This window comes from Protomyctophum bolini (assembly GCF_963924005.1).
Source record: "Protomyctophum bolini genome assembly, chromosome: 9".
NCBI classification, from domain to species: domain Eukaryota; kingdom Metazoa; phylum Chordata; class Actinopteri; order Myctophiformes; family Myctophidae; genus Protomyctophum; species Protomyctophum bolini.
This window is the reverse complement of record NC_137870.1, coordinates 22198186-22320685: the sequence shown is the minus strand read 5'-3', so window position 1 is coordinate 22320685 and position 122500 is coordinate 22198186. Positions and strand designations below refer to the sequence as shown.

The 122500-nt window shown below is 41.1% G+C and overlaps 8 protein-coding genes and 1 long non-coding RNA gene across 9 annotated transcripts in view; 7 read left to right on the top strand and 2 right to left on the bottom strand.

The window, feature by feature from the left end:
• The window catches only part of LOC308321436 (neprilysin-like), a 50076-nt gene extending 34086 nt beyond the window's left edge, over positions 1-15990 (top strand). The window contains exons 13-23 of the mRNA XM_080772312.1: positions 438-566; positions 6620-6718; positions 8470-8547; positions 8763-8866; positions 9354-9412; positions 9950-10069; positions 10169-10302; positions 10694-10759; positions 12785-12880; positions 13951-14027; positions 14197-15990. Of these exons, the coding sequence (XP_080628438.1) occupies positions 438-566; positions 6620-6718; positions 8470-8547; positions 8763-8866; positions 9354-9412; positions 9950-10069; positions 10169-10302; positions 10694-10759; positions 12785-12880; positions 13951-14027; positions 14197-14296 (1062 nt within the window). The 3' untranslated portion in view covers positions 14297-15990. The remainder of the gene's footprint in view (positions 1-437; positions 567-6619; positions 6719-8469; positions 8548-8762; positions 8867-9353; positions 9413-9949; positions 10070-10168; positions 10303-10693; positions 10760-12784; positions 12881-13950; positions 14028-14196) is intronic.
• A 12850-nt stretch (positions 15991-28840) lies between these two features.
• Positions 28841-33276, top strand: LOC308321780 (extracellular calcium-sensing receptor-like; the record flags this gene model as incomplete). Its single annotated transcript, XM_080772871.1, has 10 exons — positions 28841-29055; positions 29397-29688; positions 29836-30078; positions 30400-30712; positions 30838-31010; positions 31109-31339; positions 31513-31636; positions 31996-32189; positions 32428-32706; positions 32848-33276. 10 exons carry the CDS (start codon positions 28841-28843, stop codon positions 33274-33276), a joined length of 2493 nt encoding a protein of 830 aa, XP_080628997.1.
• Positions 33277-41387: 8111 nt separating this feature from the next.
• LOC308321779 (extracellular calcium-sensing receptor-like) lies at positions 41388-45870 on the bottom strand (the record flags this gene model as incomplete). Its single annotated transcript, XM_080772870.1, has 10 exons — positions 45740-45870; positions 45275-45578; positions 45053-45139; positions 44869-44976; positions 44582-44748; positions 43904-44381; positions 43592-43822; positions 42492-42615; positions 41936-42408; positions 41388-41822 (listed from the first exon to the last, which is right to left on the bottom strand). Exons 1-10 carry the CDS (start codon positions 45862-45864, stop codon positions 41388-41390), a joined length of 2532 nt encoding a protein of 843 aa, XP_080628996.1. The 5' UTR covers positions 45865-45870.
• Positions 45871-58736: 12866 nt separating this feature from the next.
• On the top strand, positions 58737-67352 carry LOC308321778 (uncharacterized protein; the record flags this gene model as incomplete). The annotated part of the gene is made up of 11 exons (XM_080772869.1): positions 58737-58954; positions 59071-59359; positions 59468-60220; positions 60301-60528; positions 60725-60848; positions 61004-61907; positions 63628-63867; positions 64070-64355; positions 64859-65680; positions 65768-65998; positions 66183-67352. The coding sequence occupies 11 exons, from the start codon at positions 58737-58739 to the stop codon at positions 67350-67352; spliced, it is 5265 nt and encodes a 1754-aa protein (XP_080628995.1).
• A 2404-nt stretch (positions 67353-69756) lies between these two features.
• Positions 69757-73035, top strand: LOC308321777 (extracellular calcium-sensing receptor-like; the record flags this gene model as incomplete). The annotated part of the gene is made up of 6 exons (XM_080772868.1): positions 69757-69866; positions 69953-70241; positions 70550-71362; positions 71452-71679; positions 71766-71889; positions 72125-73035. The coding sequence occupies exons 2-6, from the start codon at positions 69987-69989 to the stop codon at positions 73033-73035; spliced, it is 2331 nt and encodes a 776-aa protein (XP_080628994.1). The 5' UTR covers positions 69757-69866; positions 69953-69986.
• A 4593-nt stretch (positions 73036-77628) lies between these two features.
• On the top strand, positions 77629-80915 carry LOC308321775 (extracellular calcium-sensing receptor-like; the record flags this gene model as incomplete). Its single annotated transcript, XM_080772865.1, has 6 exons — positions 77629-77744; positions 77850-78138; positions 78282-79094; positions 79346-79573; positions 79779-79902; positions 79996-80915. Exons 2-6 carry the CDS (start codon positions 77884-77886, stop codon positions 80913-80915), a joined length of 2340 nt encoding a protein of 779 aa, XP_080628991.1. The 5' UTR covers positions 77629-77744; positions 77850-77883.
• A 7431-nt stretch (positions 80916-88346) lies between these two features.
• On the top strand, positions 88347-91679 carry LOC308321774 (extracellular calcium-sensing receptor-like; the record flags this gene model as incomplete). The annotated part of the gene is made up of 6 exons (XM_080772864.1): positions 88347-88549; positions 88709-88985; positions 89083-89898; positions 90113-90343; positions 90475-90598; positions 90772-91679. 6 exons carry the CDS (start codon positions 88347-88349, stop codon positions 91677-91679), a joined length of 2559 nt encoding a protein of 852 aa, XP_080628990.1.
• An 8404-nt stretch (positions 91680-100083) lies between these two features.
• Positions 100084-106644, top strand: olfcv3 (olfactory receptor C family, v3; the record flags this gene model as incomplete). Its single annotated transcript, XM_080772863.1, has 8 exons — positions 100084-100283; positions 100591-100879; positions 101080-101166; positions 102108-102299; positions 103474-104007; positions 104667-104891; positions 105473-105596; positions 105743-106644. The coding sequence occupies 8 exons, from the start codon at positions 100084-100086 to the stop codon at positions 106642-106644; spliced, it is 2553 nt and encodes an 850-aa protein (XP_080628989.1).
• An 11691-nt stretch (positions 106645-118335) lies between these two features.
• The window catches only part of LOC308321575, a 287191-nt gene continuing 283026 nt past the window's right edge, over positions 118336-122500 (bottom strand). The window contains exon 4 of the long non-coding RNA XR_013964630.1: positions 118336-118346. This is a non-coding gene — a long non-coding RNA (uncharacterized lncRNA). The remainder of the gene's footprint in view (positions 118347-122500) is intronic.

Sequence of the window (122500 nt, the reverse complement as noted above, 5' to 3'; positions counted from 1 at the left end):
TCTGCTATTTTTCAATAGCTAAAGTTTAAAAGTTAAGGTGACACAGATGTGTTCCAGTCTTTAATGGGTTAATACTGTACACAGCAGAATGGTGGTCTGAGTATAACCACAGAAGTTTAAAAATGGAGCCTTAAAGGATTTTGTTTTGCATTGTTACATTAACACTCAGGCTGTGTGTACAGTGCGTGCGTGTCCATTTTCTTTCTGTCCTCCACCCACCACTTCCCCATCTCCCTCTTCCCTCTGTCTCCATACTTAAATTGGTACATGTCGTGCTTCTAAAGCTAATAGGCCAACAACAGAGCTCCACCTAGGGAGTCTCTCCATGATGCAAGGTCAGACCGCTCCACCTAGGCTCCACACAGAGAATACATTTACTCCTCATCTGTTTCCGACTGCCTTCATTGAATAAAAATGCTGTGTAACTCCCCCTGTAGGCTCTGACTGGTACGACGTCAGAGGCGGCAGTGTGGCGCCAGTGTGCCCTCTATGTCAACAACAACATGGACAATGCTGTCGGAAGACTGTATGTGGAGGAGGCCTTCTCTGGAGAGAGCAAAGAGCTGGTCAGTAGGGGTGTTTGATCACATTTGTTATCTATATTTTTTTATCCCACGATTTTGTAACCCATTTTTCACCCCTGTGTCAATTATCTAATGGATCCTGGGCTCTACACACCCTCCACCAACCTAGTCCCCATATATAGACATGGCTTTCTTCATGCCTGAGTGTCCAAGTTGATCCTTTTATACCTGACCGGGGGAAGTTTCCCTGGTTGGACGTACAGTAGTGCGTGGAAGGAAAACGTTATTCCAACAAGTTCCTTTCCCCTCCATCAGGCGCCCCGGCTGGCCAGGGGGAGGCAGTTTGGAGACCAGGATTTGATCACATTTGACTAGACTAGATTGGATTGGCTTGGAAAAGTTGAACATCCTGCTACGTTAAAATGAACACCGGCGAACATGCGTTTTACAAATGCACATACTAGTAGCATTGGAGTGTGTTTGTCTACACAAGGTTGAGACAAACGTAAAAAACGTAAAAAATGGCCGAGCAGGGTGTGTTTCATGTTAACTGTGTTGCAACTGTGCAAGGATGTTTGACCATGTGTTTGGGCCCAAGTTTTTTGAGAATAGGTATTTTAGTCACATTCCACTGAGTTGTTACCAAGTGTATCACTTTGTGCATCTTGTGTAGTCACTACAGTGTTGTATTGTTTGCTGGCAGCCACTGGCAGGGCAGCTGCTTACCACCAGTCATCGTGTACAGACCACACATTCTGTAACAGATATTGTGTGTGTGTGTGTGTGTGTGTGTGCGTGCCTGCCTGCCTGCATGCATGCGCATGTTTGTGGGCATGCACGTGCAAGAATATCTTTAACACCTGTCATAATTCTGAGTGCCTCACACACCGTAAATCACTGTCACCTCATTGACCACTGCCTAGTCTTCCACGTGGATCTGTCATATGGCATTTGGCGCGTGTGTGTGTGTGTGTGTGTGTGTGTGTGTGTGTGTGTGTGTGTGTGTGTGTGTGTGTGTGTGTGTGTGTGCGTGTGCGTGCGTGCGAGTGACATATGTGCGTTTGGGTGTCTGCCATGAGTATATCTTCCTATCTGTTTGTACTCCTCAGCCTTGAGCAAAACATGACACTCATTGTACGAATGTGTACAAGCATTTCCTCGAGGTCACAGCACATGCTTACACTCTGTACCATACAACCATCGTCCATCACATGTCACACACACACACACACACACACACACACACACACACACACACACACACACAGTGTAGTATTTTTGTAAAGTGTGACCTTCATTTGACCTCATATCGTATTCTGATGCATGTGTTCTGTTGAACATGCAGTCCAGGATGTTTTAAAGTGTGTATGACTAAGCATAAGGATGTTGAAATATTGATGTCACATTCTTCATTATTTGATGGCTCAATAAATTAAAAATAGCAGTAAAAAGGAATTCATCCGTTTTGGATTGTTCAAATCCAAGAGCTCTAGAGACCTATTTGGATTTCTATAATATTTTGTGTATTGTCATATTCCGCTCAAATACAAACACACAGTACATATAGGCATTCATACAAAACACACAATTGTAAATGCATAAACACACATACAGTATAAATACATACACATACTGTATACCCATGCTCACACACGCAGGCAGGCAGGCTGGCACACACACACACACACACACAGTCACACTCACACACACACACACACACACACACACACACACACACTGCAAGGCTTTCGTGTGGAAAAGGTCCAGTAAGTAAGTGTCCATTCTAGGTGGTGGCTAACCACAGTGTTGTCAGAGTAGTCAAGCAGTGTGGTAGTTATAGAGGAGACTGCTGATGGTATGTGAAGCTGGAATGCTTCTGTCGTTCTCCATCAGGTCTCGGCCTCCTCCCTCTTTTAATTCCTTCATTTTGCTGATTGGTTTAGTTGCATTTTAATCATTCAATATACAATTTTTATTGACAACATTATTGTGATGCTTTCTTTTATACGTGACTGTTCCTGTTTCTAACCAGCACATAATTGACATCAGACATCAGACTGTTACAGAAGCGTGAATTCCGTTTGTGTCCGAGCATAGGCATGGCTGAGGCATGGTAACGCCCCGCCTGCCTGTGATTGGTCTACTGACACTGCCCGTCTTGACTGTCCTCCGAGACGCGAGGTTACTCTGTGGTGAGATTGAGAAATAAATAATACAAGAGAATGACAGCTTGGCATGCGCGACAGAATGCAGCCTTGTAACTAACTTGCAATTGCTTTGATTGAATATGTATGTTGTACTATGATTTGATTTGGGTAAATAAAGTGTTAGTGTTGATTATCGTGTATTAATCTAATTATAGTAAACTAATACTATTACACTAAAAAGGATAAAGTTGAAGGGAAAATATACCTTTTTATATAGTACAATAATGTTTCAATACAAACACTTTATTTTAGAACACACCCAGCCAAATCATATTATGGCGTGGATGTTCAATCAATTATTCCTTCAAAGCAAGGAATAATTAGGCATAAACAATATTAGTTTGTCTCTTCTACAAAAATAAAACGTACAAGTTAGCGTGCACCTTGGACGGAGCTCGGAGGACAGTCAAGACAGTCAGTATCGGTAGGCCAATCACAGGCAGGCGGGGCGTTACCATGCCTATGCTCGGACACAAACGGAATTCACGCGTTACAGAATGGTGGTTACCAGATTACAGCAAAAGACAGCTAATATGCGCAGAGAGAAAGATATTGCAGCGTTCTTTTATTCTTTTCAGTTTCTGCAAGTTGGTTAACTTTGTTGCAAGTGTTCATACTGTTCAGCTTTCTGCAGTTCAAGTTAGGGACTTCTCATAGGCAAAATCACACTAGAAGCTGAAAGTAGTACAGGGATGTGGAGTGAGAAACCACCTTCAATACATTATGTCCAACCTGTCCATATGCACCTGGGCTGGTCAGGTTTGCATAATTTATGAGCCATTCGTAGATAGAAATTAGAAAATTGTGCACATTCTATCACCAATTAAAAAGGCCATACTGTATAAATTGACTGGTCAGGCCATCTGTACTTTGTACTGACCAGATAAGCATAAGTATAGATAAGTATAATTTGCAATCTATCACCAGTAAAATTGCCATATAGTAGGTAGTATACAGGTAGTATACAGAGTATTAACAGTAATATGGTTCAATATGTGCACTGTGCACGTAGGCATGTATAGGTGGATATAGACATACCGGTAAGGCGGTAAGTATAATGTACAATCTATCACCAATAAATTGGTCATCTAGAACAGGGGTTCTCAACGTTTTTGGCTCGGGACCCCCGGAAATGCTTTGGTCATGTCTCGCCAAATATATAAATATAAAGATATATAGGTACAGAGTAGCAACAGTAATGTCTATCTATATTGTAAGTACAGTCAGTCTGCAATGTATGAAGTGAGCACTATACTGTAAATATATCAGTGTTAACAGCAGTTGGCCTGAGTAAGACCAACGCAGGCCTCTGTTATACAGTATACAGCCTAGTAGTCCATGTGTCCAGTGTCTAAATAAAGCAAAAACTGGCAAAACAAAAAGAACAAAGAAATAGGCCTACCATCCTCTCATCAAGACAAAAAGTTAAAACCAATTCAGTAAAGAAACTTTTGGTTCACCAGTCTGCTCACATTCCCTTCGAATTTTTGTCTTTTAAAGCAGACTTCTTGGGTTATAAATTATAATAGATAATGATTCGTTTACTATTTGAAATTTACAATTTAGGCATTTAGCAGACGCTCTTAATCCAGAGCGACTAGTATTAATATTGTTGCTATCTTATCAACCATACACTGTTACAGCATTAGTATACAACTTGGCTACTAGACTGTGAAAAGCAATATGACCAACAGCCATGTTATTTGAGTCTGATGACAGATTTGGGAGAGATTCTCATATTCCTTCCCTTTGAATAACCTGGAGCTGCCATGCATGAGCACACACAGCTCACCAGGTCTACTCCTGTCCCATGTTGTGGAAATATCACGCCCTGTCTCCTGTTATCCTATCACAGTACACCCCATCTAGTGCATAGCCATCTGCATACCTCTCAGCCCTCTCGCATGATTTTGCATCCAGCCACCTTTTGTACTTTTTAAACCTAGCTCTTTCAATATAGCGTCCCTACTGTAAATTGGGCATTGGGTTTTTCTAAAATGTTCAAACATTTTCAATAGTTTTTCTAACATTTTGAAAATAGTTCAATGATTTTATGATTTTCATCATCATCATCATCACCTTTATTTATACTCGGAAATAAAGTTGAGGGCAAGCCCTAATTTTCAATGTAGCCGAGGTTACAATACACAAAATACAGACAATACATCCAACACAACATTATAAATCAGGATAAATTACAAAGGAACTTTATGCAGAACAACCACTCAATAAAATAAATCAATTAAGGCTAAGCTCAGAGATAGTCCGGTTTGCTGGAGGTGTGATGACACTTATTCATGTATTGTGGGAGTGCCCTAGGGTACAGACGCTATGGTGTGCTATTCATGAGAATATAATGCAAATCACAAACCAGGATATTCCTTATACACCTGCTCTCTTTATTCTGGGTGATCCATCGCTATTAACACCACTATTAGCACCTCTAGCTGATTGGATTCATACAGCATTAATGGTGGGCAGGAAAATCATTGTTAAGGAATGGAAGTCTCAGGTTTTGCCTCCAGCATATGTATGGTTCACTCAGCTTGGTGTTGTGGCTGCTTTGGAGAGGTTATCCTTTAAGATGAATAATCAGTTGGATAAATATGATTCGAAGTGGAACGTGTTCCTCAGTCATGTTGCAGGTCCCTGATGTGAACCATGGTTAGGCAATGCCCTTTTGATTGTTTACTGTATTAGTATACATATGATACGGTTGATGATGCTGCGTGTTTGGTCATGTAAACTAATTTTAACTTTTCATTTGATTTATTTTTTATTATTCTTGTTTTATATTATGTTTCTGTGTTCATACATAATGTCCATGCATACGTATTATGTTGTTGTTGTTGTTGTAGCTTGTGTCTGTTTTCTGTATTTGTAAATAATCCAAATAAAGTACAGATCATAAAAAAAAAAAATCAATCAATTGAAGCAGGAGCAATCACGGTGAAAAATGTTCTGGAGAATTCCTATGAACTGACCGAAAGAAGGCAGGGAGCTCAGTTTTAAAGAGTTTTGGAGTTCATTCCATGAAGTTGGGCCACTGACAGAGAAAGCTGTCTTGCCCAACTCTGTCTGAGCCTGAGGAACCTTGAGCCTTAAGAAATCACTAGAGCGGGTCTGATAGGTGCTATTGTTCAAGTTGGAACAAATATAATATTTTATAGCTTATGACCTGATGTGAGCTTGCAGATCAGCTATTTTTGCACAAAACAGTTGACTGGCTTACGCTTGAGGTTAAACCTGTTCAGTCTGAACTGGAAAAAGCTGCTTGCCGCCATGATGCCCCCAGTTCATGGAACACTTGCACTAAAAAATATTGCCCCAATATCCTATGGACATTCTAATGACCTGCTCTTAAATCTCCCTACCTCACTATGTAATTGTTTTTAACTTACTACAGTAGTTGTCTGTTAAGGTTTTATTTTGTTATTGCTGTGTTGTTTATAATCTGTGCAGTATATGTCTTGAGTGTGTGTGTGTGTGTGTGTGTGTGTGTGTGTGTGTGTGTGTGTGTGTGTGTAATCTCATCAGCATTGCAAATGAGGGTGAACCTCAATGCTCTTTTCGACTATAAAGGTTTCAATCAATAAGGCTCACAGTAGTGGTTAAATTACTGAGGCATGTTCCAGAAAAGTTGCTGTTTGGTTTACATGCAAAAGACTTGCATTCTAGGTACTGTAATGTAGAATACAATGCACTATGCTCTGTTGTACTGTGATAGTTCTGTATTCATACTCAGTATAAGAGTACAGTAAGAGAATAAGACACAGTGAAAATTTATTTTGTCTAACAAATTGTGTGTGTGTGTGTGTGTGTGTGTGTGTGTGTGTGTGTGTGTGTGTGTGTGTGTGTGTGTGTGTGTGTTCTACATCATCTCATCAGATGGATGAGATGATTGCTGATATCCGGGAGGTCTTCATTAGTAACCTTGATGATTTGACTTGGATGGAAGCAGAGACAAAGAAAGCAGCCGCAGAGAAGGTTTGGCTCATTATTTTCTTTTTTATAAACAGGGGGCACATAACTTATGGGGGCTAGTTCTCAGAGCAGATGTTGCTTGGTGCACACTGTGGGCAGATGTCTCTACTCTACCACAACGTTACTTTAGCCATCATGAGATTGCACATGAGTTCTGCAGCCGCACTGAGGCACTCCAACACAGATCAAACTAGAAAAAGTGCCCCTCGGGGCACAGGTCTCCACCAGGATTTGCGTGATGTATGGATAAAATGCGAGTAATATAAAGAAATGGGTTTTGCAAAAATCGTCCTGATGGTGGAGCTATAACAGGCAGATGCCACCATGAGGCTAATTTGAAAATGTTTTAAGTGGCATTTCTTCCTCTGCCTAGTGGGAATATGTGTGCATAATTGCACAGAAATCGCACGCTGTGTTAAGATTTGAGGCATTTTGTTCTAAACGGACCAATCCTGCAAACTTTGGAAGGAAATCTTAGCCAATGAGGATGTAATATGGGGAAACGGACAGATCCGTGTTGATCACAGTTAAAGATTGTGTATAGTACCGATTTGCGTGATGAGTGGATAAAATGTGTAGGAGTACAGAAATCTACAGAAATGTGTTTTGCAAAAGTCGGCCTCATGGTGGCGCTATAACAGGCTGTTGTGAAAAATTGGGGCAGAGGTTTGTCGTTGGCATCCAGGGTGTGTGTGTGCGCAAAGTTTGGTGTCGTCGGTGCCGGAGATTAGCTGTACACGGGCGGACGGACACACACACGGACAGACGGAGTGCAAAACATACTCTCTCCCCATGCCTTATAAACTACTCACCTTAATGCTGTGGAGGTTCCTTATTTAACATAATTCCAAAGTGTGTACATTGTTTAAGTCCTTGATTGATTGATTGATTTATTGACAACAAGCATATGTACAAGAACAAAGATGTTTTTGGCACAGGATCACACAAGAAACCCCAGAGGCTTATTTCCATTGTGGTCCCACAACAACAATAAAAAACAAGAATACAATTCTAACATCATGACCTGTGGTATTTAAAAGACTCTTTAGGGAGGACTTAAGAGTTTTGTGACTGTGGGCAACCCATTCCATGCAACAGCTGCAGAATACAAAAAAGAGGCATTTCCAATATTGCTATTAACTTTGCATGGAACTAAATATCTATGCACATCACAAACCCTTGAGTATTTTAATAAATACTTCACTCTCTGTTTCACTCTAAGCCAACCAAGGCTCACAGATGGTTTTCATATCGTAAAGAAGAATTAATCCACGTGGGACGTGGGTTCGTTTACTTGTTTAGAGACTAGTGATCCGAACAGCTTGTCATGGCAGCTTGGTTACAACCAAAACTGACTTCCTCTTCCTCTTACAAATAAGAGCCACTTGTAATGATTAGTCAATACTAGTGTAAGTAAAATGTTTACAGGACGTACAGTAGATAGACATTTGTAGTAAGTGACACCAGACCGGTTACGCAAGAGTGCTTCATTTAGTTTACATTTATTTTGACCACGCATGCGCACCTGCGCACCAGTTATGTGCACCCCTGTTTATAGAAGATACAATTACATTTAGCAGTAATATCAGCCGTCTTTTCTGTTCTGTTCTATTCTAGGCTATTATTGGCTACCGGTATTCTATTCTGTCATTCACAACAGTGAACACTTCAACAGACATGATGATAATGGGACTGAAATTATATTCATGACACCAGGGTTTGTTTACAATACCGTTCTCCCCCTGTCTCTGTAGGCACGGGCTATCCGCGAGCGGATTGGCTACTCTGAAAACATCATGAATGAACAATACCTGAACAACGAGTACAAAGATGTGAGTGAGGATATGATCATGAGATTATGATCATATGCATAAGACAGAATATAGATGAAGTTGATGTTATTGCAGATCATTCGTATGGAAATGTTACAGTCGCTGGCAGATTGCAGGCCATGACTTTTCAGAGAATTAATGACATGTGTGGCTGATTGTGCTCAGTATGGTGAACCTTCCTGTTTATATTTCCGTTGCCCGTGTGTTGGGGTTAGCTCAACTACAGTGCAGAGGAGTACTTTGAAAACATCCTACAAAACCTGGACTATGCGCAGAAGAAACGCCTGAGGAAACTGAGAGTCAAAGTCAACAAGGAAGAGTAAGGTCCTTACTCAACTGTGGTTTTCTGCTCGTTTGGAGAACTAGATCATTCTGTATACTTGGTTAAACTCACAACACTGAGCACTGCAGATAACGTAGGTGGACCAATTACTGCTCATGTTATCACGGTACAATAAGTGATATCCATGATTCATTGCACTTTAATCCTGGATTCAATTCAGTGGATTCACCTCCTCCTACACACACACACACACACACACACACACACACACACACACACACACACAAACACACACACACACACACACACACACCATGCACACGCACACAGGCACACACACACACACACACACACACACATCCTCCAAGCCTCCAAGCCTTCAACAGCAAAATAGGTGTGCTAACATTGGAGCGGATATTATTAGACACCGACAATCTTCACATCTTTCATGAAATTCTCGTGTTGTGTGCTATATTCCAATTTTCCCTGCCCTGCTCTCATGCCTCTTTCCATTTTACTTCAGGTGGGTTACCGGAGCTGCTATTGTCAATGCCTTCTACTCATCCAGCAAAAACCAAATAGGTAATTCACATATCATGGGTGCACAACATCACATGCATACATGCCACCAGACAAACACCTACACAAATACATGCATAGCTGCACATCACATGCAGATTCACATCTATCATCATTGCTGTCTCGGACATTATGTCATTATGTGAGATCACAGTTCAAAAAGCTGTTTGCATACTGGGTGCTTATTGGATCAGCTGGATAGTTCACAGAATTATGCTCCTTGTGCGTGTGAGGACTCCTGATCACCGTCTCTCTCTCTCTCTGCTACTGTATGGTTTCCTGTCTCTCTACACTTAACAATCTACATTGGGGGAAAGTAACTAATTCAATCTCAACTACCATGATTTAAGTACAATTGTGAGGTACTTTTACTTGTCTGATTAAAGTAATATTTGGAATACAGGACTTTTTTAAAACGTTATGTATTTGTTTAATATGACATGCTAAAAAGTGGTTACGTAATCGGAATACTTTTTACACTGCCTACTGTAAATAAAATCCAAAGTCCAAAATGAATAAAGCTTTCCTCCTTCATGTCAGTTTTCCCAGCAGGCATCCTTCAGCCTCCCTTTTTCAGCAAGGGCCAATCTAAGTCTCTCAACTATGGCGGCATTGGCATGGTGATTGGGCATGAGATCACACACGGCTTTGATGATAACGGTGAGTGTCTCCCACACTGTTCCTCCCCGATGCAGCTCTGAGGGATTGCGTTCCATTTCATGAGAAAACAATGCTAATGCTGTTTCACTTGCTTACTAGGTCGCAACTATGACAAAGATGGAGACCTGAAGGACTGGTGGACACCAGGATCCACTCAGGGGTTCCTGGAGCTGTCTAAATGTATGGTGGACCAATATGGCAACTACTCCTGGGACTTGGCCAATGGGCTTCATGTAGGTCCTTTACACATTATTGTGATTTACTTGCGTATATGTGCAGTATTATAGTTGTGCTTCTCAGTCTATTTATTTATTTTATTTTTCACACGTTCCATTTCTTTATTTTTCTCTTCTCTCCAATTAGTACTACAGATGAAAAACTGTTTTTCAAGTCCACACTATTTATCCATAATAAATAAATGTATCCGTATAAATGATGGATAAGGGGTCAGGACAACGAGGCCTTTTCGTGGAGGGGTCAGAATAAAATGTTGCTTTTAGCACACAGACTATTACTTTACAAGAAATCATCAATGTTTTGCTGAAATACAGCATTATATTTGTAGTCAATCTCTCTCTCTCTCTCTCTCTCTCTCTCTCTCTCGCTCTCTCTCTCTCATTTTAGTTAAATGGGAACAACACACTGGGAGAGAATATTGCTGACAACGGAGGGATACGACAAGCTTTTCAGGTAATTGGCAACTAGGAACCACTCTGGGACCGCTGGCAAAACAGGAGCCAAGTAGAACATAATTGTGTAACAATGTTTAAGAACTGGCAGGGAACACAAGGAACAAATCCACAGAGCACTGCCCTGTAGTTACGGTGTCGCTGTATTCAAGTGGTTCGTCTATACACACAGGTGAACACAACTGACAATCAACACAGGGATAGGCTAGCCTGAAAGAGCCCTATGCTTTTCTGGTCATAGAGGGGCGGAGTAAACTAGTGCTGGAAACTGACACCAACTTTGGTTCACCAACCTATGAGCCCACCTCCCCTCCGCCCGCTCCCCTCCCCAGTAGAATGCAGCGGAGAACACTGACGTCACCAAATTTGGAGTGACACAGCTCTGCACTGGTATTGGTTAGATAAATACAAGGTTTACTCCCACTCCTATGCCACTTTTCTTGCTGGGCTCGCCTAGGCTTTTTTTCCTTTTAAAAACAAAAAGCCATGCAGTCCCGAGGCTAGGGATAGGCTAACACTAACAGTCAAATTTCTAGACACAGTTGAACACAAAAGGTAAATAACACAGGATTGACAAGATAAAGTACAAAGTGCAAAGTATTCAGTATTTAGTTTAGACTGAAGTATTTAACCATTCATTGAAAATAATGGATGCGGCTGTTTTGACGCGCGGCGACGGTGTGTGATGGGCTTTACAGAAAGGAAGTGAGACCAGTGTCCATGACATCACTGGCACTTTGAAATACTAAAATATAACATCATAATATAACACATAATAACCCCCAGGAAACTGTTTCTTGTCTCCCAAACATCATTCAAATAAGATCTGGATGCAAAAGGGGAAGTGGCCCTTTAATTATACAGCCACATGTTCTTGCACACAGGCAGTTTGTTCACTGACTTCTTAACAAACAGTGTTAATGGAACCGTGTCCAGTAAACTCTCTCACTCTTCGACTGGATCCCCCCAGGGCTGCATGGGTGCTTTCACCACTTTCATTTGATCAATCATGCATCAAGATTTGTCGATGCTGATTACTCTGTAATCAGAGCAAGATCCTGGCCCCGTCCTTGATTCATTTCAGTTCTTCCCTCCAAATAAATATGGCTAAGACCAAAGAAAAATGTATTGATTTTCAGAGAAGAGTCAGTTGTAGCAGTGAATAGTATTTGGCCACGGTCCTAGACTTGTCCGCATTATTATGCAGACATGACACTGATGAAAATGTTTTATTTAGTCTGTCTCTTCTTCTAATATAATTTACTGGTTGGCTGCATTGGACTCAGTGTCACATTTCTTCATAAAAATTGTAACAAACCAATGGTCATGCTGTGCCATTATGATTACTGGTACTACCTTAGTAATAACCTTCAGCACAGTGAGTGATATCTCAATGGCCCATGCCATTGTTTTGGACCCTCAATGTCCTTGAGTGATATATTGTATATGTATTTGTGTTACACTGTCTGTAAAGCGAACATGCCCCTCAGTGGGCAAATTGTCCCTTGGTGAAGATTTTTACTCAGGTGTTCCTATTTTGGGGTGTTATTGGGGTGTAAATATGATTCCATGTTACCTCATTATGGGGAAATATTGTTTTCCTTTTTTATAACAGTATATATAACGGCATGTGTCATTTTACAAAACACCAAAACTACCTATATTTTATATATGAACGAATTAATGAATGAATGAATAGTTTATTTCGATCTTTCGAATATATATATATATTAGGGATGTCCCGTTATTTTGCTCCTGATCCGATTATTTGATTTTGAGTATCTGCAGACATTTTTATAGACCACTTATGCCATATCACAATAGTACAATATCCAAAATCACAGACAATATCCAGTCTAATATCATGATATGGATATAATATTTAATATTGATACTGGGAATGTCCCGATCAAGTTTTTTTGCAATATATATATATATATATATATATATATATATATATATATATCTTGAAATAAAATGCCAACGTTTAAGAACTAAAGCTATGTATGTTGTTGATGCATTGCAGGCCTACAAGAACTATGTGAACAAGCATGGAAAGGAGCATCCATTGCCTGGCATTGAACTCTCCCATGATCAACTCTTCTTTCTTAACTTCGCTCAGGTAGTGGGTGCGTGGTTGGATGGATGGATGGATGGATGGATGGATGGACGGATGGATGGATGGACAGATGGATGGATGGATGGGTGGATGGATGGACAGATGGACGGATGGATGGATGGACAGATGGATGGATGGATGGATGGATGGATGGGTGGATGGATGGACAGATGGACGGATGGATGGATGGACAGATGGATGGATGGATGGATGGACAGATGGATGGATGGATGGATGGATGGATGGGTGGATGGATGGACAGATGGACGGATGGATGGATGGACAGATGGATGGATGGATGGATGGATGGATGGATGGACGGATGGATGGATGGACAGATGGATGGATGGATGGGTGGATGGATGGACGGACGGACGGACGGATGGACGGATGGATGGACGGACGGACAGATGGATGGATGGATGGGTGGATGGATGGACGGACGGACGGACGGATGGACGGATGGATGGACGGACAGATGGATGGATGGATGGATGGATGGACAGATGGATGGATGGATGGATGGACAGATGGATGGATGGACGGACGGACGGACGGACGGACGGATGGATGGATGGACGGACGGACGGACGGACGGATGGACAGATGGATGGATGGATGGATGGATGGATGGATGGATGGATGGACAGATGGATGGATGGATGGATGGATGGATGGACGGACGGACGGATGAATGGATGGATTGATTGATAGATGGATGGATGATAGTGGTCAGGAGGTCGACGCAACATCCCAGTAAATTCAACAGGTGCTCAAACAAAATAAATAAACTGTAAAAGAAGAAGTCTGCACATGTACCAGAGCGGGGGAAAAAACATATACAACGTACTCATACTAGTCAGGTGGTATATGTTTTTTCTGCTCTGGTAATTCATTTTGTTTTTGGGAGCTTATAAAACGGTGTGCAGACTTCCTTCTTCTTTTTTGGATGTATAGATGAAACAGCCTGACAGATGGTTAATGGTCTAGATAGTAGGTGGATGGATGCCAGACCGACAGCAGCACAGCAATAAGCATTAATGTATTGCTGCCACAATTTGTATCTCTTCCAGGTTTGGTGTGGAACACATCGACCGGAGCAAGCTGTAAACTCCATCAAAGTGGACGTACACAGTCCAGGAATGTTCAGGTAGGTTCAAGCTTCTGCAACATCTGCATCAATCAGCATTTTGAAAGCATCTACAGTATTTATAAGACTATAACCAATAAGTACTATGGCCAATTTCATTTATCAAATAAACTCTTTCTGGAACAAACGTTTGCCCTTACTCTATCTAATTCCTTCATCTGGGGTACAGGGTACTGGGTTCCCTCCAGAACTTCCCAGAGTTCGCCAAAGCATTCAGCTGCAAGGAGAACAACTACATGGTCCCTGATAATGTTTGCCAGGTCTGGTGAGAGACTGGGGTTTGGTGCAGACTGAGGTGCTCCCAAAGACTCCCAAGGACTTTCCCTCTGTTAGAGCACTAGTCTGGGCTAGGGATGGGAATGCTCCCCCCTTTAGTTCTCTCCTGGATGGACCACACTCTACCAGCCGTCTGCAGTTCACACTTCCTCAAACGATAGTGGACTGCACCTTTTATGAATAGACAGAGTACTGTGTCTCTGTGACTCACTGAAACTGTTCTTCATTCAGTCAGCCTCATTACAGTATGCTGTTCCCCACTGGATATGATCTGTCCTGGTCATTGACCATCTTCAATTTTTATATATATGCCATCAGTCATTTATTTTAGTATTTTATTTTTCTGTCATTGAAATGTATTCTTTTTGGAGGCTTCTGTGTATGTGTGTGTGTGTGTGTGTGTGTGTGTGTGTGTGTGTGTGTGTGTGTGTGTGTGTGTGTGTGTGTGTGTGGACTGTATGATGATACTATTATATTTGGCCCTGAACTGTTCACCTTTCATGTATTCTAGTTGGTTTTGGTCTTAATCTACCAGACCATCTCTTTACATAGCCTACATATGAATGTGCTCTAGGTGTATTCATTGACTGTAATGTAACAGTTATATTAGCTAAATTATTTCTATATTTGTTGCATATTTAAGGAAATCAGATCTATTTTATTGAATAGGCCAATAAGAATAACTAGAACAACATATTATTCTATATTTAATGTTACAACTTTATTGTAGTTTTAAACCAAGTGAGAACAGTTTAAGACCAAAATAATGGTCTACTCTAAAATGAAAACCAAAATGACATTTTTGCCTTTTAAGATGACGCCTCATCAGGAATTATAAAGCTGACAATCGACAGACATGAAACATGTATCCCTTTTTTCACTCTCTGTCTATTCTGTCTATGTTGCAATGTTTCTTTCTATGCCAATATGATCACTGCATAATGTCAAGCAAATGTGTACGCCTTACATGATGGTGTGTGTGTGTGTGTGTGTGTGTGTGTGTGTGTGTGTGTGTGTGTGTGTGTGTGTGCGCGTGTGCGCACGTGCGAGAGAGAGGGATGGGATGTTTTGAACATGCACAGTATGCAGGAGAGTAGAAATGGTAAGGAAAGTGTTAAGTGTTCAAAATAGTGTTCATCCTTTCTCAGTTATCTCATGTTCACCTTGCTTTTATTCACATAAACTTTAGTGATAATTCACCTCTTATCTCTAGATTCTCCACATGAGCCAAATGATACATGAGCCGATAATTGCCAAGGACTAAAGGATGAACTCTAGCCTTTCTCCTTGAGCTGGATCTTTACAAATCTACCTAAGTGTAAATGTAGTTTTCTCAAAGCTATTTGAAGGTAGTTTGCATCAAGTCAGTGGATCTCAAGCAAGGATTTGTGTTGCTTTATTTCATTTTTTTTATATGTAAATCGATATAGAGATTAATGTGCCATGATCTGATTGCATACACTTGCCACATCCGTTTTGTACTACACTGTCATTTCACTCTGTCTCCTTGTCTCTGCCTTTTCCTCCCTCTCTCTCTCTCTCTCTCTCTCTCTCTCTCTCAAAACACACTCCACCTGTAGAGGAACAGACAGATATACCTCAGTTGCCTGTATTTAGATACTTTGTAATAATGATACTGATAACAAGCATCTTGAGGAGCAATTTTTTTTGCTTTTAAAATAAATCTTTAAAGAAAATACTGTGTCTTCTCCAGGGTAATTGGAGGGATTGTTTTGTTGTGTGCTCACACACCGTACAAGTGTGTAGAAGGGAGTTCCAACCGCGCCTCTAGCCTATGGCAGGCCAGTCTGGTGCATCTCAGAAGCAGGACAGGTTACATGCGAAAAAGAAGGCACTGGAGCAGCTCAGACAATTCAGGCCCTTAATTTAATAACAGGGTGCAAATAAAAGTGACAACGTTTCGATGTTTAAGTTACATCTTCGTCAGGTCATAGCCCGAGGGGGCAACACAGTAAGGCTTAAGTACACACATGGTACAGGGGCAGGCCCTTAGTTAACCACATACAGTAGCCAGCAATCATTAGTTCATAGTTACATATTTTTCACATGGAGCATACAATTAAGGAATTGTCCAGATGAAAGTTAAAGTGCATTTGGACTATAAATATACAGACTATAAATACACAAATGTAGGAAAGATAGTACAAAAATAGATCTTTTTGTTTTAAGAGCCAGCTGTCATATTTAAGTACATATCATATATATATATATATATATATATATATATATATATAAAAGGTAAATGGCCAAGGACTTAAACTACAAAATTTCTATTTTTCCTACATCTGTGTATTTATAGTCTGTAATCTGTATATTACTATATTTATAGTCCAAATGCACTTTAACTTTCGTCTGGATAATTCCTTACTTCTGCTGCTTACTTTCTGCTCCACGTGAAAAACATGTACAGTATGAACTAATGATACCATGTGTGTACTTGTGTGTACGAGCCTTACTGTGTTGCCCCCTCGGGCTATGACCTGACGAAGATGTAACTTTACATCGAAACGTTGTCACTTTTATTTGCACCCTGTTATTAAATTAAGGGCCTGAATTGTCTGAGCTGCTCCACCATACAAGTGTGTGTTTGTGTGTGTGATGACTACCACATATTTGAGAAGAATTCAAATAACAAGAAATCATAACTTAATTAATTAGGTGTAGCGTGGGATAGAGAGATTATTGTAAAAGTGGTGGGACGATTTGAAATGAAGTCAATGGCAAATACAATAAGGATGCATCAATATGGAAATTCTTGACCAATACAGATGTTTTAAATAACAATTTAGCCGATAGCCAATGCTGATACCGATATATATTTATATCGTTTTTGGTATTATTATTTCCCCCTGTTGTGCTTGGGAAACAAATAAATCTTCATTATAATACATAACTGTTCAGAATCTGCAGAAACACAACATAATTGCCTTGATGCAAGTAACATTAACACAACAACGAGTGTCAGCTGGACAGTAACACACACAACTCAGCTGTGCTGAACTGAAAGTGACTGGAGTTAGTTAAAAACCCTTGAATATGAAATTATGTTTACTGTGATTATGGTAAGCTTACATTTCATATCACAAACACCATAGAAAAAGGTCCTGTGACTTTAACCAGCAAAGAAAATCACACCCGTCACCCGTGTGAAGTGAGCGGCCTCTTATCATACGTTAATTTGTGTAGGACAAAAATGCTCGTCCACATATGACGTAAATTCTCCATTCATTGTCAATGGGCATTTAATGTTTGTGTAAGACAAAAATCTACACTAGCTGAATATAGGAGGGGCTAGTGCCCCTCAAAAAAAGGAGAAAAACCCCATATTGAACGATAACGGCAAATATCAGCTGTTACCGATGTGGCCGAGTTGGTTGTACATATTCTTCTTGATAAAGATCACCCCCCCCCCCCCAACTGTAATCTAATAGAGTCTAAAGAGACATAAACAAGGTTTTTGCCAATTAGGCAATATTTCCATAGAAATGTATATCATTCAAATATACTAGAGTGCTGCCCGTTGGGCACTGGCCTACTTGGAACGATGCAAGTTGGAAATGCATGCCCCACCCAGTGCCCGGCTGTAGAGCACTGAGTCGGTAACGATGGAAGTTGGAGATCCATGCCCCACCCGGCTATGCAATACCCATTGGACCCATGTCAGAGTACCCGTTCCACCCATTTATAGATAGACTAGAGCGGTGCCTGTTGGACACTGGCCTATTTGGAATGATGCAAGTTGGAAATGCATGCCCCACCCAGTTATTATGTCTGTGTACCTGTATGCCCATACAGTATGGAGTTCTTTGTCAGGCATGGCCAAATATGGAGTCTGCAGATGTCAGAATGGTGTCAGAATAGGCCAGCTCCATGTCATGCCATGTCTAGCCACTCAGCTACAACTAACCAAATTAATATATCAATGTTTAAAGGACTATTTACTGTATGGCCCCTGCTTGCACTATTTGGGTGTATGAATTAGAGGTTGCTGTGCACATCACCCACTATCCTGGCAATTCTCAGCATGTCACAGCGTCCTTGTTATTAGCACCTGTGGTATAGCTCGTGCCACAGCTAACATTACAGCCCATCAGCGTGTTCCTAAGCTGAACTCTCTTGCTGTTTGTGCTAGGGGAATATACTTTACAGTAGCAGGACTTCCTTTCTTTTACTTTGACGTCTCTGTCTATACTATGGAAGAACTTTTACTGTCACAGCAGAGGCACCACCTCTGAATTTGGACTTATGACTCAGACAGAACCATATGACTGCCGGCAGCCCGTCACTGGGACTCAGACATAAATCTGCCATATGAGCATATACAGATGAAATCAGGGATCCCCATATATGGGCATAAAAGGGACAAGTAGTGACAGATACAGAGATCTCCATATATGGGCATATATTGGTGTGAGAGCTACCTAGCGGCCCAAACTCTAGATGTGAGGGCCACGTACTGTAGCAGGCTAGCAGCCCTAACCTCTAGTCACAGTGTCACAAAGAAATATACAGTATGTCCTTGTTGTCTTTAACACCATCACCTTCATTTTTTAATCAGTCTCCAAAAAATCACCTGGATTTGTTCCTGCTTTTGCTCCAACACAAAGTAGTTTTTCTCCTCCAATTCACTCTGGTCATTATCCTACTCATGTGCCCTTTAGATGACCCTGACAGTGGGTCCAGTGGTATGTGTGTGTGTGTGTGTGTGTTGGGGGGGGCATATAAGACCTTTGGAATGCCTTGTCAGTATTTGTGTGACAGCCCTTGGTGGTTTACACATCACATGGTTTATGAGCGGGTGGGCGCGTGCGCACGCACGCGCACACACACACACACACACACACACACACACACACACACACACACACACACACACACACACACACACACACACACACACACACACACACACACACACACACACACACACACACACACACACACACACACACCTTTAATGTTTAATGTGAGAGTTGTAACATGTATACAGGGCTCATTAGAGAAGTGATGATGTTGGGAAATAACTGTGGGCACTTATTATAGATTGCACACTTCATCGAAAAGGAGGACACTTACATTGGAGTGCACATAGATAAGTAGCCCTATTTTTCTGGTTATGTTCAAATGAAAGCTATGTGCTTGAAAGAAGAAAAAAAAGGAATTCTGTTGTAAATTGTGATGGTTGCTATGCCAAACAAAAAAAAGAAACAGGCCACAGGCTTTTTTTTCCAACACCCATGCTTTGTTTATTTGTGGATTCAGATGCAATAACTTTGTGGAAACTTACTGGTCCTCCTCTTAAAGTCCACTGACACATGCAAAGTAAATATTTAGGAGTACCATGCAGGGGTTGAAAGGGTCAACCATTACGATTAGAGAAAGAGTTTAATTCTGACCTACGGAAAGTAAGTGAGAGAGCAGAGAGACACTGACACAGCAAGCTATTTATGTATTTATGCAGGCATAATGACTCAAATTGTAAACACAGAAATGTTTTCTAAGGTATAACGGCATATCAACTTATCAACCTTACATACCTTAATGTGTCTGACATTAGCTCTATGTGTAGAGAGAGACATATTCTCTCTGTTAATTTTAGCAGTGCTAAACTGCTAAACTTTTAATACAGACCTACACTGTGTTGACACAGCAGCTGAACTTTGCCAGAAAATTAGAGGGTATATATTATTCAATAGTGTATGTAAAACAGTGACATCCTGTGGTGGTTCAATAGATCTGACCCACTCTAAACACTGGCATAACCAAGAAAGTTACAGCAGGTCGGCCAATATTGCCCAGCACTAGTAATCATCCAGTTCAAACAAGGCAACACAACACCATGAAAAAAGGAAACAAACTTATTTTTTTTGTATTATGCCCCTTGGTGTGGTTGTCATGTGCAATTTTCCCTTAATAAAATAAACAGGGATATAGTGACATCACAATATCATCCCCTCCACCTAACCCCTCTCCCTTTACTATACAACCCCTCTCCCTTTACTATCCACCCACCAGGCAAACTATAGGCATACTTCCTCATCAATTAACTCGTGTACCTGATGATCATGTTTTAGGAAATTAGGGTGGAAATAAATAAATAATAATGTATTTGACTGCAGACCCTCATCTAAAAACGTTTTGTGCCAGAGTTTGCATGTTCGCCCCATGTCCCCTAGCCTAGCGTAGGTATCCACTACCCTGACAAAAAACATGCAGTAATCCTGGACTCTATCCATTCGCATGTATAGAAATGCATTTCTGTGACTTTGCCAAAAAAAAAGGCAGAAAAGTGGATTGAGCAAATAACAATTTACTCATCGAGGTATCTAAAGTCAAAGGTGAAAAACGATAGCAGCCAATGATGACTACAGTAGGTCGTGTTTAGAGCCAGGACAACTCAAGAATGGATGGAATAGATATTTATTGAATATAAAATGAGCAATGTTTATTATGGTTTGGCGATTAATTTAATCTGCTTTTTAGGTACTCAGATGAAGCGCATCAGTCCCGGCCATAGGGAATCCCAATCCCCCGTACCTAAACAGTAGATCAAAAACGACAGGTGGTAGCTGGGGTGGAGGAGGGTGAGCAAAGTTTGCATACAGCAGCGCAGCAGAATCAGCAGCAGCAAGCGAGCAAGTAAGGTCGCATTCTCACCAGAGAGCTTTGCTGCGATTAAAACGAATCCTGCTGCGCATTTTCAGAAAGTGCGCTTCGTTTGGCAGGTGTGAAGGCTCTTTCGAATCCTAATGCGCAGCAAAGAACCGCATTTTACTCTGAGCAAAAACGGGGGTTTCGCTTCGCTTCCAATCGTGCTTGACTACGATTCGGTGCAGGTGTGAATGCAATCCGCAGCAAATAAAGGAAATGAAGCAAACAATGTGGCGGGTGAGGAGCTGAACACAGTTGGAGACGGAGAAGGCATATTTTACGCAGCGCAAAGATGTCCCGTTACCGTGGATAGACGTGGTCGAATGAGGAGAGTGGAGACTGAAGCCCTGATCGAAATGAGGACGAGTACATTAATAAATTGCTTAAGAAAACAGTGCAGTGTAATAGTATTATAGCCTACAGAATATTCTGTCTGTCTGTGCGTGCCGTAAACATGGAGTGCTGTCACTGTGTGGGGACTAGTGGGGAGTAGGAACTTTCATCTCGATAAACTTGTAAACATTTTGCGCTGCTGTCTGTTATATCAGTGCACTCAGCGCTGTGCCTCCATGCCCAAAAGAACAGTGCGTGGCTGCGTGCTTATAGTGAGAGAGCGAGAGAGGGGGGGGGGGCAGTCCCAGACGGCACGACACATATGCACGTTATGAGTATAATTTTATCACCATAGATTTATCATTTCACTGTGTAGGCTAGTTTATGAATGGAACACATTGATAAAGGTCCCCCCTGCTGCGTTTCCAATTGCTGCGGATCATGACAGTGTGAAGGCAAACCGTAGCCAATTAAATATGCAAGAATCCCATTTCTCCGCCAATACGCATTCGAGTCTACCGAAGTATTAGGTGAGAATGCGACCTAAGCAGGAGGAGGAGTGCAAACCTTCCAGTTCAAATAGCCGGTATGAAGATGGAGTGAGTGTGTGATTGGCTGAGTGAATCATGTGGATGCTGAGGTGGCCCAATTAGCGAGCGGCAGGTTTTCTGACTGAACTTGCTCTGTGCATGTCTGTGACAGGCGCGATGCTCATTTGTCTTTATGGTTTATGAAGTTCGTACCTGGCAAAAATAAATTAAGAAATTACAACATTAAAGGTGTAATTTAATATCTATTGCTAATGCATGTGGACTGGCATACAAAGGCTACACTCTCCCAAGGTGAAGCATTTCCACTCTCAGATACTGTATGTGGGAATTGAGGTGCTAAAATGCAGAGGGACAGAATAATTGAGTGCGTGTGTGCATGCATGTGAGTGTGTTTATTATTAAGGGACCAAGGCCTTCTTGGTCACTTATTGTTTTTGTCTTTTTTTTCTTCTTTAAGGGACCAAGAAGTCCCTTAAAAGACAACTTTCGTTTTTTTCAACCAAGGTTCATGTTTCATTTGCTGCTTTCTTTCGTTTTAGCGATTTTTGACAGGGGCCCCGCCCCATGTCCAAAATAGCCAAAATCGCATTCGAACATGGTCCTAAATATGTATTTTTTTTACAAAAAGATATGGTGATTTATTTTTGTATTATTTACTATAGTCCTATTAGACCCCAAGAAATGATATCTGGCCACAAAAGATCACGGGATCTATTGAATGTGACAAACTGTCATATTGAGCCTACGTCACACAGTATGGATTGGATTCCCCCTAGTACCTCTACCTCCACATGCAGTAGATCCTATGTGATTTATTTTGTGGCCAGATGTAATTTCCTGGGGTCTAGTAGGACTATAGTACATATTAATAAAGAAATCGCTGTAAAATGTTGTAAAAAAGGACGTATTTAGCCCCATGTTCGAATGCCGCATATAATTATTTTCCTCTGTCATGATAATGTATACTTTTATAAATAGACAGAGGCACTTTTTGGAATACAACTGAAATGTAAGATACCGTTACTTGAAATGTTTAGCTGTTATCTCCACATTTCCATCTATAATGGAATTTCTGCAGACTGATCATCGACATCGCTTCATCTATATTTGAAAAGCAGCCAATCAGAACATGCTGTGAATGTCTTGGGACACATATTGGAATGGACTGTATGTTTAGATGGAACATCTGTAGCCTTGGGGTTCCAACCACACATTTTCCCACCAATGTGCGCATTCCGCTGTAAAGGCAGCAGGGTAATAAACACATACTCTAAACTGTCTGCGCACAGAGTTAATGTGCCACACCTGGAAGACATCTCATTTCACTGTAACATGTGGTCTACCTGCCTAATGAAACTAATCTGAAGACAAAAATAACAAATAATTGACATCATACAGTAGGTCAGGTTTCGCTGTACGGAGAGGTGGAATGTGTTGAACGGAGGGGGTGTGCTTATTGGAAGCCTGGGGGGGTAAACTTTAATATCAGCATTCTGCTCTATAACCTACTCAGATAAAGAACCTCTAAGATCTTCCAATACTGTGTACAGTATGCACCCGCACATAATTGTGCATGCAAGAGCGTGCGTGTGACCTATGTATTATGTAAATGGCTGAGTCACTGTGTGTGTGCAGCATACAATAGCATGTGCACACAAACTTAAATGAGAGGATTTCACACGTTTCTGTTCCAAACAAAGTGCAGAAAGGGCTGCTTTCAACCTCGTTAGCCTAACTGACAGGAAATTCACATAAAGTTGCATGCTCACATCTGGCGTGCACATTCAGTAAGGCACCTGTTCACTGTATTATGTTGTTTTTAATTGTTGTTTGAATGCCATTAAGAAACACGCAAATGTAGGGCTTTTGGGATGAACATTCTACAGCTATAGAATAGCATGGCAACATATCCAGCATGGCAACAACAACCACTAGGCGGCACAACAGGACTACCACTCAGTTGCAAAGACCAACTTTTAATGGCCTACTTACTACTTTAGTCTACTTAGTCTGGACAGTAAAGTAGTAAAACAAGTGTCATTGATAACACTAGACCACCTGTGCCCGTCGGCCTCCGGCCTACATGGGAACGAAGCAAGTTGGAATTGGGAACAAATGGCCCTATCTTGGGCGCGCCTTTACCCTTTATCCCTAAACTTCTTTGCTATATTTTACTATCTTGAAAAACATTTTAAAATAGTTCAACTAGCCGATCTACATCGACATATTGTGAGCGTGTAGATCGTGTATTTGTGGTTGTGTGTCAAATTTGAAGTCGGTGGGGTGGACGGTTGTCGAGTTACGTGGATTACGTATGTACGTAGGCTACGTACAGTATACAGACGTACATATTGTGTTGCATTTATTATTGTAAGATGGTGCTTCACTACTTGCAGTACTTGCAATAACAACAAACCAATTCACAGTTTAGGATGTCTTCAAAACTATTTGCATTTCACAGATGTTGATGAGTTCATGTGCTGACATGTACATTAGGGCTTTTGGGCCCTAATGTACTTAGGGCCTAAAAGCCTTACATGACGGCATTGGCTTAGAGCCTTAGACAATGGCGAGGTCATAAGGGAGACCTTAAGGCAGACCTCTCGTTAGTCGTGTGGAGGGTTACTAATCACCTGTGCTGCAGGTTACAAATCACGTATGGCTTCCTGTTAGTTTAGGGTTAGGCTAGGGTTTGGGATAGTGTTAGTAATGGTCGGACTAACGGGAGGTCGGACTAATTTGGCCCAATACAGCAGTCGTTCTCAAACTTATTTGAGTCAGCTAGGGCACCCATTTTTCATCCAAGGCACCCCTTACCACCAAGTACAGTGCAAGTCAGGAAATATCTATTAAGTCTAAAGGGTCTAATTGGTTAAACGGAAGTAATATAATTTACAAATAAGTATAGAGCATATAGCAGTGGGTGTGATTTTCTGGAATCACTGATTCTGTGAAGAAAATTAAAACTGCTAAATTTATTAAATGTAATAAATAATATTTTTTCATGATTCACCAGCATCCTGGATGGCTGGAATCTAGGCTTAAAATAATTTATATGAATAATTTTGTAAATCTCTATAGGAATTTGGGGATTTTTCAGTGGGTCCAGTGACCACGGCCACTGTATATGCTCTATTCTGAGGCACTCTTGGACTTGTGTCACGGTACCCACTTTGGGTAATACTGTACTGATTGTACTGTACAGTCTACAGTTTCGATTCAACTTGTCCTCAATAGAGCTTTAGAAATGGCAAACTTTACCCAAACCCATTTCCATGCATGTTCCAGTTTTGATAACAAAGTGCTACACACACACACACACACACACACACACACACACACACACACACACACACACACACGTCTTGCTTAAGGAGTCAGCGACACAGCAGTAAAGTAGCCCATGCCAGGGTTAGGAGGCACACTAGTTGGCCATGAATGGCCAACTAGTGTGCAAGCAGAGCGCGCAAGTACTTTTGACCACTACAAACTGTCAAATCTCAGTAATGACTACTTGTGCCTGATACGGCAGTGGTGCCAGAATGAAACTAGAACTGCACTCTGCCGAGTGCATACTTGCTTGTTGCACACTAGTAGGCCATAAATGGCCAACTAGTGCGCAAGCAGAGCGCGCAAGTACTTTCGACCGCTGTAAACTGTCACATCTCAGTATCTCTGTGAAGGAACTATAGGTGTAACTATTTGCTACCTACCTACTTTTTTACAGAAAAATAAATCATTGATATGTGATGAAAAAAAAAGGTATATAAACTGAATTAAAATTACAACTACATATAGAGTATGTAGTTGTAATTTGATTAGCAGTATACTGTGGTTACTTAATTGGTGCCAAAAAGTGACAGCCGTCTTTTTCAACCGTTTTTATGTGTATGCAAATCTGTGCCTGGTTTGCTGGGACCAGATTACACATTACGTCATCGTTGAGAGCTGGGACCAGAGTACATGGTGTGTATATGTATGACTAGCTCTCAGTGATGACGTAAGAGAAATGGTCATCTGTGTAATCTGGTCCCAGCAAACCAGGCACAGATTTGCATACACATAAAAACGGTTGAAAAAGACGGCTGTCACTTTGAAGAGACCGAGCGAAATTATTACTTGCGCGCTCTGCTTGCGCAAGTAACAATGGTAATTGTTTTTATACACTTCAGAAACATAATGTTGTAATGAATACGTAAGTGACGACTTTGGATGGTGATGTATATGTCTATCAGTGCCTCCCAAGACTAAAACATATCGTCATTACGTCACCATCGAAAACCAATTACACTCTGGCATTGGGTCCTTTAATCCACATATTTATTACGTCATCATTGAGAGCTAGTTATACATATACTATGTATATGTATATGTAATTTGTAAGTTGATTAGCGGTATACTGTGGTTACTTTGCGCCGTTCGCACCGTCCCAGCGAACCCGCCACTTTTTATGCGTATGCACCGTCCCAGCAAATTGTGCCTGATACGGCAGTGGTGCCAGATTACATACATGTATACACAGGAGCATTACCTTTAATCCTCCCAACACTAAAACATATCGTCATTACGTCACCATCGAAAACCAATTACACTCTGGCATTGGGTCCTTTAATCCACATATTTCTTACGTCATCATTGAGAGCTAGTTATTGCGAAAGCAGTGAGCACTTACTATGAGACCTAGCAGATCATGTCTGTGTGTCCGTCCGTGTGTCTGTGTGTCACGCTTTTGTGCCCATATATGGAGCTGCTTTGGGGACTCCTTATATGGTTATGGCTCGGTTATGGCGAGTCCCGGGCGAAACTATTACTTGCGCGCTCTGCTTGCGCAAGTAATTATGGGATTGACCAAAAACTAGAAAGGGACGCACCGTGGAGCGCATGTTTCTGATGTTGCAGGCTACCTGAACTCCATATATGGGCATAAAAGAGACATGCATGGGTACAACAGATTTGCATAACCCGTCAGGGCATGCATTTCTAACCTGCATCGTTTGAGTAGGCCAGTGCCCAACAGTGCCCAAACTAATGTTGAGTGTGAAAATTGGGTCAAAGTTGAACATCTTCAGTATGCATGTGAAAATATTTTACGCTCCAATAGCTCCGCTCTTAGTTACACATTATACACATACAATTGGGTTAGGGATTGACCACTGAGAAGGGTTGGAATGAAGTGATGGGAAGTGTGGGAGAGAGAGATCTCTCAGTATGTAATTGACAACACTTGCTGATCCAAAGTGGAAAATAACCAGGGGCTGCATGCTTCTGAAAAATAGCTCTCTCTCCTTCAGTCTATAACCTCTCAATCATCTAATTTTAAATTACTTTTTCCTGATACATTCTTTTCAGTTCTGCACACACTTCGAGAAGCGTGCACTGGCCATATATGGAGCGTGTCTTGAGTGTACACTGTACAGGGTTTGGTGAGGTCAGATCAACATATGGAATGTCAGGACAGGTCAGCTCCATATATGGAGATCTAAGGTCTTGAGTGTACATGCAGGGTTTGATGAGGCCCAGGTAGGCCTTAATTTTCGGGACTGTTTTCACTGGCTGCCGGGCGCTGCTCCGCTATTAACTTGGCCTGTCTAGAGTTTAGAGTTTAAATGGACAGGTATCAGTCAGTCAGTCAGTCACACTGACACACACACACACACACACACACACACACACACACACACACACACACACACACACACACACACACACACACACAATGAATTGCATCTCAACATTATCAAGTTGAGGTGCCCCCAAGTTGCATACCGACAGGCCCAGAATACTAGAGGCCATTGTGATTAGAGTGTCTGCCCTGAAACTTGTAGGAGGTCGGTCTTCAATCCCCGGCCCAGTTATACCAAAGACATTTTAAATAAAATGGTACAGTACCAAATGCTTCCTTGCTTACTTAGCACTCAGCATCAAGGATTGGATTGGGGAAAGGAAGGAAGGAAACAGGAGATAGGCTTGTGATATATATGCCATAGGTTACTTACTTACAGAGGCACATAATAGTAAACAATACATTCTCAGTCATAATAACACGTTTAAAATTGAAATGTAGGATTGAGTCGACATGGTCTACAAACATTAACATGTGATTTGTGTCAAAAAAGTATTTTGTTCCCCCTTTTTTATTATTATTCTATTTTAAATGTTGTATTGAATCTTACTCTTACATGTTCCTGTTCCACTCAAATGCTGTTGCTGCTATCACACCTGAATTCCTGGGAGCAATACAGTACATGTTTTTTATGTTACAGTATTTTATCTTAAACACTTATTACATTATTTGGTTGAATTTCTCACCTCCAAACTCTTTTCTATGCTTTCCTATATGCTTTCTCTGTTGAGTGTATTGGTCAGGCATAGCCCAATATACGTCTTAAGCATTTTGTCAACTCATATAGTAGCAAACAATATTATACAGTAAGTGAGATCATTGCTAAAACCCTTCCACTATAAGAAAGTAAGGAGAATGAAAATACAATTTGTGTCAGCTGTTTTGAAACCGAGGTCCCTTAGCTATGATCTAAATTAGTGCACATGGGCTTTTCTCTATTACTGTCAACCTGAAATTACAGTAATCCATTTCTGCAATAACAAACTAATTTTCTCCACTCCCCACACGAGAAGCTGAACACCCTCCCTGGTGAGTATTTTTTAGGCAACATTTTCTCTATATCAGAATGTTTCTCCACCTTGTATGTGGCAACAAATGCAATACTGTCACACTTGAGCATCTGTTGCTCAAGTTGGTTAGGCCTCATTCACATTTGACAGTTAGTTTCAAGTTCTTAGTAAATGTATATGAAAACATGCAGTCTTTGGTCATTTTAGCTTTCATTATAAATGCAATGCTTGTGTAATATTACAACTTATGTAATAACACTTTGTCCTGATTATTATTTATTATATATATTATGTTATTTCATACAACTACTTTTGTGCGGAAAGTAGCTTTTTTTATCTCCCAAAGTGATGTGCGTATATGCCTGGCTGTGGCTGCTCTGCTCGTTATCTGGATCGGTTCAGGGGCTGAAGGAGGAGATCTGCCAACTGATGGCAAAGTCAATCTCAGGTAGTGTATATCAAGCAGGTGACATCGTGATCGGGGGCCTGTTCCCTGTTCATATAGAGGCACCTCAGTCAGAGCTGGACTTCAAGGAGAAGAATAGGAATGCTTCCTGTACAAGGTAAGTTGATTGCAGGATGAAATGCTTACATTTACCAATAAATGTATTGAGAATTGCTCCACATGACAGCAAACAATATACCGGTACTGCAATATACTACTGAAAATACAATTGCCTCAGCTGTTTTAAATGTTGATGTAAATGTTTATTAGGCCTACATGTTGTGTAATACTGTAATACATCATTATACATGATAACTATGTTTTATGTACATGTTCCTCAATTTATTAAGTTGTCTTCAATGTCCACTAATCTCTCCTTCACTGCACCTAAAATGATCCGGTTTCTGTAATTTTCCATGCCTAATTGACTTTTGCTATCCCCTTCTGTCTCTGACATAGTTTCAAGCAGCAACAATACCGTTGGCTCCAGACTATGATCTTTGCAGTAGAAGAGATTAATAATAATCCTGTCCTGATGCCAAATATCACTCTGGGCTACATAGCAGCTGACACCTGCCTGGCAGAGAGTACCACCTTGGGGGCAGCCTTGTCAATGGTGACAGGAGAGGAAGACTCTTTGGCAGGTACTGAATGTGGATCTGGCCCCAGAGTTCCAGTCATTGTTGGTGATGCAAGGTCATCAGCATCCATTGTGGTAGCAGACACACTTGGGGTGTTTGACATACCAATGGTAAGAAGTCATGTTACAATCAGTACACATTTTGTACTGCCTGGATTGTTACAGTTACATGTAGGTTGTCTTTTTTATTATTTGTAAGTATTTATAATTATCTAATCATCTCCACATCCACTCTTGTCTCCATCCAATTTATCTTAGGTAAGCTACTTTGCATCCTGTGTTTGCTTGAGTGACATTCACAAGTACCCATTTTTCTTTCGTACAATGCCCAGTGATGCTGAACAGGCACGGGCCATGGCCAAGCTGGTACGTATGTCGGGATGGACCTGGTTGGGGCTGGTGTCTGCAGACGATGATTTTGGGAGATTTGGGATTCAGATGTTGCTAGAGGAACTGAAGGGAACTGAAGTGTGTGTTGCTTACCATGAAGTCATTCCCCAAGTAATGCTTCTTTCTATTGCTATTCTGTATCTACTCTTCTCATTTTCTGTCTAATCCTTCATCACTGTTTCTAAATGTTTTCTTTCTTTTTCCCCCCCCCCTTCGTACTAAGGGCTACCAAAAGAATACAATTCAAAGGATTGTTGACACCATTCAGAAATCCTCTGCCAGAGTTGTGGTGACATTTATAATAGCTTTTGATTCTAAGGTCATTTGATTTCTAAAGCTTTCACCACTAACATTATTGTATTGATCTGTTATACTACAAACGGAAGATATGCTGTATACGCCCACATGTTGTGTTATGTTGTTCTACGTCAGGTTTTGCTGGAGGAAGTGGTGCATCGAAATATAACAGATAAGCAGTGGATTGCTAATGATGCTTGGCTCACCTATGCTCCTGTCTCTGCACCTCATTACCTTCCTTCTATGGCTGGGACCCTCGGATTTGCTCTACAGAGGGCTGACATCCCTGGTCTTGGGCCCTTTCTTGCTCGTCTTAATCCTGATTTAACTTCAGATAACAGTGACCCCTTCTTGAAAGAACTTTGGGAAGATCTGTTTGGGTGCTCTCTAAGGGGTGGCCAGAGACAAAGCTCATCAGGCAAATATTGTTCGGGTTCGGAGATCATAGGTAAAATTCATATCATCATAGTCAAATATTAGAAATATCTTTGATTATTTTATAATAATATTATTTTAGTTCCAGTTTCATTCCAGATACTTTTAATTCCTCTTTGTGTTGTCTTGTATCATCAGAAGTGGGAGAGAGCCTGTATTCAGATGTGTCACAGCTTCGAACTACCTATAATGTCTATAAGGCGGTGTATGCTATTGCATATGCAATACATGACATGTTGGCCTGTCAACCAGGCAAGGGGCCCTTCCCCAATGGCCAGTGTCCTAATGTCAAAAGCATTCAGCCTAAAGAGGTTATCTTTTTAATAATCAATCCACCTCAAATAATTAAGCTATAATGTCATCTAAGATTTTTCAGAAATGGTATGTGAAAAACCTCTCTATCTCTCAGATTTACCATTACCTAAAACAAGTAAACTTTACAACACATATTGGGGAGCAAATATTCTTTGATCAAAATGGAGACCCGCCTGCTTCCTTTGATATCCTTAACTGGAACGTGACTGCTGAGGGAACAGTACAATTTGCCCATGTTGGCCATTTTGTGTCATCCGAGGGAACAGATGGCACATTTCACATCGACATGGACAGAGTGGTGTGGGGAGGGGGCAGAAGACATGAGGTGTGTGTGTGTGTGTGTGTGTGTGTGTGTGTGTGTGTGTGTGTGTGTGTGTGAGACGTGTGTGTGTGTGTGTGTGTGTGTGTGTGTGTGTTGCACATTGCATCACTTCTGAAATGGTAAAAATAGTTGATTGCATAAATGTTGTTTCACCTGCCTCTACCTTTTCTATTCAGATTCCTGTGTCTGTGTGCAGCACTCCTTGTCTACCAGGTACCCGGAAAGCTGTGCAGAAAGGGAGACCAGTGTGTTGCTTTGACTGCCTGCTCTGCACCAATGGAGAGATCAGTAATGAAACAGGTATGCAGTGGTTCCCAAACGTTTTCATGTCAAGGACCCCCAAATTGACACTAATTAGCACGTGGACCCCCATTTGAAAATATATGCCAGGGACCACCATAAGATTTTTACGGCTTTAGCAGTGATTCCCAACCCGTTAAATTTCAAGGACCCCCAGTTTGACATGCATTAGGCATGTCATTTCTACCTCTGAGACCCCAATTGATATTGTGTACAGTGTACACAATATCTGGTCTGGCAATACTGGCAATACTGGCAATACTGACCCGATAGGGTCCATTTGGCAAGATTCAATTAGGCTATAGAATTATTGTTGAAGTATATCTATTTTCTTATGCTAATACACCTTGCCTTTGTAGGGTCTCTAGAGTGCATTCGATGTCCTGAGCGGTTCTGGTCCAACCCAAATCATACAGCTTGTATTCCCCAGCAAATTGAGTTCCTCTCCTACAATGATACCATGGGCATCATCCTCTCCATCATCTCTGTTGCTGGAGCAATACTGACAGCTGCTGCCTTTACTACCTTCTTCCATTACAGACACACACCGTTGGTAAGATGTAGATATACATACAGTGGAGAATTGACATGAATTTAAAATGTATGTTATAGTATCATGTACTTTAACACTTACATTTCCACATCATTTCTCACAACGCGTCACGATGAGATGCATTGTGACACTGTAGATCGGCAGTTTTTGCATTTGGATAACACCTCTTCTATAAAGACCTATTCTAAAGAACCCTTTAACACGATAATTTTGACATCTCGCTCTTCTCTTGCATAAGGTCCGAGCCAACAACTCTGAGGTGAGCTTCATGCTCCTGCTATCACTCAAGCTGTGTTTCTTGTGTGCTATGGCGTTCATTGGACAGCCAGTAGCCTGGTCCTGTATGCTAAGACATACCCTGTTTGGTATCAGCTTCGTATTGTGTATCTCCTGCCTGCTCAGTCGCACTGTGGTGGTCCTGGTGGCATTCCGTTCGACCCTGCCTGGAGAGAATTTGATACGTTACTTTGGCCCAGCCCAGCAGAGGCTTGGTATATCCATCTGCACTTTGGTACAGGTAACACATGCTTTCACCACTTTTTACAGGACAGTTCTGTCCTTAATACTAACTGAATATCTGTAAAGGGCTTCGCTCCATACTGTAGCTTTAGTATTCATAATTATGTCCTCCATCCCACCTAACATTATATTATTCCAGGTGCTGATCTGTATCCTGTGGCTCAGCTTGGCTCCACCACAGCCTAGAGAGAGGGGCATCCGAGAAAATCAAGAATCAAAAATTGTCCTTGAGTGTGCAGTAGGCTCTGTGGTGGGATTCTCACTGGTTCTGGGTTACATTGGCCTGCTGGCTTGTCTCTGCCTCCTGTTAGCCTTCCTGGCCAGGAAACTCCCTGACAACTTCAACGAGGCCAAACTCATCACATTCAGCATGCTGATCTTCTGTGCTGTGTGGGTGGCCTTTGTCCCTGCCTATGTTAGTTCTCCAGGGAAGTACACGGTCGCTGTTGAGATATTTGCAATCCTGGCCTCTAGTTATGGTCTGCTGGTCTGCATCTTTGCTCCAAAGTGCTTCATAATCCTCCTCAGGCCTGAGAGAAACACTAAGAAACACCTGATGGGAAGATAGCTTAATATGAAAACCAAGAAATACCTGCATGTCTATGAGTACGACTGGCACCAAACATACTTCAAATAAAATATGAGATTAATTCATTGCTGGTTCTAAGCACTACAATATATTTTTGCCAAACACTACAACAATCTAATCAAAGGAACACCACTTGAACTCCAGCATGCCTATTCTGGGCCTGGGGGGATAATTTGCTGAAAATAGCTGGTCACGACACAACTCGTCACGACAATGTGTTGTGAGCTTATAGCATGTTATGTAGACAGCACTAGAATTGCATTGTATATAGTCATAGCACGCCATAGTACATATGTATAGCACTAGAATTTCGCGCGCTTCGCGCGCACTCATCCCAGAGCTACTTCGCCACGCACTATGGGAAGAAATAAATTGCGGGAGTTGACTCCACATGTAGTAACGATGGGTTATTGGAAATGTACCATTGTTTTGTCTGTAACCATATACCCCCTTTGCCCCCCGTGGCGCCGGGCCTGCAAATCCAAACTGAATATTTCCACAGCCTAATTACTAATGGATTGTGACTGTGGGACAGACATACAGTCTGACATACAATAGGCTACACGTGTGCACAGTGAATAAACAATGACCTATATGCCCAGAGTTCTTAAATTAACATAGTTGGATTTTAACAGAAAGACAATGCCATAAATCAGTGAAAGTAAGTGACAGACTCAACAGTAGCACACAGCATGCAAGGCAGCGATGCATGCATGCAAACATGTTTGTCCAGCTGATATTTAGTGTCTCCATCTCTCTGTGGAAGAGGTTGCACATGACCTGTACGGCCACACTGAGGCGCTCCAACACAAACACAGACACAAAACAACACCACGCTGTTTGTCCAGTTGACCCAAATCAACACCAATACCTAGCCTGTTTGATCAAAACACACTATCTGCTCGCCACGTTTCTACTTCGCCACAACCTAATGTTAGTAACAAATGTATTAGTTTACTCACAGCACAGCACCGTCACTCCTGTCAGTTATTTCGTCCTGTATTGGTAGCCTATATTAGCCCAATATTGCCGTTACGCATTTCACTTGAATAATGTTGTGTGCGCACGTGCGCGTGCGGAGAAAGACAGTTATTTAATGAAACGCAAGATTATAACATCCTGTGTCGCTGCCGTATAGCCGGCATGGCTATTCCTGTGTGTGTGTGTGCGTGTGTGTGTGTGTGTGTGGTGTGGTGAGAGAGATCGTGGTTTCCAGGTGTGTGTGTGCACGCCAGGCGTGCGTGTGCGTGCAGGCGTATGTATGTGTACTGGGCAGTTGGCTGTCTGGCGAAAATAGGCAAAGTGATCGGTGTAATGGTGATATTTTGCCACAATCCAAGTAATGACAAAGAACAATGTTGATGTAACGAAGGGAATCGCCGAGTCATTTATTTTGTAAATACAGAGATTTAGATGGAATAAGCAAAATAGCGATCCTATAATTTCTCCTCTTCCTTCTTTGTGTTATCAATCTCCTGCGCGAGATCAGATTCTGTCCTGCGCGAGATGAGATTGTCAAGCTAGTGTGGGGGCGGGCCTGGTAAGAGAGGGCAGTGTTGCCAGGTTTGTGAATTGTAAGCGTGTTGTAGTGTATGTAAGTAGCGTGGTTGAAGGCCTTGTTTCTGGGCCTGTTGGGGCAACAGCATAGGCAGCAGTGCTTATTGTTCCGTGTAGGGAAGCCTGGGGGGTGTGGGTGTTTGGGCCGAGAATGTGTGTATTAAACAAATGCATTGGCGGCGTGAGTGTGGAAGTGAGCCATTATTAGTGCCAATGCAAAGACTATTGTTTGTCGGCTGGTGGTCAGCGTTGGCGAAGGACGCGTTATGAGGAGATAGGTCCCGAACACTGCGAAGGCCTGCGAAGGGTAAGTGTGTGACGTCACTGCCGTGTGAGTGTGTGTGGGTGTAGTGTGTAAGATGGTGTTGTGGGTGTTGCAATAGCGACGTAGCTGTTGTGGCTTTGGGTTTTTCTTCTGCTTTTGGGTACCACTTCTCCAATGTAATAATAGATAGTAGTATATATGTATAGTTTATATGTATAGTTTCATTATATAGATATTCCACTGTTACTTTCTTAACTTACGCATGTTTCATGATAAATGCTTTTATGTGATGTATTCCCATGCTTTTGTTCTTGCTTAATGTAAATCGCTCTGGATTAAGAGCGTCTGCTAAATGCCTAAATTGTAAATTGAGCTTGTAGAACGGCTATTTTCGGAGAACAGCGTAGACGGACAAAATCGGTCTCAGGTCTATTTCACTAAAATAGAGGGTTTAAGTGGTTAAAGTACAGTAGCAGTCATCGAACAGGGCCAAAACACGGTCATTATGCTGACTGCTGCCGCGGTATATTAAAAAGTTCTGAAGCGTACCGAGTGCTGATTGTTCTTTTGATAAGACTGTTTGAGTCTGGACCTGTCTTTCCTCTTAAGTACCTGGGATTTATTTTCGCCAAGATTAGAGTTTATTTCATGTCATATCCGACCAGAATGTAGCTGCTGAAACAGTAAAATTACACCTGTGTGAAGTGAGCGGTGCAACTATACATTTATTGTATAGGGGTCCCCGGAACATCCAGACCCCCAGGAACGCACCCAGGGAGCCGCCCCGGTTCCGGCAAGCCGCACTCGTCTGAGTGTGGGGGTCCCCGGGGGTCCCAGGCACATCCAGACAGGGATAGGGACAGCTCTGCGTATTAGAGCGTAGCAGAGTGAGTGGCCCGGTTTCCCAAAGGACACCTCTTACACAAGAGGTATGGTGTTACACCATGGTGTAAGAGCCTGGTGTCCTTTGGGAAACCGGGCCAATTGTTATTCCGCCACACTTTTCATATAGTCATTTTTTGTCCATTGGCCGTTGTTTGTATTCCCCATGCCAATCTGAAGCCCTTTCAGGTAGCAGGTGGCTTAGATTGCACATGCTCTTCAGTCAAGTCTCCTTCAAGTTAGTTTCTTATATTGGCTCCTAAAATAATTATTAAGCAATAATATCAGCAAACATTGTGCAAGCTAACCCCAAAGCCGAGCAGATGGAGGAGAGAGAGCAGCGCAACCTGTTGTTTTGTTATATTTTGTTTTATTATGGCTTTCTTGTGTTTTGTAAAACACATTGGAGAGCAAATATTTTTTGATCAAAATTTGGAGACCCACCTGCTTCCTTTGATATCCTTAACCTGCATGTGACTGCTGAGGGAACAGTACAACTTGTCGATGTTGGCCATGTTGTGTCATCCGAGGGAACAGATGGCACATTTCATATTGACATGGACAGAGTGGTGTGGGGAGGGGGCAGAAGACATGAGGTGTGTGATGTATCCATTGAATATGCATTATTTCTGAAATATTAAATCATGTGGATTGCAGAAATATTACAGTACATATTACATGTCTATCTTTTCTTTTCAGAATTCTGTGCAGCCATCCCTGTCCCTGTACCCAGAAAGCTGTGCAGAAAGGGAGACTAGTGTGTTGCTTTGACTGCCTGCCCTGCACCAAGGGAGAGATCAGAAATGAAACAGGTACCTTAGAGAGATCATTTATATTGTACTGTATATGCGAACGTCATGGGAGAATCATTCTTGCTGTCCCTTATAATGGTCTCTCTTTTGTAGGGTCTCTAGAGTGTATTCGGTTCTGGACCAACCCTGATCATACAGCTTGTATTCACCAGCAAATTGATTTTCTCTCCTACAATGATTCCATGGGCATAATTCTCTCCATCAGTTTTGTTGCTGGAGCAATTCTGACATCTGTTGCAATTTCCATAATTTTACAGACACACACCATTGGCAAAGAAGCTCGGCCGGTCTCACGTCTAGCGCGGTGCAACTATTCGTACCATACTGTACTGTAGTACTCGTGCTGTACTGTAATGTAGTACTCTTACTGTACCGTACTGTAGTACTCATACTGTACCATACTATACTGTACGGTAGTACTTATGCTGTACTGTACTGTACTGTAGTACTTGTACTGTACTGTTCTGTACTGTAGTACTTGTACTGTACTGTACCGTGTTGTACAAGTACAGTACTGTATCTACACGAGTACTGTAGTACTCTTAGTACTGTACTGTGCTGTACTACTCGTACTATACCGTACTGTACTACTCTTACTGTGCCGTACTGTACTGTACTACTCGTACTGTACTGCTTGTACTGTACTGTACTGTATTGTATTGTATTGTATTGTATTGTATTGTATTGTATTGTACTACTCGTATTGTACCGTACTGTTCTACTTATACTGTACTGTTCTACTCATAGAACTACATGTACTGTACTGCAGTGATACTCAAACCCGCGACACACTTTTGACTGGTCCACCAATCCGTGCTTAATGTCCTCAAAGTCACGCATCCATCAAGCCCACCAGAGGCTTGGTATATATCCATCTGGTTCAGGTAACCTGTGGTTTCACTAGTTGCAGAACTGTTGTGTAATCTATTCTAAAGGATATTATTATTATAATAATACATTTACAGTACTGTATGATTATGCATTACAGTATTTTACCTTTCAATATTATATTCCAGGTGTTGATCTGTGCCCTCGTCTGGCCCCACCATGACCTATATAGAGAGAGGTATCCACGTCCAAACCGTCCACACTCAAGGACTCAAAATTGTGGGCATTGGGCTCTATGGTGGGATTCTCTCTCGCTTGTCTCTACCTCCTGTTAGCCTTCCTGGCCAGGAAACTCTCTGACAACTTCAACAAGGCCATGCAAACTCATCACATTCAGCATGCTGATCTTCTGTGCTTTGTGGGTGGCCTTTTTTACAGTTTTGCACAATGCAAATAGTTGTATTAATTCTTATTGTCATTATCTTCCCCATGTTGACATGTTAATCCCCATGTTGCATCTGTTGACATCGGTTCATCAATAGCTCTGAAATGTTTGTTCTGAATATACTCAAATAAATCACACTGTAATGAGGGTTGAATAATTGCAGTATTGTTGTTCTTACCATTCATTAGCCACATTCTCTCATCATTCCCATAGAGGGTATGAATTGGAATACATTGTGACAGTTCAAACATACAGAACGACGTCTATTGCCCAGTGTGGGAAACTCAGTTACACCTAGGCATAGACCTGATTCCTCATCAGATTAGCAGTGGCAGCAGCTACCTGATACTGAATATTATGAACCCCAATGAATGGCTCTATTGTGGCAGAGAACTCCACGTTTATGCATTTATCCACATGTATGCTGCCTACCTCTTCTCTCTCGCAGAAGGCACATGAAAAGAGAGGGTAATGAGAGGGAGCACAATGTTGGATATGAGAATCCACGGTTCTGGTGCGGTAGTCAGCTATGGGAAATTAATGAAATGTCCATTGTGCATTCAATGTTATGTTTGATAACAATATGCTGTGAGCTCAGAACACATTGGTTAAGAGATCCATTTGGTGAGAGAATACTGCCTCATCAAAGTTGGTCAATTACTTGCATGCGAAGGAGAGAGGTGGTGGAGTTAGCTGTTTTAGCACAGTTTGAGGGTCCAATGGAGTTAAAAGGTTTTGGCCTATGTCCTATGCAGTACAGTACAGAAGAGCAGAACAGAGGACACACAGTACAGTACAGTACAGTACAGTACAGTAAAGTACAGTACAGTACAGTACAGTACAGTACAGTGGAGCACAGCACAGTCCAGTCCAGTGCAGTGTAGTGCAGGACAGTGCAGAGGACTACAGTACAGTACAGAGGAGTACACAGTATACTATTCCCGCTAGGTTGCCACATTTATGACATCCAAGCAACTTGGTATATAGAAACATTGCCACTTGCCAGGCTTGCTTTTAGAATGAAAACATTGAAAACATCATGGGTTGCCATGTTTGCCAAGTTTTCCAGGTAAAAAAAACAACCAAAAAAACAGTATAGACTAGTATCGCCCTCCCGCTATTGCCTTCTGCCTTCTTCCGCGAAATTCTAGTAACTATAACTAAAAATACATCGCATGGATGCACCTGGGACGTATCCACAGTGATGTATCCTGAGGTCAACAGGGTTTCGGGTCTACCATACCCCTCACTCAGGCGACCCAGCCGGGGTTGATCAAATCCCGACTTACGTCCCAGTAGCTACCCTCGATCAGTCCATCAGGGAATGAGCAAGGCCACACAATCCGTTGCTCCGGAACTACTAACCCCAGGACTGGGATAACCTGATTCTGGCGCGTGGAAGGACTAGGCTCTGTGAGTTGACTCCTGTCCCATAATAATAATAATACAAATCAACAAAAACAAATAAATAGTATTTTTTACACCGACATGAAAGGTGTGCGTTTGCTTTCATGAGATTATTACTTGGCCTTTGGTGTGCCTTGGGCACAAAAAGTTTGAAAACTACTGATCCGAACAGAAGATTGCAGGATGAACTCTATTGATTTTGGTGAACCCATGACCTTTCCTCTAGTGCAACCTTTCATCTATATTTTTCTGGTGGCGTACAATGAGCAGTGCCACCAGAGAGTCTTTTACTTCGTCTTGCTAGTTATAGTATCCGTTTCTCCCCTCTCTCTTTCTCTGCTGTGGGTCAGTGGCCACCGGGGAGCACAATATCTTTCCTTTATCCATCTCATACCTTTTCCGCAGGAACAACAGATCAATCAGTGTTGGATAATCAGTGTTAACCTTGGAGCAGCTGTGACAAGAAGGGGGAAATATACTGTATGTGACAATCGAATGTAATGTATTATTAGAGGGAACAGCCAGGCATGGATGGTGTTTATATGTAAAGGACTCTGGGATGTGAGAGTTTGACTAACCAATGACAGCAGGGATTTCCACATAGCATACCTCAGAGACCCTGTGCCTCATCATCGTTTGATCCTAAGGTCAGATCACTGAGGAATTTGCTGGCTAAGCTGCACTTCTACTAAGGAGGTGAAGTCTTAGGTGGTTCCTGTTGCTAAACCAAACCAAACTGATCAAATTGAACTAAATTAAGCTACGATTCTGCATATTATTCATACATTGTGTATCGTTGATATTATACAGTTACCCTTTGTCATTTCAGGAGATTATTAAATTACTGCCAAATTACAACATTGCAGTGACTTACAAAGCACAAGATCAGGGTAAGCGCCATGCTTGTAGTCACAAGATTTTGTGCTGGGGACACCCATAATGGAAGATCTTTACCGTTATATTAGATTTAGTGCAAAAGCCTGGAGTCTAAGAGTTGAGTTGGCTGACAAATGGATTATGGATATTATGATCAAGCTTCAGCAAGAAAAAACAGTCACTGTCGATGTTGTAATCTGATCGCCCATGGCTGTGTACTTGTACGTGAGAGCACAGTGTACTTGATAATGTATTGTGTACTGCCTGAACTGTAGCATACTTTATAGTTAGCTACTGGAGACATCTCAGACAGCAAGGTCAGCTTGCTGCAGTTAGCGGTTGTTATGTCTCAAGTGGTGTTGTCACGTCATTAGGATCCAGCTCTATATATTTCCTGTACAGTATGTGTGTAATAAACTTTGTGAACCTTTAGCCTGATACTGTCTCGTTATTGTTCTCCCGGGCCCGTCGACAGCTGCCGCCGTACCAAGGTATACTTCAACCGGATTGTCACACACCACCCAGCCGGCACACACTACCCGTCTGTCAAACCAGACGAGGGTTCAGTACTTAGAGTTGTACAACAGTCGGGAGCAGGGGGTGTAGCCTATTTGAGAATAAACTTGACTCAGGTTTGGATTATTTGGTGTTAGCAAATATTTATTTGTGAATGATCTGCTTATAGCAATCTTTGAGAGAAAATTCCCAGTTTGGAGGAGAGAGAGAGAGCAATTATGAATATCAAGGATAATATCAACAGTACACTAACACCATCCTGTGGTAAACAGTAAGAAATACAGGTATAGTGTGTTCATATTTAGAGTTCACATTTTATTATTTGTAATGGACTTAGATCTAGGCAGATTTCTGGACATATTTCATCTTTTATTGATGTGGGCGATGTTTGCTGCATGAAAAACATTACACCATGACACAGATTCACACAGAAACATCAGTTTTAAAGGCTGCATATCTTTTTGAGAGGAATGCACAGAATATTATGAATGAAGATGGTGTACTAGAACTTTTCCATCTTGGACATCAGGTGTTTCTTGGTGTTCTTCTCTGGCCTCAGCAGGATTATGTAACACTTGGGAGCAAAGATGCAGACCAATAGCCCGTAACTAGAGGCCAGAATGGCAAACACCTCAGTCGCTGTCGAGTACTTCCCTGGAGAGCTGACATAAGCGGGGACAAAGGCCACCCACACAGCACAGAAGATCAGCATGCTGAATGTGATGAGTTTGGCCTCATTGAAGTTGCCAGGGAGTTCCCTAGCCAGGAAGGCCAATAGTAGACAGAGGCAGGCCAGCAGACCAATGTAACCCAGAACCAGAGAAAAAGCAAGGGCTGAACCCTCATGACACAGGAGTATGATAACGGCACTCTCCCGTGGCATCAGGCGGTGTGGCGTAGGGGGAGCAACGGCTAGCCATACCGAACAAATGACTACCTGAGGAGAAAGATAATTTTGTTAACAATATTTGTTTACAAATCTCAATCGCATCAGCAATGCTTTATTTTGTCTTTTTATGTCTCTCAAAATAGCTGTCTTCACATCCTTACCTGAACCAATGTGCACAGGGCAATAATTGCCTTTTGCTGAGCAGGCCCAAACCATTTCATGACATTACTGCCTGGCAGTGTTGCCCTGAAGGCCATTAACACCACTATAGTTTTCCCCAGAACACAAGAGATGCAGAGGACAAAGGTGATCCCAAATGCTGTGTGACGCAGCATACAGGACCACTCTGAGGGACGGCCAATGAATGTCAGAGAACACAGGAAACACAGAGTCAGGGAGAACAGCAGCAGGAAACTAAGCTCAGAGTTGTTGGCCCTGACAATGGGGGTGTTTCTGTGACAGAAGAAAATGGAGATGACCATGCAGGTGCAGAAGGAACCAAGAAGGGCCACAGCAAGCAATGTGCTGCCCATAGTGTCATGGAAGGAGAGGAAATCCACTTGTTTAGGGATGCAGAGAGTCTTTTCCGCATTGGACCAGAACTCTGACAGGCAGCGCATACACTCTATGGCATCTGATGGAAGGACAGGTAACATTCAGTATTTGTAAATTCATAGCCTCCAAAACACAGATTGAGCATGAAGCCAATTCCCTCACCAGTCTGATTGCTAATCTCCCCAGCTGTGCAGACCACACAATCATGGCAGCAAATAGGGTGGTTAGGTTTGATGGCCTTCCGAGTGCCCGGAGGACAAATGCTGCTGCATACTGACAAGGGGACCTGAAGGAAACACACTACACTAATTACAATGCATGCACACATACACGCATGGGATAATATACGCCAATGATTAAACACAGAGGCGTAAGCCGAGGTGTTTATTCATCCTGAAGGGGTTTAAACTTATTTCTAAACAACAACTATAGGCACAGCGTATATTATCCGGCTTTGATTAGACAGTGTTCTATAGAGCCAAGCTCTATCATTATCAAAAAATAACTGAATTCAGCAATTGACCAATGAGAATCTAATATTCAAGCCATGTGATAAATGCACGTAATGTAAAGGCAGATTCAGCATAGAGATTCATTCTCAGAAGGTGGGCAACTTTTCTTTTTTTAACATATACTCATTTAATCAATTCTGACTATCTGGGGAGAACCTTCTTATGCACATCAAACCATAAATGGTTAATAATGGTTGTTTTTCAACTCAGTTGAAGCCCAATCTGATCACCTGATAGATCAAAAAGAGGGGGTTGCCCAACTTACCCACACCAATAGACCCTAAAGCTCACCCATACATTAGACTCTAATGCATTCATGATGTAACCTGACGCTGCCAGATGAGGGCGGTATTGGGGAAAAATATTCCCCAACACAACACTCATCTGGGATCTCTGACGGAGTTGAGCCCTGAGTCAGATCTGCTTCGTACCGAACCAATCAGCGTGAGCTAAGGGCGGGATATGTGCGAAACCGGATGTGAAGCTATATAGACACGTCAATATGATTGGTTGTGTTTGCACGCCCACACGGTGATAGACAGACGCTCCCATCCAATCATCTACCATGTATCTTGAAAAAAAGGAACAGCCCCGTCATCGAATTTGCTTCCGCGATCCCAGATCCCAATAAGCTGTGAAACAAATTTGTGTAGCAAGCTTTTTGGATCTGGCAGCGTCAGGTTATTCATGATGGTGTGCATGTACACTACACACGTACAGTATCTCTTGTCATTCTACTGAGATCCTTACTTCAGTGTTGTTGCTGTTCCACACAACGTTCTGCTCCTGGATATGGAGTTTCTTCTTGCCCACAGTTGTGGTCGCGTCAAACTTTCCAATGGTGATGAACTCCATGACCCCATCTGATCTCTGCTGCCAATTAACCAGGTCATACATTGCCACAGGGTCTCCATTCTCATCAAATTTGGTCTCATCACCGAATGAGTTGATGTATTTGACCCGTTTCAGGTAATGAAGCAACTATGGAGCGAAAGACCGGCATACATAAATAAAAATAACACAATACAATGCAATGCATTCATTCTGAAAGCATGTGGGTACCTGCCGTGGCTGTATGGTGTCCAAATCCGGACAAGTATGCAGTGGAAATGGCTCTGTCCTTTTCTTGCAGCTTCCCATGGCTTTAAGTGCATGGACAATAGCATACACAGCCTTGTACACATTGTAGGAGATCCTTAGCTGGGATACGTCTGAGTAGATGTTCTCCACATTGACCAGCTCCTCTGTTCCAGAACACAAAGGTTTTCTCCCACCCAGGACCTCCTGAACTACAGCTCCCCTACTCAGAGTGCATCCAAACACCTGCTCCCAGAAGGGGATCAAAAAGGGATCCTCAATGGCCTCTGGGTGTGAGGGACGCAGGCGAAGTAGAAAGTCTTGCAGCCCAGGAATGTCAGCTCGGCGGATAGCAAAGCCCATAGAGCCCTGGAGTATGTGTTGGTACTGGGTGGGGGTGGAGAGGACGGAGGCAGTGCTCCAAGCCTCACTAGCCAGCCACTGTATCCCCATCAACCTCTGCCTACAAACAACATGAGGATCGTTTCACTGCAGTACCAATGAGAATGCGTTGCTTTCCACTGAAACGATACAGAGGACAACATTTAAAGCAATCATAGCAATAATAGTGATAGAACAAAGTGTTATTATTAGCTATGAGCGCTCTCTCATGATACATTTGTGCTGTTAAGGAGGCTTATATATAAGGAAAAAGCTGCATGCCTGTGTACTTCTTTGAACAATGCTACAGCATCTTGCTCCACAGCAAACACCAGTATTACTCGAGCCCCAGAGGAGCGGATCCTGGACACAATAGCAGTCATTGTTGCCTTTGCATGGTTTTTAGGAATGATCTCATAGAGGGCAATACATGCACCAATCTTTCTAACCTTAGAAACAGGGAAAGATGATACAAATATTTCACTGCAAGTATTAAAAAAATAATACTGAATCTCTATTGATTGCAAGACAACATACATCTATAAAAAAACATTGCAGTGAAGAACTACCTCTTCAGCAAATATGTGCGCCCCACCACGGCCATAGTCATCATCTCCTGCAACCACACCCACCCAGGTCCAGGCAAAATGATTGACAAGCTGTACTAAAGCATCCACCTAGAGAAAGATATTTGTTTGGACATGCTGCAGGTACTGTGGCGGGCCATTACAGTATGTGAGGCTGTGAGCTAACCTGAAAGAAGTCACTGGGCATAGTCCTTAAGAAGGCAGGGAAATCTTTCTTATTACTTAGACAGGCACAGCTAGAGAAATAGCTGATCTAAAAGAGAGAAAAGTATTGTTTTTCTTAAAACATGTCATTCAGAATACTGTACTGTTGAAATGTACCTGACATTTTACTAACTCTTACGCATTTTATTAAAAAATAAATAAATCTTGATTTAAAAAGTCTCACCTGTGGCACATTGAAGACTCCCAGAAAACGAGCTACAACCAGGGACTGTGTTGAGCCGCCGTCCCCTATCACCACTGGCACGGTGCCATGACAACTGCCATTGTCTTGATTCACTCTCTGCATCTCTAATGGCTCCTCAGTGCCCATTAGCTCCATGGCAGCCTTCAGAGCCTGGTAGGGCATACTGCATGAATCATAGATCTTATATCCCAGCGTGATATTGGGAAGGAGTGTCCTGTCTTTGTTGATCTCCTCAATGGCAAAGATCATTGTCTGCATCCAGCGGAAGGTCCGAAAATTTAATCTTTTACGAAGACAAATTATTACAAAAGAGGTTACATAAAACGAACTAATCTAACTGTTTTAAGTGCTAGCTAAAATTACTGGAGATACCCCCTGCTTTTCTGTTAAACATGGGTTGTTTTAATGGGTTAAGTTCGCACCTATGAAGACTAAAAAACTTACCCAGTGCAGTGTATGGGTCGAGGCACAGAAGTGAAAGACAGATTGGGCTCTAATACTGAGTCATGAAGAGAAAAGAGCCCCCCTAAAATGATGTCCCCAGTCTTCTGTAGCACAGGCAGGGACATAGAACCTGGTATGAGACTACACTGTGTTTGATTAGATACCGTGGGAAAGGTACCCCAGCACAGGAGACACCGTGCCATAAACCCTAACCCTGACCCAGAGGATCTGACACGTAACATATTCATTCTCTATGAACTACAACTTCTTTAAGACCTACAGTATAACAATTCAGCTACTCTCTTACAATCCAACAATCCAACCATTACAAAAACCTTAACAGAAGAGACGACAGATTACAGTACAAGTACAACCACATCAAAAGATGTATAATAACCACAGCCTAAAATTTGATTAAAACACACTCAAAGACCACTACAGTATATCACCAGAGATATATTATCTATCAATTTCCAACAATTGAGGAAAAAGTCAAGCACTTCACAAAGCTACACATAAGTTTGACATACTATTTGATTTCAGCTCCTGTGCAAGTAACACCTATTATTTACAAGACATAATCGCACATACTTTTCCATAGCCCAGAGCCTTCAACCATCTATCATCACACCAACCATCCCATCCATATATCTAGCTCTCTTCAGAGAGACCCCGCTGGCTGATATATGTGCTGCCTTCCTCATAACACCAGTTGTCAGATAAGAGTCATCTCCCTGGGGCCTCTGATCAATGGAATGAGAACATATCTTATGCACAGGAGGTAATGGCAATAACAAGAAACTGGAGACGAAAATCTGAACATAATGGAAAGAGACATGAGCTGTTTTTCGTGTAGAAATACAATGTCATGCCTGACTGAGCCTCACTGAGCCTTCAGTGATGTGAAGAGGCAGCTGAGTCCCAGTTCGTTTCACATCAGGTTACACCTTTGAACACGCACGCAAGCACAAACGCATGCACGCACGCACGCACACACGCACATGCACACACACACACACACAGAGCAAAAGAGTAATAAAGAAGACAGATAAAAAGAGACACAATGTGTTTAAAATAATAGTTAATTACATTTTTTCAATCGATTACACACACCATGAAGCTTTGAAATTATGTATTTCTTTATTTTTGTCGCATTCCTATAAGCCAATAATTTGATGACCGGCAGAGCAGTTATCATGGAGGCGGTATCCTACCAGAGAAACCACCGCTCATCAAATTATTGGCTTAGGAATGCGAGAAGACAAAATAATCCATGAATTCAAGGCTTCATGGGGTGTGAACGATATGAAAGTTTTTTTTGGTGAACTACTCCTTTAAGGATGTTATGGCAAAAAATGTGAGTTTCTTGAGACATTTGCCATTTGACCTTCTGTACTACTAAGAGGGATATTTTTTCTGCTTCTGTCTTTGAAGCTGCCTACAGTGGGGAGTAATTAGGATGCTCTAATGTCAGCTGCATATTATCATTATTAGTGCAAACCCTGCAGGCTATATAACAAAGAATACATGTGTGAAAGAAAATATTGCCTTAGGTCACAGTTTGTCTAATAAAGTCCCTATAGTGAGTTCAAAGTGGTATGGGTATATGACAGGGGGACTTAGCAGTGTGATGTGTGTGGTGCTGCACTTTCCTTTCCACACGTAGCTCTGGTGGGGAGGTGAACACATGAGTGAACAATAATGAGATTTCTTCAGCACGGATATTCTTAAGGGGATATTCATCTCAGATTGAGAGTCATGAGTAGTTTCTTTCCCCAGAACATTTTATTACCGGTAGACTATACTATATAAGCTTTCCTCCTTGTTTGACTGTCCCTACTATTATGTAGTAAATTGTCCAACATCTGCAAACACGACAACGTCTTAGAGCACTGCATAAGGTGCGGCCAACAAGCTTGATGCTAAAGGCAAGGCCAACATCTACAACAGTCATCGCGTAACAGTTGCAGTTCTTTACAAGATGAACACTCCCAGCTGTCCAGTGGACCTCAAAGCACTGTTACCCCAAGCTAACACCCCAGGACGAAACACCCGGAGGGTACTACCAAGCCACGCCCTGGAACCCCCCACCCCCAAGTCAAACACAAAATGCCTTGATAGGAGCTTTCTCCACTCTGCTACTGTATAACAATGGAACAGCCTTCCCTCCTTCCCCTTTGGCTGTTGGAGACATTACATTTACATCAAGTAGTGTTCATGACTTCAATAAGAGGCTGAACAAACACCTCCTCAGTATGTGACTGTTATCCCATAAAGCTCAAGGACTTTTAATCATCCAACATTCAGTTCATACTGTACTGGCCTGACTGCTGCAGATCACTGATATAAGGCTCTTTGAATATTCTTCTCATACAGTAGCTGGCTGTTAACGGTTGTAACTGCCAAAGCTTAATCATTAAAAAATCTCACACGTGTGAAGTGAGGGGCGCTCTTATTGTCAATGGCGTTTTTAAAACAAACATTGAACTAAAAACAAACATTAAACCTGTATATAGTTCAACTAGCGCACCTCAAAAATGTAGGGACAGTCAAACAAGGAGGAAAGACAGCCAGCCAGAGGGATGGGTATTCAAACGGCAAGCGTGTGATTCACATTCCAACAGAGATATAGCCAGCAGAGAACTGGCTATAAGTGTAGGATTTTATAGCTTTGGCGCCCCCTTGTGTCCTTAAACTACATTCACACCCCCAACATTTTTATAGTGAGACACACACACACACACAGGCCATCTGGGGATGGGCAAAGATTGTTAATAAAAGATATACGAACTTCATTGGGGCCACTAGAGGCCTACAAATGGTCTCCGTGGTTTGCTTCTCCACCCAACAGATTGCTGCGCAATGTTTTGGCATTGTGACATAGTCAATCACTCTTTATATTGAAAAAAACATGGTGTTGTGAATGACCTGATTGTGAATGTGAACGTTAACATAGTGCACACTGATAATAGGAGAAATAACATGGGAAATGTCATGATTCCCATTTCCCAAATTAATGAGCGAGTACCCTGTGTGCGTGCACTGTAAAAACACATTGAGACTGCGTCTCTTTTTACAAGTGGGAACTGGCCAAGTGGCAGAAATAAAATTACACTTCAATGCTACATCGAACATGTCACATTATAGAACAGAAAATAAAACATCCATGATACACCTCAAAATACCTGAAATAAATACAACAAATCACATCGTTTTGTGCATACAGTAGGTCAGTGATACTCAACCTCAGGCCCGCGGGCCACATCAGGCCCATTATGACTGGCCCACCAATGAAAATCTAAAAAAAAGAAGAAAAAAAATCTGGAAAATGAAATAAAAAAAAAAAAATCTGAATGAAGTTATCTTTAATTACATTATTATAAGTAATACTATTAGAGTTGTACTATTACTCGAACGAAAATAAAAGCTTGGGGGGGGGGGGGGGGGGGGGGGGAGATGCAATGCAAATGAAAGACATATACTGTGTATCCCTATTCCCTGACATAATTTTATAGCTAAACGGACAGAATTCTATTTTATTTGAATGATGAAACCCAGCTGCCATTAATAGTTGGAAATGGAAATGGAAATTGCGGAAATGGAAATTGCGGAAATTGTAATTGCGGAAATGGTGGAAATGGAAATTGCGGAAATTGTGGAAATACGGAAATGGAAATTGCGGAAATTGCGGAAATGGTAATTGCGGAAATTGCGGAAATGGTGGAAATGGAAATTGCGGAAATGTAAATTGAGGAAATTGCGGAAATGGAAATTGCGGAAATGGAAATTGCGGAAATGGTAATTGCGTAAATTGCGGAAATTGCTCTTCACTTATAGCTATCTATTTTCAGGTAGATTGTTTTATTTTACTCAGTCAGCCATATCACTACTAACTTTTTCCATGAAAAAGGTCATAGCTGGGTAATCTATTTTCAGGCAAATTGTGTTTATTGTATTTTATTTTACTCAGCCATAACAATTTATTTTCTGTTAACCAACTTGCTGGCTGGCAGGCAGGCAGACAGCTACTCATAGACAGGCAGACAGACATACAGCTACTCATGGAGAATTGGACAGGCAGGCAGTCAGACAGCTACTCATAGACAGGCAGACAGACAGCTACTCATGGAGAATTGGACAGGCAGGCAGACAGCTACTCATGGACAATTGGACAGGCAGGAAGGCAGACAGCTACTCATAGACAGGCAGACAGACAGCTACTCATGGACAATTAGGCAGGCAGGCAGACAGCTACTCATAGACAGGCAGACAGACAGCTACTCATGGACAATTAGGCAGGCAGGCAGACAGCTACTCAGACAGGCAGACAGACAGCTACTCATGGACAATTGGACAGGCAGGCAGGCAGGCAGGCAGACAGACAGACAGCTACTCATAGACAGGCAGGCAGACAGCTACTCAGACAGGCAGACAGTAAGACAGCTACTCATTGACAGACAGACAAATAACTACTCATGGACAGACAGACAGACAGACAGGCAGGCAGGCAGGCAGGCAAAGAGCTACTCATGTTATGTTATTATGTTATTATAACAGCTACTCATGTTATGTGCAATAATTTGTGCAGTTATGGAAACAGCTCTTTGTGTTTATGCAATAAAATGTAACACATTTATTTATTTACATATTGTGTGCATGCACATTGTACTTTGATACATTTTGCGAAAATAAAGCAATTGAAAGAGAGAAGTTATCAAGTATCATTAATGTGGTAATTTTATCTACTGGCCCCTGGCCCCTTGCCATTTTTGTAATGTGGCCCACAGGTAAATCTATTTGAGTATCCCTGCAGTAGGTGTATGTTTTGTGTGTCACTGTGTGCGTCTGCGGCTTGTGTGCTCGCATATGCATGGGTGCAGCACTGTGTAGTCAACAATGTGTGTAGCGTGAGGTAAGTATAGTCAACAGAGCTTTTGGCTCTGGGTTGATTAAACCATCCACGACATGTCATTCAAATTCGGGATGGATTGGATGTTCCGTTCTGTGTAAAATAGGCCCCTCCCACTAACTTTGGATGACGATTATGGCCTAACGATACGCACTACCAAAATCCTGCCTGTGGTGTTTTAATCGTATAGGTCCAGAGATCATGTTTACCGATTTTCGTGAGATTTGGACAAAATCTGGATCAAAAAGTGTGTTTTGAAGAAAATTCAAAATGGCGGAAAATCTATCCTGACAGAAATGGGTGTCATGACACAAGGAATCCAGGGGAAAATAGTTTTGATCTTACGACCTACGGTTCAAGAGTTATAAGCCAAAACGTAAAGTGGGCTGTTATAGCGCCACCAAGGCAGACCGATAACATTATAAGTTAATTAATTTGTAGTAATTATTATGAAACTACCCTCCAAGTTTTGTAACTATAGTGCTTCTCATTTTCCCATTCATGCCAATGGGGAAATTTAATGCACAAATAAATTAATATCCTTTAAACTATAAAACATTTCTCTTAGCAAAAAACAAGCACACCATTCCCGATGAAGCCGGTCAATTTGAGATATGGCTCAAGTGCGTGCTGCCAAAACTGAGTGAGGAGTAGCGAATGAAAAAAAAGGTTACTCTAGAAGAATAATAAGTTAGTGAAAATAAAGTGTTATGTACCTGTAAGCTACAGCAGAGCCATCTAATAGAAGACATTGACGGTCAGGTGGTTCACCGTTCATGTACTCGCATGAGCCCCATAGACAATGCATTCTGTAAACTTCAGGTTGTCCCCATGCAATACTTCCGGTTGTCCCCATTCAATAGAAGTCTGTAGGCTATATAGAAGAGCCGCCATTGGACTGGCCCCATGAAGTGAACGGAGTTTGCGTAACTCTGTCTTACTCTATGGCTCTGGCAACTTGCTGATAAGGTATATCGTGTCGATCAGCAGGTTAGGTATTGACCGAGTTATTGTGTTTGAGGAATACTGGAATAGTCTCTCTCTCACGACCTCTCCATCCCTCCCTCACTCCTCACTCTCCCTCTTCATGATGGGTCGATTCGAGGTCAAGGAACCAATGTAAGATTCGAACCTGGATGGAGTTCCTACGCACGTGGGGTGTAGTTAAAAGATTTTCTTTTTTCAAGGGGGAGGGGTTTACCAGGCTAACTCTGGAAAAACAACTATGTCCATACTAAAATGTATTAATCATGAAACCTTTTTCAAAGCAGCCATTTGAAAGGTAAACACAGTTGCCTGAAGGAAACACCCACATACTGTGGGTGTTTCATATTTTGATGTTACTAGTACTGTTCCGAGTACAGCTTGGACAGCTCCTGTAAAGTTAAAAGCAGCCAATATGAAATAGGAATACTCCCTCACAGCTGCATTTACCTGGTTGCCGTGAAACGTGTTCCATGTCCCACAATGTGGCAGGGAGAGAGCAATTTACAACTGAAAAAGGTCCAACCCTCATGGGCATGGTAGCCTATCTGCTGTCCCAAAAGAGTGCAAAAAAAATAAAAGTTTATACCAGTTGATAAAGTAATAATAATAATAATAATAAAGGATAGGCCTAAAACGGATTGCATGCTAACAGTATACTATATACAACATTAGTATATGGAATTGGCACACAGCACTAAGAGCATACAGATAGCATACTGTAAAATGGAAATTTGTTATGACTAGATTGCTACAAAAAGGCAGAAAGAAGGTTGTGCCATCTGGCTGGCAGGACTTCCCAGCATGCAAAGGGAAGTTCATACACATTTACTGTTGTTCCTGACCTGGAGTTATCATACCCATTTGCTATGGGGTAACAAGTGGTGGGTATTAATGTATTAATGTGTTATGTTGATACTGTATATGTCATTATTTATTTTTGGCAAATCCGGTATACTGTCTGAGTCTGTGTAATATAGGGGTTGTTGTGGTGAGCAGTCCCCCCCTCCCTTTCTGTTGCATGAAACTTTGTTGGAGACACTTTCATGGCTTAAGGTTTAAGCCAATCCTGTAGTCAAGCGATGTATGGGGCACGGGTTGGCATGTTTTGTGGAGAGGTGTCTGTGCCACAAATAAGAGTTTGCTGTATGTAGAGTAGTTGCCATGTTTCTTGTTTTGCACAAATGTAAGGTTATTTAAATGTTCTACTTGATACACTACACATTTACACACTGGACATTGTAAGTGTGCAAGTGTATACATTTCACTGCACATACTTGTATGAACATGTGACAATACATCCTCTTGAATCTTGAATATATTTTCTTTGGGTAATATTATAAAAAGTACTAGTAATTGTATTGGCTAAATGTATTTAGTATTTTTTGGTCAATCAAACCATCAAAGCATTTCCTGCTGCAGGTAGCCTATATACTAAAGCAATTTCTTCATAATTACCATTTTGTTATACTGTAACAAAAGAATGGGATCAACAACATTTTTCAAATATAGTCAGTGGATATAGGGTCAATATTATTAACTGCATATTATATTTTATGTTTGTTCGGTTTTGATACAGTCAATGCAATCCCTTGTGTCCCTAATAGGAACAGGTTGTTTGTGAGCTCCAGCACCTGGAAAATTACCAGTGCATTGCAGACCCCAGACTAGCTTGAAGTGTTTTAATCAGTCACTAATTAAAGGTGCAACGATGCGTAACACAAGCTTGTAAAGCTGTTTAATTTGTTGCACTTGCCAACCAACGTCCCTGAACTGCCAATTTATGCTTTACCCAGGTGGGTATGAAACGTGAGACTTGCTGGGCAAGCAAAGGCAGGTACCTCTATGTGTTTCCCAGTGATGACATCTGGGCCTGGGGTTATGAAATAGTGACTCATGCAACGTTGGAAAATAATACATTTTCAGGTTTAATGAGAGGCTTGAGTCACCAGAGATGTTTTCAAAACATGCTAAAACTAATTAGCCATGAGCGGCATATTTACAATCGCTGTAGCTAGGTCTATTTTACAGGATCGTATTACAGAGTAGACAAGGATAGGCAACAATACATAAAAAATGGTTGTTGATACAAATCAATCCAAATGTAGATATATCAAAATAAACTACAGTACTGTAACGACCAGTTGGTTTCAGGTCTTTTATTTGTGTATCACTGCACACCAAACACCAAATCAACTCACTTGCATGAGGAACTGGAGGGGGACAGGACCACCACTACTACCCCTCTGTAGACATTTACACATCACAACACCAATAACCCATGAACCCCACTACTAATTAAACTCAATTCCCCATTCCCCTGCATACTAACTAAATAATGAGCACAATGACACAGTGTACCCCAAAGCATACTGGCAAGCATGCTGGCAAGTCCCACTAAGCCATTAACAGCAGGGGCCACTACACACTACAGACAGATCACACCTGAGGGCTTCTATCAGTAGCGCCGTCGGGGCGTAAAAAGTGGGGGGACAATATTCGAGACAGAGAGTTGAGACTAGAGAGCAACTGCCAGTACTGCACGTAGGGTAGGAACGGTCATTGCTGCCAGAGGCAAGCATGCAGCGGCAGCCAATACACAACGGCGATCGACGACAAAATTGGAACGGTGCTAGAGAGACCACCAGGCCAGTCGGGAAAAATAAATAGGTCATTCCCCAACAGTGCGCCTATGGCTTCTACTGTCTCCATTAACATGCGCACCCAACACAATTAAGTACCAGGATTGGCGTGGATGCCTCTCTTGCGTCCTCAAGGCCTGGTGGCTCTGATGTGCCAGTGCTAAGATCACGTGGAGGAGTCTCACTGTCTACACCTGGTATTCCTCGAAAATAGTCTGAGGCCAGAGCTGTGCTTCCATGGCAATGTTTTCTGCTGTGCACCGTTACTCACAGACCCGTTTCTGGTACTGTTGTCGGTGGGCATGTAGGTGGTTATTTTCTGGTTGGTGCAGCAGTCCCACCTGTGTCTGCACAGTCCTATGTCTTATCGAAAGTGTGTAGAACCAGCTGGGCTGAAAGTCAGCACAGGGTCTTGGCTATCCTGAATTGGACCCCCACACCACCACCACTGAGCCATAAACTATCTGAAACTATCCACAAGGAGATTTGGGATATGTTTGATGTGACACATTTATTACAATACATGACACATGAATGAATACCCAATAAACATATCGCCCTGCACATATAATAAGAACAATAAACATAACAGACAGCCCGGGCCACTACACAGCGCCCATAGGAGGGGTTCTACTGTCCCCAAATGGTAAATGGTGCATTTATATAGCGCCTTTATCCAAAATTGGAACAGTTCATTTTGTAAAAGAAAAATAACCAGTGGTTTTATAACATAAGAGGAATCATAGCAAATAGCAAACATCTTAAGCGAGTTGATTTGCCTGGTGGAGGCCAAGAATAGTCTATATTGTTTTGATCTTTGACTGTGGTTATTCATTTGCATATTTAGCATAGATAGGATCTACAGCTGTAGACAGAAGCATGCAGGATACTTTTATCTGGAAAAAACATAGGGTCTAAACAGGGCCGGCGATAGAGGCATGGAATCAACTCCACTCTGACTACCGTCCAATAAACGGACAAAAAGAAACAACAGAGCACAAAAAAAGGAAAAAAAGAGAGAAAAGAAATCACTTGGATTTACAAAAATAAATAAAAGCAAGTAAAAGTAACATAGTTATTTAGTATATTACCGGTATATCGTCAATTATATTTTATGTCATAGTAAAAGATTATAGTATAAATATAATATATAAATTATTATATATTGGCTTGATAATTGTTTTGAAGTTGTTCCCCCATACTTGCGCACAGTAACTGATGTATGGCAGTACGAGGGAATGTATAGTGGTTTCTGGTTTAAAATACATTATAGCAAAAGTTTTGGAATGTTTTCTCCTTAAGTTGTTTATATGCGGTTTACAGTTAATTGCGAACGCAGTGATTGCGAATGCAGTGAGCACTTACTATGAGACCTAGCAGATCATGTCTGTCTGTGTGTCTGTGTGTCTGTCTGTCTGTCCCGCTATCCAAATATGGAGTGTGTTGCATCAGCAATCACTCAGCTCCATATATGGGCACAAAAGGGGCCAGGTCCACTCAGCTCCATATATGGGCACAAAAGGGGCCAGGTCCACATATACAGTAACAGCGGGACAGACACACAGACAGACAGACATGATCTGCAGGGTCTCAGCTGCGTTCGCTTCCCGCGTTTGCGCGTCTTATACTGGTTATCAATTATAATACCCCAAAACTTATTATCAAACACATTTTACATGATGATTTTAACGTGTGAATTGATCTATTACCACACAATAATACTTTTGTTTTTCTTAAGTTTAGTGACAGTTTATTGATATCAAACCATTTAGCTGTATGTATACTAGTATTGGCCCACTAGTATTTCCCTCTACACAACGCATTGCACCACGATGCATTGCGAGCTTGTAGATCTGCTATTTTCACTGAATGTTCGCCCCAGATTAGGGACGCTATAGGTTAATGTCGCCAAAATAAAATACATTAGAGATGATAGCATTTCCTGCAGGCCCATGATGCAACAGACCTGAACAGCAGGGTCCAGTGGGAACTGAGATGGAAAACACTAAAGAGTGGAGAATTAGGACTTTAAATTCAGGCGGGAAGCAGTTAGCTAATTAAAGTACCTGGGGTGAGAGGGAAAACAAGTAAGGAGCCTGAGGCATCTTCAAACCACCAGATGTGTTCCTGCAGTAAGCTCTGCTCCCTTAGCTGAGTGATGTAATCTAACGGGCAGCTCCACAAACACGCAAACATGTTATTTTTAATTAACTCACACCTCAACAGGCATGTCAACAGGTCATTTAAAATGTTACAATTACACTGATTAAATACCACTTGCTAACTCAGCCATTCTGATTTAATTATTTGTCTAATTCCCCCACAATGATGTTGTAACATGTATAGAGTAAAATATTTTTTCTTGATATGAAAACATGCCAAAATCATTTGCCATTTTTAATTTACCATGAATATGTTACCACCATTTATGTGTTTTCATGAACACATTAATTAGTAATTTAGTAGTAATTTTATTGGTCTCAGTACAATACATTGTTTGGTAGATCTTCTAGATAGCATATAAATTTATAATGGCAACTAGTACTACATTCATTGTAATATAATTTGTAATATTAATTAATAAGTAACTTTCGTGCTCTGACTTTAGACCTTTAGATCACCCGCCATTTTGAATTATATGAAAAACAGTTACAATCTATCTCCTCCCAGGATCTTTGATCAAAATGCACGAAAACTTCTACACGTGAACTTTGGACCTATACGGACAAAAAAACATAGTAAATTGTTTTTAAGTGAAAAAGTTTTATGAGCCAATGAAAATTGCCGTTTTGTGAAAATTCTTCTACTGCCCCTAATGCATACATGCAGCGTCATATGCTTATGACACTTTAGTTTACAGTATGATAGAGGGTCATGCCAAATTGCACTGAAACCAGTCTTACTCTAATTGGCCAAAGGGGGGCGCTATAGCATTTATTTGAAAATGAAACCCATTTTGAGCAGTTTTGAGCTGAAAAATGCTTATACCTGATTTTCTGCCTGGAACAGCGAACACACTGTAGTAATCCATAATGACATGCCCAAAGGCAGGACACATAATTGTCATCAAAAACACTGAATGATTTTGCTGTTAACAATAGAAGAACTGATTGTATCCAATTAGCTCGGTAGGTAGAGAGCTCTTACCTTTGAAACACAAGGTCATGGGTTCAAATCCGGGCACCGCCAACTCAGTGTATGAGTCTTCAAGAACCCTGCTACCCCACAGTAAAAAAACAGTCACAATTCCATGGTCTTTTTCTCAAGTTTAGTCTTCCATTTTTCTATGGCTTATTTGTGCATATTGTTCTTATTGCTTATTGCCTTATTGCTTGATCCCGCCTTATCGCTGCTTGCAGCTATATTTATTATTATTATAATTATTTGTATAATGATATGTAGCTAAAACTGGCAATTTGACTATGCAGGTCAAATCTCAAATGCATAATTGATATTCTGATTTCTTTAAGTGAATCAGAATGAGGAGCCCAAAGAGAAGAATATAGGAATCAACTGATGTTCAAGGAAGGTTTAGTTAGTATTTAGGTTAATTCCTGCTCATAATACAGGATGTCTCTTATGAGACACTACAATAGTTTCATTGCACAGCATATAAATTCTAAACACGCCAATGTGAATTAGAATCTGAATCAGCTTTATTGTAGTAAAGTAAAGGGTTTTCTTCTGTGTGGATCTTGCTTTTGCTATAAACTGTACAACAGAAAGGTCTCTTAGCTATTTCCACATGTGTGTCCCATGTGTACAGTTCAGACTAAACATAAAATAAAATAATTGTAACCATATGAACACTATATGATATAGCTACAGTATCATCAGATTATGCTATATACTAAACATATACTAATACTGAGCACCCAACTTACTCAGGCCTACCCGATATGCCACCTGGTGTATTATGATTACAGAGACAATGACTGATCTTTTAGGACTACTGTCCTAAAATATCTACATGGTTACAATGGTTCCAGACGGGTGAAAAATAGAAGGCAAAATGAACATAAACAAGTATTGTTCTTTGTGTTCTTTCTGTCTTGCCCACAATGAGTTGGTATTTTGTCCTGTTTCGATGGGACCACAACTCCACAAAATGTCCATGGTTCTGGTGATATGGGTCCTCAATGACCCTACACACCGGCTGCAACATTTTTATTTAATACACACAATAGACTTGATGATTTTCTACACGTGATCACATGATCAATATCACATACTGTAGGACATGCTTTCCTGTCATTATGCCACCCTACTGTAAAACTCATAGCAGCTATGGCACATTAATCACGTGCACGTTTCATAATACTCCATGGAGATAGCCCAAGCACACTTGTCACTGATTGGCTAGCAAGATGCCAGTGAGCAACGTTTAAGATAATAAAATGCAGGAGACCACTCTGACAGTGGTGAGTTTGGCGCTGCCTTGTCAGGGTATAGTGTTTACAAGATGTTATCGGTGGGTCTGAGGCTTGTCATCCTGGGCCTAGTGGGAGCTTTGAGGGAAGACCAAGAGACTCCTTTCTGTCAGATACGGGGGAGTCCAGAAATCCCACTGCTGTCCAAAGAAGGAGATGTCACCATCGGAGGAGCCTTCTCCATCCACAGCAAAATCACAGAACCCCCACTCTCCTTCACTGACACTCCTACACGTCTTACATGTTCCAGGTATGGTATGTTTTAACATCAGCCACTGAAATTCGTCAAACATTAAGATTTTGGATCCATGTTGATCTATTCACAAATCAAAACTGCTGTCCATGTGTCAATTCTGTTCTTTGCAGTGTGAATCTCAGAGAGTTTCGATTTGCTCAGACCATGATATTTGCCATAGAGGAAATCAACAACAGTGACTTTCTTCTTTCCAATGTTTCTATTGGGTATCGTATCTATGACAACTGTGGTTCAACGCGGTCTTCTATGCGTGCAGCCATGGCTCTAATGAATGGTGAGGACAGGACTACGGGAAAAGTGTGCTCTGGGCAATCAGCTGTTCATGCCATCATCGGGGAGTCTGAATCCTCTTCAACCATAGTGCTAGCACGCACCACAGGGCCTTTCAAAATACCCGTGGTGAGAAAGAGAGATATCAACAGTAAGATACAGTAGTACAGTTATTTTGCACATGGCATGCACAACATTATTCTTATCTTTCCACTATTCTCGTACTCCGTTTCACAGATCAGTCATTCAGCAACATGCGAGTGTCTGAGCAACAGGAAACAATATCCCTCTTTCTTCCGCACCATTGCCAGTGACCTCTACCAGAGCCGAGCTCTTGCCCAGCTAGTCAAACACTTTGGCTGGAGCTGGGTGGGGGCAATTAATAGTGACAGTGACTATGGCAATAATGGCATGGCCATCTTCCTTTCTGCAGCCCAGGATGAAGGAGTATGTGTGGAGTATAGAGAAAAGTTCCACAGGACAGAACCAGAAAAGCTGCTGAAGGTGGTAGAAGTGATTCGCAAGAGCACAGCCCGGGTCATTGTAGGTTTTCTTGCACATGTAGAGATGAACAATCTCCTGGAGCAACTGAGCCTCCATAATATCACAGGCCTGCAGTTTATTGGTGTGGAGGCATGGATCACTGCCGACAGCCTGGTGACCCCCAACAGTTTCAGTGTGTTGGGGGGCGCTCTGGGCTTTGCTGTGCAAAAGGCCAATATTAATGGGTTTACAGATTTTGTAATGAAGCGTTTCTGGGAGACAGCATTTCAGTGCACAGAGACAACAAAAGACAGCATGACAGTAAAGGTACCTTGTAAGGACAACCAGGATCTGATCGAGCTAAAAGATTACAATGAAGACGTGGCAGAGCTGAGATATTCTGGCAATATCTACAAAGCCATTTACGCTGTCGCCCATTCTCTACACAGTTTACTTAAGTGCACAAGTCAGGGGTGTGACAAGACAGTGAAACCTTCACCCTCACAGGTAATTGAGGTCAAATGAGCTCACTATTAAAAAAAAGTATTTACAAAGTAAAGATAATCAGTGATGTATTTCTTGACTAGGTACTGGAGTCTCTCAAACAGGTGAATTTCACCATTAAGAATGGCGACAGAGTGTGGTTTGACAATACTGGAGCAGCTGTGGCCCGTTATGAGGTTGTTAACTGGCAGCGTGGACATGACGGCTCAGTGCAGTTTAAACCAGTGGGCTACTACGATGCCTCTTTACCCACTGGACAGAAGTTTGTCCTCAGAACAGAAGCCATAATGTGGCCTAATGGAAAGACAGAGGCAAAGTTTCTAATAATAATACAACATATGACAATAATTATAATACCCTCATTAAATGTAATGTAGTACCTAATGGTAAAACTGCATAATTACCAGTGATTATGCATTGTCATGTCATCAATTGCATTAATTTTGACATAATGAATGTACTGAGTCATATCAAACTATGCCCACTCTCTGTCTGTCTCTGTCAAAGTTGCCTGTCTCTGTGTGCAGCGAGAGCTGTCTCCCAGGAACTCACAAGGTTCTCCAGAAGGGCAAGCCGGTCTGCTGCTATGACTGTATCCCATGTGCGGAGGGAGAAATCAGCAACACCACAGGTATAAGTGCAATCAACCTGACATGTGTTCACATGGGCATAACATTTGCTTGTCACTGCCTTTGTATCTTGTTGAAGATCGCCATGATACGATCTCTGTCCGGCGCTATCTATATTTGATTCATTGCAGTGCTACTAACAGACTTTCCATTACAGATGCTAATGGCTGCACCAAGTGTACCGAAGAATATTGGTCCAATCAAAACAAAGATAAATGTGTACTAAAAACAGTTGAGTTCCTGTCCTTTGCTGAGGTTATGGGCAAGGTGTTAGTGTTTTTCTCTTTGTTTGGGGTACTCCTGACTTTAAGTGTGGCCACCATATTCTTTATTAGAAAAGATACACCTTTGGTCAGGGCTAACAACTCTGAGCTGAGTTTCCTGCTGCTCTTTTCATTGACATTGTGTTTCTTATGTTCTCTGACCTTCATTGGCCGCCCGTCTGACTGGTCCTGTATGCTGCGACACACAGCATTTGGGATCACTTTTGTTCTCTCCATCTCTTGTGTTCTGGGGAAAACTATAGTGGTGCTAATGGCCTTCAGGGCAACACTTCCAGCCAGTAATGTCATGAAATGGTTTGGACCGGCACAGCAAAGACTCAGTGTTCTGGCTTTCACTCTTGTGCAGGTTCTGATTTGTATACTTTGGTTAACTATCAACCCTCCCTTTCCTTTCAAGAACATGGAATACTACAAGGACAAGATTATTCTAGAGTGTGCATTGGGGTCACCTATAGGCTTCTGGGCTGTGTTGGGGTATATAGGACTCCTGGCTCTTTTATGTTTTATCTTAGCTTTTCTGGCTCGAAAGCTGCCTAATAACTTTAATGAAGCCAAATTTATCACCTTCAGCATGCTGATATTCTGTGCTGTGTGGATCACCTTTATCCCAGCTTATGTCAGCTCTCCTGGGAAGTTTACTGTAGCTGTGGAGATATTTGCAATTCTGTCCTCAAGTTATGGCTTACTTTTCTGTATATTTGCACCTAAATGTTTCATTATTGTGTTAAAACCTGAACTGAACACAAAGAAACGCATGATGGGGAAAACACAGGCCAAGTCCTAAAACATGTCTAAATAAAAATCTCAATTCACTATTCAATTTGTGGTGTGGATTTCCAAGGCTAAATTATCTAAAGTATTGCTTTATTCATTTGTTTGTTTGTTTGTTTACATAAATGAGTAAAAATCGGTATCACCTGACACCTAGGCCACATCTAGGCCACATCAAATTTTTGGCATATAACTTGAACCACATTGTATAAAATATATCACTTGTGTGAAGTGAGGGGCGCTATTATCATCATACATCATTATAGATCATCACATTCCGTGATCAGCCAATCAAATCATCACATTCCGTGGTACAAATAAAAATCACACCCGTGTGAACTGAGTGGTGCAACTCCCCCCCCCCCCCCCCCCCCCCCACCACAGTGCAGCACTCTCTCTCTCCCTCTGTTTCTGGCACAACAGAGCCCCTACTGGTACTAAAAGTCATGGCTACTGGTGCTCACAGGTGCATGGGTGGGTTAACGTCACATAGATATGCGGACACGGACATCACTGTTCCTTGGAGTGGTTGCACCACTCAAAAAGCTGTACATAGGAGGGGATAGCGCCCCTCAAAATGAGAAAGAAAAATTCTACTACTAATACGGTTTTTGTGCAAAACTCACAAATCTATTATCTCAGGAGTGATCAAGATGTACAGTAGGCCTCAGGCTATATTATGGAACTCCTTCCAAAGTTTGTGGGAGTGGGCCCAATCCTTGTGTCGTGACGGCTTCACCCCATGAATGACAAAGCCATGGGTGGGCAACCCGGCCTGGCAGCCTGTGTTCAGAGAAGCGTATTTGTGTGGTTACATGTTATGCTAAAGGCCCCAAACTTGGTGTAGGTGCTCTAATTAATGTTGCAAATTATTGTGTGTGTGCCGGCGGTGGGTAAAATAACATTGACAGGTGATGGAAGCTTGCCTGACCATATGACAGCTCAGCGTCAGTTGCTAAGCTAGCATTGGACAATCGCTTTTGGGGTGGGGTTTAACAAAGGGTCCATTTCATAAAAGATTACCATGTCCGGATTGTCTCTATACTACCGGCTTGTCGGTTTGAAATTTCACCCACACACTCTCTGAAGGGTGTGGAGTTCAATGGTGCAACCATGAAATGGATCTGTTCACTTCCGGTTTTACCAGGAAATGTTCATAGACAATTAAAGGCGATGAAGAAAGAAAAATCACACCTGTGTGAAGTGAGGGGCGCTCTTATCATCGTACATCATCATCATTTCCTCAGACACATGACGTAAATTCTCCATTCATGTCTCCATGCATGTCGACTAGCATGTTGAACTTTTCATGGGTATTCATAGACCAGTGCTTTTCAAGCCACTAGTAAAAATAAACTATTCATAAACTATGTCTGTGTTGTATTGACAAAACATGATCTCCTACAATGTGTTATTATATTATGTACTCGCAAACTGATTGTAATTATACAACGCCATATCAACAAAAAGCGAAATAGATGATGAAAAATATCTGATAATTTCTGAGCTACAGTAATTCCCCCAAAGACATGCCCATGTTTTGAAGATTGATCACACTGAGCCATTGGTTATTCCAAAGACAAATAAAAATATACCAATTTAAACAAAATCTCATTGGCCAATGGCTCTGTCAGTCACCACATAAGTGATATCATTGGTGGATAAAAAAACATGATAGTCACTCAGATTTCATTCAAGCACCTAAATATGAGGGGTTTGGTCAAAGGGCCCTGAGAAGTAAGAATACAGAGGAGACAGTTATGCTGCTCATAGCAGACTTGCTACTTCTGTCTCTGCTGGCGGTCAGAGTGGTTAAGTGCGATTGTCAAACATACGGGGCCGGAGAACTGTCTCAGTTTTCCAAGGAAGGAGACATCAACATTGGAGGCATTTTCTCCTTCCATCAGAACCCAGTCGATGTCGACCCAACTCTTCAGATGAACCCAGGAATCATCCAATGTAAAGGGTAAGGAAGAGGCGTTAAAGAAACAAACACAACTGTAATTATAAGTCTTACTATCAAGCGTATTGTTATGACCCGGTTTTCAAATTGTAGCACTGCACCACTACATCTACTGGATGCATAGAGATAGTTTGAATTACATTAACCTGTGTATGTTTTAAATTATTCATATTATACTGTGATTTGCTCTATGTTCTTTCTACAGACTGGATCCGGGTGAGCTTCAGTATGCCTACACCATGATGTTTGCCATAGAGGAGATCAATAACAGCTCAGAGCTGTTGCCTGGACTGACACTGGGCTACAGGATCGAGGACTCGTGCCCTAGCATCCCTCTCTCTGTCAGAGCATCTCTAAACTTAATGAATGGCTATGAGGTGGGGGAACGCAGCTGCACTGAACGCTCCACTGTTCATGCTGTCATAGGGGAAACCACCTCCACCTCTACCATAGGCATTGCACGTACAATGGGGCCCTTCCATATACCGGTGGTGAGTATTGAGGACGTGAGGTTAAGACTCATTCAAATGCTGACGTATGCACATTCATCTTGCTTTTCTCTATATGCATTCATGCACTTTCTGCGCACTTTATGAGCACTGAACCGGGAAATAAGCTAAAATATGAAAGCATCTAGCTACTTATGGTTCAGATAGAAGCAGGGTTTGATTTGTTGGGTGGTGAGGGGGATCCAATTCGCCACTTTTCATAACCCTGCACCTGGTCATTATCACGAGTGGGGATATGGGGGGGGGGGGGGGGACTAGATCTGATACATTATAAATGTTTGTTTCACAAATTAAATATGTAATTACAACATTTGAAAATTCAAAATGAACGAAAATAGACAATTTATAAGCTTGTGCATCCACTAGTTTTGCTATTTGTCATACAAAGAAATGGGGTTTTTTTTCGGGGGGGGCGGGGGTGGTGGTGGTGGATAGAAAACACTTCTGGAGAGGAACAACATTGCTCTCCTCTCTTTCTGTCTCAGCTCAGTCATTCAGCCACATGTGCATGTCTTAGCAACAGAAGAGATTATCCGTCTTTCTTCAGAACCATCCCCAGTGACCTTTACCAGAGCAGAGCCCTGGCAAAGCTAATGAAACACTTTGGCTGGATGTGGGTCGGGGCTATCAGAACCAACAGTGACTATGGCAATGGTGGCATGGCCACCTTCCTGAAAGCAGCCGAAATTGAAGGGGTGTGTGTCGAGTACTCTGTGGCCATTTACAGGACTGACCCGAGGAAATCGTTCCTGGAAGTTGTTGACATCATTAAAAGGTCCACTTCCAAGGTAATTGTGGCATTTGCCGATGGCACCGACCTTGACATTCTCATCAAGGAGCTGTATGAACAGAACGTGACAGGGCTACAGTGGGTGGGCAGCGAGGGCTGGATAACCTACCGCTACATCGCCTCTCCAGTAAACTATGCAGTGGTACAAGGAGCAGTTGGCTTCGCTGCCCTCAATGCCCACATCCCTGGACTTCAGGAGTTTCTGGCAAACAGAAGGCCATCCACCAAGCCTGGGGACCGGGGACTGGTAGAGCTGTGGGAGGCAGCGTTCAGATGCACCCTGTCTCCGGAGGCTCAAACTGAGGGCTCAGTTGCAGCCTGCACCGGAGATGAGTCTCTGTGGGACACAGCCACTCGCTTAACTGACGTGACGGACGCAAGCCTTTTGAATAATGTGTACAAGGCCACATATGCTGTAGCGCATGCACTGCACCTGCTTATTACCTGTCAAGATGGACTGCAGGGGCCTTTTGAGAACAACTCTTGTGCAGACAGGCATAATATTCAACCATGGCAGGTACAGATATTCATAATGAGCTGGTCTGGTGTCAAACCTAAAATGTTGACATGGGAAAGCAGATAACACAAAATGTTTAACCTGCAGGTGCTGCATTATCTGACACAGGTGAACTTCACCACCAAGATTGGTGAAAGCGTTTTCTTTGATGAGTTGGGCGATCCTGCGGCCCGCTATGCACTGGTGAACTGGCAGATGGATGAAACGGGCTACATACATTTTGAGACGATAGGCTACTATGATGCCTCGCAGTCCGAAGGTCAGCAGTTTGAAATGAAGGCAGGTGTGAGTGCCATCTGGGCAGGCATGCAGTCTGAAGTAAGTCATGGTGCACTGTGATCTGTCAGCTCTGATGAATTCTTGGTCACCTTTTTTAATAATATAACATAAATAATTAAAAAATGAAGATAAGTGACCATTAGTTGCGTGTTCCGGTTGCAAATAATTGTAATTATATGAGTCATTGCCAATTATTCTGTGTAATTCTGTCACTGTGGTGCAGGTGCCCAAATCTATTTGCAGTGAGAGCTGTCTGCCCGGAACCCGCCGGGCTTTCGTTAAAGGCAAGCCGATGTGCTGTTTTGATTGCATCGCATGTGCAGACGGAAAGTTTAGCAACATTACAAGTGAGACCGCTGGATACATAGCTTTTACTCTTGCTTGCATCATGTTCCTTTTGGGCAAAATAACTATCAGTACCTTACTGGTCTATCTGAAGATGTGCTTGCTGCACAGCTTAAACACGTTTATGCTTTCAGATGCAGTAATATGTGACAAATGCCCTCCTGAGTACAAGTCCACTGAAGCAAGGAATAACTGTGACTTGAAAGATATTGAGTTCCTAACCTTCAGAGAACTGATGGGCATTCTTCTGGTAACTTTTTCTGTGTTTGGAGCCTGCCTGTCAATGATTATAGCACTAATATTTTTCCACTACAGACAGACTCCTATAGTGAGGGCCAACAACTCTGAATTGAGTTTCTTGCTGCTGTTCTCCTTGACTCTGTGTTTCCTGTGTTCTCTGACCTTCATTGGCCGTCCCTCAGAGTGGTCCTGTATGCTGCGACACACAGCATTTGGGATCACCTTTGTTCTCTGCATCTCTTGTGTTCTGGGGAAAACTATAGTGGTGTTAATGGCCTTCAGGGCGACACTGCCAGGCAGTAATGTCATGAAATGGTTTGGACCTGTACAACAAAGGCTTAGCGTTCTGGCATTCACTCTGATACAAGTCCTGATTTGTATCCTGTGGTTAACGATCTCTCCTCCTTTTCCTTTCAAGAATTTCACACATTTTAATGAAAAGATCATTCTAGAATGTGCACTCGGTTCAGCTATAGGTTTCTGGGCTGTGTTGGGGTATATCGCTCTCTTGGCAATCTTGTGTTTTTTTCTGGCCTTTTTAGCTCGAAAGCTGCCCGATAACTTTAATGAAGCCAAATTTATCACCTTCAGCATGCTGATATTCTGTGCTGTGTGGATCACCTTTATCCCAGCTTATGTCAGCTCTCCTGGAAAGTTCACTGTAGCTGTGGAGATATTTGCCATTCTGGCTTCAAGCTATGGAATGCTTTTTTGTATTTTTCTGCCCAAGTGTTACATTATGTTATTGAAACCAGAGAAAAACACAAAGAAACATTTGATGAGTAAAACAAACTCAAAAGGAATTTGAACATGATACTAAAATACTAATGATACTTTTTAACTATATGCTTCGTACATAAATTCTTAGATGCAAGGCTTTCAAATAACTGAAATTAGTTCAAATGGTTGAACATAAACAAATGTTTTGTTCTTGTGCATTATAATTGTATTGTTTATTTACACCTCATTCTGATCTTTACAGTTATTAAATTCAGAATCATAAGTTTCTGTGTATTATTTTTGTATATTGTATACGGCATGTGTCTTTTAATTAAACAAAGATAAGATGTAAGGATAAGATGTAAAAAGGTTCTTTATGCAAGCAGATAGGCCTAGTACTGTACATGAGTGTTGTCCTGGTGATAATGCACAATCCTGTACTACTCGTAAACAGATGCCATTGAACTTGATGTAATGGAAGGGAACAAATATCAAACTTTGACATGCAATATAATAAACCGACCGATTACACAGTAAAATCCTAAGTGTTCATTTATCAATTTGTAATAAGAGAGTGCACAGATATGTAGTGCATAGATAGTGTACATAGTTAAATTAGTTAATTTAATGAATTAATTATTAAACGGTAAAGGAATTTACAGAAGGCATTATAGGCTCTTTCCCCCTTTCATCGGATTTAGGTGGTGTCCACATGAGGAAGTATTCTGCTTTACCCAGGCAAGTATTTAGCCGTTTTGGGGGACTTAACTGGCACTTTTTGAAACCACCACCCAGAGTGGCAAACTTTGGAGACGCAACTTTGTCGTCTCCGTGTCCTATTGGATGACATGGCAATATACTGCATTAAAGTATTTTGAGCAAATGGGCTTCAAATTTGGGGTCAATCAGACCACCATTTTAAAATGTTGGCAAACTTTGGAAGACAATATAGCCAACAGAAATGGAATATGAAACACATGAAAGCATGGCCCATGGGGAATGAGTCATCATCCAATGAATCTAGATGGTGAACACAGTCGGCAAGCTGCATGGCAAAATACCCCATTCCAATTTGAGATATCTTCAGAAAGTGAAATTAGCACTTTTGGCCTAAGACACTAGAGGAAAGGCTATTGGATCAAATCCCTGGGGATCATTGAGGACTCCCTTGAAATGAGATGATCATTTATTTTCAAAGATAGTGCCTGATTATACACGGGCATAGTACACATAACTAAGACTGTACTGTCTAGTAGTATAGTCAACAATCTTCACATAATGTGACATCCATTCTCAGATTAATCCTGAGGTCCCAGGTGCATCCATGCGATTTTTTTGTTCTAGTTATTCTATTCATAGTGACTCATAGGAATAGACTACGTGACAACCAGGAATAGTCTGGTGACCACCGGAGAGACGGGTGACAGCCGAAATGTAGACGGCACCCGGGAGCAGTATGGGTTGGTGCCCCAGCCTGTGTCCACCGTGAGGAGGAGGAAACACAACAAACCCTCGGTGAGACCTTTAGGAGGGTCATTCAAGCCGCAAGTGGAGCCTGCAGCACCACCATTGCTCAGTGGTGCTGGGACTCTGGTGCAACGCACAGGTTCTGGACCTGGTGAGAGCAGGAATTGGACCTGGTGAGACGTACGGTAGGAGTAACCTGACTCCGCCAGATGGGGCAGCAGAGAGTACAGGTTAACTTAGGAGGGCCCCGGACAGGAGTAAAACCACAGAGCCTATAGTTCTTCCATGCGCCAGAAATGTACCTCCCAGTCCCAGCAGAGTAGTTCCGGAGTAGTTCCAACGGATTGTGTGGCCCTGGTCTTGCCCTAATGGGACTGATCGAGGGTAGCTACTAGGACGTAAGTCGGGACGTAGTATTATGGCAGATTCATTTAGAGGAATGAGACCATATGCAAAGATGTTTTTGATGATCAATATAGTAGCATTACAATGTATCAAATATGAATTCCACTAAACAATTTAATCTCAAAATAAAAAGCTATACAATACATTTTCTGTAAAGTCCTGTAAAGAAATTGATCCAAACTGAATGTCTAAACACTGCACAGTTATCTCTTACACCTCTTAGAATCGTACTGTTAAAGAATATTCCGACCTACAGGGAAATGGGATATTCCTTTGATGTCAGAAACCAAAATACCATAAATAAATAATCCTCTGACCCAATAGGAAAAAGGTAGGCTTTAATGCCGTCCCGTCCCCCCATGTCATCAAACTAAAAAACTACTACTACTACTTTATTTTGTAACTTGTTAGGTGTCTGGTCTCCTGAGGCCTTTCCTGATCATTAGAGTTCAAACCTTGGCCACTTCCCCCTGCAACTGAAACACTATAAATGTTGCAGAATCCTTTAGCCTGACCTGTGGAACAGAGCAATGCCATTGTTGAAGCTTGCCCTTTTGGTTACACTAATAGGGAGGGGAGACTTGGTATGTAGGTTGCAAGGCATGGCTGAGCCACCTGAGCTGTCCCAAGATGGAGACCTTGTTATTGGAGGCATTTTCTCATTCCGCACAGGACAAGATGGTGTCATTGACACATTCCAGACAATTCCGCAACGACGGAAATGCAAAAAGTACGTATTGTTCCTAATTTGTGAAATATGGCTGAATCTGTTTGCATGTTAGATGTCAATGTATTAATATTTTTTTGCCTTATAAGCTTTAATTTCAGAGAATTCAAATTTGCTCAGACAATGATCTTCGCCATAAATGAAATCAATAGAAACCGTGAAATGCTCCCTGATGTTGAGCTTGGATATAGGATCTATGATGACTGTGGAACTATGGATATATTGAGAGCTGCAATGGCACTGCTGAGTGGACAAAAGACAGATTCTTTTGAAAATAACTGCACTAAAAGTGACACTGTGCAAGCTATCCTTGGGCATTCAGGATCAAGTCCTACCATTTCATTTGCACGAGCTGTCGGAAGGTTTCATGTACCTGTGGTAAGACAGTGATACAAAACTGAATTCAGTGTCAATTAATTGACCTTTATACATAGATTACAGCTTTTAAATGTATTTAAATGAATTCATACAGTACTGTCTTGTATGTGTATTGCATGTATTGTGTGTGTGTGTGTGTGTGTGTGTGTGTGTGTGTGTGTGTGTGTGTGTGTGTGTGTGTGTGTGTGTATATATATATATATATATATATATATATATATATATATATATATGTGTATAATAGTGAAACAGTAAACTTAGCTACTATTATATGCTGCCACTCGTTAACACCACTTTTTTACCTGCAGGTCAGCCATTTTGCCACCTGTGCATGTCTGAACAACAGAAGGGAATATCCAACTTTCTTTAGAACCATTCCCAGTGATTATTACCAGAGCAGAGCCCTGGCAAAGCTGGTCAAGCACTTTGGCTGGACCTGGGTAGGGGCTATATGTGTTGACAATGAATATGGCCTCAATGGCATGGCAGCTTTCATCCAAGCTGCATATGAATATGGAGTATGCATAGAGTACTCTGAAACATTTTCACTATCAGGGTCAGTTCATGAGCTGCAGAGAATTGTAAAGATCATCAGGCAATCAACTGCCACAGCCATCATGGCATTTTTGTCCCACAGAGAAATCAAGGTTCTGGCAAAAGAGTTGTACAAACAGAATATTACAGAACTGCAGTGGCTGGGAAGTGATGCCTGGATCACAGACCACTCTCTCACTGCCAGTGAGGGTCACCACATCCTGCTGGGCTCCATAGGCTTTACTGTCAGCAGAGCTCGGATTCCCGGGCTGGAAGAACACCTGAGGGCGCTTCACCCCTCACAGTTCCCTGACAGCCAGTTTGTCAGAGACTTTTGGGAAGGCGTGTTTGACTGTTCTCTGAATGTGACTTCTAAGGCGCAAAAAACACAGTGCAGTGGCTTTGAGAGCCTGCGAGATGTTGACTCTCAGTTCACGGATGTTTCTGAGCTGAGATTCACTAACAACGTCTACAAATCAGTTTATGCAGTGGCTCATGCTCTTGATAATCTGTTCAAATGTGAGGATGGTCAGGGTCCATTCTCCAATGGGAGCTGTGCTGATGTTACACACATACAGCCTTGGCAGGTCAGCAGGCGTAACCCAAGTCCAATTCCTGGCACATAATTAAAAAAAGTATGACAGTTGCCTTTAATGATACTTAATTTCATTCAAAGGTCTTGCATTATCTGCACAATGTGAATTTCACCACAAAGGAAGGGGAAAGAGTTTATTTTGACAGAAATGGAGACTCTCCTGCAAGATACGAACTTGTAAATCTACAAATAACTAACAAGGGGACAATGGAAGGAGTTACAATTGGCATATATGATGCCTCTCTTCCAGTGAGATATCAGTTTATGATGAATAACATCTCAGCTGTCTGGAGTGGTGGTGTGACCAAGGTAAAACAGGGAACCAGAACAACATATTTTCACACATTTTACTGATATGGGAATGGGTTGAATTCTATATTGTGTTTATGTTGCAGGTACCGTTGTCAGTATGCAGTGAAAGCTGTTCCCCAGGAACTCGCAAAGTCCTGCAAAAAGGAAAGCCAGTCTGCTGTTATGACTGTGTACCGTGTCCAGCAGGTGCCATCAGCAATGTAACAGGTGAGATTACAAACAATAATACGGTACTTTATTTAGCATTCTAAAATAATTCATGAAACACAGGTATAGCTTGGTGTGTGCGTGCCGTGTGTGTGTGTGTGTGTGTGTGTGTGTGTGTGTGTGTGTGTGTGTTCGTGAGTATGCGTGAGTGCGTGCATTGTGAGTACGTGTGCATGTGCGTTCGTGTGATGTTGAATTTTGTGTTGACTAAACTGTTCTGATTTGTTTCTGACAGATTCAATCCATTGTATGAAATGCCCTGCAGAGTACTGGCCCAACAGAAACGGAGATACCTGCCTTCTAAAGGACATTGAATACTTGGCTTATGGTGAAATCATGGGAACTGCCTTAGCTCTGTTTTCCCTGTTAGGAGCATTTATGACTGTGGCCACAATATTGATCTTCTATTGCCACATAGAGACTCCGCTGGTCAGGGCCAACAACTCTGAGCTTAGTTTCCTGCTGCTGTTCTCCCTGACTCTGTGTTTCCTGTGTTCTCTGACCTTCATTGGCCGTCCCTCAGAGTGGTCCTGTATGCTGCGACACACAGCATTTGGGATCACCTTTGTCCTCTGCATCTCTTGTGTTCTGGGGAAAACTATAGTGGTGCTAATGGCCTTCAGGGCAACACTGCCAGGCAGTAATGTCATGAAATGGTTTGGACCTGTACAACAAAGGCTTAGCGTTCTGGCTTTCACTCTGATACAGGTTCTGATTTGTATCCTGTGGTTAACAATAAACCCTCCCTTTCCTGTTGAGAATTTCACACACTTTAATGAAAAGATCATTCTAGAATGTGCTCTGGGTTCAGCTATAGGTTTCTGGGCTGTGTTGGGGTATATCGGTCTTTTGGCTATCTTGTGTTTTTTTCTGGCTTTTTTAGCTCGAACGCTGCCTGATAACTTCAATGAAGCCAAATTGATCACTTTCAGCATGCTGACATTCTGTGCTGTGTGGATCACTTTTATCCCAGCTTATGTCAGCTCTCCTGGAAAGTTCACTGTAGCTGTGGAGATATTTGCAATTCTGGCCTCAAGTTATGGAATGCTTTTTTGCATTTTCCTTCCAAAATGTTATATAATATTATTGAAACCAATTAAGAATACAAAAAAACACATCATGGGGAAGACATCTAATGGTAAATAATGATATACAGTACATTATTAACCATTAAGTTAATTAGGTTTTCCAGTAGAACAGTACATATTCTAAACTTGACTTCCTAGTGTATATTTTCATTTATTTTAATACATTGTCTTTCTTTCTGATATGATCTGTTGTTGTATAATCACTATTACTATGTCGTCGCTGTCGGGAGGAAACAAGTAACCAACCACCTAACTCCATTTTTGAGGTTTTAGATTATTTATTTATTTTCTTAAATCAATCCTATTGAACAACGGTGTGTTGGTTAAAAAAAATCACACCCATGTGAAGTGAGGGGCGCTCTTATCATCATACATCACATTCCGTGCTCAACAAACCATCACAAATGTCATTCCGGCCAATCACTTTTGTGACACATGCTCAGCCAATGAAATCACCGCTATGGGGTGATCAGCCAATGAATCACAAGCCAATGTGTCCAAAACTCAGAAAGCTGGGCATAGAAGGGGCTAGCGCCCCTCAAAAATATTGAAGAAATGAAAGTATTATAAAGTGCTTAGGACAAAACCTAAAACTTGATTTCCTGAAAAAAGAAAAAAAAAAGATTCCTGAAAAATGAACATTCTGGAGTTAGGTGGTTTCTCCCCGACAGCAGAGATATATTAATTTGTTCTAATGACTATTAAAAGCTGTGGTATAATTCTGATTAAAATGATCATCTTTCCTCATATTCCGCACTTCCAAGTTTGAAGCAACAGTAAAATGGCTGTGTGAATAAGGTCTAAATTACTTTTGTATCATCATTATAATTCCCTGTGAATAAAAATACAAATTTCACTCTGATAAAACTACGAAATCATGATATAATGCTAAGATGCCTTAAATCTTTCTAAAACATGCAGGCCGACTCTCATTGCCCCCTGATATTCTAAGCTCAATGACGCAATGCATTGAAAGACATGCATACACACATAATAATAAATAAAGAAACAAACACACTGACAAGTCTCCATCTGGTGCCAACATGTCCTTATTAATTGATTCCAGACACAAGGGATACAACAGTACAACATACTGTATTGCCTCATCTTCGTTATTACACACATGTGACACATGGCCTCAGGGTGAACATCTGGGTCTATGTACATTTTCACTGTGATATTAACACAATATATTGAAATTTGAAACCTAATGCAGAACTATGATAAGCTACTAGGTAGCTTGTCTGACCTACTGTAACGATTGAGATTTTTCCTGGGACGTTATCTGCCAGCTACGTACATACAGTATTCGCACCCCTTTACACCACATATATGAAGAGGTTGAGCCGAAAATCTGCTTTTAAAACATTGGTCCAATTGCTAGGCAACGCCTCCGTCACCCCAGCACCACAACAAGAGCGAGGTCAAGAATGGCGACTGACGTAGTCGGTCGCTAAGTCTCTGATTTTGTACCACATCGCTCCCGACATTTCCAGACGTTTCTGGCGACAGATAAACAGTGTGAGCTAACGCTAATAATAGCCACTGTTACAATTGTTCTCCAGGCTGGGAAACGGAATTAAGTTTACAAAAGATATTAGCATAAAGAACCCTGGCAGGGTTGACCTATACACTCTGCTGCCACCTATAGCGTGGCACAGAAAGAATGAATAGGCAAATTCTAGATGAAAAAAATCATCATCATCATCATTGTACATCATCGTATATCATCATACTCATCATCTCATTCAGGCCAATCAGAATTTGCGTCCTCACCTTTGTCATCAATGTTTGTGTTACGCAATGTTTGTGTTTACACAAACACTCAAAATTGTCAATGGGATTTAATGTTAGTGTTCAATTCAATTCAATAATTTATTTGCCATGTCAACAAGTTGATAGGAATTTGTCTTGGTTCATACTCAACATATACAGACAACCATAGATACACAAACAAGAAGGTGCCACAGAATACTCAATGCACACTCCCAATTATTGTGCAGCTTGTATAAAGGTGCTAATTCCGTTGATTCCATAATCATTATTGCTACTTATTGCACCCACCCAGGTCCAGCCAAAGTGCTTAACCAGCTTTGCTAGGGCTCTGCTCTGGTAATAGTCAATAGGGATGGTTCTGAAGAAAGATGGAAACTCTTCTCTGTTGCTTAGACATGCACAAGTTGCAAAGTGGCTGATCTGTGTAAATATAATGTGTGATATTTGGTATTAATTTTTTTTTTTTACATGCTGCTCATAATAATTACAAAATTACAAATGTGGAATAGTTATGCATCTCTATTATTAGCATATTGACTCTAAACAGGGCCAAGAAAGTGCTATATGCATATTTCTACGAGTTCAGATGTCTAATGGCTACGGGATAAGTGCTATCTCTGAAAGCGAGATGTTGAGCTCTTGATGCTTCTATATCTCCTGCCTGATGGGAGGAGATTGAAGAGGTGATGTGCAGGATGGGAGTTGTCTGTAATGATTTTATTTGCCTTCCTAATTATTCTGGTGGAATAGAGTGAGGAAAGTGTAGGGAGGCTACATCCAATGTTTTGGATTGTTAGGACAACATTTGGGTTACATACAATTAAAGCTGGACATAGCCTCTCAAAAATCACACCCATGTGAAGTGAGGGGCACTCTTATCATCGCCATACATCACATTCTGCGCTGAACCAAGCAAATCATCGCGAATGTCATTCCAGCCAATCACATTTGGCGTCTTCACTTTTCTGTCCTCACTTTTATATTATATGTATTTACACAAAGCCGGAAAGCTGGGCATAGAAGGGGCTAGCGCCCATCAAAAAATAAGAAATCCCAAACAGATGGTTATTTAACAATGTAGTAGGCCTATATTTGTCATCTTATCACAGTAGCCCGGTGGTTCTCAAAGTGGGGTCCTTGGGGGTGTTCCAAGGGATCCCCAATTAGTAACAGGATAACAATCATTTTCACCACGTTATCCATTTCAGAGCCATAGAAGAGATCCCACTTCGATCTCGCCGCAAAGCTTGGTGCTATGAGCTATAGTTCCAAACATTGTAACTATCCCATTGAGATAGAACGAGCACTTCCGCATTGCATTGTTGCAATGGGGTAACAGAATGGCTAGAGCCTCATAGCCTGATGGCCTTAAAAGTCTAATATCTCCCCCAGTCCATATAGGGATATCCCTTTGGTCTAGTGGTCAAGATTTTGGACTTTCACGTGGGAGACTCAAGTTCGTTTTGTGGATTCATTTACTTTTACTGCGTGGCCCCAGTGCACCCCACAAAATGACCAGAACTACTTAATATTCACTAAAACCAGAGCAGAACTCCCACCACGGAACTCGGGCAATCAATTAATACAGTTGCAACCACTATATTAATGACAAGTATTTCATACAACTTAAGTTAAAAAAATCTGAACTATCCCTTTAAAGCCGCAGAATCACTTGGAGTAAACCCATAGGCTTAAAGGGCCACTTCACCCGTTATTTTAATAGTTTGACTGCAGAACACGCTAAACCTGTCTTTTTGTCGGTTTTCATGAAAGCTCATGAAAACTAGACGACCTGTTCTAGCCCTAGTCTGATTGGCTCCTCTGGCCAATGGGACACCAAGCCACTTCAAAGCTGCCCTCTGGCCAATAGGAAGGGGAAAGGCAAATATCAGACAGACAGTGCTCATTGCTCACAGTCACTCAGGAATCCAGGAATCCGTTACAATGCTCAACAGACAATATGAGACAATATTCTGAATAGCCTTGAAAAAAGCCTCTTATCAAGATGAATGGAAGGCTTTCTAAAAATATATATATAATAAAACCAAAAACAACATATCATTGTTGTCCGGCATAAACCAGCTTACTCCATTGTTCAGGTGTTTGTATTTTTTCCATAAATCAATGCCATTGAGCACCCTTTACGTATTGAAGCAATGAAAAGTGTAAAAACGTGCTTCTGACAAAAATAACTCCATTGGACCCTCAAACTGTTTGCAAAAGCAGAAACTACATCCCCTCTCCCCCTCTCATGCAAGTATCTGAGAATATAAAGTCACAATACCAACTTTGATGAGGCAGTATTGCTTTGTTTTGAAAGGTTTTCTTCCTTTCCTGAAAATAGTTTTCATTTCCTTTTTTTTTTTTTTTAATAATTTTTATCCCACGATTTTGTAACCCATTTTTCACCCCTGTGTCAATTATCTAATGTGATCCTGGGCTCTACACACCCTCCGCCAACCTGGTGAGAGCAACGGACTTGAACTCATGCTTAATAGTTTTCATTTCCTGAAAAACATTGAAGACCCCTGGTCTATATACTTTGTATATAATATTAATATGATATGCTTTGGACTTTAGTTAAGGTGCAAGAAAAAACTAAAGATAACTCCAAAGTTAGGTCCATGCAAAAGAAAAACAAATCACTTTGCACTCATAAGCATCACTTTGGCTAGGAACATGGACATGAATGTTAATTGAGAGATACCTGTAGCCATGGCAGCCTACAGGGATTATAAAAGTGTGTGCACTACAGGGTCACAGACGCTACACCCCGGGCTGGAGAGCAGTCATGCCAGTGCTGAGGTTGGTGCTTTTGGCCCTGCAGCTCAGGATGGTCAAGCCTGTGTGTAGACTGCAGGTGAGGCCACAACTACCTGAGCTCAGCAAGGATGGCGATCTCTTCTTGGGAGGCATCTTCACCTTCCGCACTGGATTTAGAGGGAATGTTCCAACTTTCCAGAGTTTACCGAATCCTCCCAGATGTTTAAAGTGAGTATTAATTTTCGTATAGTTTGTATATTTCTCTTTAATATGAAAATGAATGTTGTGTAGTTTGCTTTTTTTAAAGTATTGTATTCATGCCTTTCCTTCCAGTGTCAATACAAGAGAATTCAAATTTGCACAAACCATGATCTTTGCTATTGAAGAAATAAATCAAGACCCTTCTATCCTCCAAAATCACAAATTGGGCTACAAAATCTATAATGGCTGTGGATTATCAAACATCATGCAGTCTGCCATCAGTTTAGCCAATGGACAGAGGGAAGTCATAGATGACAGGAGCTGCACAAAGTCTGAAACTGCTCTGGCTGTGCTAGGCCACTCTGGTTCTACACCAACCATTGGATTTGCCCGGATTATTGGGAGGTTCCAGATTCCAGTGGTAAACGTTTTTGTTTTCTTAACACAAAAGAGCCTGTTTAGAGTCAATATGCTAATAATAGAGATGCATAACTATTCCACATTTGTAATTTTGTTATAATTATGAGCAGCATGTAAAAAAAATCACAAATTATATTTACACAGATCAGCCACTTTGCAACTTGTGCATGTCTAAGCAACAGAGAAGAGTTTCCATCTTTCTTCAGAACCATCCCTAGTGACTATTACCAGAGCAGAGCCCTAGCAAAGCTGGTTAAGCACTTTGGCTGGACCTGGGTGGGTGCAATAAGTAGCAATAATGATTATGGAATCAACGGAATTAGCACCTTTATACAAGCTGCACAAGAATTGGGAGTGTGCATTGAGTATTCTGTGGCCTTTGAGCAAACAGATCCAATTCACAAACTGGCAAAAGTGCTTGAAGTCATAAAACATTCCACTGCTACGGTCATCATGGCCTTTATGACCCACAGAGAAATTAAGGTCCTTGCAAGAGAACTACATAAAGAGAACATTACAGGATTGCAATGGGTTGGCAGTGATGCCTGGATCACAGACCACTCTCTCACTGCCAGTGAGGGACACCACATCCTGCTGGGCTCCATAGGCTTTACTGTCAACAGAGCTCACATACCCGGGCTGGAAGAACACCTGAGGGAGCTTCACCCCTCACAGTTCCCTGACAGCCAGTTTGTCAGAGACTTTTGGGAAGGCGTGTTTGACTGTTCTCTGAATGTGACTTCTGAGGCGCAAAAAACACAGTGCAGTGGCTTTGAGAGCCTGCGAGATGTTGACTCTCAGTTCACGGATGTTTCTGAGCTGAGATTCACTAACAACGTCTACAAATCAGTTTATGCAGTGGCTCATGCTCTTGATAATCTGTTCAAATGTGAGGATGGTCAGGGTCCATTCTCCAATGGGAGCTGTGCTGATGTTACACACATACAGCCTTGGCAGGTAAGAAAGACAATGATCAAACTGTAAACTAATTTATGTCTACAGTTATTTGCATTCTTTATCATTTGAATACACAATTAAATCCACATTGTTAATTTAACTCTGAAAGTTTAAAAATCTACTTTCACACAATTGTTATACTTTCAGAGATAAATTACCATTCCAAATGATGTTGCTTAGAAAACTAAGAAAATTAAGAAAAGAAGATAAAGGCTAAAGGATAAATAATGTGCACTGCTTGTTCTCTACAGGTTTTGCATTATTTACAAAATGTTGATTTCTCTACAAGACAAGGGGAGAGAGTGTTTTTTGACAAAAATGGTGATTCACCCCCAACATATGAACTCATCAATTTACAAAGAGTCACCTCTGGAATTATGCATGTAGCCAACATTGGATTTTATGACGCTTCTCTGGTCAGTGAGAATCAGTTCACCATGAAAGGGCTCCACCCAGTGTGGGGAGGAAGTAGTAACACGGTACATTTTAATTTAGCTTTATTGTCTTATCTATGGTTTGTGGGCCAGTATGCAATTTCATGATTCACAAATATTCATGAATATTATTTTTGTATGTCTTCCATTAAGGGCTCGTTTTAAATAAATGTGTAAATAGTAACATGTAAAATAAAATAAAATAAAATAATATAACAATATATAATGAGGTACAACGTTCGTGCACCAGATGCCTGTTTCAGTGTGCAGTGAGAGCTGTCTCCCAGGAACTCGTAAGGTCTTGCTCAAAGGAAAGCCTCTCTGCTGTTACAAGTGTATACCTTGTACAGAGGGAGAAATAAGCAACACCACAGGTATGCTTCGGCAGGAAAGTATTTCAATAAAATATATATAATCTTCTCATTGCCACAGCATCAAACTGTTCTTTTTGTCTTTCTCTAAAACAGATTCAACAGAATGCTTCAAATGTCCTATCAAATACTGGTCCAATGCCAGAGGAGACGCATGCATCTTAAAAGAAATTGAATTCCTTTCTTACACAGAAATCATGGGTATCATTTTAATATTTTTTTGTTTAATGGGAGTGATTTTGACAATGATTATAGCACTTATTTTCTTCCAATTCAGGGAATCTCCTGTGGTCAGGGCCAACAACTCTGAGCTTAGTTTCCTGCTGCTGTTCTCCCTGACTCTGTGTTTCCTGTGTTCTCTGACCTTCATTGGCCGTCCCTCAGAGTGGTCCTGTATGCTGCGACACACAGCATTTGGGATCACCTTTGTCCTCTGCATCTCTTGTGTTCTGGGGAAAACTATAGTGGTGCTAATGGCCTTCAGGGCAACACTGCCAGGCAGTAATGTCATGAAATGGTTTGGACCTGTACAACAAAGGCTTAGCGTTCTGGCTTTCACTCTAATACAGGTTCTAATTTGTATCCTGTGGTTAACAATAAACCCTCCCTTTCCTGTCAAGAATTTCACACACTTTAAGGAAAAGATCATTCTGGAATGTGCTCTGGGTTCAGCTATAGGTTTCTGGGCTGTGTTGGGGTATATCGGTCTTTTGGCTATCTTGTGTTTTTTTCTGGCCTTTTTAGCTCGAACGCTGCCTGATAACTTTAATGAAGCCAAATGTATCACTTTCAGCATGCTGATATTCTGTGCTGTGTGGATCACCTTTATCCCAGCTTATGTCAGCTCTCCTGGAAAGCTCACTGTAGCTGTGGAGATATTTGCAATTCTGGCCTCAAGTTATGGAATGCTTGCTAGCATTTTCCTGCCAAAATGCTATATAATATTATTGAAACCAGAAAAGAATACAAAAAAACATATCATGGGGAAGACATCTAATAATGATATACATAATTAAGTCACCTGGCGCCATTTGCGTCTTTTGACGCCTATATTCGTATGTTTCTCCACGCCGATTACGCCTTTTTTAATATACATTAATTTGTGAAGCCACTAAGGAAATGAAAGTTCATATAATGGCCTGTTGTGGCGCTGTCATTGGACCCAGAAAAACCCATAGCCCCATAGAAGTCCATGTATTTGGGCCCAACTTCACCTAGACTGTATTACCTTAATAAACATGGTCATATACTTTCTGCTTCCAGTCACTAGTTTAAAGTCTCATTTCTAATGTCATAATATTCTTTTTGGAAAGTTATGGTCCCATTAATTAAAAAAATGACCATAAAGTGGCGTATGTTCTGAGGGGCGTGGCTACCGTTACAGTCTATGATAGGGATTCCCCTCCCACTCGAGTAAAAATAAAAACCAACGGAGAAGAAGGGGGGAAGTCCCGCCTCGTTGTCTGGGCCAGCCAATGGCCAGCTGGACCAAAACGGATTTAGAAAGATGGCGACTTCCATTGCAAGGACTGACAGGCTTCATTTTACGTTCATGTTAGACCCGGGGAACGCTTTGTCCATATTTTTTACAGTCTATGGTCAAAACAAGCTTGAGTTGCGACTCATTTCTCTAAACGATATGATCCTAAGTTACAAATATGTTTTGGGTGGATTAAAATGACAATCGCGGGACATAGCAGATTCTAACATCTCGGTTTCAGAGTGAAGCGGCTTTCAAACTGCCATTATAAATGAATAGACGGCACTCCAAGCCACCTACCAGCTGGTACTGTTGGCGGAAAATGAATTCAGGGCCTTCAGGGCGACACTTCCAGGCAATAATGTTAAGAACATGTTTTGACCTGCAATTACGCTTGTTCTACATGTCTTTTACTTTCATACAAATCCTGATATGTATCATCACCCCCCCCCCCCCCCCCCCTCCTTTTCCTTCAATAATGAAGTACTTTTCAGATTAAAGTTATTTGAGACGGTGGTCTTGGTTCAATTGTATTGTATTGTATTGTATTGTATTGTATTGTATTGTATTGTATTTGCATTGAATTGTATGTTCGTACTAAATTGATCAGTATAATATTATTATTACTGATGAATTGAGTAATAGAAATAAGCCACTGGGGCTTTTTGTGTTATCCTTTTAGCTTAACCTTTGACTGTACTACATGTACTGTTAATACACTTGTTAATAAAGTAATTAATCAATCAACCAACCAACCAACCAACCAACCAAATCAATCATATTCATACTGCATGAGTTTTCACCTCATACTATTATTGAGATCAGAGGCACCGCCACTCCGTCTATATGTGGCTTCCGTGTGCGGTTATTCCGCGTGCGGTTAGGGTTAGGGGTAGGGACAGTTAGTATTGAGTGTTAGGGTTAGGGGTAGGGACAGTTAGTATTGAGTGTTAGGGTTAGGGGTAGGGGTAGGGACAGTTAGTATTGAGTGCGTTGGGTTAGGGGTAAGTACCCCAGCTAGGCTGGGTCAAAACCCAGATACAACTTGCGGAATTGTAGGCAATTTGTTAAAGGGATAGTCAGTGGTCAGGTCTCTCTTGAAAAATGGATTTTAATATCAATGATCTCAATTATCCTTGTTAAATAAAGGATATGATACTGTGTATTGTGTCAATTGATTTTTGCTGAAAAAAGTACAAAAAACTAAAAATCTGCAATGGTGCCATTAATGTGTGTTGTTAAAGTGTAATGTAATATATCACAGGACATATACTGTAAATGGAGGGGGGGGAAGTGAGGGGCGCAGCGAGGGCAGTATGTATATGAGCCAGATGATGCCTTACGTTGTCATTTACTGTGCAAAACATATATAGACTTGGCTGGTAAACAAATTACTTCATAACGGTCCTAAACTGTCCATAAAGTCCATAGACTTGGCTGGCAAACGTTTTTTGTAAAAAAGGGTCTAAACAAACATGACGTTATTTTGGAAAGCCATGCACTGGAGGGGCTGGCACCCCTCAAAAAATAAAAAGTCTGTGGAGATATTTGCAAGTTATGGAATGCTTATAGTGCGGTGTGTTATAGGCTCAATACGTCAGTTTGTCACCTCCCCATTCACATTCAATAGATCCAATGATATTTTTTGGGCAGATGTAATTTCCTGGGGTCTAGTAGGGTCTAGTACGAGTGGACATTTTGGCCAAAGGGTGGTGCTAGAGGAAAGCCCATGGGGCCACCAAAATCAGTAGGGTTCATCCTTTGGGGCAGAGGAGGCTGAAAACATGAGGGAATTACTGCATCAAGGTTCATGGCAATCTGGATATTAGATCTTAAAATATCTCAAGTGCAAGAGAAGACATTACATTGTTGGCATACTGTGTACAGTATGTGTGGAACTATATGAAAAGGCAGCATGGAGGTGCACAGCGCTGCATAATCCATAACATTACAGCCAGATAGCCATACATGGAGAGGACTGGATCATGCATATATGGAGCCGGCCAGCAACTCTACATCTGACCTCAAACCCTTATAAAAACTCCCCAAAACCAACAAGTAGGGGTTGGAAGTGACAGGTAATACAGCGTAAAATAGGTAATAATAACATGGGGCATGACAAATTAGAAAGAAAATGAAAAGAAGAAAAGAAGAAAGAGATATCCTAATTATTTAGGACTAAAGTCGTCAACCGACCAACCAGCATGCATTGGAGCCGCCACTATATACTGTAGTAGTGGGATAAAAACAGAAGGGTGCACGATTAAAAAATATCTGTAAGACTTGTGAAAAGTTGCTGTGGGAAAATAATTTGTATTGACTATACTGTATAATTAAGTAGACCTTTTGTTTTTAAAAAATACAATTATCAGCACACAATATTGATTGTTTGGCTTACTGATTTATTTAATCAGTGTCCTACTGACTCCTACTGTCCTACATTTATTAAAGATGCCCAGGCATACTGGGCTAATAGACAAGTGTATTTTTTATTCTCTTGATAATTCCTGTTGGCCTTATGCAATAATTGTTTTTGCATGTGCCTCTGAGAATGGTTCATTGGTATGCTTCCTTCACCTGGGTGGCCAACAGTAAACTATAAAACACACATCATTTCAGGTATCCAGTCTGTGCCAAGGGACATAAGCTCTGAGATGAGACCAGTCACACTTGTGTTCTTAGCACTGTTCACAGGGATAGTGTCACCCTGCACATGTCTCTGCCTGAATCAGAGTAATGAAGTCAGTCATTATGGGTCTGAAGAAAAGACAGTGGCCTTCACTTCAAATGGCTCCATTAGAAAACCTGTCAGTCAGGAGAAAGAGAAGCTGACACTGGCATGTGATAGGTGAGTACATTTCTCCTCACATCTCCACTTTATTTTTTATTTTTCTTGTAGTATTTCTAACCTTTACTGTATTTCTTACAGTGGTTTTCTTTCTGTCTTTCCAAAGCAGAAGAGTGGGATTATATTATGATTAATCACCACTGTAATTGTTAGTAATTCCTCTGTCGGGAACTAACCTATCTAAACAGACAATTAAACAATATCTAGAGGAATTTTGAGGCCAATGAGTCAATTACAGATTCCAATTCAAGTCATTTTATAGCAATTATGTGTATAGTAATTGCCTCTCCATTGGGGCTTTGCATTTTACCAAGGCCTCAACTCAGCTTCAGCTGACTCAAAACTACTGAACATTTTCAGGGTCTCTATTTGGATAATGCTTGCCTTGTTTGATAATGTCATGACTGGGAACTTGTCTTTCTGTTGCTTAAATCGTTTAGGAAGACCTCTGTCTACATAACCCCTTTTTGTGAGGAGATCAAAAGAGATTCTTCATTTCTACCTGGTATCACTGAGTGCTTCATGCTCTGCTGCAACAACTGTCAGACTGATAACCTATTGCAGAAAGATATATCAGAGGCTGTGAATAGTGATAAGGAAAAAAAGCAGGGCTGCAAAAGTATAATTCAGATGTTTCTGAAGGAGCACCCCCCTTGTGATGTCAGGTGTCTCACTCACATGGTGCAGGTGAGGATAGGGCTCATGTATTGCAGGAGATTGGAGTCATATTTGCCATAGAGAAAATGTGATTAACGGTAGCTTATGTTGTGGTTTTTTTTAGCTGAAATGTAATATATGTAAATCTAATTAAATGTATTATGTGTTCCTTCTCTTGGCACAGATGAGAACTGATACTCACAGCTCATGTTTGAATGAAACCTTTAGCTACCATTCATCAATTAATCATACAAATATACCTCAGCCGGTCATTGCATTTGTTCTGATGGACCAGCAGAACAGGCAAAGTGTCCATATGAACAAGGCATACAAACCGGAATGGAAAGTTCAGTACATTGCATGGACATTGTATGCCCATCGGCTCTCCTGCTCCATTCTACCTGAGTGCAAAGTGTGTCTTAGGGTAGTGTGTTTCACAGCACTGTCACGTATCCCCACTGGGAGAGCAGACAAAGACAGCAAGGTGAATCAAGGTGAATTTGCATCATGCCAGGTGTGTGTGTCCATCTATATGTGCTATAATTAATCAATGACTAATGAATATTAATTGTAAATTACAGATTCATGTACTGTATCTCTTGTTACAGCAGGTGCTTCTGATATTATATGCAACAGGTCCAACAGGAACAATAAAATCAGGTAAGGCTGAACAATGAGAAAATTGATTTACTGTAGTAGTGGTGTTTACTACTTACTGTAGTAAGTAATCACTAACTTTTGCAAGACGTTACCGTTACATTTACTCCATGTATGTCTTCACAGAATTTGAAGAGAATGGCAACCGTATACACACCAGCAGAGCTGTTGGGAGATTGCTGCTGGCTGCTCTTTTACTGCTTGGAACATTTCTAACAAGAATATTAATATTGCCACTTAGATACAATCCTCCCCGTGGCAGGAACACCACAGTGGTGGTGCTTTGCAGTGTGACATTATACTCATTCCCAACACCATGCTTCACTAGCCAGCGACCTGAGTGGTCCTGTATGCTTCGCCACACTGTGTTGGAAATCACCCATGTCCTCTGTATGTTTTGTGTTCTGGGGAAAACACTGCATGTGTTCATTGCCTTTAAGGCCACACGTACTCTCGTGAAATGGTTTGGACTTGCACAGCTGCAGCTTGAGGCTCTGGCTTTTACTGTCATACAGAGCCTGATACTTGTTCTGTGTCTAATCATCATCCCTCATTTCCCTACTAAGAATGTGAAGTACTGCCATCATTGCCATGAAAGCAGCAGTCTTGAGCGTGATGGTGGGCCTGTGCCAAGTGCCTGGTCAGGGTTAGGACATATAGAGCTCATGGCTATATTGTTCTGTGTGTTTGCTTCACTGACTGGCAGAATTAAATCCATACAGGTAAAAATTAATGTATTGAGTGTTCTCATACACATGCAATTGGTGGTCTGGCAACAATGTGCCAGAGTTAAAAAAAAGTATATACTGGTTATTAAGATTGACAGGCCAAATTGAGTATATTTTCCAAAAATGTAATCATAAAAGCACCCATAAGTCACATTGAAAAGGAACAAACAAAACAACAATAGTTACATTCAAATGTATAGTTTGTATTTTATTTCGCAATATTCAATGAGTTACTTTAAGTGTAATATTTTAAGAACAGTAAACTAATAAACTCATCTCCTGTGTCATCATTGTGCTGTTATGTCCTACAGAAACGATTAAAAATAGTATGAAGGAAGACATTACATAATTTAGCACACGCTGCAGTGATCAATATATTAAAGATTTTTCAATATCATGGAATGATTGAAAATAAATAATTTTAAAAAGTAATATTACAATTATAAATAATAATGGAAATACATATCTCTTCAAAGTTTAAACACAGCTAAGACCTTCCAAATTACTACTCCTCAACAAACAAATTATGTTGTCCTTTGAAGTGGAACTATGTTGGTTATTTTAACACATTGTGTTCTAAAATGCCAGAAAAACACTGAATGTATGCCTGAATTTTGTATGCCTGCTATAGTACAGGATAATACATAGATATTTGATACATACAGTACATGATTTACAGCTGCTAAGGGATTGGGTGGACATTTAGGCCAAGACTACATGTTGTATTCATGATGATCTTCTTGACAGACTCTGTATTCCTCTATTATATTGATGTTTACGTATGTAGAGCCTACACTACAATAATGCCTGGGTTGGGGTTTTTCTGATGAAGTAGGTCTTGTTTTGGAATGGTTTGACTCACCTATTTTTACACAGCAGTGCACGCTTAAAAACAGGCCACTAGAGGGACCATGTCTGGCTGGATACTCCCAGAAACTTGTTAGTTGAAGAGGTACCAGGACAGAACTGGGTTTTATGTGTTACAGGTATTTGCATTTCATATTGGTTTATATGTTTGATCTGCCAGCTTCTCTAATAAAGATTAAAATACTAATTCTAATACATTGAGTCTACAATCTACATCTGACTTTTATGTAGCTATACTATGCAAGCGCAATAAAAATGACAGGCAGCCCACTTCACAATGTGTGCTAGGCCAGAATGTGGCACCAGTGCCAGAGAAATTCATGCTATGAGCTTACAAAACGGGTCACTTCCGCCCACCCCGGAAGCGATAGCCGTCCATATTTGAGCCACCTTCTCATTCCAGGCTGTGTCCACTTTTTTAGCGTGATCAAAGTTTAGACTTTGATCTTCGCAACCTAACACACACAAACACACACGCACATATGAACTGTATATATGGTGATTTCGGGTGTGCCAGTACAGTACAGTGACAGTACAGTACAGTACAGTACAGTAGAGGGATCCCCACAAGGTAACTCTGTCATTTCTCAACCGTTTCGGACGTGGGGCGGCTCGCCGGAATCTGGGCGGCACCCTGGGTGCGTTGATGCGTTCCTGTGGATCAGTACAGTGACAGTACAGTACAGTAGAGGGTACAGTAGAGGGACCCCCACACGGTAACTCTGTCATTTCTCAACCGTTTCGAACGCGGGGGGCTCGCCGGAATCGGGCCGGCACCCTGGGTGCGTTCCTGTGGGTCTGGAACTTCCGCCCCCCCACCCCCACACGGAGTTGCACCACTGACTTCACACGGGTGTGATTTTTTCTTTTTGTCAAGACATTTGTTAAAAGTACTTTCATGCATAACAAAAATAAACTACCGTATTGTGCATATAAGACGACAATGATTATAAGACCACCCTCATTTTTCAAGACAGTTGTGGAAAAAGAACGCTGAATGAATGTCAAATAATCTAGTCCCTGATTATAATACGACACAGTTTTTTCAGATATTTCCTTTGGGGAAAAAAACGTAGTCTTGTATTCAAGCCAATAGGGTAATTTCTTTTGAGAATTGGGCGTGTGCTCACATTAGCTGAATTACTGAAGAAAAACTGATAAATATTGGCTTCCTGGTCAGGGATGCTACAGTATGGGGAAGAGCCCCATCATGGGATGGATCATTATTATCCTGTTTTCTGTACTGGCAAAAACCAAGTCTGAAAAGGAAACATGCAAACTGATAGGGAAAACAGGGTTCATGGAGTTTTTTAAAGAGGGAGACATTAATATTGGAGGCGTTTTCTCTATGACAAGCTCACGTGAGAAGGTAGATTATGACTGGAAGGCGGTGCCACATTATTACTGCACAAAGTAAGTGAAATTACATATATTTATGAAATGTTCTACTGTGGTCAAAAAATATGTGGACTTCGCTGCCGATATTCATATTCTACTATTATTAATGGCAAATGCAGCTATTGTTATTTTTGTTAATTGTGCTGAATCTGAGAGCAACCATTTCATTTCCAGGAGAAATGACAGGGAATTGAAGTTTGCTCGGACAGTGATTTTTACTGTGGAGGAGATCAACACAAACCCTGAACTTCTTCCTGGTGTATCTCTGGGCTACGTTCTCTACAACGGCTGTGGCAGTGAAAACCTGATACGGGCGTCTATTGAAGCTGTAAACAGAGAGCAGTCCCACGGTCAGGGTTGCACAAAAATAATTCAGGCATTGTTGGGGCACTCATCTTCAGGAGTAAGCACTGTGATAAACAAAATAATTGGTCGATTCTCAATACCACAGGTGAGGGCAGTGGTTTACTGCACCATAACAATACATTATTCTGCCAATTCAGTCAGCCCTAGTTCAAGTTATAATATCTTTGTTTCTTTTTTAACAGATCAGCCACCTTTCAACCTGTGCTTGTCTAAGTGACCAAAACCTCTATCCTACATTCTTCAGAACTGTTCCAAGTGACCGCTTCCAAGTCATAGCTCTGGTGCAGCTCATGAAGCACTTTGACTGGCGCTGGGTTGGCGTTGTTTATTCATTTGGCACATACTCAAAGGAGGGTACACTTGAATTCAGTAAGGAAGCAAAAAAAGAGGGCATCTGTGTTGAATACTTTGAGAAATTCACAAAGTCCAGTTCCAGCAAAAGGATAGATGCCATTGCAAATTCAATAACAAAGTCTTCATCAAAGGTGGTTCTGTTGTTCATGTCCGCATTCTACACAAAAATGTTCTTAAGGAATATGGATGGAAGGAACATATCTGGGAAACAATGGGTTGGCAGTGAGTCTTGGATTACTATTGTAGACCTAGCTTCTGCAAAGCGAAAGCATATCTTGCAGGGGGCATTGGGTTTTGCAATCCCTCAGGCAGCCATCCCAGGTCTCGCTGAATTCTTACTAAACCTGAAACCATCAGATGAACCGCATAGTGCTCATATTAAAGCTTTTTGGGAGGATGTCTTTCAATGCAGCTTCACTCCTTCAAACACCTCTGCAATGTGCAATGGCACAGAGGATCTAAGAACAGTCTCCATCTCCAATGACTACACTGATATGACAGAGTTCGGGACATTGAACAGTGTCTATAAGGCTGTGTATTCAGTAGCGCATGCCCTTCATGCATTATTGCAATGTGAAAGTGGCACAAATTCCACCATACTGGGAAAGCGCTGTACAAAGGAGATTGATGTCCAGCCTATACAAGTGAGTTCATGTAGCCTATTTTTCATACCACATGAAAGGGGGTACATTGTAAGTAACATTCCTTAATGATTACTTGTTTTGTAGCATGGGATGAAGTTGATTGTTGTACACATGTTTTCCCCTCTGCATGATTGTACAAGACACATGTCCTAATTGAAAGGTTAATTCATCATCACAGTTATCCTCATACCAACTTGACCAACTGTCTCTGCAGGTATTGGAGCATCTGAGACGGGTGAACTTTACCACACAGAACGGAGACAACGTTTTGTTTGATGACAATGGAGACTCTGTGGCACAGTATGACCTAGTGAATTGGCAGATGCGCGATGATGGCACTGTGGATATTGTCAATATTGGCTACTATGACAGTTCTTCTCCGGAAGGGAAAACCTTAAAACTAAAAAGCAATGTCAAAATAATATGGGGTGGAAACTACAATCAGGTAAAAACAATAATAATAATAATAATTACAAAATATGGCACTTTTAGTATTTTCTCTGAAAAAGCAACACGTTTTATATCCAATATTCATAATTTTGTATTCTGAAATGACTACATTTTTTACTGTAACAGGCTCCAAGGTCTGTTTGCAGAGAGCCATGCCCACCAGGGACTCGCAAGGCCATAAACAAGCGTAAACCGGTGTGCTGCTTTGACTGTTTTGAATGCCCAGAGGGGACAATAAGTAATCAGACCAGTGAGTGTGTATTTCAAATGCAATCCTTCTCATGTCATGTGCTTGCAAACATTATAAGAAAACAAGGAATAATAATAGGCTTAATAGTTTTAATTAATACTTGCTATGAATTGGTTTTTTTGGGAGTGTTTCATAGTTTATTTTTTATTATAGTAACTGTAATTCTTTTGCAGATTCTCCTGACTGTTTGAGGTGTTCCTCTGAATTTTGGCCAAATGAAAAGAAAGACAAGTGTATTCCAAAAGCTGCCGAGTTCCTTTCCTACAAAGAGATCATGGGTGTAGTATTGACTATATTTTGCTGTCTTGGTGTATTTTTGTCACTTCTAATATCAATAATATTCTTAGTTCATAAGGAAACTCCCATTGTAAAAGCCAACAACTCTGAGCTCAGCTTCCTTTTGCTTTTGTCATTAAAGCTGTGTTTCCTGTGTTCTCTGACATTCATTGGCCGTCCCTCAGAGTGGTCCTGTATGCTGCGTCACACAGCATTTGGGATCACCTTTGTTCTCTGCATCTCTTGTGTTCTGGGGAAAACTATAGTGGTGTTAATGGCCTTCAGGGCAACACTGCCAGGCAGTAATGTCATGAAATGGTTTGGACCAGCACAGCAAAGACTCAGCGTTCTGGCTTTCACTCTTGTACAGGTTCTGATTTGTATACTTTGGTTAACGATCAGCCCTCCATTCCCCAAAAAGAATATGAAGCACTATAAAGAAAAGATTATTCTGGAATGTGCCCTAGGTTCATCTGCTGTTGGTTTCTGGGCTGTGCTGGGTTATATTGGACTTCTTGCGCTCATGTGTTTTATACTGGCCTTTCTTGCGAGGAAATTGCCAGATAGCTTTAACGAAGCAAAGTTTATCACCTTCAGCATGCTGATATTCTGTGCTGTGTGGATCACTTTTATCCCGGCTTATGTCAGCTCCCCTGGAAAGTTCACTGTAGCTGTGGAGATATTTGCTATCCTTGCTTCTAGTTTTGGTTTGTTGATATGTATATTTGTCCCAAAGTGCTATATCATAATCTTCAAACCAGAGCTAAATTCTAAAAAACACATGATGAGCAAGATTGCAACTTAAGCTCATAATTAAACTTGTGAAAACATAGAAATTCAATAAAAAAAATGTTATATAAAAAAAAAACACTCCACATGTATGTAAACTATACCTGACAGATGTGATGGATGTTTATTACTGAATAAATCTATAAAATCCAGTGAAATGTAACATTTCTGTCCATGTCTATTATGACCTCAGTGATGTTTTGTCATGTCAACTAACTGTGTAAAGTTTGGATACACATTATGTACTGCTAGTAACATATTATTCTAGAAGGTATACTGTATGTATTATTTGACATGGGTTGTACTGTATCAATACACATTTTGGTGCAAGGATATATGTAAAAAGCATTTATTCTACTTAAACGTCCCCCCAAATGAGTGGGAGTGATGATAATTGTGATTAAATATTACAATAATAGACTGCCAGCTACAATATACTCTTACTCTCAGATTATAGTCATAATACTTGGTTCACTTCAAACTGAAAATAAAGCTGTTACAGAAGGTCATGTGCACTTTTTTCTCTAACCACATGGTGGCACATAATTGCAAGAGTTATTGCCAATGTTCAATACTGAGCATTTAAATATTTCAGAAGAACAATAGCTATTGTTACGTTATATTCTTAATTTCTTATATGCAGACTATATAACTGTTAAACATCTCTATATTCTGATACTGTAGTAATCATTATTAGTTTTTTTTCAATTGCATGAAAACTCATGAAAACTCAAAAGGTTTTTGTCCAGTTTTAGTAATCAACAACTCAACAAAGGGCCCTATTTTTCATGGTGTCTTATGTCTAATCTATTAGGTATCAAAATAATTATAAAATACAGAAGATTAGTCATAGGGCAAAATACGGCCCAAAATGGTTCAGTCCAGTCATTAGCTTTATTTTAAGAATGTCTTTGTAGGATCTTGATGAGAAACAGGGAGATGTCTCTTCAGTAAACATGGTTTATTAGAAAAGGTTGCAAGTCAATCTGGCTGACATGACATGGTGTGTCCGGTGCAAGGGACGGGCCATCTGAGTCTGCTGCCAGTCCGCAAGTTCAGTTGCAGTCCATCCCCATATGTAGTCAGTGTCTCTCACCCCATCTCTATCCGAGTCTGAGTTCCTTTGTTCAACCATACTATTACTTATATATTACCATGAGTGTGTACTGTATGTACGGGCAATGCATGTATACACGTGTGTTGGACACGCACAGAGTTAGACTAGTGGGAATATGCGTGCACAATGTCACCGCAAACAGACGCTGTGTTCATGTTTTGGAACATTTGGGCACATTTGGGCAAGTGGCTATGGCCGAATTTAGCCCAAGAGGTGTTTTCGTGCAAAACTAATTATTGGAATGGATTCAGCATCATGAAAAACCCCTAGTTCAGGGGTAGGCAACCATTATTATCAGAAGAGCCATTTTTGGCCCAATAACGTATTTCAATTCTATTTGGAGCCACAAAATAATGTTTGTCTTTCAATATTACATTTTATTGTTTGCTAATTTCTCAAAGCATATCATAACAAGTATACTGTACCAGTAAGCCAGCAGCATTGGTGGTGAAAGAATAACTTTATGCCTCCTACAAATTCAATAATACATTTTATGATATCATAAAAATATCATTTTTGCTTGATTTGTTGCATTTTAATGTTTTACCTTCTACTGTTTGTTTCTTGCCCTTGTTTTAACATGATTGTTTTACCTGTTGTACAGCACTTTGTAACATGTATCTCTATAAATTACAATCCAAAGAGGGAACAAGATATAAGACATACCAAGCCATCAACCCAGATCTATCTGTTCACCCACTCTATACCAGCACCAGCAGTACACCTTACATTGAGGACTATTTGAGGATAACCTTTACACGGTTTCGGTTGTCCGCTCATAGACTGCGTGTGGAAATGGGAAGATGGAGCCGCATACCACCTGAACAGCGGTTTTGCCAATGTGAGACTGGTATACAAAACGAACAGCACATACTGGTGTGTCCCCTCACACAAGATATCAGAGAGAAATATGGACATGAGGGTATTGATTTGAGCTCACTCTTTGTGGGCACTAACAGAGAGACTTTGCATATGCTACATGCCTGCCTGTCACTTGTGGAGCAATAGAAAGCTCCTGTTGTAAAGGGTTTCTGTATTGTGTATTGTATATTTTATTGTATTGTACCTTTTTAAAGTTTTTGATTCATGGGTTTTTTATTATTGTTTGGACCCAATGTTTTATACATTTGTGTCAATAAAGTAACTAACTAACTAACTACTTACTTACACCACAACAGACTGCTGATTCACTGACACACCACAACACACTGCTGATTCACTGACACAACAGACTGCTGATTCACTGACACACCACAACAGACTGCTTCAATCACATTAGTAATGAATTATACAAACAGCACACACAACGCAAGCAGCAGCAATGTAAGGTCTGTGGATTTTTCGGCCATTTGAATTTGAATTTTATTTTTGATAGACGGTAAGGTAAGGTACAACGTCTCATGCAGACCTACGTATATATGCTCTGAGGCGGGGGTGCGTATAGACAGGGCTTAATGTATTCAGAACAATGCACACAAAGTGCACAAAGACCAGCACACCGTCTGCACTGGCAATACGAACTTTATTTAAAGGCAACGTTTCGGTCAAAGGCCTTCTTCAGGCATCCGTTTGATATTTGATAGATGAAATTCGAAAAAAAAACTTTCCGTTTTCTATTCTAAATGCAATTCAGAAATGGTTAATTAAAACTTAATTCCTGATTTTCATTGGTGTGGTTTTAAACACAATTAAGATTTTAAAATTCAAATTTAAATCAAATACACAGACCCATGAAAAAAAGGTTCCGTACGGACCGTACCTTGAGCCGTCTTCTGCCTGAAGCTCCGGGTGTCGATGGCAGTGTGGGGGGGGGGGGCACGGTCTCTACCTCCTCCTGGGTCCTCCTGGGTCCTCCTGGGTCCTCCTGGGTCCCGCTGGGTCCTCCTGGGTCCTCCTGGGTCCTCCTGGGTTCTCATGGGTCCCCCTGGGTCCTCCTGGGTCCCCCTGGGTCCCCCTGGGTCCTCCTGGGTCCCCCTGGGTCCTCCTGGGTCCTCCTGGGTCTTCCTGGGTCCCCCTGGGTTCTCCTGGGTCCTCCTGGGTCCCCCTGGGTCCTCCTGGGTCCTCCTGGGTCCTCCTGGGTCCTCCTGGGTTCTCCTGGGTTCTCATGGGTCCTCCTGGGTTCTCCTGGGTCCTCCAGCGTCCTCCTGGGTTCTCCTGGGTCCTCCTGGGTTCTCATGGGTCCTCCTGGGTTCTCCTGGGTCCTCCTGGGTTCTCCTGGGTCCTCCTGGGTCCTCCTGGGTCAGGGGTAGGCAACCATTATTATCAGAAGAGCCATTTTTGGCCCAATAACGTATTTCAATTCTATTTGGAGCCACAAAATAATGTTTGTCTTTCAATATTACATTTTATTGTTTGCTAATTTCTCAAAGCATATCATAACAAGTATACTGTACCAGTAAGCCAGCAGCATTGGTGGTGAAAGAATAACTTTATGCCTCCTACAAATTCAATAATAAATTATGATTAAATGTTAAAAAAAAAGAAAAGAAAAGAAAAAGAAAACTTCTTATTACTTTTCATACTTCTTTTCCATAGCAACTGGGAGCCACGGGAGAGGGCCTATAAGAGCCACATGTGGCTCTAGAGCCGCAGGTTGCCTACCCCTGCCCTAGTTTGACATGTCACATGGATGCTACTTAAAGCATAATGAAATCTTGGGAATTTTGCCTTATATTGGATGTTTATGGTACCCCAACTTTCAGCAGCTGTCACAAAGTTTCCCAAGGGAGTTGGGTTGAAACAAATGTATATGTGATTGTAGACACCTTTATGAACACGTTTGTGAAGAAAGCTAGTGGTAAGCATTTCTTTTGCATATTTGCCACACAATTAGCTAATTTTCTCTAACTAGTGCGCAAGCCACCTGTTTTTAAACTAATAACAAATTAACAATACTAGCCTATTATATTATGCACACGTGTTACATTTTCATAAAATACAGCATGTTTACGTTTACAGCACGTCACAGCTTTATTTTAATTTAGTTTTTTTAAGATATATATATATTTTTTCTGCCTTTTTATTGATAGGATGAAAGTAGTCACAGCTTTGTTTAATTGTTGCAATATTTTTTTTTGTTTTTGTTTTTTACTTCACCGCATCACAGTCACACGAAAGCTTGTAACTCTATTCAACTAAAACTTCACTCCCCTCAACTAGGCTGCATTTCCATCAGGCCTTACTGGGTCAGTTAGTTGGAATGTCAAGTTGACGTGTTCTAAGTTTTGTAAACAGAAAAACATGTTCTGTGCGGTGCTGGGGTCTCCCCCACAATGAGGGGACTACATACATCAACACGTCTGTCTGAAATAAATCTGTGGCCACGTTACACAACTGTTGCAAATCAATCAGGGGGGACAACAGAAACAAGTCCAATCAAAGATCAATGACAAGTCACAATTATACTGCAAAGCAGTTGGTATTCACTGTTGTAGAGAGAGAAAGAAAAGGCCTACAAAATACATTTTTGCCACCATGCCAGTCATTTTGCTGATGATCTAGCACTCCTATCACACACACACCATCAGATGCAGGAAAGGTCATTCAAGCTTGAGAAAGCAGCTGCTTCGCTTGGGCTCAAAATGAATGCATCAAAAACAAAAGTAATGAGAATCAACAATAAAAACTCAATAACGATGGACCAAAATCAACTAGAAGAGGTAGACAGCTTTACGTATCTAGGACGCATAATTGCTGTGGACGGAGGAACGGAGGAGGATGTCAGTGCCAGAATCGGAAAAGCAAGGATCACACTCAACATCTGTGGGACTTCACTTCACAAGACACAATAGGAACACAAATCAGGAGGAGGAAATGGACATGGATAGGACACACACTGTGAAGAGTCTGAAGACACAACAGATCAATCACAAAACATGCATTAACATGGAACCCGCAAGGCAAGAGGAAGAGAGGAAGGCCTAGAGCCACCTGGAGAAGAACCACAGAGCAGGAGATGAAGGCACAAGGGCTGTCATGGCAACAACTGGAGCGGAGGGCACAAGACCGAAGGGGATGGAGGAGACTCATCAATGGCCTATGTTCCTCAGGGAGTTTAAAGGCCTAAGTAAGTAAGTAAGTATGCCAGTCATGAACCAAAGCATCCACCCAACAGTCACAATGACCCCCAGCAACTAGCCGCAATTTGCAACACTATCTTTTTTTATAATGGTTGCAATACCTTTCATTGACAGCCCATTGATCCACATCGAATTTCCGATCTGCTTGTATTAAACAACGTTAAACTCACCAACATTGCATCTGTAGAGCATGCTTATCCTCTTTCAATCTACAAAGCGACATGTTATGGGCTACTTTCAGTCAAGAAATTCTGTGATAATTTAAGTGTTGGATTTGGAAGCACTCGTTTCGTTTTTATAACGGGTCGTGCTGCTGCCTTATGTGCAAATTTGAAACAGGTGGTAGGCCGGGCCGTTCAGTGACTTTGACGAGCTCTTCCAAACTCCCAACACTTAAAAATAATATCCTGCACAGAATTTCTTGAGAGAAAGTAGCCCACAACTCACACCTTCAAGGCAGCTGCAACACAACAACTGTAGATTCAGATCAGCATTCAATTCCAGAGCCAGATACTGAACATGTTTCATTAACATGTTTCATTAACACCCAGTCATTGGGTCCCAAAATGGCAATAGTACACCAGCTTGACTCACACTAGTATCCACACAGCATACAACACAAGCAGCAGCAGCAAAGAAGAAGAAAAACAAACTTGAGCCGTCTTCTACTAGTTCATGATGAGCCCTCCAGCGGTGTCTCCAGTCATCTCCAGTCCACATCTGGCTAGCTGGTCAGTACTTTCCTCCCAGTATCAACGGCACCGACCAGCCTCATTCTCCTGGCTGCCATCTTCTCACTCAGCCTTGGATGTTTAGTCCTGCACATAGCATTCTGGTGTTGTGCAGCGGTCAGGGATTTAGGGCAGGCACTCGGGTCCAGCATTCACAGCATGTCAAAGGAGAATGGACTCTGGAAGCTGAGCTTGGGGGGTCTGGGGTCATTACCCTGGCTTGTGTACCTGTGGAGCAGGTTGAGAGAGACACCATAAGCTTTGAGTATAAGTAAGTAAGTATGGTAGAAAGAAAGAAAGTGAGCTGACCAAGAGCCACACACTGTACACTGACTGTCACAAACTCACTAGCAAACCCTTATAGGGATAGGCTAGCTCCTTTCGGCTCCCTTGGTTACCGTTTTTGTATTTTGGACGGCGGGTTTCCGGTGTGTCAGATTTGGATGAAATCAGATCAAAATGAAATGACATCATCCGTCGCCGTGGAAACGGCGTCTTCGGCGCAGATGTTCTAACGGCGACAGAACGCGTAGCTGTCCTCGCAAATGAAACTAGGGGCTACTAATATATACTATTCTCTGCCTATCGGGACGTAACTCGGACGGCGCTGAGTCGGGTCTGGTGGCCGTCGCAACGCTCGGCACGGCGACTCGCTCGGCTAGCGCCTCGCTCGGCGGTGCCTTACGTGGCTCAAGGCCACCAGACACGGCGCGCCTCCGTCGCGAGGCGAGGCGATTTCAAGTTGATCTGCTCTCACGTTAAACCGGCTCACCGGTTACAACATATATACGGCCTAATAGTAGCCATCAGTAGTACTAGTACATAGCCTATTCTATTCTGTCACAAAATACGCAGCCTAGGCTATAGTTGTACGTATATACACATAATGTTAGTTTTATATCGGATATTTAATATGTTTTAGGAAGGACGCTGTGCGGACTTTGGACATGCCCTGGAGACGGAAATCTAGATGTGCAATTCAGGCTGTAACAATTGGTTTAATCTTTATCACTTTCAACTAAACCATCATTGGTAAACAGTTAAGAATAATTTATTCTAATTTGGTGCTGTTGCTGCGACACCCCCAAACAAAACATATTTATTCTATAAATGTATAGGACCCATGCACACAGCACTTCAATCACCTGTGTAATGTTGGTTCATTTCACCATCTCGCCCTCACTCACTCTCTCACGCATGCACGCACGCACTCACGCACGCACACACACACACACACACACACACACACACACACGTTAATGCTAATTGATTAGCATAGATAGCTAACTCACCAGAATAAAACCAAATCGACCAAGCAGTTTATGACGATGAATTAACGTTCAAACTACTTGTGACTGAGCAGCTAGTTTTCACTTCCTAACAACCCAGACTCCACTCAACTTCCATGAGGTACTATAAAGTTATAAGTTGTTTATTTCACCGTTTTTTGTTTTTACTACTAGCACTGTCTGTCTGTCTGTTTGTTTGATTGCAGCAGGCGTGTGGAGGGGGAGGGGGCGTGGCTACCAGAGGATTTTAAAGAGCGTGCTTCTTATCTCAGGCCAGGGAGTGTCAAGCTGTGTCAAGGCCAGTGGTTTTCAACCATTTTCATGTCAAGTAGTCTACTGGAAATTTGGTGATTAGTATAAACTCTTATGATAGAAATGTTATCTATAGGCCTATTAGATCAAATTCAGCTTGGTTGCTAAAAGTTGTTGAGCAATTTGAGTAATTAGCATAATATGTGACCATACCATTAACAACCTATAAGGCAAATAATTCAAAATGTCATCATTATTTATGTAGCAGTGGCACCATTCCAAGCATTATTTTTGCACAAAAAAACACTCCTTGGTCTAAAAAAAAAGACAAGTGGTTTACTAACCAACATTTCTGGGTCTAACATGGGACCTATGGGGGCTTCCATTATTTAATCTACATTTAAACCATGGACCGTGACTACACCATTTGATGACATAGCCTCTCAGACCCAAAATTTGTCTTTGTTTCCGTTGTAGCTGGGTCCCAATTCGTCCGAAATCAACAAGATTGTGCACGTTTTTGATTTTTGGCATGGTGTTAGGTATGGTTATATTATAAGGTTTTCAAAAACTATTGCAAGCGAGTTGGGCTCGCCCCTTAGTGGTCTGTTTGCAATGAATCCTTATGTTAAATAGGCCAGCATTGGATTCATTGCAAACAGACCACTGCATAATTGTTATGATTTTCACACTTTGGGAATACTATTTCATCAGAACTGTCTGTCTAATCAATTTGATTAGTTAACATGTAATAATTAATTAGTCATGACCGGTAGACAAATACCCAATCCAGTGGCACTCTATCAGTAATGAGATGCATCGTGGAGCAGCAGGCGTTACATATAGCCTACAGGTAATTTGTCTCCTGACCTTGTCTCCCTCTGTTTGGAGATGGGTGCATAACACAATGACTTGTCTATTTGTATTTAATCTGATATATCCTGTCTATGCCATGACTTTAGCTGTTACCTCAAGTTCCCCTTACAGCTCTGACCTGTCCCCAGCAAAGGAGTGCTCTCTGCAAAGCAGCTTTGAGCCAAGCTTTGTGGCTGAGGGTCACTATGTCATTGGGGGAATCTTCCCCCTTCACTACAACCAGGAGATGCCTGACCTCAACAGCACCTATAGACCACCAGCAGTCAAGTGCAATGGGTGAGCTTCACAACAATTTGCAGTGAAATTATATATAGGGGATATAACTTATTGTAAAACAAGTTAGTCATGCCATTTAATTCTAATATAGAAGGTTCAGCTATAATTCTTTCCTGCATATTTTCTGTTAACATGTTATTTAAGCAATTAACCATTAATACATATTATTATTATTCACAGCAATAGGTTGGCATTGTCATTAAGAGGCACAACCTCTTTACATGTACAGTAGGCCTATGTCAAGCTAATTAACCTCAGTCTCTTCTAAATTTATCTTTTTCTTCCAATTGTGCTCAATGTGTGATAGATTTGATCCTAGGGCTTTCCGCTGGGCTCAGACTATGAGGCTGGCAGTTGAGGAGATTAACCAGAGTAAAGAGATATTGCCCAATCACACTCTCGGTTATAAAATCTTTGATTCGTGTGCTTACCCTCTGACGGGTCAGAGGGCTGCTCTGGCTGTGCTGAATGGACTGCATGAGGTCAATTCACCAAAGTGTTCTGGTGCCCCCCCTCTCCTCGCTGTCATTGGAGAATCTGGCTCTGCTCAGTCCATTGTGGTGTCAAGAATCCTTCAGCCCTTCAGGATCCCAATGGTAGGGTTAATAATGTTGCTTTATAATCGGAAACAAATATAGCAATAGCAATTTGGATCTCAGAAACCCCCCTGTCGTGAAACTTGACCCATGTTGTATGGCCCTTTTTAAGTCACCCCGAGCGCCTGCTAAATGCATACATGATACATTATGACTAACTTCCCTGCACTATTAACTGTTTATTTTTACTTCTGTCCCAGATCAGCTATTTTTCATCCTGTGCGTGTCTCAGTGACAGGAGAAAGTATCCCACATTCTTCAGAGTGATCCCTAATGATGACTATCAGGTGAGAGTGTTTGATGAGCAGTTGTCAAAGCAAATATCACATATCTAAACATACAACTTGTTGATTTGTCCAGCCTATATTTCAACGTTTTATGTTTTTCTTCTGTACATTAATGCCATACTTTGTCATACAATTGTCTTACTCAAAAGCAGAAAATATAACTTGTAGATCTGCTTCTTTTGCTATATCTGAAACATTGTTAAAGATACAGTGGTTAAGTCTGCCTGTGGGTTTTCTAATATTGAATCATCAATGAAAAGTATTAACTTAAATCATTTTACTAAAATAATAACCACATTTTCACCTCAGCTACATTAGAGTTTCAAGGAGAATTCCAGACTAACATTTTCTTACGTAAGAAAACTGTTGGTCTGGAATTCTCCTTTAAATAATAATATATTATAATAATATTATGACATTGGATCCATTGAAAGGCAGGTTATTCTTTTCCATGTCCTGAAAAATTATGATTTTGGTTGACATACAAGGTTCCTGCAGCAACCATATACTGCAGTGGTTCCCAAACCTTTTAGATTGTGACCCAAAACAGACATTAGATGTTTGCCCGATCTACAAGCTCACAGCGTGGTGCGAAGCGACGCATTGTGAGCTTGTAGATCAGCTATTTTCACTATTTCTTAAATATTTGTGATCTTATTTATGGATTTCTTTGATTTTTCTTTGATTTCTTCATGACATTAGACATTACTAACAAAAATCATTGAATTGAGTGGTTTATTCAGGAAAATCTTTGTTTTGTTTGGAATGTTTTTTTTAAAATGTTTTGAAATAATAATTAAAAACTAAAATGTAAGAACCAGCAAATAAAGGGACGCATAAAAATGTGTCCGCGACCCACAAATGGGTCCCGACCCACTGTCTGGGAACCAGTGGTATACTGTACCAACACTTTTTTCATATATATTTTTAACTGATCTCAGGTCAAAGCCATTGCCCAGCTTCTGCTGCGCTTCAACTGGACATGGGTGGGGCTGGTGCGGGGGGACCATGAATATGGTCGCTTTGCTGTGCTGGGCCTGCTTAGAGAATTAGAGGGCACAAGTGTGTGTGTAGCCTATCAAGAGATGATCCCCCTACTTTACAACCGGCGAAGGGCCCTGGAGATTATGCAGGTAAATGGATGCTGAAAAAAATGTGGCACAAAAAAAGATATAAATGAAAATATAATGATTAAGTAAGTTGAAAACATACCAAATGGCCCTGGAGATTATGCAGGTAAATGGATGCTGAAAAAAATGTGGCACAAAAAAAGATATACATTAAAATATAATGATTAAGTAAGTTGAAAACATACCAAATGGATGATACAAAAAGCCATGAGACTTGTTTCCATAGTGGTCCATTTTTGTATGGATCACAGACAGCAACTATTTGTTTTCGATCAAAACCACTGATATTGTACTAACATATTCTAACTTAACAACTAATTACTAAACTAATAAGCCCACAATACCTCACATCATGATGCATGATGAGCTTGTAGAATGTAGATCTTCGATTTTCAAAACATCTTCTATACATTTTATGGATTTGTATTTATTTAACTTTTAAAATTCAGATGCCAGGCTTAAAGTGGTTAAATCCTGATGAATTGTAATGCTGCTGCTTACGCTTTCTCCAAGTACGCCATTATAATTAATTTAATTTAGGGACGAGGGTCGTTTAATTTCCCCCTACCCTGGTCATTCTCATTCTCTTGCTTCTTCCCTCCTCCACGGTAATGATAGTTTTGCATTTTTCATTTGTTTTTATTGTTATTTTGTTTTGAGTGTTTGTTATCCATTTCAGTTTAGCTTGGATTAGTTTTTTATTGAAATATGGTGTATTTGTCAGAGGATTGATTTAGAAAGATCTACAATTGCTGCTCTTGTAGCTCTTATAGCAGTGATGGCAAGCTCTGGTAGATCATGCTATTTTCACTATTTTTCCAAGATTGTTAGTTAGTTTTGTAAATACAATACAGTTTCAGTTATAATTTTGTATCTGTATTTCTTTCTATGCATATATATACAGTATGGATGTCAAGTCACAGGTTCATAACATCAGATTTTAGTGTCAGTGACTCAGAGGTAATAAACGTATAAATCACAGAGATCATGGGCAGACTATGACTATGTTGTGCAAAACATGCCCCGTCAAGACAAAATAAAAACATTTTCTCCCCTTCAAGTCCCAATTTAGTAAAGCCAATTCCCAATTCCCCAACAGTTATTTTGATCATTTCAGTTAACTATTATAAGTTAATAACCTTGCCCTCCTCTCACACAATGTCATTCTTTGTGAAAGGTGATGCGTAGCTCCGGGTCTATGGTGGTGGTTGTGTTTTCAGCGGAGGGAGAAATGACCCCTTTCCTGAAGGACTACATGGAGCAAAACATGCCAGTGCTTCAGTGGATAGCCAGCGAGGCCTGGGTCACAGCCTCCGTCTTCGCAGGGCGTGAGTACTACCCCTACCTGGGAGGAACCATCGGCTTTGCCATCCGACAAGGCCACATCCCAGGCCTCAGAGAATACCTGCAGACAGTCGATCCTCAAATGTACCCCTCTAACACACTGGTTCAGGAACTGTGGGAGGCTCTGTATGGCTGCTCGCCATCGCCCTCCTCTGGCTCCCCGTTGTCACCCTGTTCAGGGCAAGAAGCTCTCTTGGAGCAGCATTCAGCCTATATGAATACCTCAAGTCCCAGGGTGGCCTACAATGTCTACAAAGCTGTTTATGCAATTGCACATTCCCTGCACAACCTCGTCTTGTGTACACCAGGCAGAGGGCCCTTCTATAACAGTTCATGTGCTCAGAACAGCAACATACATCCCTGGCAGGTATGAGTGTGCACTAAGTAGGCCTACTGATATACCGTAGTAAATCGAAATAATAATGTGGTTGTCACAAAATCCCAAGGCACATCTGAACTTGTCTCATGGTACACCAATGAGCAATACAGTATATGCCTTGGCAGACACAACATTTAGACCTATAGTTGCTGTCGGGCAGAAACCTTGTATTTCCATATTACACCTTTTATGTTTATTCATTTGGAAATTAATGCTGGACCTCCAGGAAGCGTTGCACAAAAGTTGTGAAAATAGCCGATTGACAAGCTCACAACACATCATGATGTGAGATCATGTGACGCGTTGTGAGCTTTTAGATTTTCTATTTAAAAAATGTTTTTAAAATAATAATGAAAAGGGAAGGGTTTTGGACAGGTTTCCACCTGACAGTGCCGATTTGGGTAACAATGTTGTAACATCTGGTTAACCAAACTAACACACTACTTAAAGTCCTACTGTCTTTCATTTTAGATAAAACACTATCATTAAAGTGTTTTGTCTTTAAGACTCAGAAAGGAATGTTGCAGGCATGCAGGGTCCTAGTGCCCAGGTGGGGCCTATACTTTCCGAAAGTCAGACATTGGAGGTGATAGTGCCCCTCAAAAATAACTTTAGTTAAAACTATATATCATTGCTTTTTCCCCCAGCTCCAGTACTATCTCCAGGAGGTGGCATTCAGCATGGCTGGGGATGAGGTGAACTTTGACCTGAAAGGCGACTCCATACCCTACTATGACGTCATCAACTGGCAGAGGGGCACAGAGGGAAACATTGAGTTTGTCAACGTGGGGTTGTTTGATGGCACCAAGGATGCAGGGACGGAGCTGGTTATCCACCAGGAAAAGATCACATGGGCGGGGCATCAGAGCGAGGCAAGCTGCTCACACTGTGTATTTACCTACATCAGATGTCAACTGTTGAAGTTCTGTAGATTGAGATGGAGGTAAGTCAGGTCAACAGGTTAATCTAGATTAGATAGGATGACTTTGACACCATCAGGAGGTTAATTACCATCGGATCTTATTATCACATGTATTACTGTTTTATTCCTTATGGGTACGAATTACTGTAGGCTACAGTTTATAAACTGCCACATTAATTTGTACGCAAAACAGACTAATGATGATTTATGGCATATTCATGGCAGAAATATTTAAATTTGAGAAGTATATATCTAAATATACTGAACATTTATATAAACATTTTCAAGGCAAAAGGCACTAAGACTATGCAAGTTGAAACTATGTCTTTACTTTTGGGATTTCGTAGGTTTTAGATGGTCTGCAGCAAGCATATGAATTCATGAAGCTGAACCTTGCAAGTTGAAAGCATGTAACAGCCATGTATCCCATGTAGAATAGATATCTATATTATTGTATAGGCTCGGCTGTCATAAAAGCAAGCACTAGTCGATAGAGACAACATTTGAGCCACATCTCTCTGTCCCCCTCAGGTACCTGTGTCTGTGTGTAGCACCAGCTGTCACCCAGGATCCAGGAAGGCTGTTCGTCGTGGTGAGCCTGTGTGCTGCTTTGACTGTGTACCATGTGACAGCGGTAAAATTAGTAATCAGACAAGTGAGTTGTATTTGTATTTGTCTTGATAATATGGCAATAACTGAAATTGGGCCTGTCTGGCATTGACTTAATATAAAGAGAGAGAGAGAGAGAGAGAGAGATGGACAATAAAAACGTTGTCCTAAGCCTTACTCTTTTCTTTATAGATTCTATAGACTGCACAGTTTGTTCCGAAGACTTCTGGTCAAACACAGAGAGAACAGCATGCATCCCCAAGAGAGTGGAGTACTTGGACTATGATACATTGGGCATAGCCCTGACAGTGATCGCTGTGGTGGGTGCCTGCCTCACCGTAGCTGTCCTGATAGTCTTCCTCTATCACAGGAACACAGCCATCGTCCGTGTAAACAACTCTGAGCTTAGTTTCTTCATCCTGCTCTCCCTGACCCTGTGCTTCCTCTGTGCACTGGTGTTCATTGGGAAACCAACCGCCTGGTCCTGCATGCTGCGTCACACAGCATTCAGCATCACATTCTCCCTGTGCATCTCCTGCATTCTAGGTAAGACGCTAGTAGTCTTGGCTGTGTTCACTGCCACCAGGCCTGGAAATAACATTATGAAATGGTTGGGGCCCAAACAGCAGAGAGCCATTATATTCACGTGCACCCTGGTTCAGGTGGTCATCTGTGCTGCCTGGCTCATTGACGACCCTCCCATTCCTTACAGAAATATGCAGTATGAAGTTTCTAAAATTATTTTAGAATGCAGTGTGGGCTCCAGCCTAGCCTTTTGGTGTGTTCTAGGCTATATTGGCCTGTTAGCATTTCTGTGCTTTGTTTTGGCCTTTCTGGCTCGGAAACTGCCTGGCAACTTCAATGAGGCCAAGTTCATAACTTTTAGCATGTTGATCTTCTGTGCTGTGTGGGTAGCATTCATACCTGCGTATATCAGTTCTCCCGGGAATTATGCAGATGCAGTGGAGACATTTGCTATTCTGGCTTCCAGCTTTGGCCTGCTGGTCTGCCTGTTTTCTCCAAAGTGTTACATTATTCTATTGAAACCAGAACAGAATACTAAGCAGCATCTCATGGGGAAACAAAAGAAATAATACAGAGTAAAACTACATATTTAAAAGGGTTAAATATCAAACCTCAAAGTTGAAAAGTTGGTTTTTAATTAGTATCTTCTGGTTTTGTTATGGTACTATAATTACATACCATCAAACAATTGCATGTGCAAAGAAGCAGAGTGTAGCCGGAGATTTTTACTCTACTGTAGTTTAGATACTTGAAGGAAAAGTGGTGCCAGAGCAGCAAGTGCTGAGAAATACCAGAGGGGACTGCAATAAATTGAACTCATAACGCAAAGACACATTGAACATAGAAATAACTTATTGATGCAGGAAAGTTCACATTATTGCATAATGAGGACCAGAATGGAATATCATTTTTAAAAAGGTCTTTTAAAAAAAAGTACCTCCTGGTGGTGCTATAATAGGGCAATGTTAAAAGGGTGGCAGTAATTGTTGAAATGTGCATACAAAGTTTCACAGCAATTGGGTGCTGTGTTCATGATTCGTGACATTTTGGCCACACCTGCAAACTTTAGATCATGTGTCATATTTGGATAAAATCTGAAGGACTAATAAAAAAATGTGTTTCACATAAAATGGTAAATGGTGCATTTATATAGCACCTTTATCCATGGCGCTTGACATAGATTGTGCATTACATTAACACACACATTCATAGACCAATGGCGGAAGAAACCATGCAAGGCACCAACCAGCACATCAGGAGCAATTAGGGGTTCAGTGTCTTGCTCAAGGACACTTTGACACTAGCTCTGGGGGAGCCCGGGTTCGAACTGGCGACCTTGCGGTTGCCATCCGGAAACTCTACCCCTGACTGAGCCACCGCCGCCCACATAAGTCAGCTGTCAGCCTCCTGGTGGCATGGCAGATTGTAAAAACGCATGGCAAACGTTTTTTACTACAGATCGTTGCAGTTATAGGTAAAACATGAATCGGCATGCTATAGCGCCACCATGAGGCTGATTTGAACATTTTTAAATGGGATTTCTCCCTGGGCCTAGTGGGAATATGGAAACATTTCACGGACATTGCACGCTGTGTTCATGATTTGAGGCAGGTTGTTCAAAAAACAGACTTTGGAGGGCAATCTTATAGCCAATCGGAATGAAATATGGAAAAGCGGACAGATCCATGTTGATCACATGATGACTGAGTAGAGCATGGGTCCGAAAATGATGATCCTGAACTCGAAATGTTTCTGTGAAATTTGATCCAATTCACCATTTTGTCAGCCGTCTGATTGGTCCCTAACTGACTAACCAGCAGGCTCTTTCTGCCTTGTTCCGCCCTGGTTCCACCTTTATGTTGAATTTGTTAAAACATCATTTTTGGAAAAAACGAAAAACAAACATGATGGGCTCCATTTTTGTCACCGCTAAACCCCTTATCCCTAAACTTCTTTGCGAAGTTAGTAAAAACATAATTTTGAATAGTTCAACTAGCCAATCTACATTGACACGTTGTGAGCTTGTAGACTGGCCATTTTAACTATTCAAAAATATTTTGAAAAATAGTAAAAAAAAAAAAGGCAAAGTAGTTTAGGGATAAGGGCTTTAGCGGTGACGAAAATGGAGCCCGCAATATCTTATCCAAATATGGTAATTTCCTTTGTACCAGCAACCAATCATGAACATAGATTTCACCCAGCAAAACATTCTTTGCATTTCCTGAATTGATGCAATGGTGTATATTGTATCTTGTTAATCATATATTCATTCATCTTCAAATAAAACTATGATGTCAAAGGAATTGCTATGTGATTATTGATGCATTTTGAGCTTATAGATCGGCTATTATCAGCAAAGATTTGGTGTTGAAGGAGAAAAAGAGGGCTAATCAATCAATCAATCAAGAATAAGTGGTTAAACCTGCCTGCCTAATTGCCTGTCTATGAGTAGCTGTCTGCCTTCCTGCCTGTCCAATTGTCCATGAGTAGCTGTCTGTCTGTCTATGAGTAGCTGTCTGCCTGCCTGTCCAATTGTCCATGAGTAGCTGTCTGTCTGTCTATGAGTAGCTGTCTGCCTTCCTGCCTGTCCAATTGTCCATGAGTAGCTGTCTGTCTGTCTATGAGTAGCTGTCTGCCTTCCTGCCTGTCCAATTGTCCATGAGTAGCTGTCTGTCTGTCTATGAGTAGCTGTCTGCCTTCCTGCCTGTCCAATTGTCCATGAGTAGCTGTCTGCCTGCCTGTCCAATTCTCCATGAGTAGCTGTCTGTCTGCCTGTCTATGAGTAGCTGTCTGACTGCCTGCCTGTCCAATTCTCCATGAGTAGCTGTCTGTCTGTCTGCCTGTCTATGAGTAGCTGTCTGCCTGCCTGCCAGCCAGCAAGTTGGTTAACAGAAAATAAATTGTTATGGCTGAGTAAAATAAAATACAATAAACACAATTTGCCTGAAAATAGATTACCCAGCTATGACCTTTTTCATGAAAAAAAATGAGTAGTGATATGGCTGACTGAGTAAAATAAAACAATCTACCTGAAAATAGAGAGCTATAAGTGAAGAGCAATTTCCGCAATTACCATTTCCGCAATTTCCATTTCCGCAATTTCCATTTCCTCAATTTCCATTTCCTCAATTTCCATTTCCACCATTTCCGCAATTTCCGCAATTACCATTTCCACCATTTCCGCAATTTCCATTTCCGCATTTCCGCAATTTCCATTTCCGCAATTTCCGCAATTACAATTTCCGCAATTTCCACAATTTCCATTTCCATTTCCAACTATTAATGGCAGCTGGGTTTCATCATTCAAATAAAATAGAATTCTGTCCATTTAGCTATAAAATTATGTCAGGGAATAGGGATACACAGTATATGTCTTTCATTTGCATTGCATCTCCCCCCCCCCCCCAAGCTTTTATTTTCGTTCGAGTAATAGTACAACTCTAATAGTATTACTTATAATAATGTAATTAAAGATAACTTCATTCAGATTTATTTATTTTTATTTCATTTTCCAGATTCTTTTTTCTTCTTTTTTTTAGATTTTCATTGGTGGGCCAGTCATAATGGTCCCGCGGGCCTGATGTGGCCCGCGGGCCTGAGGTTGAGTATCACTGTCGTACGGCATACTATAGCAGGTTAAAAAAGCAGGTTAGAAAACAGGGGCCTCCCTATAGTTCAATTAATCAGTTTTGTATTCATGGCGACTATACAGTTCAACTGGAGCTGCTGGTACAAAGGAAGGCCTTATTCATTTGTTTACTATAATATCTTCCTGCCAGTCTCAGAATGTGAATTAAATTTGCAACCAGTGTTTACAAGCTTTGCTGCTGCTGTGTGATTCCATAATCCTCTGACTGCCAGTCTAGCAAAGTTTGCATCTGCAGCGTTGTATGCACAAGAACATCAAAGACAAAACATTGTAGCATATTCCCTTATTCCATTTGGTTAGCTGTAATAGCTGTAAAGTTTATTTTGATGTTCTTTGATATCAAGTTAATTATTTAATAAAATGCACAATACAAAAACACATGACAGTTCATTACATTTTATTTCCATATTTAAGCCCATCGCACAATGTCATTAAAGAAAAATGAAACATGAAAGGATATACATTTGCAGGTTTAGTCATGACTTTCACAAACTCTCCAAACTGGACAAAATATGTTTCTTGGTGTTTCTCTCAGGCCTCAGGAGGAGGATGAAGCACTTTGGAGTGAATATGCAGATCAGCTGACCATAACTAGAGGCCAGGATGGCAAACATCTCTACAGAAACAGAATACTTCCCTGGACAACTAACATAGGCAGGGACAATGTTGGCCATCCACACAGCACAGAAGATCAGCATGCTGAAAGTAGAAGGCCAGCAGTAGACATATGAAGGCCAGCGGGCAAGCAGGCCTATGCAACCCAGGACTAGAGCAAAGCCCACCACAGATTTTATGGCACACTCTAGGTTCATCTTTGACCCCTTCACACCTAGGCCATGTGCAGGGGGACTTATGGATACCCATGGAATGTAGATAACCTGGATGAATATACAGTATGAAAATATTTCTCAATTAAAATAGATTTGAAAAGAAATGGACGAAAAATGGCGTAAGTTAAATGTAGTTGAATTTCAGGATTATTTTTTCCATCAGTATACTCACCTGTATCGAGGTGAAGAGGAAGACACTCTCACTCTGCTGGTCAAACCACTTCATTACGTCTCCAGCACCTGGTCGAGTTGAGCTGAATGCGACCACAACCACTATGGTCTTAACAATGAGACAGGAGACACAAAGGACAAAGCTGGTCCCGAATGCTGCCTGCTGGAACTGACAAGACCACACTGAAGGAAGACCAATGAACACCAGCGGACAGACAAAGCAGAGCTTGAGTGGCAACAGAAACAGGAAGCTCAGTTCTGAGTCGTTGGCTCGCACCTTGAAGTAATCAGTGCAGAAACAGTCAGAAAAGCGGTGGTGATTTAGATGCGTTGTTGGGTAGTGACGACGATATTCATTCAGTCTCACCAAAGGAGTGTGACGGATGTACAGTAAGACCACAAACACTGTCACTACGGCACCAGCTACAGCCACTGCTGTCAGAGTAATCCCCAAGTTTTCCTTAAAGGAGAGGATGCAGGGAGGTCGCTCAGGATCAGACCAGAACTCAAATGGACAGCGCTCACAATAGAGAGAACCTGGTAGAATGAACAGTGGTGGACAGACTTTATTGTAACTTACAAAAATATATTTGGAATTAACCACTATTTAAAATATAGTGAAAACAGTCAATCTACAAGCTCACAGTGTTTTGTGAGTGTTGTGAGCTTGTCGATTGGCTATTCTCACATATTTTAGATCTTTTTTTTAAATGAATCCATTTTAAATACAGCAATGCATTGATATTAAAAAAAACTTTTGAACACTTGAGTATTCAAGTAGTTGGTTAGTTAAAGATGAACACAGGTATGAGAATAAAGTTTAAATAGAATGCACTCAGAGAGACCCATGAGTGACAATTTCTGTGGAAAGTCAACTTAAAATAATTGAATAACTACATGCCAGAAAGGGCAGAGATTTGGGCACGCACAGTATTAAAGATATGCATACTGAAGACATTGAATATTTAAAATATGGTCATGTTGTGGTAATGTACCACAGAATATATTCAATGTCATAAGCATCATGAATTGCACCAGACACCTTACCAGTCACATTGCTAATCTCCCCCTTAGTATATGGGATGCAGTCAAAGCAGAAGACATGTTCCCGCTTCCTTCTGGCCACACCAGTTCCTGGGGGGCAGCTCTCACTGCACACTGAAGTAGGCACCTTAAAATGAGTTAGTAGACATAATCTACAATATTATATTTGACTACCTGATTGGTGACAGTGCTCCGCTATTCAGCGGAGCACTGTCAAGTTGACTTGTTTAGTTGAAGATTGGACCCACTGACTGGACCAATCAAGACAAGCTTTTTTAGGTGGTTGGTGTGCCAGTTGAAAAGGTCATACATCATGTTTGAATGAAATACACTGTGTGTGTGTGTGTGTGTGTGTGTGTGTGTGTGTGTGTGTGTGTGTGTGTGTGTGTGTGTGTGTGTGTGTGTGTGTGTGTGTGTGAAACTCACAACAGGTACAGAGAGAGGTGACAGGGTCAGTGATAGTATTACACTTGTTGAGGAGGACACATGAGAAATGACCAATGGAGCTGAGTTGCCACCTAACAACAGTATCAAAAAACAAAGAGGAGTGCAGGGTAAATTAATGTGTCACACAATATAACTTATTGCTTCAATTAACATCAAATTATATACAGTTTTCCCATTCAAAATCTAAATTGCATTCTCTATTTCACTGGATTTTGTTAGGAAGGAACACAGCAGAATTACACGAAAGCTATAGTATAGGCCTACCTCTCAGTTGTTCAGACAGAGCAGAATGAGGCACAAGGGCTGTTGAGTTATATTTGTCTCTGTCGCCTCCAACCAGCGACAGTACTCCATGCAGAGCGGACCATGAGCCCCCAAAGCCATCCACAATGTGATAGCTCAGCCTCACATCCAGTAACAGCATGGTGTTACAGTTGATTTCATCCACCGTAAACACCATAGCATACATATACCTTAATGATGCAAGCTTCAAACTAACAGGAGAGAATGAGAATGGTCAAATCTGTAGTAAAGGAACCATGCATTTTGATTTTAACAGAGTATAGCATAGAAAATAAATGCTCTGAAAAATGAGTGTCATAATTCTGTCCACACTGTATACTGCGAGTCAGTATATCTCGACAATAAATTGGATATTATGCTCTTTAAAAAATAAAAATAAAAAAATACGGTAAGCATTATACACACATATATGTGTGTACATGTAGAAAAGAAACACCAGATGCCATGTGATCATTAATTTTGTAAACACAAAATAAGCAAATGCACAGAAGATTCCAAATTGCAGACAGTGTGTTATGTAGCCTATTAAAAATACAGCAATCTCTGTAAACATGAGAAGCAGTACCCAGTGCAGGGATTATAGAGGGGAGGTTTGGTCAAAGTCTCTATGGCTGGATGCATGTCACGAAGATTAAAGAGTCCACCGATAACTAAATCCCCATCCTGTGTGAGACTCTGCAGGCCACCACAGCAGAAGGGACGTGGTTCAGACATGGCTGTCTGAACCACCTCCGACTTCACTCCGATCCCCACATCTCTGCTCACCGGCCATACCAGGAGCAGGGACAGCACTGAGTAAGGTCCCCCAGTGAACCAGGAGGACATAACTGTAGTTGTTCTGGATAGCTGGTTCAGAGGCAGACTATAAGTGGCATGTTCAAATGGGAAATAAAAATGAATCACATATTAATATTACAGAAGCTCAAAAATAGCATTCAGCTACTTTTTAATAATTCCTTCCTAGGCTACATTCCATCCCATTCCCATTACAATACTGTAATACATACATACTGCATGTACTGTATTAACACATATTTATTTAAAAGAAAAGATAACGTTACCTTATTACCACAATCACACTTACATGAGTATGTCAGCTGTAATTTCTTTCTTTTCTTTTTCTTCCACTAATGTTCAAAAGTCATCTAAACTTCCTACTAAAGCCTCCCTTTGTTCTGCAATGCAAGAGTTGGCGTGGATATTTATCCTATAGCTTTAAAGCCAGTGGCCGATTCAGTAGGTAAACAGGATGATACATCCACACAGAATCCCAAATCACTCCTCTCAAGAGAAAACTACCTCAAGAGCATGCCGTAAGTGGCAAAGGATGCATGTGAGTCGACAACACATGTACATAAGTCACTTCTGTACCATTTTTTCAGTATCATTTCACAATCAATTACACCCAATTTTACAAACACAACAAGGTGGCACAGGGGGAAAAGGTGTGTGTGTGTGTGTGTGTGTGTGTGTGTGTGTGTGTGTGTGTGTGTGTGTGTGTGTGTGTGCGTGCGTGCGTGCGTCTCACACTGCATGAACATTCTGCCCACAAAGGTTATATGAATAAAGTTTTGTCCCCCACACCCACATAAAACCTGTTCCAAACTGCTTGAAATGCTTGCAATTTGTGTGGGATTCCTGTGGGAATGCACCAGTCTGTTTTGTACAGTCAATATCACGTCACCATACCTACCTAGACTTAATAAAAATGCTTTGACTGATATCCTGGAAAGCAAAGCATCACTATACCAGTAGAATCAATGTGTCATCATGGTGCTTGCATACTGAAAGGTTCAACAAACACAACAATTCATGGAAGCAATGTGAAGATTTGTTGTTTGTCATAGTGTGTGTGCGTGTGTGCGTGCATGCATGCGTGTACTAGACCAGTTGATGTTGAGGGTCGAGTCAATGGTAAGGTTGAGAGAGCATCAGATATAGTGGGCGAGGATGTGTCCAGACAGAAGGCAGAGCGTGTGACAGCTGGGATGCCCCCAACTGTGACCAATCTGTTCAATGAACAAATGAATGCTTAAATGTTGGCGTAACTACTGTGAGAGAAAGGTGAAAGATATACTGTATTTGCTTGGAGATACATGCAGAGAGAGAGAGAGAGAGAGAGAGAGAGAGATAGGCCTATCTGAGACTAGTGTAGAGTTAAATTAACCCTTCTGCCAGCATGCATGGATAGGATACCGTATTATTTCTGTTCATCCCAAGGGCTATAAATATAATATAATATAATATAATATAATAATCGCTAGGAAAATAATCAAAAGAGCTTCGCTCAGAACGACGAGGCACCAGGAAATAATTCCCCATTCATTTTTTCCATAGGCGTTTCAAAAGGTATTTATTTAAATATATTTAAGCCTCGGACAAAGCCAACAGCCGAGTTTACAAATCATGACAATGGGAAACATGAATGGGGAATTATTTCCCGGTGACCTTGTCACAGACCCCACGGGGTCGGTACACAGTGACAGGCCAATGCCTGTGGGACTGATGAATGTACTGTAAGCACCCCGGGGCCCCTACACAGGCCAATGCATGTGGGACTGACCAACGTAAGCACCCTGGGGTCCGTACACAGGCCAATGCATGTGGGACTGACCAACGTAAGCACCCTGGGGCCCGTACACAGGCCAATGCATGTGGGACTGACCAACGTAAGCACCCTGGGGTCCGTACACAGGCCAATGCATGTGGGACTGACCAACGTAAGCACCCTGGGGTCCGTACACAGGCCAATGCATGTGGGACTGACCAACGTAAGCACCCTGGGGTCCGTACACAGGCCAATGCATGTGGGACTGACCAACGTAAGCACCCCGGGGCCCGTACATAAAGTGTTTACGAGTAATGTAAATAAATGTGTTTTGAAAAAAATAGCCTCATGGTGGCGCTATAACAGGCCGTTGTGGAAAAAATTGGGGCAGAGGTTCGTTGTTGGCATCTATAGTGTGTGTGAGTGTATGCACAGTTTGGCATCAAACGGGCCAACGGTGCAGGAGATTAAAATACAGCACGATATAGTTTCACATGCGGCTATAGGGACGGATGAACGGATGGAGTGCTAAACATATTCTCCCCATGCCTTCGGCTGGTGGAGACAAAAAACACACTGTTGGGCTCTAATAAGAATGTATCACACCCACAAAGTGCTGGCAAAGGAATTTACAAAATATTGGCCTCAGCTAACCATAATACTAACCTACTAACCATGATACTGACATTATACTGATGATGTCAAAGTATCATGGTAACAGAGTGCTGTGCTGTCATGAAATGTCTCTGTATTCTACTGCCATCTAGTGGGCAATATATCTTGGATATAGACCTATATGGCTGTGTGGACTAGTGTACTCTCCTGTATTTGGACCAGGACAGCTTGCTAGGCAGAAGGAAGACCAAAAACCAAGGCTGTCAATGATTTTAAAAGTAAATAGTCAACATATAAATGTGTCGACTATGCATACAATCATGCAGAGACCTGTCTTTTCTGGTGAGGTTAACAGAACATTCTGATTCTGATTTCTCAATGGATAGGAAAGCTATATTGAAAGTTATAAACTGGCAGAATTAAAGGGATATAGCACCCCTGAAACTCATGTTCGGTTTCCCACCCAGTTCGAGGTTTGAGTCCGGATGGTATAATTACATGCTGCCTGAATCAATATTATTTTACATGTTTTTGGGAATCATTCAATTTGACTAATAATCTACTGTTTTAGTTCTGTTTGAGCTTTGGTTGACCATAAAATGATTTTTTTTTTAATAAATGAGACGGACACGTATATAGAGCATTTATAAATCTTATTATTCAACCATTTTCACATTACAACATCAACACTGTTCTGCTAGTGACAGTTTCTAATAATCTCAATATATTGTATAGTTACTTTGCAATACATTGTCAAGAGGCACTTCCAGTAAGTCTGGCAAAAGAGGAGCTACAGTATTGTGTCTAAGTTACAAAACAATAAAAATAAATATTTTTTTTTCTAAAAGTTTTTTTTTTGTAATATACTTTTTTGAATCTGTACAGCATATGTATATATATTTATATTTTAAATACAAAATCAAAGAATAAAACAATAACCAGGAATAAAATGTAGTATTTCACATAAATACTGGTGAATCACACAACCTCCCCATCTTATTTGTATTGCTACATGTGTTAAGTGCAAGATACTAGAGAGAATAAAATAATTACGTTTGTGTGAGGAAGTGAAGTGCTCACTATAACAGATAAAACACATCATTTGCTTTGCTTAAAGGTGGTGTAAAAAGTTTGTTTTGGTTCCCTTTGTGAAAAACAACAAAGCTGTTGATTATAGCATTCAAACAATGTACACTCACATGCTAAAAATGTAATGACATTGGAGTGTAGTGTCATTTAAATGGATGTCAAAACAAAAAATACAAAAAACTGTTTTTGGTTCAAACTCAAAAGGAACAGCAAAGGGGTGTGCCCCCCCCCCCCCAACCCTGTAAGTGATTCCACTTTAGTGCTGTCACTGTGACATGGCAGTAAATTAAACACATATTTGGATAGTTACATAAATACAGTAGGAGCTTAAGGTATGTAACCTTAATGCCATGTCAAGATTATTCTTTATTTGTGAAAATCATATCACAAAATCATAAAGATAATAAAATAAACACTTCCACACAGGTGCTGGATACCAATGACAAAATATTATTATGCACACTTTCTTGTCATTTGTACAGACTACAAATCGTCGCTGCCACGTGGAAACCTTGCACGTCCAAAACCTTTCCATTTTGATTATTTAAAAAAACATTTTAAAATAGTAAAAATAGCCGATAAACAAGCTCTTATCGTGGCTCACAGTGCAGCGCATCGTGGCACGTTGCTTCTAGATCTGCTATTTTCACTACTTTTATGCTCTTTTATGAAGTAGGAAAAAACATAAAAAATTGAAATATGGTTGAAATATGGAAATACAAGGTTTCTGCCCGACAGCAATGAAATGCTCCTAAAGATACGGTTTGCAGTCCCCTTTACTTTCTGGAAGTCACAGACACTAGCATCCCCTGCCTTTATATGCCAGCGGAAAATTACTATGTTTGAAGTCTCAATCTGCATAGAAAAATGCCATAACGCCATAGGAAATTGGGATATGCAAGTTGCTGAATATACAGTATCATGCCATTGGTTTGTAGATACCAGTTAGCGAGCACAATCAGAAGAAGACAAAGTGGCTCAAATTTAAATACAACATGTGGACTAAAAGTATTTTATTTTATTTCTGAATACTACTAAGTAACGAGTCTATACTGTATGTCATCAACGCAGCAAGAACAGTACCTCTGGTATCAGCTCATAGGGCACTTTAAAAGTCCACTATATGACTTACTCATATAAACAGCCCAAGGGGTCCAGAGACTCCAGACGGATACTGTACAGTGTACACATGATGTTCCATCTAACCATACATGTTCAAATCTGACAGAACACATGTAAATTGGGGAACATAGTGACCTTGACTTGTACCACACCAAGTCTCTTAGATCCAATGGTGAGGCAGGGCTGAATGGGATTGGTGGAAGATTTGGGGCACATTGCAAGACTTGAAAATATACTACTTAGCTGCTTATGGGTTGATTTCTTTGATGATTTAGGAATTGTGATAGATGAGTATTTGAACAAAATTAAAAGGACATTCAGAGGAGTCAAAAACAAAGTGCATGCAGGCTCCTGGACATGGAAATTAAGTATAGATGTGATCACTTGATTACTAGAAATCCTTGATGGACATGAAATTATGTTCATTCACACAGGTGCATTACTGCAGTACATCTTATTTAGAGGAAGTGGTTGTTCAGACATACAGTAAATGACAGACCTAAAACGTTGAATTGCGTGAAATTAACTGGGCCCTTCATATTGCCTATGATGATACATTTCTTGACTTGCATTGAGAGTATAGAGTAAGTGAGTGAGAATCTCATAAGAATTTGCGCTAATGATTGGAGCACCAAAGTGGTAACATCCTTTCCGTACTGATACAACTGGTGCAAAATGACTAGAACGTGAGCTTGATTTGTATCTTATTACACAATTTTGCTGCCGAGGACAGACTTCAGGGGAAAGGTCTGATATTTCTGATTATTTTTAGACTGCTGCTCTCAATAGGCTGCTGCTCTTCATCTGGGAACGTTTCTACAGTATGGTACCTGAACCCCCAGGGGCCATCGATCGCCAGCCATATATAGTATTTTAAACTTCACTATAATTTGATTCACTTTAAATTATGACAATACAAATAGTAATCTGAATTCTCAGAAATTCTCGCAAGCTCTCGCATACAAACGGGAGGCCTTTTTGGAACTCTCTAAGAACTGGTCATCATTACTTGAATTGTTGGGGATAAAGTTGATACAAAGATTTGCTGGCAACAGCTGGTAGTTTTTTGACTCCTTCTCTAAACACTATTAAATCTTAATTAATCCTCAATGCTGCTGAACCATGCAGCATTCCTATATAAGTGGATCTTCCGTACAAAAGCTCTAATGCGCCCAACAGGGAGAGGTTTTGCCAAAGATAACTACAAAAAATAATACCGGTATTACAATATGACTTCCTCTGGGCTTCATGCCTCGTCCTGGCACTTTTCAGATTTTTTACTGTTTTTACAATTTGTGTTAAATAGATTTATCAAATCTGTGTCCTTATTATGGGGCAAACATTGTGACACATTGTGAGTTGTAGATCAGCAATTGTTTGGCAAAGATCTTTGGTCTAGACTCGAAATAATTTGTATAGGACTTGAGACCACTCAATTCAAAATGACATTGATAGTTAATGCAGGAGGTGTGCCCCAGGTTAAGTTTCACTTTGGTGCTCCATTACCCTATAGCCTGAAACTTTAGTTTTCACTTTGTTATAAATCATAACATAGAATTTTCTTTAACCCAAACCGGGAAAGCATCTATTCTGTGTCATTCTAGACTTGAGCTAAAAAGCATTATTTTATACTTCTATTCTATAGCCTATAGGTCTATTACATTTTTGTTGACAATTTGTACAAATCTTTATATTCTTTTAAAGCAATTTATTATTATTATCTTTTTAATCCAAAGCTTTGCTTCTGTGGCTCTCTGTGAGATTGGCCAAATACATATCATGTTGGGGGTCCTTAATATGAAAGAGTTTGAGCACCACTGATATTTGCAACATACGTATTTTCATTAAACTGTTTTTAGAAGATATTTGTAGAATCAGCCTCAGTTCAGTGTGATTACCAAGGTGCAGGGCCAGGAGTCAGGCAGCCAGATTAGCCGCATGAATTACAAAAATGTTGGCTCAAATCAGTTATATTGCCAAAGGCAGATTTAGAAATAATTTAACAAGCTGCTGCAAAAAAAGAAAAGAAAAAGAAAAAAAGGCTTCTGGCCTTGTGGCTATTGTGGCTCGAAGTAAGGTTTACTTAAAGGCAATTAAGGATCACAGTGTTTTAAGGGTCATATACTGTACTGTAATTACAGGGTCCAGTGAGCCTGCTTTCCATTTGTGTTGCCAGGCAACAAATCTTTAGTCTTTTGATGTCTCAGTACTCTGTCTGATTCAAATTAAGGTTGAGTCCATTTCCATTCTCAACTGATACTATAGGCTATGCATGAGAATCCATTACATTTCATATTTTGAAAGAACAAAAAGTAACTTATGCAAATATCTAAATAAAATATACAGTAATACATCTGAAGATATTTCTTCACTCATCTTTCTGAGTCAACTTCAATCAACTGATTCATAAAAAAAATCATAGAACAAAATCCTCTGCTTCTGTTACAGTATAGACAATAAGCCATCATAGAAATTCTGTTGCACAGCAATAGCTTATTATCCCTCATTCACCAATGGAAATTTTCCTAACACACTTTATATTTAGGAAGGATATTAACAGCATTCTCATTGACAAACTAGGTCACAGTAGGTCATATCTTCCATTAATACACAACACTGTCTGTCCTTCAAAATGTCCTACACTGCAATGGTGTGATCTGAGTAGGCCTTTATAAGCCACAATCATCAGCCATCTCTTGTTTAGACTATAAATGTTGCTACATTTTGCTTTCTAAAGTGTTGCAAGCTACTTTATGGATCAGCCAATCCATAGATACTGTACCTCTTCAACTGCTGATAAAAGGAGGTTACTTGACAACTGAGAAGGCCTTTCTATACAGTTCAAGCCAACCATCTCTTCATCCTATTGTTGAGATTAGTCTGTGCCAGGGGAAATATCATTCTTTATCATTCTGGTGATATTCAGGAAGAATCAGAGAAATGATCTTATCGCAATTGTAGCACCTTCAATCAAGATATTAAACAGACAACAGACAGGTGTAGAACAGTCACTGTTGCTGAAGCGTACGACATAAGAAGGCTCCATAGAATTATCAGCACCAGTATTATCTACATTGTGACGACTGTAAATTACTTTGTTTAGGTTACCCCTACTGTATCTCACTATTTGGTTGCATGCCCAAATGTAACCCCTCTTCGGCTCTCCAACTAGAAATAATATCCTGGAGAGCCTAACAGCAAATTCTGCAAGACACAACAAGGAGGTATACTTGCTTCCCAAATGTCAGTGCATCTATTCCAAGTGTAATACCAGAGTAAAATATACTGTAGCCTACTAACTAGTGAATATGAATGGCAAATGAGTTAAAATTGTGAGATAGAAATGAGCCGTTCCAAATTTCTTGAATCAAGAAAGTGTCACAGCTCTTCCAATATCAAACCTAAAAAGCTTAGAACACACTGTAAACAGTAAATTCTGATAGGATTTGCAGTTTGCACTCACCGGGCCTCATTCACAATGCTGTTAAACGTATTATACTTATTATTATATAATTGTTTAATGTAGTGTAAACGTAAAAGGCTTGCACTGAAGGTCTGTGTGCATCAAGAAGAGGAAAGCACTCTAGTACAATGGTGCTCAATGGTGTCATTACTCGCTAGTACTAAATAAAAAAGATCAAAAAATCTTGACAGCTTGTAGATCTGGTGTATTTCTCCCTCGTGTGATAAGCTGATCTTTTGTGTGAGTGAATACAATTACTCTCATGAGTAATGAGAAGAAAGTTTAACATCTCACAGGACCAAATTATATGAAGCATGGTAGGAGATCATATAAGCCTTTAAATATTCTACTGAACAATTAATTGCTCACCATTGCTGAGCTAAAAGCTAAGAAAAAGCTAAGAAAATGTATTATTATGCTGATATCAAGGACACAGAGGGATCAGAGCTTTATTGATCACTGTGGGGATCTCCTTTGGATTAAAGTATCCATTCTGCTGTCCTACATCAGGATTGGGAATGAACACTGATTTCATCCAGGCTGCAACTTCAACAGATGGTAAGTCTTGTAGGCATTGTTTTGTGGCGTTCATGTGACAACCAGCTTCATTTACCACCATTAACCACTAACACGATGTTGGAGGTGCGTCTGTGGTCACCTGTGACATTAAGGCTAATGTACTCAATTTGCCAAATTGTGGCCACACTAGCAGAAACTGCAGGGACATAATAGTTATTTTCACAGATATCTTTTTTCTTTTCTTTGTGGAACATAGGCTAGGGCATTCTAAGGGCCATCGTGCATTTTTTCTGGCATGTACAAATATCTTAGAGCAGATGAATGATTTACAGTAGTGTGTACCTAACGGACAAATTCAGCAAAGAAGAATGATGAATCAGCCTATGCTCGTTTTATCATCGTAATGAGGCCCATTTGGGAGTTACATATTCACTGACATGGAAGGTGATCGCTTGCCTTTCAATCAAACTGATTCATGTTCAAAGAGTTCAGGGAGAATTAGCTGAAATCGAGATCTGAGGGCACTTTTATCTCTCGTATTAGAATAAGGAAGAGAGACTGCTCTCAATGCATTTTGTGTACATCAGTGTTCTTGTGTGTTCCGCTTAGTTGTCAACATAATGTA